This window comes from Tauraco erythrolophus, chromosome 1, assembly GCF_009769465.1.
Source record: "Tauraco erythrolophus isolate bTauEry1 chromosome 1, bTauEry1.pri, whole genome shotgun sequence".
Lineage (NCBI taxonomy): Eukaryota > Metazoa > Chordata > Aves > Musophagiformes > Musophagidae > Tauraco > Tauraco erythrolophus.
The window spans coordinates 4149191-4291940 of record NC_141465.1 but is presented as its reverse complement, the minus strand read 5'-3'; the positions used below and the strand labels follow the sequence as shown (position 1 = coordinate 4291940).

General features: G+C 47.5%; 2 protein-coding genes across 4 annotated transcripts in view; one reads left to right on the top strand and one right to left on the bottom strand.

Annotated features, from left to right (window-relative positions):
• The first annotated feature begins 71466 nt into the window (after positions 1-71466).
• ARHGAP31 (Rho GTPase activating protein 31) lies at positions 71467-129699 on the top strand. Of its 3 annotated transcripts, none has more exons than XM_086615952.1 (12): positions 71467-71566; positions 109070-109172; positions 109674-109818; positions 114565-114647; positions 115327-115434; positions 117173-117318; positions 119076-119274; positions 121005-121129; positions 123527-123586; positions 124507-125133; positions 126053-126357; positions 127231-129699. In XM_086615952.1, exons 1-12 carry the CDS (start codon positions 71467-71469, stop codon positions 129697-129699), a joined length of 4470 nt encoding a protein of 1489 aa, XP_086472078.1. The 3 variants fall into 3 exon arrangements, with proteins under 3 accessions (XP_086472078.1, XP_086472010.1, XP_086471963.1); XM_086615884.1 differs by having other exon boundaries at positions 126053-126360; XM_086615837.1 differs by having other exon boundaries at positions 124507-125139; positions 126053-126360.
• Positions 129700-142090: 12391 nt separating this feature from the next.
• The window catches only part of UPK1B (uroplakin 1B), a 5335-nt gene continuing 4675 nt past the window's right edge, over positions 142091-142750 (bottom strand). The window contains exon 7 of the mRNA XM_009980586.2: positions 142091-142141. Within this exon, the coding sequence (XP_009978888.1) occupies positions 142091-142141 (51 nt within the window). The remainder of the gene's footprint in view (positions 142142-142750) is intronic.

Sequence of the window (142750 nt, the reverse complement as noted above, 5' to 3'; positions counted from 1 at the left end):
CCGGGCAGCCTCCTGCCCGTTCGAGACGCGCACAATAAAGTGGGAGGATGGATTCAAGGAACCACAGAAGTGGGTGGAATGGGTTATTGCTCTGGGATAAGCAGGGGTAATTACTGTGCAAACCACAGCCCCACCAGGACATTTGTCAGTGGCAGGAATCCTCTGACCCCGAGACAGGTCTGCAGGAACGGCGCTGACGTAGGACGGAAAGGACAGGCTAGATCTAAAGGACAGTGCCTGAGGGTTCACATCCAGCTGTATTTCTTGCGGGGCTGGGAAACAGAAGGGGAAAAGGAAGATTTGGTTTTCTGCTCAATAAGTAGCAATTTCTCCCCTAAACTCTGCTGGAACTGCAGAGGAGAGGAACTGAAAACTGAAAAGCAAAGGAAAAAAAAAAATATTTTTTTTTTCCTAGGAAGGAAAATTGTAATGATGGAATAGGGAAGGGAAAGGCTCTTTTCCTAAAGCCACAACTGGGGTCTTGACCTCCCAGTGGCACAGGCGATGCAGGCCACCGTGGTCCTCTCTGAAGGTGGAAGGGTGCTCTTCTGCCGGGGGTTTTAATCATCCCTTGGCTGCAGACCTGGTGAATGGCTCCGGGCAAGCGACGCCTGCCATGCGAATGGGGGAGCACTTCCCTGCCACTGGTGGGGACAGAGGGTGAGGCAAAATTCAGTGAGCCCCCCGGAGAGACAAACCCCAGAGAACTACAAATAATAAAACAATATGGGGAAGGATGGTCGGGTCTTTCCCCAGGGCAGGAAGAGCAGAGCTACCAGCAGCTGCGGGGTTTCAAGGCTCAGCCCCATCTACACTCTGTCACTCGATGCGTGGGACAACTTCCCCGGGAAGTGAGTCACTCCCAGTGAAACAGCCGCCCTTCCCAAGCCCCCGTGCTTCTTCCTCAGATGTAAAGAAAGGCTTCACCCTCTCCCTGCCAGCTCCGATCCCTTCGCCATATGGGACTGCAGTTACTTCAGCTCAGAAACCCAGCTCGTCCCTAGGGAACGCGCTGTGCACCCTCCACATCCCCATCCCTCCACCGCCCGCGCCAACCCGAGTCAAGCATCTTCCTCCGACCTTGGTCCATAAAGAGCTCGGCACGGCGCCTTTCCTGAGAGCATCCTTATTCCAGACGTGTGGCTCGTGCCTGAAGGGTGGGGGAGGGTGACGCTTTATACAGAGCTTTATTCCCAAGTTTAAAAAAAAAGAAAAAATAAAAAGGCAAAAAAAAAAAAACCACAACAGAAAACAAAAAAGAAACGTTGACGATGCTAATTAAATCTGCTGGCTAAGTCCCACGGGAGCCAATACTTTTGAGACGGCGCGTGGCTCAGCCCGCTATCCCCAGGTAGATCAAGGGTATCCAGGCGCTATCTGGGCTATCAGCAGGAACGGAGATAACCCAGTTCGGATATAGACTAGACCTTGAACTTGGCTGCAAAGCCCAGCTATGCAGGGAGCCTTCCGCAGCCTGCAAAAGGAGGTCTAAACCAGGCTATTTTTAATCAGCCCGGACCCAAACGTCCTCCATGCCTGACCCACGCGACCTGTCGCTGCCCTCCCGTGCCCCACGAGCTTTGGTGAGGGTGGGCTGTGACTCGGAGGGACACAGCCCTCCACCCCGTCCCGATTTGTCCGCGCCGGCGCTGCAAAGCCGTAATCCAGGGATGCCGCAGAAATACCTATGGAAATATTGGCTGCTCAGGCCCAAAGAGAGGCAGGAGGTACCAGATGTCTCCTGAGAAAGCCAGCTCTCTCCTGAGGGACCTCTCTGCTTGGAGCTCTCCTCTCTTGAGAGGGAAGTCAGGGACTTACTCAAACGTTGACTTCTCTCCCCGGCTCTGGCAGAACCAAGGTCCTTTTTAGGCACTGATAACTACTGCAGAATAATCATTCCAAACGTATCAGCACGAATCAGCCCGGTATCCACGCACTCCTCCTCCCCCAAAAAAGCTTTCTTTTTTTCTGAGAAGGCAAAATAATTCTAAGGAAGTAAAACCAATACCGGATTGTTCCAAAGTATCTGTACATTTCATCCGGAGCGTTCCCTACTGAGTTAACAGCCGATGCCTGTTCGGCAGGAGTGGGAGCTGTCATTTTTACAGGTTTCTTACAAAAGCAGAAAGGAAAAACCCATAGTATTTGCTTCCAGAACATTTTCAAAGACGGAGAGGAATTAGTTTTTCAGAGAAAAAGGCATTAGGCATTATTTGATGGATAATTACATTTCACAGGTGCCTGGTTGGGGGGGGAGGGGGGGGTGGGAAAAATCACGTTGATCACAAGCTCCTTGTAAAGATACGGGGCCCAAAGGCCAATGCTGTTCCTCTGGTAGCAGCCAGGATGCAGAGATGGGCTTTGATCTTAGCTATGTGTCAATATGACATCAAATGCAGACCTCGAGAGGAACATTCTATGGCTAATGCACATTCTTGATTGATTTACACAGCTTGTTTTCTTCTTACTTTCAAAGGCAACGTCAAAATGCTCTTCCCTGTTGGACTTCCCGGTTACTCCTAAGAGGGAAAAAGAAACCGAAGGAGAAGCTGCTCTGGCTGAAATCACACTGCAAATGAGTGGAAAAGCAATTTTGCCATTTGAAACACAGACGGAGCTAAAGATGTCTACTGTCTTCCCGAAACCGGTGGAAATACTGACATTTTAATGGCTACACGTGTGTGTTGGTGCCCTGGTTGCATGGGAACAACTGTGGGCAGAGGATGTGTGCGGTGTATGGGCACCAATCCCCCGGAGTTTTCACTCGGGAATGCTGGCTGAATTATGCGATCAATAAAACCATCATACAAACAGCAAATTTGGGCGGAATGTTTTCATGGGTGGCCGCTCCATAGATTAACACAGAGCGGACACTGGCCAGCACTGATGAGTTGCCACCACATGATGCAGGCGTTGGTTAAGCCAGAATTAGGAAGGAGGAGAAACACCCCTTTGGGCTCCTTGATGGACATTTTTGCTGTTACAGCTCTCTGAGCCGCGTGAAATACGCTCGCTCCGTAACGAGCTGAGATGGTCCAAAATGCTAATTCTGATTTCTTCCACCGAATAAATCATCAGCACTCATTAGATTTGCCGCTCGCTATGCGGCATCCAAGTGCCATGCAGACACTTTTAAAAACAAAGGTAGAATGGAGAAATAAAGCGGCACCTAGAGAATCGTCTTTGGCAACAGATACACGTTACGATTCGCTGCTTGATTTGTACCTTCAGTGCCAGAGCTGATCTGTCTGGCTTGTCCTCGATTAAAAGAAACACCGGAATGAAAATGAGAGAGTCAGAGGACGAGAGTGTTTATTCTCCTGCCCTCTGCATGTGAAATGAAAAGGGAGGAAGGGAGCGAAGGAAAGCAGGCGCAGGAAGGCGATGGCCAGTGTCCTACTGAGGCTGTTCTGCTGTCCTTCCCTGTCCTAACAGGGAAGCTGTTGACTCCGGACCACAGGCAGGCCACATCCACATTAGGTGCCAGGGCATCTGAGATCAAGAGACCCATATGCCATTTCCACCTTCTGGGAATGCCAGGGGAACAGCCAGTGCAATAGTTGAAACACTTAACTTAGGCACCAGGAGCAGCTGGCAGAAGATAACCCCACATCATGATAGAAATTAATTTTTCTTTATAGAAAAAGTACACAGCCAATGCATTTAGGCGAACAGATGGAGCTGAGGAGCAGCAAAAGCCAAGTGCCCCTTCCTGACAACAACCCAGTCCTACCAGAAAGAGGTGTAGGTTTTGGGTTCTGGTTTCCCATGTCTTGCGCTGTTAGAACATGGAAGAGTCTTGTCTGTTGGGAAGGCAAGGATGGCTGTGAGGGAACTGAGGGCAGGCAAGCTCACAGCATGAGAAATAAACTCTGCTCACGCTGTCTTAGAGTGCATAGGGCTTGCTGTAGGGCTTGCTTGTGCAGGGATTGCTCTCTGCTGTGCTCTTTAATTGCAAATGAAAGTAACCTGGGCTGAGAGTGGTGTCTATATACCTCCTCTTGGGGGGGAGGTCAGCCTATGCTGTATTGTACTCGTGGGCTTATCTGTGAATTTGTGTGCTTCAGGCTGCTCGAGACCTGGATGCAGTAAGGGGCTGATGCTACTCTCCAAGCTGGTAAATTGTCTGCTCTGTCTGTTTCTTGAGCTTAGTGTGTGATCTTTGCACAAATACCAGCAAGAAAATACCGTCGGATGTCTCGCTCCAACTCTTACACCTCTGCACTCAGGGCTGCTGAGGAGAGCTGGCCTTCCTACCTCCCTTCCACATGTTGCTGGTGGGCCTTGGGCAGAATAACTGCGGAACAGATACTTCAGGTTGGAGGGAAAAGATGAACTGGGCTTTTTTTGAACCCTTCTCTGCACTTTGAGAGCCCTTTGAGCTCACTTCAAAGGCAGATGAGGTTGGCCTGAAACATCAGGGCAGAGAAAGAGCAGTCTCTCCTTGAAACAAGAAATGGGCTCCTGCTGTAAGTCTTAGAGGTGGATCTGAATCTCTGCGGATTCTGGGGTGAATCTGGCTCTCTCCTGGTGCTGGGGGGAGGAAAGCACCCTCTGGTTATCTGGAAGCTGTCCAAGCATTGGGTCAGTGCATAGACTCCTCATAGACAGTGGTGCTGGTAAAAGCAGCAGCTGCAGAACTAGAAGCTGGATCTCTAGAAACCCAGGAATGCCTTAAAACAGGGGTTCGATTTGTCCTTGCTGGACAATGAAGTCCTGCCCCCAGAGCACACTTCTGATTGCTTTTTGCAGTCTTTGTCCTTAACCAGATTCTGTACGTCATGCATCTGGCGAACAGCCTTTTCTCTTGTTCTGCAGTAAAGTCTCCTTCTTCAACTCATTAACTCTCTCCCAGCAGAGGGGTGCTGGATGTTACCCAAATTGGATGGTAGAATGGACAGTAGCATCACCTGAGGATGATGTTACTAAGGTTGCTCCTACCCACTTCCTTCCCAAACCCCTGGAAGCACGCATACCCCCTGCATCTCTGGCTGGTGCCTGGCACACCAGTCTTGTCTTGTGTATCCTCAGCACGACAGGCGCCTTGGTGTTTCTGAGCTACAGCAGGACAAGGCCAAAAGGGGTTCTCTGGGAGGATGTTTGTGGAGGCCAATAAGCCGGGTGAGGCTTTCCCAGCTTCCCACATGCACATGTGAACTACTTCCATCCCTTCCCAGCTCTGCAAAAAATACCCCCGAAGGGCCGGTAACAGTTCCTAGGCAGTGGAAATATCCCAAAACCTCTTGGGGAGGAAGAGGGAAGAAACTGGCTTCCTGGTTCTGCTGCTGTAACTGATCCATTAGTGTTTGTCCTGATGCTCAGGTCAGGACTCATGTTGGGGTTAGGAGAGAAATACCTAGTATCAGATTTTATCTGGTAAGTGCAATGCAGAAGAGGGCACAGAAGAGCAGAATTTATGCCTAGTGACTATTTTGCGCTAGTGTTTAACAGCTACAGGACCTGGTTTGACTTCCAGGGAGCTACAATCCAAGTGTGGCTAGGCTTGCTGGACTATGAACAAAACTTGCAGATGGCAGCTTATCTAGTGCTGAATGGGAGCAGGTGTTGACAGGAGGGCCACCAGGGTCCTCTGCAGCACCTCCAGAAGATGCTACTAGGTGGGATGAAGCGTGCAGAGTTTGTCTAGTAGGTTAATGTGACTGGGAGCACAAGTCGTGAGACTGGTCATGACACATGAAGAGTAGTGGATTTGTTCTCAAGAGGGTGACAAGAGAAGGGAGCGCCACACACGACGGCTCTTTGAAGTGGTAAGAGGAAATTTTAATTATCATTTCCCAAAGAATCTTTTGAGGTCAACTATATTCACCCACAAAAGTCTTCTTAGGTCAGCAGTGATGACTGGATCTTAGCAAGGTCCTGTGCCTTCCCTTGTAATGGAGCTGCTGGGGCATATTGAGTAATATGAGATTTGTTGTGTTTCCCTTAATGATCCAAGAGTCCTGTTCTGACACAGAAGTTAGAAACATCACTTCTGCTGTAAAGAAAGCTCCTGTTATCATTTGATTACATGCTGCCAAGCGCTGTAGGTTTGAGGAAAACAGGAAACAGCACGAGAGTTTCTAAGCAGAACAGGAAACGCACTAGGATTACTGGAGGAGCTACGGAGGAGCCTGTGGGCTGCTACAGTGCAAGAGGTGCTGGTATCCCATGGTGGAGGGAAGGCATGTGAGTGAAGGCAGAGCAGGGGGCTGGATGGGAGAGGACACCTGAGATATTGAGTTGTAGACGAGACAGAAGCTGCAAGAAGTTGATAGCAATAGGATGGAGGTAGTGGTTCCAAGGGGGAAAAAAAAAATGAGGTGGGGGAGAAATGCTAGCCAGGCTGAGATCTACCACTTGATAGCACTTGCCAAAACGCAAATAATTTATCTTTCTAAAGATCTGCCAGGGAACATCTCAGCTACCCAGAGTCAGTGGTTAATGCCCCTACCTGCTTTCCTATTGCTCCACAGAGACGAGGAGCTGGCATGCCTGTCTGAGGAGCTGGCATGCCTGTCTGAGGGAGGAAGGAGACTTGCTGTGGACCTTGGAGCAGCAGGATTTGCCAGCTTGCCTCTGAGTGCCCAGCCCAGCCCTGAGATACAGCTCAGCCGGCCTCGGGTTTGACTTCTGCAGATGCTGCCTGTGGGCTTTGTAGAGGTGCACCGGGATAATCAGGATTTGGTTTCTGTTTGCCTGCTAATTTGAGCCCCTGCTGTGAGATTTGGATGTTTCCGAGGATTCTATATTAGCTTTAATGATTAAAAAATTATTTCAATGCTTAGTGAAGAAGATGCATGATCTATCATTGAAGCCGCTTAGCAACAGGACTCATTAAGACGTGTATTAGTACAGAAAGATACCCTTGCCCCAGCGTCCTCTTGGAACGACTATCCACTCATCTAAACACGATAAAGGTCTTTGCTGGCCTCCTCTGAGGCCAGAGGATAAAGCACTCAACTGTGAAACAAGATTTCTTGGTTCTTTTTCTGGCTTCAACTATGTGTAAGTATGTGGATCTGGGCAAATCATTTCACCTGCTTCAGTGCCTCGGTTCCCCAACCAGGTAAGATAAGCATGACAATGTATAAGCACTCTGGGGAAATGACTTTCAAGTGCCAAGCTCATTAGGAAAAAAACCCCACAAACCCCAAACCCTTGCAATGAGTAAAAAGTGTCTCAGCCCCTTGACAGCAGCTTATACCAACCACATGGTTGGCATTGCCTTCCTGAAGCCTGACATTCAGCTAGCTAATTATAGGGGAGAAAAAAGATCTTCTCCTAGTGCCTTACCACCTGATGGTAGCCAAGTGGAGATGTTAAAAACTTGTTACCCGGCTCAAAAGAATTAATTTTAGGCAAAGCCTGGCAAAGTATTTCTGCCAGTTCTGGGGCAGGATCTAATTTTGCTCGCAGGAACACTGCTAAATACCATGTCTGAGAGGAGAACGGTAATGCTTGGTACTTTTTTTATCCCCAGAGTCGTTCATTGAACCACTCAGGCAGCACCATTCTCCTTATGAGGAGAAACCAAGGCAGGGAGGAGGAAGCAAGCATAAAAAGAGCCATTTTGGTCCACAGTATAAGAGCCGAGGCGTTTTTTGGCTCCCGGGCTTGCATGAGGGACATTGAACTTCATACCTGAAGGCACAAGTCTTGGGCAGACCTTAGTGTGGGGTAGGAGTAAGGGAAGCGCAGATGAAAGGAAAGTGAAGGACGAAAAATGGGCATAAGTGAGATATAAAGCTGTGACTGAAAGAGGTTCCTGAGGGAAGGAGAGGGAACAGGAGAAGAGATTTTGTTAAAGGGGATGAGAGAGCAGGAGAAAAGAGGAGGAGGAACGAACAAGAGCGAGGGAGCAGGAGACCAAGTGGGACAGCAAGCAGGAGGCACAGTCAAAGCATCTGAGCTCTCTCTGAAGAGATTGCCTATTTCACTTCTGCCCTTTTTTGTGTGTGATCTTGCCTTAAAATTGCAGGAATGTGGCAGCACAGCACTGGCGCTCTGATTTATTAATTCCATCCCGTCCCACCAGCCCATAAAACAAAAGCATCTGTGTTTGCTCAAGAGGAGCAACATGAAGGGCCTCATTCACGTCAGAGGTGGAGAGGGAAGCTGGCAGATACAGGGAAGCCATCGGCGCCTCCTTCCTTTTCACCTTTGTGTGGATCTGGGCTGGGGGAAGGGATGGAATTAATAAATCAGAGCGCCAGGAGGGAAGGGAAGGATCAGTGGGAGGGAAGGATCCAGAGGATGGGGTATCAGGAGGGAGAGAGCTGAGATTACCTTGGCGATCCGTGTGGGAGAAAGCGGAGGGGGACCCCACGAACACATTAGGCTGGACCACCTCCAGTGAGGAAGGTGCCCCAGCACTGCAGAGAGGACAAGATCCCTCGCTGCCACCCAGGCTCGCCCAGCACTGGCCTCCGAGGTGGCACTTGGCACAGTTTTGCCCCAATGAACGGCACTCCTCTCACAGCCAGGGCTTTCAGGGAGCCCAGCACTCTTACCGGACCCGTAGCTACGGATATAACTGTAATAATAAATTAAATCTGCCAGTCGTAGGAGAAACATCCCCTTGCAGCTGTTTCGTAGCGTGCTTTCCAAATGAGGAAGGCTCAGGGCGAGATGAGTATTAACTATCCTACTTTAACGACTGGGGCATGAAGAGGGAGAGGAGCCAGCAACCACTGCTCCTGCCAGGCAAGGATCAACTGTGCTGTTTCTAGAGAAAGGTACTGGGAGATTTCTGTTGGATGCAGAGGACCCTGCTAAAACAGCATCTCTACCCCTGCCCTGAGATTCCACGTCTTCAGGAGCCGGGCTGCCCTGCAGCACCGCACCGGGAGCATCGCCTCCGGGGAGGCAGGGTCTGCAAGCTACTGCTGCCTGCCTGGTCCTCGGCGCTTCCTCCAAGTTCTCCCACACAAGGGCTGCCTAAGGAGCGATCCTGCTTCGCCAGCAAAACGCGGCTCCCATGCGCCCTGTACTCCCACGCGCAAACCCCCCGTGAACTTACAGAACGAGACAACGTTGCTGCTCTAAAATCTTTTCTCAGAGCCCAGATTGTCTGACTGCTAACCCTGTTCAGCTCCAAGTAATCCCAGCACTTTGCGTGGCTAGAGGCTGGCTGTACTGGGAATAAATGCCCTTGCTCTCATTGCCAAGGGGTAACATCCAAAGAATAGGGCAATATCATTTTCTTTCGTAACGCGGCAGTATTCATAAACCAGCGCTGCACAAGATTGCCAGGATGCTGGCAGTCTCTTAACATCAACAGCACAGGCAGCCTAAGCACCACTGGACCAGCTCAAATCTCATCAGAACTTAACCTGAACCTGCTCCAGCTGACAAAACCCAAACCTGCCAGAGCTAAGTGTCAGCACACAGGCTGGAAAACACAGATTTTTTTTTTTTTTTTTTTTTTTTTTTTTTTGCTTCTGCATGGAAATGAAAATATGCCCCAGTGATCTGCACTTGAGCGTGTCTGTCTTCTCCTTTTGTCCTTTGTCTCTTACATGGATCAATGTTGTGGGTTTTGGAAGGTACAAGAAATCCTATGCTAGGCAATCGTGAGAGGTTGAAGCCTGAAGATTTCGGTCGGGCTCAAATGGACTGTCCTGTCCGGTGACAAATGCTCTACTGTCCATCAAAACATCTCCTCTTTTCCCGAATCCTACACTCAGCACCTGCAGCATCTCATAGCAGTGAGTTCCATATATCAGTACGCACAGCATGGGAAAATACTTACTTTTATCATCAAATTGCTACCTTTCATGTTTTCCTGAACACGATCCAGTTCCTCTACGAAGAAAAGACGCGTAGAGAAGCATCCATCCTCCCTGTTCCACATTGCTGATGGCTTTGGGTTTCACCCTGATGTCCCTCTTCGTTTGTCTCCCTGAGCTAACTAGCCCCATCTTAGTTAATCTCTCTGTGTGTATCAGGCATTTGTGAGATTACCTGCTCAGAGGAGGGATGAACGGCAAGTGAAATCTAAAGGTCCCTGTGCCGGAGCTGCGGATCCCAGCTCTGTGTCACAGCCCTGGGAAGCCACGTCTCCTGAGGAAACTTAGCTCACGTTTTATAGATTTGAGAAATTTGCAGAGTGCGATGCTTTTATCTCGGGGAGAAGGATCTCAGAAAGCCCCCCGCGCTCCGCGGCGGAGGAAGCCAACAAGGCAGTTGATTGAACACTTGGGAACGTTGGCAAAGTAGATAAATTCGAGCTCTTAAGGAAAGACCTTCGGGAGCACTAATGTCACATGAGAGTGAGCTAGAAGAGACTTCAAGCTCTAAATTATGAGCCTGCACAGCTTAAAACAGCATGAAAGGATAAGGGATGAAGTTTTTACAAGCGTGCTGACCACGGGTCGGGGTGCAGTTTGGCGACATACCCCAACCTGGAGGAATCGGTGGGATCTAAGCCGTGTCCTGGTGGGCTGTAGGCAGTCATGCCCGCACCCGAGAGGAGGGTGACGATAGCCCCAGATCTCGTCCCTGCTCTGTATTTATTAGACTCTTATGGTACTGGTAGGTTTTAAATCGCAGTCCTGTTAGGCCGAGCTGCTTCCCAGCAAGAGCTTCTCGGAGACGCAGGGGCCTCCTCTGTGAGACAGACGATCTGGGGCTGTCTCAGCTCTGACGCCATCAGCTGCAGTGTCTCCCTTGTAAAGTGGGGGTAGTCATCCTGACAAACAGCTCTGTACGTGGGCAGGGAGTGCTCTTAATCACGTATGCAGAGTACTTTGAGATCTCGGGATGGGAAGCGGTGCGTACGAGCATAATGATTATTATTAGACAGAAAGGCCAGGAGCACAAAGGGCAGAGCAATTCCAGGCTTCTCCAGGGCACTGCAGGTGTGTGGGACCCAGCTCCCAGCCTTCCCCACCTTTTTAGGCTTCTTCTTTTATTAGGAACAATTAAATACAAGGAGGAAGGGGACAGATATCATCTTTCCTGTATACATCCTGCAGAATAATTGCAGAGCTTTCCCAGAGCAATTTTGCATGCTCAGTAAAGGGCATCTTTGGAGCCTATCAAATATCTCAGCCCTTGTAGGCATATATATGAAGGCTCGCAGGAGATGTCTTTATTGCTCCCAAATATTGCCCTGCTGTAATAGTGCAATAGGAAAGACAATTGGGAGCACTGAAGAGGACGAAGAAGAGGCCTTGGAAGAAGCTCTGGGAGGTGGATGGGGTTGTGGGGTAGCTCCTCACAGCTGGGATGGCAACATTGCCTCCCGAGGCATCGGTGGGAAGCCAGAGGTGACTGCACCTGCAGCACCAGCACCCCAAGGGAGAGGGGCAGTGGGGGCTGGAGCTGTGAAGGCTCTGAGAAACAGGGGGCTGTGCAGGGCAGGGTCGCTGGCGGGCAATTACTGTGGCAGAGAGGGCAGGAAAGCCACCCAAGGGCATGGCCGGAGCGAATGCACTCCAGGCTCCTGCCGGCAAGCTGTCTGCTAGGTATGACTTTGCTCTCAGCCACTAAGGACATCTCCTGGTCTGCCACTGAAGCAGAGGGAAGTTCCCTGCCAGAAAGCACCTCTACCGATGCTTCGCAGGCAAGAAGAAAGGGTGCTGGGTGTACAGGAGACACAGCCTTGGGCTGTCCAGAACCACCTCGGACGCTCTGCAGGGGTGATGCCATTAGAGGACACAAGCGCTAATCACAAAGACCTTCCCAAACCATGGAAAAAATGTGAATTTAAAGGCTGCACGTTGTAGAAGTGTATTCTCTCTTGCTCTATAGGTCTGCACAGCTCCCTAGGCAACAGTCTTGCCAAATGACACCGTAACAAAGCCCAAAGGTGTGGAAGCCTCTCTCGTTCAAAACCCTTGCCACGGCAGCAAGCGTCCTCAGCCCAACGGCTTTACCCTCCGTCCCGTGGCTGCTAAGTGTCCTGCAAGCCAGGCTGAGGTCCTCAGCCGTACGGGTGCTGCACCTCGGCTGTGCTCTGCGTCAGCCGGTTTGATTGCTTTGGGATTGCAAGGTCACCTAAATGGTTCATCAATTATTCTATTATTATTATTATTATTATTATTGCTACCACACTGAAAGTGTCAAAGAAGCCATGAGCTTTAATTTGATCTCATCTGACTCCTGCCATGCCCGATACTACCCGTGGGCTGCTCAGCGCGCCTGGCGCTGTACGTTAACTGCCCTGCGGAGCCTTAATCCAGCGCAGACCGAAGTGCCCCGAAAGCGATACTGAAGTCGCTACGGGAGGGAGGGAGGGAGGGATGGAGGGAAGGGAGGGAAGGGAGGAATCACAGCCACCGGGCTCCTGGCCTCACGCCGGGCTGGCACAGCGTGCGCTCGGCCGCCAGCGCTCACATACAGTCCGTGTCCCAGGCGTGCCCACTAACAGACAGATTCCAGGAAATCATGGAGCAGGCACCAACCGAAAGCCATCCCGGCCCCTGCATCCTGCTTCGAGGCACGGAGAGAAGGGCATTGGCGGCATACGTGGCTGCAGACAGATGTGACACAGGCTGCCGCACACAGCTCTGCCAGTGCACCCCTGGGCCCTGTAACCCTCTCTGTTACCTGAGACTGATCTCCCCGCAATCTCCTACCAAGGTATCTCATTTCGGAGTAACGATGGCCACCCCTCTGTGAGGATCCCGTCCTGCTGTCTCTGTGCACCCATCTTCCAACTCACTTTCTGGACCCTGTTCCCAGCCCTGTCTGAGACTCTTTGGCGGTCCAGGGGGGTGCAAGGCGTGAACCTCACCATCCATTTTTCTCTTTTGCGCCAGACAAGATTTGAGCCTGAGCTGATGTGGGTGATCAGACTCGTGCGTGAAGAGGCTGTACCCCGCTATACTCTCCACATACATGCTTTGCACAAGGAGACAGACCTCCTCGGGATCCAGGAAAGGAGCTGAAAGCACCTGCAGAGGCTGCATCACTCATGCTCCCCCACTCCTGACTGGGCTGTGCAAGCTTCAAGTTGCTGGATGGTATTTATTCCTTGTCATTATTAGTCTGCTACAGTGACGCTTGGTGCCATCCCGCTGATCTGAACACCCCTTCCCCCAAGCACACGCAGAAATTGCACCTTGACAGGTTTGCCTGACAAGTTACTGAGGAACCAGCTGCTTCTCTCCAGATTTGCAGCACCTGGGGTTTTTCTCCCTCTCATGCACTAGCTGCTGAGCACCCCCCTCCTCCTATCTCCTCACCCCAGGCTGGATGGGCGAGTGGCAGGACCAGGAGGGCGGATAAAAGTACTTTCCAACTCACCTGGGAACATCCACCCCAAACTCTGCTCCAGAAAACCAGCAAGTGCATCATCCCTCACTGGACACCCATGAGCCAAGCAAGGGTGAAAAGAGGCAGAGACCTTCCCCCAGCCCTCCTGCTCCTGCCCCGTCCCAGTCCACCTTTCTCCAGAGAGGAGCCCCCAGCTCCTCACAGAGACGCTGGCTCGGGATCGGTTCCCAATGGGGCTGTACGTACACAAACCCCATCGCCCCTCTCTCCTTCAGCTTCCCTGGCATCTGTCACAAACTGGGTGCAATAAAACCTCTCGGGGGGCAGTGGGGTGTCCGGGACCCACGTTTGGGTGAACCTGGTCAGAGATGCCCCCGGCGTTGACTCGGCGGCTGCTGCAGCCACGGGTGAACAGACACCAGGACTGGGGGCATCCCCCCATGGGCGCACAGACACCAGGGCTGGGGGCATCCTCCCACGGACGGACAGACACCAGGACTGGGACATCCCCCCATAGGCAGACAGACACCAGGACTGGGGGCATCCCCCCACGGGCGGACAGACACCAGGACTGGGACATCCCACCATAGGCGGACAGACACCAGGACTGGGGGCATCCCCCCACGGGCGGACAGACACCAGGACTGGGGGCATCCCCCCACAGATAGAAAATTCCAGTCTGGGAGTGGGATGTCGCTCCTCTGGAAGGTGCCCGGGCCGGGGTAGGGGGTGTGCAAGGACAGGGACTCCCCGTGAAGCGCGGAGCCGGTTCGGACGCTGAGCACGGCTGAAGTTTGGGGACCCGGCTTGCTGGTAGCGGAGCAGGGTGCCCCTCCCAGCACCAAGCGCTGGGCACCCGGGGGACCGCAAGGTCACCCCTGCATCCCCGGCGCTCCCCCCACCCCCAAAACCCCGGTGCCCGCCGAGCTCCCCGCTTACCTGGCGAGATGCGCCGGTCACGGCGGAGACGCCGGAGCGCCGAGCGCGGGGCGGCACCGCGCCGGGGGCTGCCGGGGGAGCATCGCCCTCCGCCAGGCGGAGGTGTGTCCGCCCCGCCGGCCCTGCCGCCGTGCGACCGGCACCGGCACCGGGACCGGCCCGTCGGCGCTGCCGGCGGATGGCGGCGACCGCCTTCAGACGGCGCCGGCGATGCGGCTACGCGCGGCGCGGGGCCGATTTAAGGCCACCCCGTGCCGGGGGTGGGGGGAGCAGCCGGCTCCTGCGCGCCGCGCATCCCGCGGGGCCACCTTAAGCGGGGAAGGGGCGAGAGCGGAGCCGGCGAGGGGCGAAACGAGCGGCGAGCAGGCGACCCGAGCCGGGGAGGGAGCGGGGGGGTAAAGGCGAGCGGGGCCGGGCACCGCCGCAGCGCTGCCCCCGCCGCCCAGCGCGGGGCCGGGGTCGGTGGCCGGGCAGGGGCCCTGTCCGTCGAAGGGGGAGGTTTCCCTTCCCCGGCACCGGCCGGTGGTCTGCCCGCTGAAGGCGAGGGGGTGGGATTTTTTTTTGTCCGTCCCGGGGGGGCTCGTTTTGCTGCTAACTGGGGGCTGGGTTGGTTTCTGCCTCTCCATCGAGGCTCTGGCTGCTCTGAAGAGGAGCCACCTGCCGTGGCTACAGACCATGAGAGTTGACTAACGATGGGGCAACCTACAAGGCAACCTACGGGGCACGGCCCGGAGCCAGGGCCACAATGCTTCTGGGCTTTAGTCTCCCCACTTGTGCCTTGATCGCTCACAATTGCTGTGTGCCTCAGTTTCCCTTCTAGCTCTGAGGTAGGCAAGGAGCGTTAGTGCCACCACTTCCCACTGCAGCGGCCGCTGGGTGATTTCTGACTTTGGCTGCAGGAGCAGCCACAGCCAACGCTTTGTCTGGGAGCAGGTTGTGTGGGATCAGAAGACAGGTCCACTTTGGTTTTCCCCTGCCTGCCTCCCTCATGAGCTGCGTCTCCCGACCATAAAGTCACCGTGCTGCTGGAAGGGGTATGTGTGTGAAGCAACTCTTCAGCCTCTCAACCCGGGCTGAATGCACAGAGGGCACAAGAAGTGAGAGCTGTGGCACCTCAGCCCTCCTCTCGAAGACTTCTTTCCAGCCTTCTCCTCGCATAGGGCTGGGCAGCACAGGTCTGTCCCCCGCTTACTCCCCTGAGGGCTGTGACTGCCACATCCTGGGATTTTCTCCTGAAGAGGTTGCCACAGCTTTCAGCACACCATGGGGCACAGAAGGTGGCACAGTCCCAGGCTCAGGTGGGGACTCCTCGATCAAGTCTGGCTTCAGGTAACAAAGCTCCTGCTGTGAGATGCACTAAGCAGGGCAAAATGTTTTTGAGATCCTTGGCTGGAAGGTGCTCTTGGAGAAGAACAAGAGAAGTCTGTCTTCTCGAGTTAGCTGGCAGGTCTCAGCCACGTTTCTGGAGCAGACGTTGCTGAAAACACCTCGGAAAGAAAGACATCGAGTGACATTTTACAGCCCGAATGACATTTACAAGGTGCAACACAGAGGTAAACCCAATACGGGCAAAGCCACGGGCGGGCATGTGCCAGTGCCTTCGCTCACCTGCCTCTCCCCTTGCCAAAGGGACGCTCTGAGCCAGACATGTTCAGTGCCCGGCCAGACCTACTGCCACGCTCACCGCTGCCATGCTCACAGCTGTGCAGACCCGCTGTCTGTGTCCTCTCCCTTGGCCAGAGCAGGGCATGAGTCGCCACTCTCCTGCACCAAGTGTGTTGAGGGCTGACACTATCCTGCCCCGGCATCCCAGGCTGCTCTCACTGGGAAGATGCCATCCATCCATCTGTCAGCCCATCCATCAATCCATCCATCCACCCAGCCCCCCTCAGCGTTGGAGGCACAAAGTCCCCAGGTTGTACAGTCGGCCCAGAAGAGTCCTGTGTGCTCGGGGCTGAAAGCCAGTGTGTGGGTGTCGGGATATGGCGAGACGCTTCCCCGCAGATGGCTCAGCAGAAGCCTGAATTACTCCTGCACTACTGGCAGAAGCATTACCCTGCTCCAAGAATTAGCTAGCTGGGGTGCTCCTGCTCTGCAGCACCTTGGTTTGAGGCAAACCTGCACCAGAGAAATTGATTGCTTACCCCTGCGAGGCGTGGAGTCTCTCAGCATTCCCCAGGACAGGACAGAGACTTTATCCTCCTCTGGCTGGGGAAGGGACTTGCACAGGCGATAATTGACTGATTATAAGCCACAGACATCTTGTGTGGTCAGTGAGTTGGAGATGACCCTTGGGTCCCTAACCCTAGGACCTCTCTAGGAGAGGTTGGTTAAGAAGGACTTTGACTCTCGGGGATCTCTCCCGAATGCAAAGACAGGAGAAAGAGACCAGATCCAAGGCTGCTGGCAACTCTGGAAGCCCAAACCACTCAGGCTTTGCTTACTCATGCTCCAGGCTCTCCCTTGTCCACAACCTCTGACATGACTGTTTCAGTGCTACACACAGAGCCACAGTTTAGGCAGTGCATCCCATGGTTGGACTGGAGGGGCTGAGGGTCAGCACTGCAGGAGTATTCTCCCTCCCACCTGATCAGAGCTGGCTCCTGGCATAAGCAGCACGCTTCAGAACCGAGACTCAGGTCTTGGGAAGGTGGGTCCGTGCAGAGCCATTTCTTTTGGCTAGAGCAGCCAGAGTAGATTTATTGGAGGAGACAGTGAGATATCCAGTGTGCCATAACCTTCCTTATCCCTCCTGAAAGCACTGCCCGGGGCAGTCTGTGTTCCCAGCCACATGGCAGTGGAGTTGCTGCAGTGATAAGTCCTTCGTCCTTCTACCACCGCCACAGTTATGTCCAGCCCAGACAAATGCAACTAGCTGCACTCCAGTGCTCCGGCACCCTGTGCCATCCTAGGCCATCTGCCCCTCTCCCTGCCCACACTTCCTCTGCTGAAAGTACAACAAGATGTGAATCAAATCTCCATCCTGAGGTCACCTCAAAGCTAAGCACATTCCCAAGCAGTAAGCGCTTTGAGATCCTGGAAGAGATGCTGCTGGAGAAGGTAGCTTACTGCTGCGATCTGTACGCAATTTATTCCTGCAATGTGCTTTTCTTGCTTTTTCACTGCCGTGCCCTAAGCAGCCCGATGCTGTGTCAGCCTTGAGGCAGACCCACAGACCACATCCTTGCAGCAGTAAGTCACAGGAGAGGGAACGCTGTGGAAAACGTTCATGAACTCGTGCTGCACTGCAAGCCTCCGGAGGTCTTACTCCATCCGGGCTGAGTGGCTGCAGCTGCTCCACGCTGTCCTGGCTCACATCTGCTGCTGCTCCTATAAGCAATGCACAGCACCGTGAGTGTCTGAGGCATGTTATAGGATTAGGGGAGTGAGTTGTTCATGCTTCCCACTCTTCCTTTTGCCAAGGGATTTGGCTGCAGGGCAGCAGGGACCTCGACAGTGTCCTCTGCTGTGGGCAGATATGTGATGCTGTGCTGAGAACTTGCCTCTTCATTGCACTTGAGGTAGGGAAGAAGCAAGCAGAGCCATAGCTGGTTTCCAGCTGGCATGGTGTATTTCACAAAGAAAAGGTGAGGAAGAGCTGCCAGCAGCCCTGGAGAAAGGCAGACAGGAGATGTGGAAAGGTCTATCAAGAGTCATGCCCACAGCTGACACGGCCTGGAAAGCATTGCGAGGGAGCAGCATCACACTGCCTCTCTAAACACAAATCTCAAATCACCGCACCTACTAAAGCGAGCAGAACCTTCCCTGTGAGCTGAGGAGGTGGCACCCTCTTTCTGCCGGGAATGAGGATGAGCCCTGGAGAAGGCAAGTGGTTCCCTCAAAGTCACCCCTGAAATCCATGTCTGGGGGACGCGACGAGATGCCACTGGTCTTGTCTGCCAGGCCTTGGTCAGGCTAAAGCCTGACTGTGTTTTCAAGGAGCTTGCCGAGCTATCTTCTGCCTGACCGCTCCTCTGCTCCCAGGACAGACCCCCTTCCCAACTCCTCTTCTGCCCAGCCTTCTGGACGTGGTGAAGGAGTGATGGCAGGAGATGCGGAGGGGAGTCAGGTGCATCTCTCCCAAGGTCCGGAGCTGCGGCAGTGCCTCTCTCCTCGTTGTAAATCTGCCTCGGAAGATGTGTGGCAGAACAAGCAGTCCTTGATCTCAGACCTGCCATCCTTTGAAGAGCCTGTGCTTCGGCGAAGCAGCCGGCAGTTGCTGCCTGAAGAAAGCTGAAAAGCCGCTCTGCAAGCTCTGCAGTTTCATTTCTCTCCCCCTTGAAGCACCAGAACCGTGCACTAATCAAGCTATTTCTGCGACAAGCTGGGGAGGAAAGAAAGAGAGATTGTTGGTGTTAATGCTATTTTTAAATACTTTGCAGGCTCTTGAATAGGACGATGATGGGGGGGCCGTGTAAGGACCCAGACAGAGACAGATTGATGTGTGGTAAACGCATCTGTTATTCTTCAACTGGGAGGCAGCTCTTTCGGCAGCGCAACTCCAAAGGTGCAGCAAGGAGCTGCTGCGAGGGTTTGGCTCGCAGCCTCCGACACGGCCTCGGCTCAGCGCTCCCAGGGCTCCCTGCCTCTTCCGTAGCCATCCACGAGGCATCGTTACTGCAGAGGGTGTCCCTTGCACCCTCGGGATGGGGTCTCTCCCTGAAAAGCTAGAGAGAGCCTGAGTGACTGCCTTTCCCCAGATCCTGCAAAGCTCAGTCACTCCTACCTACCAGCTAAGGAAAGGCAGAACAAAAGAAAGTCTCAAGCTTTGGCCTCACCCCAGCAGCAGGGACTGTTCCCTCAGGTTGGATATTAGGAAAAAATTTTTTACCATGAGAGTTGTAGAACACTGGAACAGGTTGCCCAGAGAGGTGGTGGATGTTCCATCCCTGGAGACGTTCAAGGCCAGGTTGGACAAGGCCCTGAGCAACCTGATCTAGTTGGAGATATCCCTGTTCCTTGCAGGGCGGTTGGACTAGATGACCTTTGAAGGTCCCTTCCAGCCCTAACCATTCTATGATTCTATGATTCTATGATTCCCACACGACGGTAGGGGAGAACAGGTGAGAAGAAGCGTTGTACTGATGGAGAAGTTTGAAGAAACCCAAGCTCAGGTGACAAATTCAGATGGAATTTGCTCTAACCCTAGTAGCAGGTGAGAAATTTGAAGATACATAAGCCATCACCTGAAGGCAGTGAGCCCTTCTGGTCTCCCTGAACTATTGAGCTGTTTGAGTAGGGGCTCCATATGCACCTGGGGGATGGCACTTAGCATCCTGGGCCTCTGGAAAACTTTTGCAGAGGGAAAATATGTATTTATCTTTTAATCAATTTATGAGCCATCCTTTAATGTCAAGCAGAGAGTTATATCCTGATGGTTAAGTTCTGTAGGATGGCTTAAAAAAAAAAAAAAAAGTCACTCTATTAAAATGTCAGCTTTAAGAATAATTTCTATGCCATTCTCTCAGTCTCATCTCTGTTAAATTCAACAAGGCTTTTCCAGAAAGGTAACTGCTTTTATGAGAAACTACTTCTTAAATGAGATATCTGTTGAAAGCACGGGACAGACCCTCCGTGCCGTTACATCAAATTGATGCAGGAGTAGCTTTTCGAAGCGCTGTCACACAGACCCTGCTCTCGCCGAGGCAACGCTGCCGTTCGACACGCGCCGACCACAGCAGATCTCTCTCCACCACCATTCCTAACAACCAATATTCCTAACAGTCCAGGACGCGAAGGGCCCTGCGTTCCACAACCACTGCGCTGACAGCGATGTCAAGTTCTTTTTCCGAAAGCGGATCGTGACACGTCCTTTGTCTGTTCCCTTTGGGAGGCGGAGGGAGGCTGGGGGTGGAGAACAGAGGGCAGTTGTCACCCAGCTCCTCGGCTATATGAGAAAGTGGCTTCTGTTTCCGAGCTCCTCTCCTCTCCACGTCTTTCATCGACGTTGAATTAAACAAGACTTTCTTTTGTACGAGGGGAATGAATGGTCCACGTAAGGGTCAAATAGCACAGCCTGCACAGGCTGGAACCTGCCTCACACAGTATGGGCTTGTCCTGGAGACACACAATCGCCGTCAGTTGTATGTGCCCCCAAGGCTGGCTCTCCTCCTGGCACTGGACACATGGGGGCAGAGTCCATACATCCAGGCGGGGAAGGAGGCAAATGCCAGGGCAGTGCTGCCCTCTGCAACATCCAGTGCTGCCTCTGTGCAACATCTAGAGGCCGAACGGGGCTTTTATTGATCCCCCACCCCTTGCTGGGTTGTTGCTCGGATGTGAATCTGGGCATGGCTGCGGGTCGTTTGAGTCGTAGCTGTAAAGTCCTATATGAAAGACTTAGACTTGGAGATCAGATGGGAAATTTCTCTTGACGTGACAGTGTTCTGATCTGGGTAACAGCTCTGGTCGTGATTTTTGGTCTTCAAATGAGAGGCAGCCATGAATCCCTACGGATTCTTCGAGTCAGCCATATGCATCCTCCAACACAGGCGCGAGAAGAGATCTCACAAACGCGACAGAAGCTTTTGATCACCCTCTGCTAGAACAGAATCTGCCTCCTGCTGTGGGTTATGGACATGCAGAAAGATGCATGCTGGTCTTTGCTGGTATGCACTTAGATGCGTACGGGTCCCTCTGACTAAGTCAACTACTGACACCAGGCTCGCAAGGCTGGGCAGCTGAGTCTGGGCAGAGCCTTCCCTCATGGCAGGTCTGAATCCATTGATGAGAAAGCAGAATCTGTCAATGCAGAGAAGTACCTGGTGTGCAACTTGCTTTGCAGTGTGGTTCGTATAAGCCTACGAGCTCTCCCTGCTTAGGTTTCTGCTTGGGAGATAGCTTGGCCATTACTGCTTCAATATGTTTAACATTCCTCACTTGCTTTCTGGAAATCTCCTGAGCACTGTTCAGGCCAAGGTGATTACAGCTGTGCTGAGTGAAATGGCAACAAAAAAAGCTGGATGCCAAGACATGCTGTTTCCGTGTCAATTGGCGGTGAAGACGTGTGTGTTCGTGGGCAAAACCAGGACTAGAACGGGACAACAGGCTGCAAATGCAGATGTCTATAGTAAGTACTGAAGACTCTTGATGATTGCTGTATTGTGCTACACTAGCCAATGGAAAGGCCACTGTGCTGGGCTTCTTGTTAAAGGCATCTCAGCCTTTAAGCTGTCACTTTTGAGTGCTTGTAATGCATGGCCAGTTAAGTAATTTTTGCAACATGAAACTCTCTTTCCAGCCTGAAACAGAGCATCATAAAGTAGTGCTGGGACAATGTGGTATGACAATGCTGTAAGAGGGCTCAGAAAGCCTTCAGACCCCCAGACAATCCTCTGCATGGTTTATATTCAAGCTGATGGGCTGCCTTTAAGAGCAAGAGGCAGTCCCACCCAACCTGAAGCAGGTAGAAATATTCTCTGTGTGAAGAAATGGGATGAGCTCATGAGCACCGATATGGAATCCCCTTCCTCTCCATCCTCCTCCATCTGTTGACCTCACCTCAGTGCTGAAGAGGCCACTCTGCGTGGGCGGCTCAAACAGCAATTCAGACTTTGGGCTTGTTTGGCTCTCAGCACCTCGCCCACACAAATCCTGCCAATAGTCATTACTGTGATGCCTTCAGAGCTACTTCCAGTGAGAAATATTGGGAGAAAATGATGGGTGGATGTAACATAATGTGCTGACACCGCGTGCAGCTTGTATTCCCTTCTTGTTTCAGCCTCATCCATGATGAAAGTCCTCCGTGTTATTTCTGAGCTTTTCATCTCAGATTCAGCCAAGGATCAGGCCTGGGCCATGAAATAAGCATGAATGTACAAAGGCTCCGTGTATGTGTGTGCACGTGTGTCTGCATGGACGTATGTGCACTCCAATACTGCACACCCCTGCTGCTCAACAAGTGAAAAAAGTCAATGTTAACTCCTCAAACAAGCCATGCTTCATCCTTCACCCATCTTTGTAGGTCTAATTTTGTCAGGCAGGACTAATCTTGTCAATAGGGCATCTATATGCAACATAGACCTATGGAGAGCAAATGCCCTCAATAAAAAAAAGAATACACGTTTACTTTCGTATCCTTTCAGACTTGAATATTCTGGAAAGTTGAGTAGTGTGGCAATAGGATAATAGCTATTGCTCTAGCTATGTTATTTTAACTCCCTCATGTACGTAATCTATTCTGGAATAAGAGTAATTACTCCAAAGTAAGAGAATGCTTTTGTTCTAGAACAGCATTTCCCTGAGGGTGAATTATACTAAGAGGCAGAGAATGAACTAGTTTTTCCTGCCTTACCAAACTTCAGGATGCAAAAATTGTTTTCTGGTCTGCACCAGAATGAAAATCACATCTTCTTTTGAGATTTTTCAGGGGAAATTAGTCAGAGAGGTCAGGGAGAGCTCCCTAGCAGCCTGCTGGTCAGAGTGTCTGTTATGGGTGGAGGATCCACAGTTTGAGGTCCCTTGACTATCTGACTCATGGATGGACATTTACCTGGAAATCCTGCTTAGAGAGAAATGTCCTGAAAAGACTTCACTACAAGTGCATGTTCTGACTCTTACTGTCTCGTTTTGTGTTGTTTATTTTTTCTCAGTTGAAATGTGCTTGTCCTTGAGAAAAGCTTCATCTTTGATAAAATCAGTTGGTATTTTCCAATGAAAAACTTGTTTGTTAAAAAATTCATGACCAGCCTTAGTAGTATTAGCATAGATTTAATGGCATAATTATCTAACTATAGTTATGCTGGTCAGTTCCCTGAGGTACCAAAGCTCTAAGCTCTTTTTTTTTTTTTTCCCTGTGTATGTGAGCTCAAATGATAATGCAAGTCAAGTAATCCTCTCTCCCGAACATCAGCATCTCATCTCTTCCCTGAAACTCCCCTTGCTAGTGGTGCTCAGCACCACCTGTGCCATCACACCCATGATCCCCTCCTGCCCTCCCCTCCCCAGGCTCCGCGCATGCACTACCACCTGTTGTAACTCGGGGTCCTCCTGGACATTCCGGCAGCACCTCGCCTTTCTGATCTGCAAAATTCCCGTCCGTCCATCCGCTGCAGGGCCTTACCTCCCGGCTCTCCGTTGGCAGCGTTGCGAGCACCCCGGACTGCTGTCAGGCTGGTGACCTTGAAGTGGCAAGCTCTGTTATCTCATCACCAGCCCGCCTGCCCGCCAGCTTGCCTTCGCCTTCCCCCGGCATCCTCCCCCTCCCCAGGCACACTTTGAGCTCGTCGTAGCATCTGCCGCCCTCTCATCCGGAGTCTCGCAGTGCCCTCAGCTAACTGTCAGTATTTATCATGACATCCCATTAGCACCGTCCACGCTAATGACTGTGAAAGACGCATCCATTGCCGTTCTCTAAAGGGCTTCCGCTGGCTGAAACCCAGCCGCAGGGGGAGGTCGGGGAGGGTGGCAGGGGGACAAATCTTCCCGTTGGCAGAGGAAACCATGCACATGATTACCAAGCGGTCTTCCCTCCAAGGGCTCGGCAGCTGTCAGGGGCAGGGGAAGGATTCCTCTCTCGGCAGCTCGGCACTCGGTCAGGGCACCGCGAGGTGTGAGCCGGCTGCATGGACAGGGCAGCTTTCCAGTCGACCGGACTGCAGTTACCCAAAGCTCCTGCTTCTCTCGGAAGCATGTGTTAAGAGTTGGATGGCTGGCCCAGTGGAAGAGCCAGGAGGTGGGATGCAAAAAGTGAGTAGGCAGCCCCTTGGGAAGGGGGTATATGTGGTGGGGAGAGGGAGCAGGATTGGGGAATCATGGTACAGCCTCTCCTTATTGCACACAGCAGCCAGTTCACTCCAGATGTGAAGGTCTCTGCTCCCGGGGTCTATGTCTATACGGCCCCACTTTGATTTTCCCTCCCCGACTGGCCCTCAGTGAGGGAGGATTCAGTTCTCCCAGACATCCAGCATCCTTTCCCCACTCCTTTCCAACACCTTCGTAATCCAAATGCTGTTTGTGTCCCTTTCATCTGGCTGAATGGGACTTTAGTGCCAAGGAACTGAGCAGCTTGATTAACACACTTGCCTGGAGTGAGGAAGTGGGTCCATGGGAAATGCTTGTAGCTCCTGCTGTGCTGTGTTGTTCTAGGTAGAGGTAAGTCAGTTCTGTTACAATAAGACCAAAAAAAAAAAAAAGGGGTTATTAGAAGTCAGGTTAGTATTCTGAGCCAAACTTTCATCTCTTACAGCCATCCCTGGTGGATGTTTTGGTTCAGGTGAAGGTAGAAGAGTGTATGACAGGTAGAATCCCAGCATAATCAAATGTGGTGGCACTGTTCCTTTCTTAGGACCTTGCCCCTATCACATCCTGGCTCTAAAAACTCCAACCCATTGCTAACACAGATCACATTGTGTTTCCCAGCACAGAGGCCACCATACAAGTGAAAGGAAGTAGAGAGAGCTTCCATCTCTGCCCACAGGAAATTTTTTCACCACCCAGAGCAACTTCAGCCACGTAACTTTCCTGACACCAAGTTGGAAATATCCTCTTTTGTTGTTCTTCCGTATGCCAGCTTGTCTCCCTGTCTCCTTAGCAGCCTTGCCCTTTAGCTATTGATGAATAGCTGTGTCCCCTTTTGGTCATCTATTATCTCACAGATATAGATTTAACTTCTGTAATACTTGCTGTAAATTTGACCTTCTAGTCCCCTGACTGGTCTCATCATTTTTCTCTGATCTCCAGTTCCAGAAATTGCCAGAAGTGCTACAAGTAAACAGCTGATGTAAACTCCTGCCAGAGTCAGATTGTTTCCCATCTTTGTTAGGTGCCAAAGCAACAAGGACCGTTTTCAGCACACTTTTATATTAAAATCTTCTGTTTAGTTGGTGCTTCCTCTCCCTAGGACCTATGCTGTTACCAGAAACATTTCACATATCTTCTGTTTGCTGAGTATGTGCTAGCAATATTTTAGCCTTGACTTTTTAAAATGAATCCCATATGGACATTTCTTGCTGAGGTTTCCAATCTCTCTCACTCTGTTCCTTGTTTGCTTTGGTCTTCATTATTACATCCCAAAGGATCCAAGAAATATTTCTATACTCCTCCTTTGATGTCTATCCTTGTCTCCACTGCCTGTGCGCTCTCCTTTTGCATTTTAATTCATTGAGAAGTTCCTTGCTTATCCAAATGGGCCTTTTGCTGAAATACCCAGTCTTCCTACCCAATAAGACTGTTTGTTCCTAAGCTCTCAATAATTTTGCTTTAAGAATCAGTCAGCCCTCCCGGGTATCTTAACCCCTCAGGTCAGCTTCTCAAGTGATTCCACCTAGAAAGTCTCTAAATAAAGGCAAAGTTTGCTCTGTGAAAGTCCAGAGTATTAACTGCTGTTTACCTTCTCAGCCATCCTTTAGACCTTAAACTCAATTATTGCATGGTTACTGTGGTCCAGACTACTCTCTGTGGCCACATTCACCACCATTTTCCCCTGTTTCTGAGCAGGAAGAAGAGCATTGCTTTGTCCCTGTAGCATTTTCAGCTGCCTAGGACATTCCTGTGATCCCTGTTGCCCTCCCAGCAGAGGTCTGGATGGTTGATATCCTCTGTGAGGATCAGGGCCTGCAGTAAGGAGACTTCTATTGGCTGTTTTTAGAAAGCCTCATTCAGTTCCTCCTCTTGGTGAGGTGGTTTGTGATGGAACCCAAATACAACATCCTCGTGTTTCTTTCTCTGCTGACCTTGATTCAGAGACTGAGCATTTCTCTGCAGTTCTGTGCAGTCAAGGAGCTCCTTTACATAGGACTGAGCTCCCTTTCCTCTTCTCCCCTGCCTGTCCTTCCTGAACATCCTGTAACTCATCCAGGACCATGGCTCCAGTTGTAACATCCCACATATCTTTACGATCCCTCATGATCCTTCCTTGCTCATTGCAGTCTGAAAGATGGAGAGAAAGCTGGGTGCAGGTTCGCTCTGTTCCCTCACGTAACTTTCCTTTGATCAGGACACCTCTTGCCCTCTGTGTTGGTTCCTGGCCATACTTTCTTACCTTGTGATCAGCTGTACTGTGGCACACCGGTTCCTTCCCTGCTGCAGCCTGAAAAACTGTTGTCTGGTATGACTGAGCAGAAGGAAGTGTTTTCTGAGGCATGGTGGTGAAAATCCCTAAAACAAACACAGAAACATAGATATTGAGATGTTCAGATTCCAAATAAGGATAAAATGAATAAATAGGCCTTAGCAATAAAACATTTTACAGCTATAGCCTGATTTTCACTGCTGCCCTGTATGATGGGTACTGTACATTATATGCTGTGACAGGGTGGTCTTGCTGAAAGCAAAATGATGTGTGATGTGAGTGAGAGATTCATGGTGCATTGGAGACTGTCTTGTCTTGCTTGTCTGGCTGAGCTTTGTGTGAAACTGATACGCTCTGATTATCTGTGATAATATGACCTGATGGCCAGAGGGAGCTTCATTACGCAGCACTACTGCAGAAAGAGCTCTGCAAGACTTGGCTAAACATTCCTGAGTAGGCTGAGAAACTCTGATGGAGTAAGGGACTACTTCCAGGCTTTCCTCCGCCAAGAAAAGCCACTTGAAAGTCTTTTGCTCATCACTGGATGGACGAATTAGTACAGAGGATGAATCAGGCCCTGAGAGGAAACCTAAGCAGGTGAATGGAGCTCCTGCATTTTGTGTGTCCAGTGGGAGGTTGCCCAGGATTCAGCAAGACCTTCTCCCTTTGATATACGGAACGCTGACAGCCTAAAGCCTCCTGGACCTCAGTCTGAACCTAAACCTCAAACACTTCCACCACAGTTTACAGATAAGAGAGAGAAGCTTGTAGGGAAGAATCTCAGACAAAAGCAGCAAGGCAGGCTGGCTGATAAAACTAATCAGGCTGGCGATGAGGAAGAGCTTTGTTGCTACTACCTGCAACTGAAGATAACTCTTTGGGCTGAGAGGGGAAGAGGGATGTGAAGATTCTGGGATGGAGCCATTCGAGGAGAATCTTTGAAGCTGATTTACTATGACTCTGGCCTGAATGAAATCCCAGGAAGCTCTGAACTGTACTTCAGAAGTGGAAAATAAAATAAAAAAAAAAGACCCTTCCTTTTTTAATTTTTGTAGGTAGAAGCATGAAGCCATGGGAGGAAAGGGGAGTTATGCAGCCAAAGGGATGGCTAGCGGGAACAGCTCACAGCCTTAACAAGTTTGGCAACGCATTCATACGTAGGCAAAGGCAGACCAATGCATGATGTCAAAAAGGCATGCTTCTGCCCACAAACAGTCCTCCAAACCTTGCATGAAGAAAGGACAGCGCAGGTGTGGGGGAAAATCACCACCTTTGCTGTCTGCCCATAGCACTTGGTGCTTCCCAAGAGCTAACTTCTGCATCGAAGCACCAGTTACCCTCTGCTTCACCTAGATGATCTGCTGGATCTGCAAAGCAGAGCCAGATACATTTCCACACTAGACCTTGCCAGCGTGTATGGCTGATTGCCCTTCCTTTACAGAACTGATTAAAGCTGTGTTCAACCCCAGCGAAATCAGCTAAAAATCAAAACACTCAGTGGAGAGGACTGTCGGCTGCTTTCTTTTAGATTAGACCTTAGGAAGAAATTCTTCAGTGCGAGGGTGGTAAGACTTTGAATAAGTTGCCCAGAGCAGTTGTGGATGCCCCCTCCCTGGAGGTGTTCAAGGCCAGGTTGGATGGAGCCTTGAGTAGCCTGGTCTAGTTGAGAGGCGTCCCTGCCCATGACAGGGAGGTTGGATTAGATGATCTCTAAGGTCCCTTCCAGCCTATGCCATTCTATGATTCTATGATTCCATGATTCTTCCTTACCTTCCCTGCTAAACATACACTGGCTGATTCAGAGAGCCAGTACCTAAAGTATCTGATGGGCACTGGGAAAATCAAACCCAAGTCATTTCTAAAGTTGGAGTGGTAGGGGAAGTGCTGAATTCCTAGCTCTGCAAAGCAAGACAATTTTAGGGGTAGATGGTTATTATCGGAGATCTATTTTTGAATTTTTGCTTATTACCATGTCCCTCTGACCAATTCGCTGGAAAAAAAAAAAAAGCCAAAAAGAAGAGAAGTAAATTAGATGGAAGAACGTCAATGCACCTTTGATGCAACAAAAGAAGCCCTGAGCCCAGAGCCAATGTTGATAAGCTCTGATTTTAGGAGACCATTTATAGCACAAATGTATATGGCCAAAATAGGACTGGGAGCAGTAGCCAAGAGAAGGACACGAAGAACTTTTGTATCAGGAAGAAAATGTGCCCTTGGGAGCCAGGGTACACTACTGTAGAGAGGCTGTCTGGCAGCAACGCAGTTCTGCAGAGCCTTCAGGTCTGTGCTTGTAGTGAGAGGTCAGCATCCTTCCGCTTGCTTAAACACACAGAGAGACAAGGATGCACATATAACGAGGTGCCACTCAGTTTTGCAGCCCTGAGGTGAAAAGAAAAAAAAAAAAACAAACGAGAAGCCATGGAAAAAACGGACACCCATGGGGAGGATGTAATCCATGCATACGGAGAGCAACTGTGCGTGTGCACTGTCTGTCCGTGGTGGCAGCCGTTTTTTGCTTCCTCAGAAGCATACTGGTTCTGCTGAGCAACCAGTAAGGTTATCCGTACTGGCGGGCAGCCTGATAAAAGAAAGCTAATTGCCCGCCAGCTCCTGGGTAGCCAGCAGTGAATGGGAGGGAGAAGGAAGTGCTAGCTCTGGGATGGGAAAATATTTGTGTTGCTTCCATGAGGAAATCAGGAGGACTGGAAAGTTACTCCCATTTATTCTTGAGATAAAGCTGATCATTGTTTCTCAGGAAAAAACCTAAAAATCCTCTGATTGTACGAGGCCACACCGGACTCCGCCAAACACTGCGCACAAGCACGCGCCTAATGGCTCGCCATCGACAGCGACTTTTTGCTCGCAGTAGTAAGTCGACTCCAGGCCCTGAGTGGGATTCCTCGGCTCAGCCGAGGCGATGCTCCGTGTACCAGCAGAGCGTTTTAGTGACAGAACACTGCTTCACCCGGAGGATGTCAGAATTACCCCTTCCCTGCATTGATCTTCTCCTTAAATGGCTCAGGAAAGAAACGGCCGTGGAGGAAACGCCGGCTGCCAGGTTGGCAGCCTTGATGCAAATGTCCAAAGCAGCCGGGTCTGGATGACATTAATCCTTCCGATGAAAGATTGTGGCCATAAATCTGTGTAAGGGGCGGCGAGGTCTGATGTATGGAGACAGTTTAAAACAACTAAATATGTACAGTGTAGCTTGCCTGAACGATTCACACCTGCCAAGTGACACCCACACATTTCATTGTGCCTGTCAGTCTGCCCAAGCCCAGAAGGGAGAAAATGTGGATTTTTTTTTCCTCCCTACTCCTGTTACTGCCCTTCTGGGTGTTTGCAGGGCAGGTAAGCTCCCTTCTCCCGCTGCCCTGTTTGCTGAGGTGGCTGTCATGATGAGACACTGCATCCTCAAGAAAGGAGCCCTGTCACCTACGGCGTTTTTGGAAGGTGCCTAGATGAAGGGTAGTAGGCACACAGCGAGAAGCCATTGTGCTGGAGCTTCTCGGAGGCAGAGATGATGGGAACATTATCTTCAAGAAGCAGTACACAAAAATCATAGCTTATTACAGCTCTGACCTCTTGAGACCAAAACTCCAGGCTGGAGAAATAATTTTTTCCCCAAGCCTTGTGATTCCTGTCTGACTATGAGTCCTGCAGCGCTGATGCCTGTCTGAACGCAAGCCATGCCTGCGGCGTGAAGGACACGTCTTCCCAACCCTGCTTGCCTCCTGGGGCAGAAAAGGCAATGAGGGCTCCAACGAGAGGCAGGTTCTGCCTCTGCCCCTGTTTCTTGTTCCCTCCCACCCCATCATCCTCTCTCAGGAAAAGAGGTATTTTTCAAGGTAGGGGTAGAAGAAAGACAAATAGAGAATGTGTCCACCTTCCCTCCCACCCCTCCATGTACAGAAAAATGCAATGAGAACAAAACGTGCCTGGAGCTACCCCCTGCTTTTAGGCTTGGGAAAGGAAAGAGGATTTTGCTAGTGCCACCTCAAGGTGCAGGGCTTCAGGAAGAGGAGAGAAGAGCTCAGCCAGGAGCTGCAGGAGCAGATCTGAAAGAATGAGGTTGCTCTGGAGCTGAAGGTCTTGGAATCATCTACAGGAAGGCAGGTTTTTGGGAGTAACGTGAGGGACAGTACAAGCATTAATTAGTTGGAGCTTTGAGGGAGAAGCTGGGAACTCTTCATACTCAACAGAAGCCAAATCACTTTGGCTTTATGCATTTTGAGAGAGTGAGTAATAGGTTTTTTTTAATTGCCCCTGCCACGTATGTGTGGATGCAGAGAGAGGGTGAAGTCCCTCTGCATATGTGTGTGTGTGTGAGAGAGAGAGAGAGAGTAAAAAACGCACAATCATCTTCTTTGCTGGTCCTAAGGTATGTGGGAAGGGATCTGACTCAGCATTTGGGGTTAGGCACTCCACCCGAGAAAGAAATAACTCAAGACAAAAGTTGGAGGACAGCACAGTTGCAGGGAATTTTAACCTAAGCATTACATAGGCTTCATAAAAGCTGTTCCCCTGGTTCTCAGACTGGCAGCAGGTTGTGCTCCATCTAAAACCAAGGCAGCTCACAGAGGTCTGGCTGGAAGACAAGAGGGGGTGGTCCAGCATCCTGGCTTAGCATTATATCATTTAAACAGAACTCTGCATTCAATTCTTCCCAGGAGATTTCATGCATCTGATTTAGCATCCTAAATAAGATATCAAATATTAATACAAAATATTACCTCTACCTCAGGGACTCACAAGCCATTCTTGCCATATACTCAAGGCTTTCATTAAATAGTCCGGGGCTGCAGCTGTATTATTCTTATAGGAACAGATCACTTTTTCTGCGTCAGGGCACTGCTGTTGTAGAGCTATGAGAGAGGGAATATGAGAGAAAACAGCGGAAGAGATGATGGAGGAGAAGGAGATACAGGGAACAGAAATTGGAAAGCAGGAGCTGGAGAAAGAAGGATCAGAGAAAGGAATGAAGGTGTATGCTGATGGAGAGGGGAAAAGAGGCAAAAGAAAGGAAAAAGATGTGGCAAAAGACAGAGAAGGAGAAAAGCTTGTTTCTTATTCATAAGGCTAAGGCATAGTCCTGAGGGGATCAAGGAACTACTTTGGAAATGCTGGGAAACCGCATATGATTAATAATTAGCTGCAAAACGGAGTTCCATTTTTTTCCCCCCCTTTGGCTTTTTCCATTCTAAAGAATTCCAAAAGAATTTTTCCATTCTTTTTCCATTCTTGGCTCAGATTGCAGGGAGAAGTTAGCTGGTTCGACCTGCAGGATCCAGCCCCCGGGTTGGCAGGCGGAGGAACAGTGCTCCAGCATCCGCAGCTCCAACAGGAGGTGAGGTGCAGTGTCCTCCTTCTAGTGAGCACTAGTACCTGGTCTGCCAGTGGTGGGGATCCCCCATAAATCCAGGCAATTCTCACCCTCCTACAGTCTGTGCTATGCAGCCAGTCCGACTCAATGACTGAAACAGCCCCAAAGTGTTTTGGAAGAATTATCCTGGACTGCAGTGCTGTTTTGTCCTGGGAATTAAAGATCTCCCATGGCTCTGCGGCTGCCTTTAGCTGGTGGCGCGTTGTACAAATTCCTTCCCTGCTACACTGCAGCACAACACAATATTGCTTGAGTAATACCAAAGGGTTTTGGTTAAGGATGATCTTCCAGATGAGAGAAATGAGCTCAGCGCTCTCCACAATGCTATGCCACAGGCGATCTTGTGCTCGTGTTTTGCTGATTTTTAGGGATTGCTACTCAAACCTCTGAAGGCAACAAAAAGGAAGACAGATGAAGGAGCAGCACAGCGTTAGCTGTGATTCTCCAAGCTCCCCATCTGCTTCCACAGAGGACAGTCAGCAGAGGGGAGTAGCGTGTTTGCACGAGGCAGGAACAGACAGACCCTCCGCGTTTCTCGGAGGTGGGATTTTTACAGCGCGGCTCATTTGATCGAGCGAACGCGATTCCTGGGCCTGCCGAGTTTCAGGCTGAAAGGAATCACAGTTTGATCAAGCAGTCTGACCTTTTGCGCACCGCAGGTCTTTTGCATTCTTACTCTCTTGCCACCGTAATGACAGGAAGAACTTGTGTTTGAGGAAAACATCGCTTTTCAGATGAGTATTTAGTCTTGATTTAAGCACAGCAGGGGATGGGATGTCCGTATCTTACACCAGTGGCTGTTTCCTGGTTAACCACACTCCCTGTTCAAATTCATGCTTTGTCTCCGGCAGAAATTTGTCCAGCTTCAGCTTCCAGTCAGTGACTCCTACTCTGTTTTTTTTCTGCTAGATTAGAGACCCATTTGGTAGCTGGCATTTTCTCCCCATGAAGGTACTTGCTTACTCGAAGCTGTTTCGCTTCGAGTGACAACTAAACACTGAGGTTCCCATTGTAAGGCACTTTCTCCAGCCCTCTAAACATTTTAGTGGCTATTTTCTGTCATCTTTGGTTTTTCAGCATCCTTTAAGGGATAGACATCAGAGCTGAACATATTCTAGACTTAGTCTCACTAATTCTGTTACACAAACATAAAATAACCTCTCTACACCAGAGGAATAAGAAACTTTTTTTTTTTTCTTCTGCATTTGAGGCTCTTCTTAGCCCCCTTTATCACGTGATGGTACCAGATGATCATCTCTTGCCTGGCGTAGCCACTGCATCCTATTCAGAGTCGATGTGTACAGAGGCACTTTCGGTAGGAATGGCTGGAGCTTTCTTCTTGGCTTTGCATTGAACCACGTTGAAATGCACTTTGTCTGTGAGCACCCACCAGCTACTGAATGCGATTCAGGGCCCATGACTGTCTTTTTTCCCAGTATTTACTGCTCCGCCAAACTTTATGTGTCTATAAACTTTACTGGCTGCGATTTTTTATTTACTTCCAGATCATTAGGCATCAGGCCCAGTTCTGATTGTGGAGCTGTGTGAGACACCCTCCCCATTTAGAGAGTTGTTCTTCCTGACAACTCTTCTTAGAGGTGCTGCAGCTGTTTGTTCTTAATCTGTTTATGATGTGCTTTATGGATGCTGTAAAATCATCACAGAACTATTTTTTAATGAGAATATTGTGCGCTACTAAGTGAACAGAAATCTGTGTGGTTATCTTCATCAGCTAAACTTGTGAAGCCAAGAAAATCACAACAGGTTTGACATGTTCGCTTTCAGTAAGAACATGTTGATTGGCATTAATTATATTTCTGCTCATTACTTTGTCAGCAGCTGACGTCTGGCTATCCGACCTACCGTTACTCGGGACAAGCTGCTTGCATCTTTTGCTACATTAACAGCATTAGAGTTCTTTCAGTCTGCTGAGGTTTTCCCTCCATACCAAGATTTTTTTAGTGTAGGTTACTGTCTCTAACCAATAGGTAACCCGGTGAACTCTTTAGGACTCTTGGGTACATGTCATTCAGATCTGGAAACATTAAAATAACTAACCTTGACATGTGATATTTAATATCTTCAGCCATTAATGGACTGGAAAGCACTTCTTCATCCCCTTATGATGCTTTTTTTTTTTTTTAAATAGGGACCAGAAGAAGTACTTAAGTCAGTCTCCCTTTTTCCAATATATAATAAAATATTATCTCCATTAGTCACGAACCCATGCAACTGATAGAATTTATTTAGTTCCTAACACACTTAAAATTTTCCTTGTCGTCCTTAGCTCTACCAGTTACTTGTTTTCAACTTGTCTTTAGTTTCCTTCATCAATTTTCTATATTCACGACTTCTAATTTATATTGACTGCCATCTATTACTTGACACAGCATAAGCCATTTATCAGACATGTCTTTCCAGTTCCTGATTGCTGCTTTGACTTTGCAGCTGAATAAGGATGATGAGCTCTCAGCCAAAGCATGCCTTTTGTTGATTGCAAAGCCATCCTTTTTTCTAACAAACTCTTCTGTAAGACCCGCCAATTTTCATTCATCTCTCATGCCTAATTTTTCCCCCATCAATTTCACTTGTATTTTTCTTCTACTGTTGAGAAATTAGCTCTTTGCAACTGCCCTCTGTTTGCCCACATTTAATGTAATCATCTCACAGTCATTATCGTCTGTAATCTTAGAAACCTTTAAACTCTATCAGCTCCAGCATATATCCTTATAATCAAAGCTCCTTAAAACAGTGCTTTCATTTTTTCCTTCTGCAGTAGGTATGAAGAAGAGACAGCTGCTTAAAGAATAACTCACCTTATTTTCTGGTTTGATTTAGCAGTCTGGAACATCCCTGTACCAGCATGCCTCCTGGGTTTTATTAGGTAACACATTAATCCATATGTATTCAACATCCTTTGGTTCTGGATTATCAATAACTCTAAATCAAGTAATGATGTCTTTAATGCAGACTGCCACCTCCACTTCTTTTATCTACTCACTTATTCCCAAACTGATTAAACCCATGGATTTTAACATTCTATTCATGCGATTTGTCCCACCAGGTTTCAGCAACACCAATTATATCAATGAGAATTTCGAATTTATTTTGCTTGTTACAGAGCTTCTTTGCACTGCTACAGGAGCAGCTGAAACATTTCTTCCCATATACGCTGCCGCATCAGTGCAGTTTATCTGTGATGAGCTGAGTTCAATGTCAGTTTTTTACTCCTGCACACTGTGGCTAGACTCTCAGCGTGTGGAGTATGTGATCTGGTATCAGGATTGTATCAGCATCCTTGTTTTATAGCAGTGCTAGAGGCTAGCTTTGGAGATAGCTTGCTCTTTTGCCTACAACAGCCGTAAAAACTACTGCATCGGAATCTTGGCACCTGTCAAGTCTGTCTGTCTTCAGTAAGCTCATGATATGATATTTAATGCCAAGACATACTAAATAAAGGAAGGCAAAAATGTCTTTGCTTCACATATTTACAGCTTCAGGGAGTTTCGTGAGGAGTTAGTGGAAAAGATACCTTTTGTACTTTGGGCCAAAATGATGAGATAAACAGTGCAGGAGGCAGATGAATCTGTGCAACTGCTCTGGAGGGCAGGAGTCCCTTAGCTAGCAGTCATAAGGCAAGCCTGATTATTTCCCTCCCTGCTCCAGCTAAATGCCTTGCTTGCCAGAGTCGCTCTCCTTCTAGTTAAATATTGCAGGGTTCGTTGAAGTTGGACCAGTGGTGCTGGCCATGTCATGTGCATAGCTGTTTAGCAATAGGTTGGGAATCAGTGACATCCCTCCATCTTCCCAAGGGTTTTCAGAGGGTAGTGCAGGCAGGAGCTTCCGAGGCAGATGAGCAACTGCCCATCATAACAGGATATCTCCTCTGTAGCCTCCCTGGGGTGCGGGTTACAAGGACTGTTGCTGAGCAGGGGTCAAACAGATGGGAGAAAAATCTTTGCAGCAGAGGACATCGAATACCAAATAATAAATTTGAGAGAGGAGGTCTTGCAATGCTGATAGTCACACACAAACAGATAAAGTGATAATATAGATTAAAATTTCAGTATCATCCCTTGGAAAGTTTTCTGGTTTTATAAAGAGCCAATCTCACAGACAATGAGGTCTCACTCGTCACTTTTGAATCCTTCGGATCATCAGGAAAGAGAAGTTGACTCAATCGACAAGCAGTTTCCCAACCCATAGCAGGCTTGCTGGGTTCTCCTGCAGCAGGCTGCAGGGGAAGAGCCAATGTTGGTTCTTCCTGGAACAAGACAGGCATCTACCCAGCCAGTGTCCTCACCTGTAAGGGAAAGACTCGTTGGTTACACTGCGTGGTGTTCCTCCAGCAGTGGCTACTAGGGGAAAAAAAAAAAACAAAGCAAGAAAAAACAAATCTCCCTAGCACAACCCATACCTTTATCAGAAACTTGCTCTTGGCCCATGCTTATCATTAGTTTAGACTCTCAGCCACAATCTCTGACACTTTTATCACTGAGCTCAACACCAGACAGAGATCTTATTTGCTGGTATGCCTCAGCTTGCTCTTGTACAGCATAAACAAACAGCAAACACCCAAGAGGGCAATGAGCAGTTTATCTGGGAAATGCAGTGTGTAAAATGGCAATTAGTTTAAAATCTGATTCCAGTGTATGTTTACAGCACAGCCTCTGTGCAAAAGCACGTGGGATATTGTTGTCCAGCTTGCTGAAAGCCATAGTTTCTGTTGCTGGGTGTGCTGGTTTTGGTTGGAATGGAGTTAATTTTCTTCACTGGAGCTGGTATGGGGCTGTGGTTTGGATTTGTGCTGAAAGCAGTGTTGATAACACAGGGATGTTTTTGTTGCTGCTGAGCAGCACTCACAGAGTCAAGGCCTTTGCTGCTTCTCACCCCACCCCAGCAGCGAGCAGGCTGGGGGGGCACAAGAAGTTGGGAGGGGACACAGCTGGGACAGCTGACCCCAGCTGACCAAAGGGATGTTCCACACTGTGTGACGTCATGCTCAGCATAGAAAGTTGGGGGAAGAAGAAGGAAGTGAGGGACGTTCAGAGTGATGGCGTTTGTCTTCCCAAGCAACCGTTAACATGTGATGGAGCCCTGCTCTCCTGGAGATGGCTGAGCACCTGCCTGCCAGTGGGAAGCAGTGAATGAATTCCTTGTTTCGCTTTGCTTGCACGTGCGGCTTTTGCTTTACTTATTAAACTGTCTTTATCTCAACCCATGAGTTTTCTCACTTTTACTCTTCTGATTCTCTTCCTCATCCCACTGTGAGGGGAGTGAGCAAGTGGCTTGGTGGTGTTTGGTTGTTGGTTGGAGTTAAACCACGACAATGGCCTTTTTGGCACCCAACGTGAGGCTCAAAGGGTTCACAATAACAACAGATTTGGTTGGAATATGCCAGATCAAATTTATAGCTGTTATTGCTGTTTGGCTATTAATGGACAGGCTTCTGTGCTTGCCAAGGGGCTCGCTTGCCTTACTGTGTATTAGAGTGTAGTGCTCGTTAGTGGCTGCTTTTTGCTTTTGCTGCTTGCTGCACTGCTGATCATCTTCCTCTGCTGTGCCTGGGAACGTTCTGATAACGGCAATGGCCACGTGCCGGGGCTGGCAGGTGGCCAGGGCATCGCTGCCGTTTCGGTGGAACTCCAGTGTGAACTCAAGTCGAAGGGACTGGGACCTGTGGATGAGTCCACACGGGAGCAGGACACCCCAAAGCATCTGTGGCCACGGTTTTGTCTGTGTCCCAGCAGGTATATGTCTTCGAAGGGATTGTGTTTTTATCATAACCCATGAGTTTTCTCGCTTTTACCCTTTCGATTCTCTCTCCCATCCCATTGAGTGGGAGCGAGCAAGCAGCTGTGTGGGGCTTAGTTGCCAGCTGGGCTTAAACCAAGACAATGGGTCAGTATAGGTACCTTATTCCTTTGCCCCATATTGCAACCACCTTCTCTGCCTGCCTGTGATTCATCTCTTCCCCTGTCGCATTCAATGCATTGTGAGCATGAAGTCACCAAGTACCAGCACTTGTGTAACTGTAGGCTGAGGAAAAGCTCGAGTTCCTGCTCCAATGCAAATCATCCTGGAGGTGCTTGGTCACGTCTCAGCTGAGTCAAGCATTTAAAAGAGAATACATCAGAGGAAGGGGCACATCAACCGTTTCCTCAGCCTTTCGTACTGCTGCCTGCATGATAAAATAGAAGAGGAGCTCAGCTCCATCTGAACAGTGTTAATCACGGCTGGATTGTCAGCAGTGCTACAGGCAAAAAGGTTTAGCAGTAGCGTGGCTGAAGAGAAACATATTTGTCACAAAAGCTTTGGGCTCCCTGATGGTGGCAAGGGGTTCTGGAGCGAAACCCTGGCCTGATGGGGATATGGTGTCAGGTGGCTGTTACCTTTCCTGGTCCTCAGAGCTGTGGGTCCTGATGTCCCAGTGGAGACTACAGACAAAAAAAAATCACAGCATTACGTTGCAACACGTCTCGGTGGTGCTTAAAGAGCGATTTTGCAGGGAGCCACCTTAGGACACGGGCACCACAGTTCATGCTGCCTAAGCTCCGAGCAAAGCATGATTTACAGCCCAAGCCTCCCTTTGCAAATGTGCTCCATGCCTTCAGGACTGAAGTGTCAAGATTTATTCTGCCAGACTCTGAGATAATATGATAAATTTGCATTTTCAACTAGGTCTTACAAATTCCACCACTTCCCCAGCATGTAGCTGTACTCGGCTCCATCACTAGTGGCTCTCTTCATTTCAGCAGGACAGCTGAGGGAGTAAGTTGTTATTCATCATGAATAAAAGAAATAGCAGAAAACACTTAAGGAAACTAAGATGAGTAAACTGTCCTATGGGCCAGATGTTCAGCCTGCAGCAGAGAGAACCAGGAGCATGACCAGAAGTTTAGCTTGCAATGGGGCAAAATGCTGCAGGGTTTCATATTGGACACACATGACTGATTAGACAGCCAAAAAGTTCTGCAGCTAGATGTGCAATTATTTAGGAGCTTATGAATGTGAGAGTTCTCTAAGGTGACAGAATCTAGCCCTTGCTAACAAAACCAGCTGTACCATAATGCTTCTTGTAAACTGATCGAGTCCTAAGTAGCTGTGTGGTTTGACCCTTCCCTCCCTTGGACCCCCAAGACCAAAGACTACGAAAGACTTTGAAGCATCTCAACAAAAAGTGGCAAAAACTGCCATGCTGGCAGAGAAAGTCCAGCTGCTGAACACTGACACATTCAAAGAAATCAACTGACTGAGCCCTAAATGTTGCAGGACCTAAATTAGCTGTCCCTAACGACCAGGTTATTGAAAACTTGTGCTTCATTGCAGTGCTGGTCGAAAACAGACAGATAAAGGAAGCAAGAAGGGTGCAGCACTTCTACACGTGTTGGTAGCGAGTCTGAACGCTGAGGAGGTGCTTGTTGTCTTTAAGTCTGACTATAAAGCACACAGTTCTAAATGATGCTGTATTAAACAGTAGTCATCATGATAACATATAATAAACCACTTGCAAAAGTTGTCTGGGTTGGGAATTTGCAGTGTTTGTCTTAATGGAAAGAGTCCCAAGAAATGGTAACTCTACTTTTCCTGTTCCGTTTGCTGTTTCATATTTCCCTAACCTAACTATTTTTATTTGTCTCTAAACTAAAGGCTCGCATCCTTCTCAATCTTCCTTTAACAGCAGCCTCCCAAGCAGATAATCATTCATGTCACTGGTTTCTGAACTTCTTCCATTTCTACTGCAACTGCTTGATGGCTGGTGACTAGGGCTGAACACAATATTCCAAGCGAAAGCACACTATTGATTTATTGAATGGCTTTATATTTTCAGTAATCTCTTTCACACACACTTTCTTGCTATTGGTGCTAGAAGAGTAAATGGATAAAAAATGCCTCTCAAATGCACTAAAATGGAAAACCTCAAATACAATCTCTTCCTACCCCCCTGAAAAAGTAACACAGCTGACACCCTCTGTACTGCAGAAAGTGCACATCCATCTTGGCTTTTCAGAGAGGTGAACTTTTGACTTTCAGAGGGACTTTCAAGAAAGTTGGCATTTATTGTGTTACTGCACATTTCAAAGTATCCGTCTCTTATTTATAGAGGTGGGATTCAGTTAGCTGAAAATGTGAATATCTTTTATTGGGTTGAGATATTTTAAAGAAGGGGATGCTAAAGGACTTTTGCTTGCCAGTAACAGTTTCTGTAGGTGGATTTTAGCATTAGGCATCTGTAACTGTTTTAACAGAGGATTCTTTTTTTCATATAAAATATATGGGTCATCCATAATATAATGTCTTATAAATATGCAAAAACAACCCATACCGAAACTGAATTCCTGAATCCAGGCTCAGAGTATGTAGAGAGGCACTCATATTAGGTACTAGAAACCACTTTTTCTTCAGGGACTTTGTTTCGAAATTTCTGTTTGTGTAAGAATCACCCATATGAACATACCAGCCCTTGGAACGAAACACATTAGACCACTAAAAATTTGTTATGCCCTAAAAAAATAATTTTAAGGGAGGGAGAAACAAATACCGTGTCCTGTGGAAAATAAAAAACAAGAACTTTTAGGAAGTCGAGAGTCACTGATTCCTTCTGGCGACCTCTTGGCATGCTATCCCCCAGCTCTTGAATCCCTAAAAGTTGCAGCTGGACTTTAAGAGCAGAGGGAGCAAGTTCCTCGTGTCCCTAAAGCAGCAGTGCAGACATTCTTACAGGCAGCTTTGGATCAAGTGCTGGCAGCCTTCCTGCTGACTCTGAGATTTTTCTGCTCCTGTAAGGACTTAAGGATGAAGCTTCTAGACATAGAGGCACCGAGACTCTATCTATCTTGGCATATGCCAGTGTAGATAAAAGAGTAAAAATGGTTGTGTGCTGAAGCTGTCTGCTAGAGCCGATTGACAAGAAATAGATGACCACTATCACCAAGTCTCTTCTAGACAACGAGGATCACCCTCAGCGACCAGGAGCCCAGTCTCGCAGGGTGCACCATGAAACAGGCAGTAAGATGACTTTGCATCCACCTTCTGTCTATTGTCCTCTCCAGTGTCCAATACTACAGTTTCTCAGTGTACAGTCATTCTGCATGGTCCACTAATTAATTCAGGAGTTAATCCTACTAAAAATAGGCAGCTATGTGCATAATAACACACCTAATTTGCTCTCTTTGGCTGTCGAAAGCCACATGAAGTTATCGGTATTGGTGGAGAACCAATCCAGTCATGGAAAGTAACCCCAACCTCCTTTATAGTCATGATTTGCAATCCCAAGCACAAGTACAGGCTGGGCGGAAAATGGATTGAGAGCAGCCCTGAGGTAAAGGACTTGGGAGTGCTGGTGGATGAGAAGCTCAACATGAGCCGGCACCGTGCGCTGGCAGCCCAGAAAGCCAACCGTGTCCTGGGCTGCATCCAGAGCAGCGTGGGCAGCAGGTCGAGGGAGGGGATTCTGCCCCTCTGCTCTGTTCTTGTGAGACCCCCCCCGCAGTACTGTGTTCAGCTCTGGGGTCCCCAACACAAGAAAGACATGGAGCTGCTGGAGCGGGTCCAGAGGAGGCCTCAAAGATGATCTGAGGGCTGGAGCACCTCTGCTATGGAGACAGGCTGAGAGAGTTGGGGCTGTTCAGCCTGGAGAAGAGAAGCCTCCAGGGTGATCTTATTGCAGCCTTCCAGTACTTAAAGGGGTCTACAGGAAAGCTGGAGAGGGACTTTTTCCAAGGGCATGTAGTGATAGGACAAGGGGCAATGGCTTTAAACTGAAAGAGGGGAGATTTAGACTGGATATAAGGAAGAAATTTTTCACTCAGAGGGTGGTGAGGCACTGGAACAGGTTGCCCAGAGAAGTTGTGGCTGCCCCATCCCTGGAAGTGTTCCAGGCCAGGTTGGATGAGGCTTTGAGCAACCTGGTGTAGTGGAGGGTGTCCCTGCCCATGGCAAGGGGGTTGGAATTAGATGATCTTTGAGGTCCCTTCCAACCCAAACCATTCTATCATTCTATGGTTCTATAGACACGAACATTAGGAATTCACAGAACTTTGCCGTTCACTTGTGACACCACGAGTTAGATGGGTCTGTTATACACAAAGATCCTCCTCGGGTGCTTATAACAAGCATTCAGCTATTGCAATGGACTTGTGAGTGTGAAATGTGGATCTTTGACATTGAGTGTATCTTTGGGATTAAGAACAGTTGTACCTCTGAATTTTACATGGCTCACAGCTCATATTTGATATCAGCCTGCCTATCAGCCAGCAACACAGGTGACTCACAGACATGGATCTAACAAAGCGATGTCTAAGGAGGTTAGCACTCCATGCAAACACCTGTGGATTAAACAGCATCTTAGAGTTTGCTGGACATGATGCATTTTATAGTGACATGCAGAGCTGCTCAGTCTGTTATTTGATCTTGCTTGTGTTTATCACCAAAGAATCTGAATATTTAACAGGGAATGCATGCAAATCCTGCAGTGAGACGGCAGGGAACTGGTGGTCAGGCAGCAGGGTAGTTATCTGGTAGAGACAGTTCCTCTCAGAACAGCTCTTTCAGCATCACGTTCTCCTGCTATGATCAGATATATTGCTGTGGCGGGAAGATGGGTGCATAAACAAACGCATAAAATGGATGATATGGTTCAGGTCATTAACCATTAGTTTGTTGGGACAAGTGCAGTGTTCATCCTTGGAGGCTTTCAAGTTCAGACTGGACAAAGCCCTGAGCATCTCTATCTGAGATCATAGTTAACCCTGCTTTGAGCAGGGGATTGGACCAGATAATGCCCCTTAACAGTCCCTTTCAACCTGAATTAAATTACTCTATGATTTTTATTATTTTATTTTTTTTTAACAAGAGTAATCTGCATTATCTAAGAGCCTACAACCCAGTAAGAGCCATCTGACAGATTCTGTTGCCAGGGTCCCAAATCAGTGCTCTGATGCCAGAATATCTAGAATATCTTCACAGTCTGGCGTGCTTTCTTCGCTGACTGCAATCTTGATATTAATTTGACTCTTTGCAGTGTACACTTTGAAAGCATTCTGTATTCAACGGAGCCAAAGGTCTACAAAAAGAACATCAACAGGGAGTCTGTGGCTGTGAAATGCACAGCCAGAGGTCAGACTAAAATTGATGAGCAGTAACTATAAACTCCCATCCCTTTACCCAAACACATTTACCTTTCATTAGGACTAGCGAAATACAGCGGCTGTTTTCCACACGTGTTGACTCCCCACAAATACACAGCTTTCATTTTTTTCTGAAGTTTCCGCCACCCCCAGCTTTGTTTCATTTAGGAATGAACACTAAATCATAATTCCTGTTTCATCTCATGTGGATCATCTTTCTTCAGTCATATCAAGCAATTTCATCCTATTTCAGTTTTGATAGAAAAAGGTTTGTTTATATTAATATAATACCCCTTCCTCAGCCTTAAACGAGAAAAAAATTGGAGGAGAATCAAGTACTTTTTTTTTATTCTGAAGAACTAAAATCTCTAAGAGGACAAACATTTCTCATGAGCATCCATTCCTTAAAAAACTCAGGTTTTGTCCAGAAAAAAAAAAAAAGCAAGCCTTTGATGAACATATTAGCAGCTCACTCTAACCGCAACAATAAATGAAACCCTCTGGAAGCAGAAAGAGCCAAATATCCTCTTAAAATAAACAGCTGCCTGTGATGGCTTTTTATGGGCTGATGAACTTGGCACAGCAAGCTCCTTCACTTCTTCCACAAGACACTCTCCCACCTCCAGCTTAGGGCTACTGTGCGACAGAAATCCCGACACCGTGGCACGAATCTCTCTGTGAATGACTGCAACGCATATAGGGGATCTAGATACTGTCCAAAGCCAGGTTAATTGTCTGTAACAGCACCCTTTGCTCTCTTTATTGGGTTAATTGTTGCTGAAAGATGTCAGACTGACAACTGCTGAGACAGAAATCCCTCATCTTCTACAGGAGAGTGGAATATTCCAAATGTAGGACAGGCTCCAGCAGCTTTTCATAGAATCATAGAATGGTTAGGGCTGGAAGGGACCTTCAAAGGTCATCTAGTCCAACCCCCCTGCAAGGAACAGGGATATCTCCAACTAGATCAGGTTGCTCAGGGCCTTGTCCAACCTGGCCTTGAACGTCTCCAGGGATGGAACATCCACCACCTCTCTGGACAACCTGTTCCAGTGTTCTACAACTCTCATGGTAAAAAATTTTTTCCTAATATCCAACCTGAATCTACCTCCCTCTATTTTAAAACCATTACCCCTTGTCCTATCACAACTAGCCCTCCTGAACAGCCTCTCCCCATCTTTCTTGTAGGCCTCCTTGAGGTACTGGAAGACCGCTATAAGGTCACCCTTATAATCCCACCTTTTAATCCCTTCTGACGAGACTGGGTATAAAGGGGACAATTGCAGGGACAGTTTTGTGACCAGGACAGCTCCTCAAGAGCAGCAGAACAGGATCATCTGCAAGAGATGGCCATTATTAGATGGTAGTCACATATGGTTACTTTTAAGTGGAAAAGATTTGAGGTAGTCATATAGTTTTCAAGTCAGAGGCTCCACACATTTTGGTGTGTATGTAGTTTTCTGTGTCTTTTCAGCTCTGTGAACTCCTGGTGCAACACTGAGACAACAACGACAACCTCTTGGAGTATGTTGTTCGTGGCATAAAGCAACCAGGAGGATAATATAAGGGAGGACAAGCAGGCAGACAAGGGTGATCCCAGCACAGGTGGTACCCTCACCAACCAGGTTCAGTCCCACAGTGCCAGCCAGGGTGCTGATAGAGACAGGGTCCACTGACAGCCCCAGGCAAGGTGAGGTGATGAGTCAAGTCCAGGGTCCCTCCAGGAAATCAATTAATTAAGCCAGGATGGAGCTGACAACAGGTACACAGGCAACATAGCCCAGGAGATTTATCTGAGCTCAGGTCTGGGCTAATGGGCAGAGGGTGCATGGATGGAGGGCCCAGGTAAGCCAGCCAGGGCAGGGCAGGTCTGTTAGTGACTTCAAGGTATGGCAGATACAAGGTTGTAAATAAGGAGGAGCACAATTAAACAGAGAACGTGAGCACAGAATCACAGGGAGCTGGCTCGTGGCATCTTGTGAACAATTGCCTTAGGGATAAGTATAAATTGATTATTCAAAAATTTTTTTTTTTTTTTTTTTTTTAAGGGCAGAAAACATTCTCTTTTTGCATTGGGCTACGAGCAGTAATACACAAGTACAAAGGACACACATCAGGCAGCAGAACAGCTGTGGATTCAATACAGAATGGCAAGGTATGTTAGGGAGAAATCAAGGGCAGGGGAAGAGCAAGAGGTAAGCCCATTCAAAAGAACAGAATTTGCAGGGCTACCTATTAGGTGAAAACAACCATGGCTGCCAGTTGTCATGTGTCAACGTTGTCAAGGTCTAAATGGATCACCTTCAGAAAGGCGTTTCTTCCCAAAGCATGCAGGAAAACATGAGATGGGTCATCAGCTACTTTACTACATCTTATAACATGTCTGTCTGATCATTTTTCAGGAGAGGATACTATGAGCTGCTCTAGCATGAAAACTTCTGCTATTCCTCTGGTTCCTATGGATATGCCAAGCTTCTTGCCCCAGGGAGATGGGGCTGGTGGAGATCTATCCCAACAGAATGTTTTCCCTAAAACATAAGGTGTGAAGATGAGGCAGCAACAGGGTTTATAGTAATCAGAAGGATCTTCATTTCTGTCTGGAAACATTACTAGGACTTGTTAACTTCTGTTGGCCAGCCCCTAGAAAAATGTGGCATACCACTGTCTCCCAGTGCTCCCTGCACACACTTCATGTGTTATTTGCACATGAGAAGGAGACTTAGACAGCAGATGCTGCAGAAGAGGGAATTAGTGAATATTTATTCAGATTCTGTGCAGCTGCTCATCTCCACTCCTCCCCCACTCTCTTTTGTTTCTTATTCATGAGGACTGGTGTGTGAATGGGGTTCTGCCTGGCATGTAACGTTTGGGACACAGCTGTGGCAGGGGTATTTTCTGCATGAGGAAGGAGAAATCTTGTAATTAAAAGCATTCTGATGTGCAGTTCAAGAGTAGTAAAGCACAGCACACCAGTGAGGGAGCCACTTACACAGCCTGAACAGGAGAGGGGAGCAAGCTGCAGACACCTCCCACGGACTGGAGTTTATTTCCATAAACCATTCATGAAATAATTACCAAGAGCAACAAAAAGCAGAGTCTGTTTGCTAATGATTCATGAGCTGGATAAAGGGTTGAATTAGTCAGATAATTTATTTGTAAAAATAATCTAGTTAGCTGTAATTAGAAGGCTGGATAGGGTGATCTAGAAAGGGAAAGGAAACATTCTCAACAGCACATGACCTGCCAGAGGTTGTTGTTGTTTTTGAACAGAAGCATTCCCAAGAGCTTGTGAATTTGCCTGGGTGCAGGGTGGATCTGGTGGAGGCCTAGGAATCAGGATGCTTTTTTTTTCAGTGTAGGGATCCTTTCCTTTCTTGGCTTTGGCTTGTTTGAGCAGTTGGTGCTATTCCCAGTGGCTTTTGGGTGTAGATCAAAGCGTTGCTGAAATGACTTTCAAGTCAAGCAGAGAGCATTTGGAATTAGATCAGCAACTAGCTTCATTTTTAAAAGAGTTAGAGAGATTCTGCGGAGAGAAAAAGGGGTTTTTTTGAAACATAGTAGGGCATTAACTTTGCTGGAAGTCTCTCCATACAGTTCAAGTCTTCTCCTCAGCTCCAGCTCTTTAACCACAGAGGCTGAGACAGGGATGCCCCTCGTGTGACGCACCATCCTCTGGGATCATCTTGATGTGTGTGATCGACCCCAGCGCCGCTCATTGAGCTTGCCAAAGAGATGAGCTCAAACGATTCCTTGTCTGCCAGCTGGCCTGACCCTGACACCAGCAGTGGAGGCTGACAATTCTGCCTTGTCCTCCGCCTTGCTGCAGGGCTGTTTTTTTCTTAGCTGAGTGGGGAGCAGAGAGGACAAAGAACTTGGCTGAGCAACAGGAGGAGGGGAAGGGGGCCAGAGGCAGGTAGGAAGCTCTTGGTGGTGTCAGGGTACTGTGGAGGTGAGGAGTAACCCACCTACTGCTTTGTGCAGAGCATTGCCATGTCCTCTTTGCACAGCCATCAAGCCAGCGTTTGCTACGGACCTTCCCCTGGGTGCTCACCCCCAGCCATGTACGCACACTAACAACCACGAAAATAATGGAGCAGCCCCTTTGGATGTTATCTGCCTTCCCTGGGCCACTGAGAAGATCCTCTCTGAGCACTGTCTCCCTGTTTAAGCCCAGCACGCTATGTGACTGGAGGGAGGACCCTCCTCTGCCAATGGGAAGATCCTCTGGAAGGAAGACAAGCACTGGCTGACCCGAACATCAGCAGTCGTGTCAAGCTCACCTCAGCTGGTCTGTAGTTTAATCATCCCTGCCTGTTTTTGTTGGCCTGCTCTGAAGCCCTTGGAACAACACTCAAAGGGGCCTTTCCTTGAAGATGCAGTGAAATGTTAAAGGGACCGCTGCATTCCACGATGAAGCAACAAGAGAAGATAATACGCTAACTGTGCCACTGGTTTTCTAACAAAGGGCTCTCATAAGTGTTCTCCCTCTAAACTATGCTGAGTCCTCCTTTCCAGCAAGACAGGCAACAAAACTCTCTTTCATACTCATGGGATGCCACAGCTCAGGCCAAACCCTTCTTGACCTGCCCGTTGCTGGAGGGAGCTCCATTCGGCTGCCAGGAAGGGCCAAGACCCAGTTGATGTCAGCCAAAACAGGGTGAAAGCTTCATGTAGGGGTTAGAAGGACCTCACATGGAGAAGCCTATTTTTGAACAGCTATGCAAATTGGTGTAATCACTTTAAGGATATTGGAAATTGCTCTTCTGAGGTATATCTGAGAGCCACAGGGGATTTTTCATCTCTCCCAGGGGGAAAGTCAGTAACATTCAAAGAGAAGCAAGTCCCTTAGATACTGAAAAACAACTGTTTGTTGCCATCTACGTAACAGATCTGTACAGAGGGACTTGAGAAAAGGGTGGGTGGGAAGGATTTCCACCAGATCAAAATAAGACTGTGAATCATCAATGTCACACTGTTGTGAAAATGTGTAAGACCATACTAAGAAGTATGACTAGACTCCCGTTAAGACTTGGGATGTAATCCTTCAGCACTCGTATCAGTACGGACTCAGCTCGAAAACCGGCACCATGCTTCAAAACATTTGTGGCTCAACTGGGCAGAGTCTAGGAGGAGGGTGCCAACAAAGGTCAATGGTCAAGAAGAGATCTGCGAGAAAAGTCAGAAGTACTGGGCTAGCTTAATCTAGAGAAGATGATGTTGGCTGAGGAGGGGGATGTGATGCACGGTCTTCAACACACAAAAGACCATCACAAAAAGGATGGGAATAATCCTTTATTCATGTCTGTGCTGGGGAAAGGACACGTAGTGAACTGCAGCAAGAGGAATTCAAGCTGTACATTCAAGTTTTATGGATAAGGCTAGAGATGCAGTGAAATAGAATGTCTGGGATGGGTGAGTTCCCATCAAGGTAATCTTAGACAAATATCTGCCAGGAATGACCCAGATACAGGTAATTCTCCGCTGGGCAGGAGATGGATAAAAAGAATCTTTGAGGTCCCTTTTAACCAATATTTTTTTTTTAGTCTATGATAAATATGATAAAGCCTCACACTAGCCACACAAAGGGGATAGGATTTTGGCCCTGGAATATGGGGAGAAGGAAAGGACATTTGTTCCAAAGCCTTGAAAAGGGAATCAGAGAGTTTCCAAGTCTGAATATGTGATCAGAAAGGATTTGTTTCATGCATTAGTATGCCAAGCAGAGTGCTGTCCACACATCATTAGGAGTCAAGGCCTTTAAAGTCTGCTCTGCGCTGGCACAGAAAACAAAAAAAAAAACCTGTCCCGGTAGCCTGGGTTAAAAAAAAATAATAATGATTCTGCCTCATGCCCAGCTGCAATGCACTGGCTACTGAACACGGTTTGTCACTCTCCAGCCTGGGGATGGTTGCCTCCCAGCAGCGCTGCCAGTACAGCGGAAAGGTGCGCAGAATACTTCAGGATGGAAGATTCTCCCTACAGAGCCATATGGCCACAAGCAGATAACGCTGTGAGCAGCATTCATTAACAATTTCCAAATCTGCAGCAGCTGGAGCGTAGGATCATTTAAAACATGACTGATTTACTTCCTGCAGCCTTGAAAAGGAGGGATCTGTTGGAACCCAAACGCACAACACATTTCTCCGGACTTATCAAACGAAGCCACATGCCTCTCATTACCATCACACTCACAGAAGTTACCTCTTGGGGAGCGTACTGGAGAGGGACACGGGACAGATGCTCGGTGGAGCATTGGCAGGGGACCAGGTATCCCAGTTGCTGGGGTGGCTCCAGAAACTGAGCAGAATGGCGCTAGCAGAAAGAACATCTATAATAATCCTGAAGAAAACAAAGCGTTGGGCTACTATTTTATTTTAGCCACAGCGAGAACAATAATAAAAGCTGTCAGAGGCAAGGACTGTTCTTTCAGCAAAACTGTTATGTGAAGGCTTGTAATGAGCTGCACTCACCTAAAAATAGTGTTCAAGTTAACACAGTGTACCTTACTTTATGGGACAGTGATCCATCTTTGTGCGACAGTGATCCATCTTTGTGCCCACCAGATGTTACTGCATTAATTATTGACAACAACATGGCATTTCTATAGCCCTTTATAGTGTTAAAAGAGTTTTATAAATAGATAGATAAAAAATTAATCAATCAATTTTGTTAGACAATTAACTAGCATCCACCGTTTTAGTTTGAGAAGATGCCAAGATGATGTTGTGTTTGTTTTTTTTTTTTAAAGTGTGCAAGAAGGGAGAGACTGAGCTTGCCAGAAAAACCCAGAAATGCTTCCAAACAAAAAAATGTGGAATAATTTCTGAATGTTAAGCAATGGGGTGAAATGTTTAGAGCCTCCAAAAATTTTGGGCACCGGAACGGAATTCGTCTCCCTTAGCTTGATTGAATGCAGACGTTTGCAGCTAGGCTCATCATCATGGACTCCCTTTGTAGTAAGCAAAAAGAAATGAACCATGCCTGTTCCTTTTGGTTGATCATAAAAAGAGATATCGTAGATGACAAGCTCTGACGTAGGCATCGCACAGCTGGGGGAGAAGAATCCTCCCCTGACAGCTCCTTTGAAAATCTGTCGGGAAAAACATTTCAAGCTCCAGCCCTGGAGCTGCTGCAGTTTAGTTTTTTAAAAGATGAGGCGAGATGGGACCTCAGGGGAAGGTCTGCTGGGCACATGGTGGGCAGAGGCCCCAGGCAGAGCAATAACGGCGTTGTGTAACGAGAGCACCCGTCGGAGGTCACGGAAAGCTCAGCTCCTCCAGTACCTCAGCGTGGGTTCTGCCCACCATTTGTGCTGCTGCAGAGAATGAGTGTCCGAGGTCCGGGTTACGAAGGAAACTGGCATCCAGAAACACTCAGGCAGGCTTCACTGGGCTGCTTGGTTTGTGTTTAAACGATGGTGATGCTGGGGCTCCTGCTGGGATGGCAGGGGGGATGCTGGAAGCACGACAGGTAGCGGTCACCAGTTGCTGCATGCAAGTCCATCCTGGCTCAGGGCTTGCAGAGCCTGTGTGGGCTTGGGGAGCCGGAGGCAGTCCAAGGACACCAGCACAGCTCTAAGCTGAGGGGGCATTAATGATAAACAGGAACAATATCCAGAAATGGATTGCAAAAGCCCCTGCTCTGTTGTCCTTGCAAAAGGCGCCAGAGCTGCTGATACACTGCGACTCATGGCTTCTTTCAGCCGTTTCTCATTTCCAAATGAGCTGAGGTTCGTTTTATTGCGCTTTTTAGGAGGATGTAAGAGGTCAGTGGAGGAACAACAGCGTAGCGAGCTGATATTGTGCAGGCCATCCAGCATGCCTGTAAAGCTGAGAGACCTGCAGTGTAGAACACCAGGACCAGGATCCCCTATCTGGACAGCAGAAACCTGATTATTCAGGATTTCACCTTCCGAGCTATGGAGGACTGTAGGATCTGGCTGTTAGAGGAGACATGATAGGAGGAGAAAGGGGAAAGGAGAACTTCTATAAGCAGGGATGAAAATCCTATTTTATCCTCCTGTTTTGAAGACAAAGACTAGAACAATTCCTACCTTGGGGACAGCAGCATCCAGCTCCACCAGTATTTAATAAATTTCACTAAAATCTTTCTTTGTCATTTTGTTTTGACGCAATGTACAGTCGTAGCAGAATGCAACAGGTGTTCAAGGGAACAATATGGTACAAAGCAAGAACAGCACTGATTATCATTATCAAGATAATACTAACAAGACAAGAACATTTTGTTGTATGTTGGAAGACAAAATACATAGCTGTGACCTTGTAAAGGACTAACCTTTACAACTTTCTCCTACACAGGCTTTTTTGGGTTCATCTGGGTTGTCACTCTCCAAAATACTTAAGTGTTATTTAAAAAAAATGATTTCCTATAGATTTCTACACTTTCTAAATAATGCATAAACATTTTAGAGTTCTTCTGCGTTTGTGCTGCTGTGCAGTGGTCCTCAGTGGGAATTTTGCTGGCTGTCCCTAGTCTCGGAGACGGACTTGAAGCAACGCAGGCTGATTGCAAAGACAGAACAAGTAGGAGAAGGCTACAAGGTCTTTCATGAAGGGATGACCATTTTTTCTGTTTGTCACTTCCATACCCCAAAAGATCCCTATATACTCTCACTTTGATAGTAATATCTTGATTATGCACAATCTTTCACTGTTCTTGTCTGACATTCTTCCTTTAAACCTCTATCTTCTTTAAACCACATGCATAAACGTGCCTACTACAAAATTTTCTTTCAAGATTCTCACCAGCTAGAAAACACTGGAGCTGCCACTGGCCAGGATGTGGATCCTTTTGCCTTGGATCTCCTGTTACTGCTAGATTTTCTCCTCTTTCTGCAGTAGGGCCTGGCTTCTAGAGGCAACACTACTACATTGTTTGTCTTGTGCCACACGTTTGTGGCAGCCTCCTGGCAGGTAGAGCTAGTTCCTGCCCTGAAGAGCTCTTGACTGCACTTAGGTTAAAATAACAAAAAAAAAGAAAGATAGAAACCTGATGATAGAGAGAAGAGAGTGAAATGCGAGACTTTTAGGGAATTAAGACTTAAGGGTCTCATTAGGGAAAGTGTACCAGCTCATCTGGCTGTCTGAGGAAGCACCCAGCTCTGGAGTGGCTGTGAACAGAGTCTGAAGCCTTGACTGAGATACTCTTACACTCGGACCTTGTGGCTGTTTACGGTGTGTGGATAGGCCATGGGACAGAGCAGAGCAAGAACAAGGCAAATAAGAGAATTCCCTTTTGACAAACCAGTTCTCACTGATGCTTCTTACTCGTTTCCATCTCTTGCACATGGAGGCTTCTACAACCTAGAGACTTACTCAGAGGAGAAGCCTGGTTCCCATCCACCTGCCCGGGGAAACCAACCCATCCTGTCTCTTCAGCCAGCCAGGCCCTTTGCCTGACTTACTAAACAGAGGAATACTTCCAAACAGGCAGAGTGATAAAGCTTTTGGCCTTTTCAGTTGAACATCCCCACGTGTATCTGTTGGACGCTCACAAATCTTGGCTTTGTTTCTGCCAGAAAAAGGCTGAAAAGGCAATTTTCAGGTGACCACCTGAGATATATCCTGGGGGGAGTTAAACCTGCACGCTTCAACACACTCCAGAGACTGAGAAATTGCTCCCCAGGGAGCAAACGTCATTTTACTGGACCAGAGAGCGGACTTCAAATGTGGTTTGCATTGTAGCACACAGGGTTCGCGTAATGATGGTATGGAGCGCTACTCCCTGCCTTTTTTTTACTTCCCAGACAGGGAGGAGGAATGAGTCTCTCTACTCTTCTAAATCTGGAGGACAGGGTATGTGATTTCATTAGCTCTAACTCATAATCAGTATTCTGATCTAAGCGTTATTTTTATTTTCTCTCTCTAAAGATAAATAGAAAGAAAACAATTGCCTTAAATGCTCCAAAACTCTTAATATAATTTCTAATTAACATTTATTCTTTTCTTTTTGGCAGCTGTACATGGTGGGCCAAATTCATCCCTGATAAAACGTTACTAATCTCTGTCTACTTGCTTAATCCGTTGTTTCCAGGCAGGTAGAGCAACTGCTTGACCACTGCACAGGTTGATTTTAGAGGTAAGAAGCGGATCTTGCAAGTTCAGAGGAGCTGCTCATCCTTGCAGTCCAAGCTGAGTTTCTTAGATGTAGAAACCGGCCAAATTTTTTGAGAGCATGTGATTTCCCTATGAGATTTTGAGTGTAGGTTGGGCTAAAACCATCTTTCTGAAGGGATAATGATACTTTCCCATTCTGATTGTAAGAAATGCGGCGAAGAACAAAAATAAGGAAGATTTCTATCTCTTTGTAACGTTCCAGAATTGATAGGTTGGGTTGCAGCTCACGTCACCTGAATCATTTTGCTCTTCCCTACATTTTCTTTTAATAAAGGCGGCTCTATCTGTGCATTCATTATCCAGTTCCTAGCAGCACATCAGCTCCACAAGACTCTCCTGGTTGCAATCGTAACTGGCACCAATCAAACCTGAAGCTGAAATACCTCAAATTTCTTTAACCTCGGCCTCCTATCAGACTTCGAAATTAACTTTTTGACACCTTCTGTGGCTTTACTTGGGTTAAGACCCTCCTGCTATTGCTTCATTAGCATGGTAAAAGCGTGCATAATGATCCAAGAGATCACAAGCAAGGAGATCAAAACAAACATCTCAAAAGATGCTGCTTTTCTGGGTGAAATATGACCTGCGCCTACCTCTTAGCTGTTTTTCTCCCTTAATCAAATGTCAGTGCAGGATAGAAGATGCGTAATACCGAGGTATGTACACGCAGCATACAAGTGTGTCCTCGGCTGATGGGGGGGATCCTTTCTCAGCTTGTCCGATCCAGGACTGTGACCCTTGCACTGTCTAGTGTGAGCTTATACCAAACATTACCACTAGATGTCAAACTGTATCCCAAATCCCGCAGATGCCTCCAGTGTCGAGTGTGGAGGCCCCTACGTGCCATTCCTGCCGCAGCCGTCTCAGCAACAGTCTTAGGGTAGATTTTAATTTATCCTCAGAGGACAATGAATGACGTGTTTAAAGGGCTTTGGCTACTGCGGACACAGAGATTTCTAAAGGGGGACTTTGCCCAGGGAGGCAGGCTCAAGTGCCACAAACGGCTACTAACGGCGATTTTGTTCAAAAATTAAATCTACCTGCTCACACCATTAATAAAAGAAGCAATTCATTGAGGTCCACAGAGAAAAAGTTAACTTATCAGCAACGGAGGCGATATTATTTCTTTGTTCCCTCTTGGCCCGTTTAAGTTGCTTCAAAACGAAAATCAGTACAGAGTAAAAGCTGAGGAGCCTTTAGCTTAGGACTGCAGCTCCAGCAGTGCTCGTCTGCGGAGCACAGAAGTCGTGATCAGCATTTGGATCAAGGACCCGCCTGCACGCGACAAAACCCACAAGAGCAGCTGATTCATTCGAGCGGCTTAGTTTGGAAGCACTGGAGGTGCTCCCTTTCAGATGAGCTGAACACTGAAGCCCCTAATGAAGGGTGTTTGTTGGAAGTCCTGTGTTTCCTTCCTCAGGAAAGGTCTGTGGCACGGTTACTCTGGCCAGGTTTGAACTCGCTGCTTTCCATGTGTTTGATTTCTCAGATGTGTGCTGCTTTTCATCACCTTCGTGGTTAAATGGCAGGTCTCTTCCCACCCAGATGGGGTTTCTTCTCAGCAAGAGGTGAAGAGATTCCCCTCTAACTAAATGCCTCTTCCATGAAAGCTATTGCATAAGAGATGAGATCTTGCCTTTACCATGTGTAGGAAAATACATCATTTGTTAGGTGTAGGCTTCTGAAAGGACGCCGCTTGGGCTCTTTATAGCCTCACCAGCATCCTTCCTGTTTCTGCCAAAAAAAACCACGCCAAGGCTTTTCTTCTCTAGCACTTTGAATCTTCCTCGGCTTTGTCACAAGTTGTGTCACAGGATGTCCCACATCACCGCAACATACCACATCACCACAGCGTGACATGGGCTGGGATCAGCTCAGCCCTCTCTTGCGTGGGGAAGTGGTTGGGCCACTGCAGTTCCCGCTCATCATCATCTGCTGGTGGATCAGCAGAGTGACCAGATATACCGGGTGCAGAGCCAGCACAGGTGTATGCTCCCTCCACAGCCTAACTGGGAGGATTTCATCACCTCTTTTTGACCTTCTTGTTTAGCAACGATACTTTACACCTCTGAAAGGTGTAAGGCACCCAAGCTCCCTCCCTGCACACAGCCGCAATCCTTTCCCTGTCCATCCTCCACATACGCTGAGTGTGCAAACAACATTTTTGGGGGCTCATACAACATAAGGGGCTCATGTCCCTTATTGGATTGGTGTTCCTCAGCACCTCCTGTGGTCCTCTTCCCTGACCACTAAGCCAGTAAGAGGCCCTGATGCATACCTCTGTAAGGACAGAGGGTCTGTCGAACATGCGTGGTGGTGGTCTGTCTCCTGCACGGGGAACTGAGACTCCGGCTGAGAAGCTGTGTGGGAAGCAAAGGCTGTCTTGGCCTGACGTCCTTCAGTCAAACCTGTGACATTGTCTGAAAGCTCACAGCAGGTCCTCCTTGACAGTCCTGCTTTTGTGCATGGAGCAGCACGTCTGAGGAAGGTTTCCTCAACCAAACAGGCTTCAAAATATGCGCAGTTAGAAAAGCTGCTGGGTCTGGTTACTCGTCCCCAGAGCTATCTCGTCAGCCAGAAAATTTCATCTTGACACATGAGGAGGGCCTCCTCAGCAAGTGTGATCTATCAAAACCAGGGAAGAAAGGGCCTTGTGCCAACAAAGCCAGGCCAAAACTATGCAACCAGACCTCCAGCACGTTTAAAAATATCTCTGAGTCCCTGAACATCCCACTTCTCCTGGCTCCCTTTCCGGCCTGCTTCTCAATGCGAGGAAGGACTCTGCAGCTAGCCAGCGTTTGGGATGTGGTTGAGACGTTTCTGCGGTAAAAGGGTGGAGTTCCCTTGTTTTCCCCTTTTTCCCCAAAGTCCTCTGTTGCTCGGTCAGTGCCTGTTCGAAGAAACCATCGCTATTCCTCTCCACTCTCTGCCTCTCCTTCCCTCGCTGGAAAGGTAAATTAAGGAGTTCAGGGATGACGGGTGCCTGCAGCAAACCTGTGCTTTCCACCAACCCTCTCATTACAGCGAGGTGGGGCCGGCACACAACCCAGGAGGTCAGCCAAGACAAGCACTTCCCTTCAAGGGCCCTCCTTCGTACTATACCAACACTGGGACACCCTTTCATGGGATTTCCTTGCTATGGTAACCCACACCCACACGGTGTTTAGAGGAAGGATGGTTTTCTCTGTTTCCTGTGTGACTACCTGCTCCACTTACCTTCAGAGTCACCTCCTGCAACCAAACAACAAATCAGCAGCAGCTGGGATGGGGACACGGAGAATACCAAGGTGCCCCAGCATAGCAATGAAATGAAGCAGCTGTTGGCAGCTTGACAATGTCATTTTTCAGTCATCATTTCTCTCTCTGAATTTTATATCCGAGGCTATATCCTGTTCTGAATAAAATGAAAAAGTTATTCCCCTTTGATGACATGCAGTCTTATATTTAAATGATTCTGCCTTCAGCATCCTTCTTTCACGTTCACCTTCCTTAAGCGAAAGATACAGGTGCAAAAGTTAATAGCAACATAAAGTAATAACGATGATCTTTTTGCGGTCAAACATCGGCACGTGACTACGCTCTTGATTTTCCTCAAGCCGTGCAGTCTCACTCGTCACAACTGGCCCACATAGAATCATAGAACCATAGAATGGTTTGGGTTGGAAGGGACCTCAAAGATCATCTCGTTCCAACCCCCCTGCCATGGGCAGGGACACCCTCCACTACACCAGGCTGCCCAAAGCCTCAGCCAACCTGGCCTTGAACACTTCCAGGGATGGGGCAGCCACAGCTTCTCTGGGCAACATGCCAAGTATCTCCCTCAAAGTTCACAGTCAATCCGTGGATGAGAAGAAACTGAGGAAAACTTACCAGATAACATAAGATAATAAAGAACCTGAGGAAATTGTGATCTGCTCGGGATACTCCAAAAATGGAAAAAGAAGCGAGATTTGCTGAATAAACAATTCATTGCAAAATTATTCACTGAGGTCTAGCAGCCAAATAAAAGGAGGGAGAAGGATCCAGGATATGTTACAGTAATAGAAGGCATGATGGTATTGGCACAGGAGGATGGTGCTTCCTAGGAGCGATGACAAAGGGGATCTGTCTCCTTATTGGCATTTTTCAGAAGCAGAACAAGAGGTAAGACTCTAGAAGAAAAACAGAAGCAGTTTTTATTCACAACCCATAGATACTGGGGCCCCAGAGCTGAGCTGTCACTTCTTATTTTTATATCCTACTCGCAGCGTGTGAGTGTTTTACCAAGATGGGTTTTTTTCTCCCATTTCATATTTTCAGCAGTTGCTATTGTTCTGCAGCCTACAAACGGGCTCTGGGAACCCAAGGACGGCATGAAAAGCTGAAGTACAGGAAGCATTGTACCAGGAAAGGGCAGAGCAAGAGGACTCACAGGGGTGACAGAGACTCCAAGGTCTTCTGGAAATGCGACGCCTGACTGCCCCTGACGCAAGAGCTGTACGCAGACGCAGTGGCACTTCAAAGCTCAGGCAATAAGTTAAAAAAAAAAATTATAATGCTCAGGTATTGAGTGACTGTGGTTTCACGTGCCTGTAATAAGCAGCAGGTAGTGTTAGACTATAGTGAACAGAAAAGGTATTGGTTTTTCTTCTTTATTTTTTTTCTTTTGTTTGGAGGCTGCTGGGCAGATACGAAGCGTTGAGGGTCTCCACTGCTATCCACTTCTGCCCTGGCCATAAAGAACCAGTGAAACCAGCAAACATATGAGGAACTGTGTTACTTCTTGCAAGAGTTAACTTGAAAAGAAGAGATGATCCAGCTCAAACTCATTTGTGGGCAGCCCAGATAGTTTAAAAGGGAGACAACTGTGAGTTGGCATGAACTGGGATATCTCAGAAAAGCATTTGTGAAGTTTCCACGAGACTGGTGTGTGATAATGTCTGTTCAAGATAGTGTGATTTAAAAATATCAGATAGCAAAAAAAGGATGATTGAAGCAATCTATTTTAATTACGCTTCACATTTGTAGTTATTTCCAAAACCTCATAAAAATTACCAGAAAACAAAACTAAACTAAACTAAAAAGGTTGCTTCCTGTTAGCTGATAATTAAAGCATCCTGATTTGAAACTAAATATAGCCCTTCCACTAAATTTGTTAACTTTTTGCTAGCCTGGGCTCTCTGCACATGTAAATAGAACAGTCTAATCGTTCGCATTTATTCAAATCCGTAATTTGCATTTAGTTATGTTAGAAAATAGTGAATGGCTTTGCTTATTTACATGATAATTATTTTTTTTACTTTGAGTCATGTCAAGCTATTTTTGGATGAGAACTGGAATTCAATTAAGATGCAGAAAGCCAGCATTTTAATTCTGCTTTTTATTAGATAATGATGCTACACAGTAGCTGTGCAGGATATACAAGACAAGTTCATCAAAACTGATTAAGAAAGGAAAGGACATATTATCTGTAGGTAGAGAATTGAATTGTTTCTTTTTGGTCAAAATGTCTTACAAGATTTTAGAGCTAATAGATCTCAGCCCTTCAAAGCTCATTTATATTAAAAAAAGAAGATACCAAAAAAGAAAATCTAGTCTTCCTTGGTTTTCTAAATTCCTATGAATCTCTTAGTTAATATTAGTAACTAATTGCATTAGTTATTGAATCAAAAAAATAACAATAATCAATAAATTTCAGAAAACTTCCTGGAACTTCCAGAAAAGACTGGAAATTGCAGGGAAATGAGTGTTTTGAGTGTTTTGACTTCAGCAAACTCCTCTTAGACTTTGTACTGATGACTTGCCTCACTTTGCTGGTGTGAGATTAGGCCTTTAATACACTGTGTCAGAATTTCACATTCATTTTTCAAAACCAGCTTCACTTTCAAAAAGGAAGATCCATGTATTTTAAAGGCTAAAAACACAATTGAAATAAAAAAAAAAACAAACACAAAAGGCAACTATGATTCCTCCTCCAGCAGTCCTCCTAATTCGTTTCACATCTAAACAGAGGAACAGGGTCCACCATGCAACCACCAAAAGCAGGTTTTTGCCACAGGTTCCTCAGAAAATTAGCACCACCTCAGCAGCCATTCCTTTGCCATCCCTGAACTTCTCAGAGTGTCATTAATCCACCTTTTTCCCCTGACCTTCCCTGCGGGTAAGCTTTTCTGTTTCCCCTTCAGCTGGAGTTTAGGACTTCCTCCACCTGGTCTTGCTGCCACAACAGGTCACAAGAGGAACCGAGTGTAAAATCTCCTTGGCCATTCAAGCTATTGCCCAGTGGCTTTCTTATAGGTAAGGGGCTACAGCGTGATCTTGGAGAGAGCCAGAAGAGGCAAGTGGCTGCAGGCCAATCCCTCTCGCATCTCCTAAGCAACCACTAAAATAGACTGAGTCTTTTCATAATGGCACCGTGATAAAGTGATTTGGCAAAATGAGAATATAATTTCCTGTTGACTATGAAGACTCCACAAATGATCTTTAGTTACTGAGCACAGTGGATCTGTGTTCTGCAATAAACAGCAAGTATGAAATGACCTCCTTTATTACTACAACATGAACCAAGAAGATCCTGGATTTCTCAGCCAGCCTGTGTGCACCAAATCCGGAGCTGCTATAGAGACAGGCCTTTGTTTTTCAGGCCGCCACCCAAAATTTTCTGAGCTTTTAGGGTTTGTGTCTTTAAAATTTCCCTATACACTAATGAAGGATGTAGCTTTTTTGGTATTGGTTTATACTGAAAGTTGAGATTCTTGCAAGAAATCCCCTGACTCCAGGAACTGGGGTTTAAGACAGTTGCTACGTATGATAATAACACTACAACCTAAAAAATCCGATGCATATGAAAACGCCTTATTTCCTGTGACAAGGGCCATCCCAAATTGACTTTTTCACTTTTTAAAGTGACATTTGAGTTATTCAAGTTGTCTTCTGTGACATGTTGAAGTGCAACAGTGCAGGATACTGCTTACTGTATTACTGGTTACTGGAGCAAGTCCAAAGCAGGGCCATGAAGATGATCCGAGGGCTGGAGCACCTCTGCTGTGGAGACAGGCTGAGAGAGTTGGGGCTGTTCAGCCTGGAGAAGAGAAGGCTCTGGGGTCATCTTCCAGCAGCCTTCCAGTACTTAAAGGGGGCCTACAGGAAAGCTGGAGAGGGACTTTTTACAAGTGCGTGTAGTGACAGGAGAAGGGGCAATGGCTTTAAACTGAAAGAGGGGAGATTTAGATTAGATATAGGGAAGAAATTCTTCCCTCTGAGGGTGGTGAGGCACTGGAACAGGTTGCCCAGAGAAGCTGTGGCTGCCCCATCCCTGGAAGTGTTCAAGGCCAGGCTGGATGAGGCTTTGGGCAACCTGCTGTAGTGGAGGGTGTCCCTGCCCATGGCAGGGGGGTTGGAACTGGATGATCTTTGAGGTCCCTTCCAACCCAAACCATTCTATCATTCTATGATACTGTATCCTACAGACATTGTCTGCTGGGGCTCAGTCTGAAGTGCAGCCTTTCCTTACTGCATTAATTTCTCCTTTTTACCTGATTTGCCTGCTGTAACGCTTGAACTGCTCCGCTCATCTACACAGTTTCTGCCCAAGACTACCGTCCTACAGTGCCGGTCAATTGGTGGTGTGTGCCAATGGTGTCAAAATCTTATCTACTTATTTCTCCCCCAGCTGCATCTTTGTTACCAGCCATTCTTAAAAACTTGTTCCATTTTCAAGTTGCAAATACTTTTATCGCTACAAAAAAGATGCTGCTTGACTCTAACTCAAAACCACTGGACTCATCCCAGCATCTCTTCAGTTTGCTGGAGAATAGTGCGTACGTGGTGACCAGTGGAGCAAAAGTGTGACATTCTGGCACTGGGGGCACGTGCGCTCCCCCCGTTAAACCCATCTTGGACTTCAAAGAGTTGAGTGTACAGGAGGTTTACATCCCCCTTCTCAAGCAGGACCAGTGGATGCCTGCGTGGTTTGATCAAATACCTTTTTAGCTGATCTTTCTCTTGTCCTGAATTTTGCTATGATTCTGGTACTCAGCACCTTTCTTGCCCTATTGGAAATGCTGGCTTTTTTTTTTTTTTTTTTTTTTAAAGTTCTGATCTCTCTAACGCTTCTGGGCCTAAAGGAAAACCCAAACCAGATCCAACTGAAAGATGTTCCTGGAATCTCCCTCAGGGATATACATGTCCTTTTCTGGCTGGAGAGGGATTGGCTCAGGAGGCCAAAGGAAGTAACGAAGTTGGAACTTAAGGTAATGGAACAAAATCCGTTTTGGATGCAAATTTGCCATTTCCAGGCTCTCATCATATAGGCTACTGTGGCTCAGACAGACCCCTCTGTCTTGAAGAAAGCTCTCGCCTTTCTTCTCCCTATCTGGCTTTTTTTTTTTTTTTCACTTATCCTTTGTTTTTTCCTTTGGCTCCGTTTGTTTAAATCAAGCAAAAGCAATTTTCACGTGGTTCTTGTTCTGCTCACCAGTGAGGCTGGGGCTGCTTTTTTGCTCCCCCTGCAGTGCTGAGGTTGTAAAAAATGGTAGCCAAGCACCACAAAAGCACAGAAAAGAAACACGGGGTGAGTGAAAAGGGCATCTGACTGCACCTGTAACCCTATATGTACATGAGCAGCTTCTGCTGCAATCAGGGTAGATAGCAAAGGCTTTCCAGGAACAACCTGCTGCTAAAACACGTGCTGGCAGGGATACCGGATTAGAGGTGAGGGAGAACAGAGAGCAGATCTCACATTACTCCTTGCCGCCCTGATTTGTTGCCCCTTGGCTTTCCCCCCATGTCTTCTGACACCTCCTCAAAGAGTCCCTGGAGTAGGGTCGCACCACAGAGCTCTTGGCATGGGGAAAAGGCCCACGCTAGACGTTGAAGCAAGAGGGACAATCGCTTCCCATTTCCCAGTACAGTATGTTACAAAGGGTCGTTGCAAAGCTTGGCCGCCTGACAGTTTCTTTTGCAAGAGCACTGGCCCCTTTCCAAGCAATTCTTTCAGGTCTCATTGTTTGGTAGGAAACAAACAAGGCGAACAGCACTGGGTGGGCACACCAGAATAGGGTCTAAATATAGCAGGGGAGCATTAGGGAGCCAGGCTTCTTAGCCAAAGCTTACACTAAAGATAACAAAACCCCTCTGCTTGTCTGCAGAAAAGACACCAGTTCTGTTATAAGCACCCCACTTACACAGGAAAGGGCTCCCTTGATGCACCAGTCATGTTGGCCAGCTACAGCGATGCTTCACTAGCCACAAAAGTGGAAAGCAGCCCGTTAAGCTGCGTAAGTAATTGCAAAGCACAGAGAGAATACTGTTGGTTGCAGCCTGAAGTCTTCTGAGTACTTTCTGCTATAATTCACACCCAATATAACTTCAGCATGAGTCAGGAAATAATCTGAACTACAGATTTAGACAATGAGGTGTCAGAGCGAAGGCAAGCCAGGCCCTTTCGGCCTGTGATGGAAAGAAGATAACTTTGTGCCACCTTCGCCTGGAGGTGTTGAGACTCGGTAGGATTCAAACTAAACAACGCCGCTGACAGCAAAGCAGAGCTGGTGACATTTCTGAAAGCAGAGGAAAAGAGAAAGAAAATGTGCCAAAGAAGTTTAAAAAATCCTCCACAACCTGGCATGTCCTCACAGAAAACACCTCCTGCTAGAACAGCCAAGGTGCAGGTAAGGAAATGTTAAAGGAGAAACGTGGCTTTCCCTGAGGGAGCGTACAGAGAGCTTTAACATCACACACCCTGCGAGAGGGAGCACTCAGATCTCCCCACATAGCTGATTTCCCTGCTCGGTACCTTCAGCATTTGACAGCACAGTAGAAAGGCAAGTTGTTTTTCCACTTAACATAGGCACACGCCTCACCGTGAGGAGGGTTGTGGTGCAAGGCAGGAAGAGAAAGCCTAGAAGGGAGAGAGGATATGGTCAGCCTTGCGGAGAAGACAATAGGAGATCGTTTCTGCAGACCCACCAGTGCTTTCCCTACAGGGACTGAGCTCAGCGAACAGAAATAAGAAACAACAAATGTGCCGGAGCTTGCCACTTGCAAGAACACCTGGCCTCGCCTGCCACAGCTGCTAGCACTCTACCCATCACAGCTGACAGCCCTCTTGTAGAGGTGTTTGCAAAGGGGACATGTGGCTTTTGCAAATTTTTATTTCCTCTCTTCCCCCTTCCTGCCACCAAATCACACTTTGCCTTGCTAAAGACAGAGAGAAGGGGTGAAGTAGCAGTCTGTCCTAGCTGGAGACTGTCATTGCAGCTGGCCATTCTTCATAGGAACTCTTCCTTGTGGTGCTAGACGTTCAGACACAATAATAGGAGACTTAGCTAAAAGCTTGTGCTAAAACAAGACATAACTCTCTCATAGAAAAGATGATTCTCACAAGTGATCAAGAGAAGACCCCAGAATAAAAGAAGTCAGGTTTTAAGTGACTTCTAAAAATAGCACGTAACAGGCTAGCTTTTATCCCTAAAATAGTGAGCGTCCCCTGAGCTATTTGTTGTTGTTTTTCTTTTTTTCAACTTTCAACAAATAAGATTATTACAAAACAGCCCTTATCTTCCACAGAAAGTGATAAAAATAGATTATTGCTTGAGCGAACCCCTAAACTCATTTCTTTCCTCCCTTCCAGCTTAGTCCTTACAATAGAAATTCTTTCTCAGTCCTTAGCCTTGCATTACCATTAAAACAATGAAAGTGCAAGGGACTGCTGGTTTTAGGAAGACAGGTTAACCCACAACTTCATTCTCCCATGGCAACGTGATTAGCAGAACAGATAATGAGAGAGGGACATCTGAAGGTGGAAATACAGGCAGTGGAGTGGGCGTTGGTGTCAGTGTCCTCTGAGTGGTGGTGAGCTGGGCTAATCAGAAATTATGCATGTGGGGTCCTTTATAATATTACTACCAGTGCTGCTCTTTGGCAGAATTGAGAGCAGGAGAGACTAAATGGTTTCTCTTTTCACATTGTAGGCCTCTGGCTCAACAGATTTCTCATTTCTGCTAGAACAGTGTTTATAGGATAAAGGGTGGGAAAAATTCCTACAAAACCAGTAGGGTGTAAACATGGAGGAAGAGATACTGAAAGTCTTCTACTCTCCCTGAGGCTGTGCTAGTGGAGCTGCTGGACATAGTGACTGAGCAGTGGGTATCGGAAGTAATAGATAGGTCTCCTCAGGATTTTCTTCACTGATTAAATTTTCTCAGCTCCCAGAGATCCTGGCTGTGCTTGAGAATCTGGTTATTGCTTGTGTTCACAGGCTGGTAAGACATGAGAAGCAATGGGCTTATGGTTAAGGCATTTCCCGAGATCCTAAGAGCTGTTGATTTGGCTTTGTGCTTTACTATAGAGTCACAACAGAGTTTTAAGCAAGTTGTTTCATTTCTGTAGGTCTCTGGTTACCTGATCAGGGGAAGAAAGGAGGCAAAAACATTTCCTGGTTTGGTGGGAATCCTTATTGTTGTTATTTGCAGTGAGGCAACGTGTTGAGGAAATCACCTCTCTCTCTATGACATGCTGTCTTGCTTGTACTCAGCACAGGGCTGCCATCTGCCTCTTCCATGTTATCCAAAAAGCTGCTGGCAGGATGCTCTTGAGAAGGCCTGTGTGAGTTTGGAATGACTCCACGATGTGAGGTTTGTGGCCTTCCTGCCTCACCAAATGGGTTGTCTTGTTGGTAAGATGCTTGGAGAAGGTTCAGAACATGCCTCTGAGATGAATGAAGCTTTTGCTAGCTGTGTGGCTTGTCTGGTAGAGCTTCTCTCTGAATGCTTGTTTTAGAATACAACCATATATTATTGTGCTATCAATAGAGATTTACACCAGGAATAATGGTTTTATGTTGTTTAAATAAAGAACAACTGGAGTCTGCAGTCAAGAATCAGAGTTCCTCTTGTGCTAGATGCTGTACGAACACAGGATTAAGCAACTGTCACTGTTCAGACAAGCTTGTGATCTGACTAAAGGAAGGGAAATATGTTCCTCGTCTGTTTATCTGTATGCAAGACACTTTGAAATGACCGCGAACAGTGGGAGAAGGCAGTCTGGCTGAAAACGTAGTTAGATGTTTTGGAGTTGTGGTGTGTATAGTCAATACCTGAATGTCATGGCTATTAGGCTACTTTCGTACTTCAGACTTCACTGCAGCTGGGACAACACTCAAGGTAGAACATATAGGAGTGTGGCCAGCAGGTTGAGGGAGGTGACTCTGCCCCTCTACTCTGCTCTTGTGAGACCCCACCTGGAATACTGCGTTCAGCTCTGGAGTCCCCAACACAAGAAGGACATGGAGCTGCTGGAGCGTGTCCAGAGAAGGGCCACAAAGATGATCAGAGGGCTGGAGCACCTCTGCTGTGGAGACAGGCTGAGAGAGTTGGGGCTGTTCAGCCTGGAGAAGAGAAGACTCCGGGGTGATCTTATTGCAGCCTTCCAGTACTTAAAGGGGGCCTACAGGAAAGCTGGAGAGGGACTTTTTACAAGGGTGTGTAGTGACAAGACAAGGGGCAATGGCTTTAAACTGAAAGAGGGGAGATTTAGATCAGATATAAGGAAGAAATTTTTCACTCTGAGGGTGGTGAAGCAGTGGAACAGGTTGCCCAGAGGAGCTGTGGCTGCCCCATCCCTGGAAGTGTTCAAGGCCAGGTTGGATGAGGCTTTGGGCAACCTGGTGTAGTGGAGCGTTTCCCTGCCCATGGCGGGGGGATTGGAACTGGATGATCTTTGAGGTCCCTTCCAACCCAAATCATTCTGCAATTCTATGATTCTATGTCTGCTCCTAGTATGTCAGTGATTACACCCAGTCCTCCAGCCATAGATCCTTGCCCTATGCCCTAGACAGCAAAATCAGAGAAAAATACTTTCCTGGTACAAGGGATGTTCCATTTGTTCTCTTCTGGTTGCCTTCTGTGACATCACTGTGATGACATCACATTGTCACGATGGCTCATAACGAAAGCCTTCTGGGCATGGGTCTGTTGTACCTTCTGTTCACACTGCCATGTTGTGGGTGCGCAGCCAGCAGTAAGGAGGCTCCGCAGTGTGCGAACGGGAGGCAACTCCCTCATTTGTGGCTGAAGTGCTGGGATCTGCAAAGCAGATAATGAAAAGGTTTCATGGGGCAGACAGACATGCAGAAGAAGGTGTGTCATGACGTGGGGCGAGAGGGTCTTCTGGAAGGCAGAAAGGGAGATGCAAGCTGGGAGAGACAGGGCTTGTGGCTGGGAACAGGTGGAATTAGGGACCGAGAGGGGTGGGTGCCTTGTGATGCGGGAAGCTGGAAGGTAACCCCATCGTCCGTGGTCTGATGTGTACCCGGAGAAACAAAAGCCTCCACGCCAGGCTTTAGGCTTCACAATACACTCCAGCTTTGGCCACAGAGACAGGAGGAGGCAGGAAACTGGGCTGGAGAGGGGCAGGAGAGGAAAGAGAGTGTGTCGAGGGGTGGGGAGGGAGGGTGAACTGGCGTGTCAGGGTCGAACAATGAACTGTCTGTGTCAGGAAAACAGTCGCACTCGGCGAGGCTATTTTTAGGGGTTCAGTTCCCCCCCTCCTCGGGTCTTCCCCTCCCCGACCCCCCGCTCTTTTGTGCTGAGCGGCGCCTGGGAGATTGGTGGAGGTTTTAAAGCCCCGATAGGAAAGAGCTCAAACACAATGAAGGAAACGCAGCGGGAGGGGAGGGGAGGGGAGAGATGGGTGCCCAGAAATAGCCTGTGCGACGCCTCCGCCACGGCCCCGGCTCTTAGAAGGGGAAGAAATACTTAAGCCTAATGGCCAAAACTGTTCCCCAGGCTCTCTGACTGCTTCTGGGGTCACCGATACCTCGTCTGTGAGAATGAAGAGAACCGTAAAGTCATAGAATCATAGAATGGTTCGGGTTGGAAGGGACCTCAAAGATCATCCAGTTCCAACCCCCCTGCCATGGGCAGGGACACTCTCCACTACATCAGGTTGCTCAAAGCCTCATCCAACCTGGCCTTGAACACTTCCAGAGATGGGGCATCTACAACTTCTCTGGGCAGCCTGTTCCAGTGCCTCACCACCCTCAGAGGGAAAAATTTCTTCCCTATATCTAATCTAAAGCTCCCCTCTTTCAGTTTACAGCCATTGCCCCTTCTCTTATCACTACACGCCCCTGTAAAAAGTCCCTCTCCAGCTTTCCTGTAGGCCCCCTTTAAGTACTGGAAGGCTGCAATAAGATCACCCCGGAGCCTTCTCTTCTCCAGGCTGAACAGCCCCAACTCTCTCAGCCTGTCTCCATAGCAGAGGTGCTCCAGCTCTCTGATCATCTTTGTGGCCCTCCTCTGGATCCGCTCCAGCAGCTCCATGTCCTTCTTGTGTTGGGCACTCCAGAGCTGAACGGAGTATTCCAGGTCATTATCTGTCCTACGTTCATTCCCACACAAACGCTGGCTTGCCATATCTGCTCTCAAGCTGGAGGGCATCGCCGACCAGCAGATGCGGGACAGGATGTGCCCCACCTTCCCGCATGAACCTCTCTGTCAGGGAGGCCTTTGTGACTAACTTCAAATCCTGACCTATTTCTACAGGTTCAAAGGGAAGGAATTAAAGTAGGCGCCGTGGGCCATTGCTTCCCTATTCAGGCTGCGGTGCCGTGGGGCAGCTGGCCATCACGCTGTTTGTATGGTAGTGGGGACTGGGAAGGAATCTCTATGGAAAGATTGCTTCTCTGAGAGCTCTGGCTTGGCTTGGTGTTGCTCTTATTCTGCAGACTCACTTCTTTCTTTTTTTCTGTTTTTTTTTGTTTTGTTTTTTTTTTTTTTAAGGAGGGAGAGAAATTCCCCCTTCTTTTCCAGCTGTTTCAGCTTGAACTCCTTTTTGCTTTTCATACTTCTGGCCCCAGCTCTTTTCCTCTCCGTCTTTGCCTGTTCTCATCTGTGAAAGCTTTTCCAGGAGGAGCCCTGGCTTACTCCTTATCCGTGCGGCTCACCCTATTGCAGAGACCTCCCCTCCCTCCCGGGCTGCACAAATCCAGACTTCTTACTTTTTCCTCTGCAGAAGAGAACGTTGCCCCTTTCCCTCGGAAAAATCCCCTGGCTCAGCACTGATTTCAGGCTCCGATATGAAGCACTGTGTTTGTAAAGCCTCCCTTGTTTGGTTCCCACTCACCTTGCCTGACCTCCTCCTCCTCTTCCTCCTGGCCCTGGGCTCCCGGGCAATCCCACAGCCACCTCCCCTCTGTCCTCTTGCTGAACCTCGCCTTGGCATGGGGAAAGCCACCCCTGTAGCCCAGCCTGCCTGGCAAAAGCTCTCCTGGAGCTCCTCGCACCTTTGCTTGCTGCAGCACACGTCTCTTCCACCCCACGTGCCAGGTTGTTCCTTTCTCCAGCTACCTTTTCCCTCCATGGGGTACCCAGCACAGGGCAGCAGGGCAGCAAACTGCAGCGCCCAAGAAATTCTCTATGAATAAAGTGAGAATCCTCTCTAGTTTGTTTCTAGCTCCTTTTCCCTGGATTTGTCCTGCAAATGTTGTTTGTTCTCGGCAGGGGGATGGCAGTCTCCACCCGCCCCACTGTTGGCACCCCCGTGGCAATGGCCGATGGTGGTTCTGTGGCCCAGTCCTGGATAGCCATCATCCACCTGCAGCCCAGCTGGCATCAGGGCAGCACAGCACAGCCCCTGGATAACCAAAATCAGATGGCACTGCTTGATTTCTGCAGCATTCACCAGCCAGCGGGACCCGCCACCACGGCTCCCAACGGGCTGTAGCTCCCTCGCCGGTGACATCAGGAAGCCATATGCATCCAGGGGTTGATATGATTGAATGATTTTATTTTTTTTTAAAGAAGCCATCTTCTGTTGAAGACATCTTGTTTGAGTAGGCTTGCAAGAGAGGAAAGGGAAAACTGTATGAGGGAGGAGGAGTATCTAAGATGGAGGTAAGGGCAGGAGTGTGGTGCAGTGGGTCACCAGGCAGAGGGGACAGGTGAGGGCTGTCAGCACAGACTCTGTTAGCGATGCTGTCTGACCTAGGGTGATGGAGCAGACCAGCACGGTGACTTTCAACTTTCCGTTCTGTTCATGGAGAGAGGGAGGTGTCTGCAGAGAGAAGTTCAGGACTTCCAAGAAACTCACAGCGGTGAAGCGGGTCCCCCTTGCTGGTCCGGTGCTGAGGCTCAGTCCTGCAAGAGAAGGCTGGTGTGTGGTGGGACGTGCCTCCTCCCTGCAGGGGCAAGGAGAGGGCTGCTTCTTCCTACAGAAGGCAGCCAGCCGCCCGGGCAGCGGGAGGACAGCCAGGCGAGACATCCAGATCCGAGCATCCTGTTGTCTGTCCGACCCATTTGAAGTCTGCCCCTTGGCAGGCAGGCAGGATGCACCGCGGCACGCCATGGGTTTGGCGGCACGCCGGTACAGGGAGGGATCCCGTGCGCTGACTCAACATCAAGGTGCTGCGAGAAGCCCAGAAGGAAGTTTTAAGTGTTTCATGAGCACTGAGGTCCCTGAGAACAACCACTGGCCTGGTGGCTGGAGCTTGGTTTCGCCCTTAGCCTGGGAGCAGGAGCAGGAGGCTGGTTGCTGACAAGCTGGACATCTCTCTGGCACCCTTCTGCAAATCATTTTCCCTTCAACCTGTCAGCCAGCAAGCTGTAAAATGGGGATAATTATGATGATAATTACGGTGATAAACTGCACAATAGGAGTTATAATAGCCCAAGATCCTTCACTATGGTTTTTGGTGTTTTTTCTTGTATGTGAAGTGATAACATCCAACACTTTTGAGGGGGGGGAAAAAAAGAAGTCACCATACCAACAGAGAGAACCTGAATGGCTTTCGGCAGCAGTTGGATCACAGCTGGAGGCTTGATTTCTCTGAAAAACGACTCTTTGTCAAAAAAAAAAAGAGGCGTGAGGTGGCAAGTTTGTGGAGGTCTGCAGAAGGAGATGGGGTTTCTCTGCTGCGCCAGGGTTCAGAGCCAGTAGGTAGAGAGCAGCTGAGGAGGTAGGTGAGTTAAGGGAGTCCTTTGCCCCATTTCCTGGCCAGTCTTCCTCCAGACAAAAACTACTCTCCTTATCTTGGGTCTGATTTTTGGTGAAAAGCTGCAATTTCCTGGTTTTTGTTTGTTTCTTTATTTTTCACCCAGACCTATACAGGAGCAAGAGGGGGCAGTGAAGCCTTAGCAGAATCAGTTTGCCTCCCCAGGTGAAGCGTGTGGCCCACCAGCACACCCAGTTGTGTAAAGTGGTTGTGTTTCTTAGACCAAAAATGCGGAGAACGTGCGAGTGACTGCTCTTCTGAGCAGAGATACGCGTGTACTGAAGGTTGGGCTAGAAGGGTGTTGGCGAGGGGTGGCAAGACCCAGAGTTTGAGGGCAGACATGTCCCATTTCCCTTCTTGCCGCCACTGAGTGATTTCCGTCCTTGTCTTTAAACTCCTTCCTCGATCACCAGGAGCCTTTTTTGGGAGCTGACTTCAAAGGACATGGACTTAGTTGCCCAGGCAGCATCTGTTGCTGCTTCCCGGGCAGCTGGGTAGAAGGGAGCTGGTTTCCCTCCTCCCCCCTCTCTTTAGTTTCCCAACTTTCTGCCCCCCTCCTCGTGCTTTGGTAGCTCCAGCCTGTGCCTCTGGAGAGGAAGGCAAAGCCTGAAGTGTTGGACGGCAGGAAGGCAGCTGGCGATGCAGGACTCGAGGAATGGAGGCACGGATTTACCCCAGTGGCTCCTGGTCTCTCTCCTCCTTCCCGGCCCCTCCTTGGGCCATTCCAGAGCGGAGCGTTGGCAGCGCAGGAAGTGCCCGATGGTGCCGCGGGCTGCGGCTCAGCTCGGTTTGCAGTGATTTCCTCTCAGGCAGTCCGTTATCTGTCGACTGTCAGGACAGGCTTTCCCTCCTCCTCCTCCTCCCTCTCCCCCGTCCCCATCCCCGTTTCCCAAATCCTCTCCCTGCCTTCCATCAGCCTCTCACACACATACAAGCACACTCAGGCACTTTACTGCCAAAACCCGTCCTCCGCCCCCCTCCTCAGCTAACTTCCTTTCAGCATTTTTTTTTTTTGAGCTGGATAATCCTAGGATTTGTAAAACGGGGGAAAGGAGAGAGCGAGCGAGCGGGAGTCAGAACAGGAAGCTGGTTTCTCATTCCTCTTAACTGTCCGAAAGCAGGAGGAGGGGAAGGGGGGGGAGCCAAAGAGGAGCCTTGTGCAGACTCTTCCCCGGTCCCTTTTCATTAGTCCGTTTGAACTTCCAGTCTCCTCCGAAAGCCAAGAGAAGGAAGACCAGACTGGGACGCTTTCTGCTGGAAGTGGCGACAGCACAGCTGACAAAACCCAGAAGGTGGAAGTGGAGGGTCCCGGGACCTTGCTGAGGGAAAGACATCCCCCCAGCCATTGCCTGCCCCCAACTCGCCAGCTCCGATGCGAGCACCCGTCCACCACCCACTTCCCTCTGATGAGAACCCTTCCGGGCTCGGGCTATGATCGCTGCCACTGGAGAGCCTCGTCTCGCCCTGACCTTCCTCTGCCACAGGACCAGCCCAACATCTGGTGGGGATTAATGTTTACTTCTCCAGCTGGACACTGTACGGGACCCCCGATGTTGCTCCCTGGGAGCGGGACACGGGCGGTGGTCTGAGAAGAGCAAGATTTTTGTCGCCCAGCGTGAGGCCGGGGGGAGGGGGGCAAGGCAGGAGGGGGGCAAACCTCTTTTGGGACTAACCTCATGAAGAACAAGGGAGCCAAGCAGAAACTCAAGAGGAAGGGAGCCGCGAGCGCGTTCGGCTGCGACCTGACGGAGTATCTGGAGAGCTCTGGGCAGGATGGTAAATTCCTCTTTATTCTCACTCTGGTATCGAAGGAGCAGAGCGTGTGTCCCCCCTTTTTTTACCGGTAGGACCGCAAACCGGACCTTTCCCAAAGCTGAGGGCTAGACAACCTGGAGCTGTTTTATCCCCAGGAAGTGGAGTCACTGCTGGGGGATAACTGCTGGGAACAGTCAGTCACTGCTGGAACAGCTTCCAGTTGTTCACAATGAATGAACAATCAGAAGATTGCTTCAGTGGTGTGTCTGCATGACCGCTGCATGAGTAGTGCTGCGTGTGGGCAAAGGAGCGGGCTGGGGCTCTCGGGCAGCCTAAGCGCGGGCAGAGGTGGCCAGCTGTACGTTGTGATGCCAGCTCTCATCCACCTGGCCACTAAAGGTGGTCGCAGGCTTTTAGGGAACTGAGTTTGGAAATCAGAACTGCGCTTAGCGTTGCCACCTCCTGGACTTGGAAATCCTCCCAAAGCCCACGAGACTAGAGTCTTGCAGGGCTGTAGGGAGGAACTGGGAATGTCTCATCTGTCCCTCCTGGACTCCGCTACAGTTCCCGTATTGTCCTTTTACTGCTGGATGAAGACAGGATAGAGACTGGGGGATGGGGTGGAGTAGGGATGGGTGTGAGGTGTAGGGGGCAGCTGAGCTAATATTTTCACTACCTTGCCTGTTATCTTTCTCTCCCCTCCTCCTCCTCCCCCTGACCTCCATGCCCCTAGATATCAGATAAGAATATGGTAGCTCAGAAAAGAGGTAACTGCAAAACAATTAGAAGGTCCTGAGCTTGAAATGGGTCAGTCCTGGGTGAGGGAAGGAGCAGAATGATTTTTCTTAAAGAGTTGGATGACGAGAGAAACGGTTGAGAATTTGGCATACAGAAAGACCTGCAGTTTAGCAAGAGGAAAGATAAATACATGCCTGTTACCATCCCTGATGTGAGCATTATGTTCCAGGTTTAGCGTTACGTTCTACTTTGAACTAACTTTTACCAATGTCAGGCTACTCCAAGCGAAAAAAAAAGCTTCTAGCAGGAATGTCAGCTTTGTACGGGGAGGGCTGTACAATCAGGTCTTTCATTTGGTGATGAGCGTGGCTGGTGAAGTACAGTGTGGAAGTGCAATGGCAGAGGGATGGACTACATAACAGCAGTCCTTTCCGTTGCAGAGCAAAGAGGGCAGTACCTATATCGCTAAGCTAAAATGTTATATATATTTTAAATATTTAATATCTATTACATATATATAGTACGTATACATGACATATAATACATATTTTTTTATATATAATACATTTATTTAGGTATGGGGGAAAACTGATCACTCAATTGCATTGTAATAATTCCTGTGACAATTACTGTATCTTTTAACTTCTATAGCCCTTAACAGCGATTGAATTGAAATAACAAAAAGCACAGACTTAATGAACTGACACCACTTTGCCAGCGTGAGGTACAGATAGATAAATTCCACCCAGTGGTAACAGGAGCTGCTGTGGTGAAGGAACAATTTACAGCTGTTTACAGGAACACTGAAAAACAACGCAGGGAGGGAAGGCACAGGCAGTATATTCAGCTGAAGCAGCAAGGGGGATTTTAGAGAGAGAAACTTAATTACTGCGCTTGAAATTAGGCCAGAACAGCAAAATCCATGACTCGAAATCTCACAGTTTTTTAAAATATTTTTTGGGGGGCATGAGAAAGAAGGGCATTGTCTCAAGTCTCATTTGTGGGACGGTTCGCAGTTCCAACCTACTTATCTCTCCGTGCTGAGCAGCAGTGGGGGAGACCGTGAAGTTCCTTTCCCTTTATGCAGTACTGCTATTTGCTGAATAGCACATCCCGTGGCCCAGTGCCGTGGGATCCAGAAATGAAAGACTCAATTGTTATAGGTTTATTGGGAAGGGTGTAAGTCAGATATTGGTCCAATTCACTTCATTGGGATAGGGAGAGAAGTGAGAGAATTAGAGATGCTAATTTTTGTTGCTTGTAGGGCTCTCAGGATCAATAGGAAAGGGACCAAGTATGCCAAAGTGACGTCTTGGGAAGAAATGAAGGTCCAGATGTCACCAGGGCATCACAAACTTGCAACCTGTATCTATGAAACAAAATCAGAAGAGCTTTTAGGGTGTGAGAGATGGTTGATTTTGGGGTAGTTGAATTGTCCTGCTAAGATCATTTCCAGTGACAAGCCAGTGCTCCTGCAAACAGGGGCTTTGATGGAAAAGCTGCAGCTTTCTTTCTGCTTTAGATAGTACTATGTGTTTAATGGGAGGGATGCAGGCTCTGGTTGTTCCCTGCTTGGAAGCAACGAAGATGTGAGGGAGTGATGAGGAGTGGGAGAGCACTTTGGCTGCTGTCCAGAAAACGTTTCGTCGCAAACCTTTGTGAAAGCGGGTTTTAAAATGCACCCAGAAGGGTTAACTGGGAAAGAAGGAGATGTAGGACAGGCAGGACACAAGTCAGATCGGTTGTGCTGTCATGCTCAGGTCTGCTTCACGCCGTCCTGCGGTGCTGCTTTGTGTGACTGGTCCTGCACACCGGCTCGCACGGGCGAAGAGGAGCAGAACCTCCTTCGCAGGTGCTGGGGATGGCGAAGGGAGCGCAGGGGACGGCCGAGGCTGGCGTGGACAATTCAGTTTGGCTGTTTTCCCTCTGGATTAGTACGCGGCCGTTACAGTTAGAGGGTGCTGCGCTACTTGTGTGGTGCTTTGCGGAGCAGATCCACCACTTGAGTCCCTTCGTGCTTGCGGCTGCTGAAGAGCAGCTTGTGCTTTCTGCAAGGACCTTAGTCCCTGTGTCGTTGCCAAATTCCAGTGGAGAGAATTATATTCTGCTTAAGGTATCAGCGTTTCCTGTTATTTAACTGTTTAATAACTTGCTGTGGTCCGCTTCAGAGATGACTGTGTTTCAGTGAAGGGGGAGAAGATCCTGCTGTCTCTCTTACAGACAGATGTACCTAAGGCTCTGTTATAAAGAGCGTTATGATAATACAATAAAAGCTGTGGCAGAACTACAAAGTATTTAAGAGCGGTGCAGATGGAAAGACTTTAGCAGGTACAGTGGGGTAGCTCAGGAGACTCGAATGTGAAACAAAGCCTTTAGGCCTAAGTTGATTCTTCAGATCTGAGCCAGGTCAGCGGTGCTGGACAGATGTTGCTGTCTGGCAGCTGGTTCTAAGGTCAGATGTGTTGAATTTATTGTATTTCAAGTCAGTTCCTGTCACTACCACATTTGACCCTACTTGGCCTTTTCCTGCTGGCAGCCTCTACGCAGAGACTGGTCATGCTCCTTATGGGGCAGACTGCTATCGGTGCTCCCAAGCATTTAAAATCATGACTCAGGCCACAAAAATCAGGAGTTAAAATAAAAATCAGTGCTGGGTTCTTTTTCTGCTTTCTGTTTTCTGAAACTTCAGTGTGCATCTGAGTTAATGTTTTCAAGTCTTTCCTCTGGCAAGAAGGCTAGAAACTTGGGGAAAAATTTAGCTTTTCTTCCTTCCCAATAAAATTCTCAAACAATGAGTTTAACAGCTGTGGATTTGAGGAAAAGCTCACATAAGACATAAAAGAATGGTGGCTGGCAATGCCAATGAGTAGAAGTTGTCTGATTTCACACAGTCCCTCTTCTGTCACTGCCAGCACTGGATCCACACGCGGAGGCAAGTGATCTCTGGGAGTATCAGAGCTTCACTAGAAAGCAGTGTCAGGCTTTGGGCAGGGACAGGCACCCGTGCAGGAGGAAGTTAGCACTGATTTCCTCTACTAAAACGTTTTCCTGCGTCAGACTTTACTACAGTGTTTTACGGGTGCAATGAAGCTAACAGATATTAACCCTGAAGGATTAACATTAGAGCCAGATTTTGGCCTCTCGATAACCAGCCTGGTTTCCAGAGGAGAAAAACACATGGTGCCTCTCCTAAAGTCGATGGGAGCTGCACATCAGGTTCCCAGTTCCCGTAGTAACAACAGTATAATTTTCTAGGGATGGGTAGGCCAGCAGAAAGGACAAGAGTCAGGGTTGTGCACAAACCTTAGTTGGGGCAGGACAGCCTGAACTGGAAAAAAACTGAAAGAACTGGAAGAAAACATCCGTAAAGAGCAGCAAACCTTGCTTCTAGTTGTGTCACAGAACTGTTGTCAGAGGGGGCTGAAAAAGTCAAAGCTGTTAAAGTGAGAGGGATGAAGTCAAAACGGAGTTTGATATTCTCAGTACTTCTAACTGTAGGAGATTCAGACTGGGATTGCAGGTACACAACCGGGTACAACTGCCATTTTTAAAAAAGGGAAACAGAGACAGCATCTATAAAAATTTGATAGTAAAAGATAATTGTGCTGGTAAAAGATAATCCACTCTTTTGCATAGAAACCGCTACAGATTCAGACCTATCTTTTCTTTATCTGCTTAGAGCCAGGTAGGACTTGGAGAAAGCCTGAGCCATTCCCTTCATTTTCAGTTTGATGGTGTCTAGATGTTGGGGTAGGAGTTGCTACCAGGACTGCAAAAAGCCAGATTTCAGATTAGGCTCCTTGTTCTCAGGGTGCACGTCAACTGTGTGTGTCCTAGCTTCCCCTATTTGCTGGAGAGTTAATTCTGCTGTTGCTGTACCCCTCCGTGGTTTCTTGCACATCTGTTTCCTGCCTGATGTTGTCTGGTTGGGATGCAATGAGATCAGCTTTTCCCCTTAACCCCCTCCCACGCTCCCCACAGCTCTCTCATCCTGAGCCTGTGGCACCCGAAGCACTTTCTGTCTCTTTTTCTAATGCTGCTTATTGGCTTTGTTTGTTATTTGCTGTAGAAAGAGAGCTGCTTCATTTGAGGAGCTTTGAAGCCACCAACCCCCTCGTGCTCTCCACTTGGGGCACCTTCTTGCCATGGCAGAGAGCAGGGCCAGCCAGCAGCACTCTGAGGCCAGGGAGGGAAAGGGAGCTGCTGTCTGCAAACGTAGCACAGGGAGATGAGTGAGGGAATCCTCACAAGCCCCTGGGTTGTAATACGGGGAAGGAGATGACAATATGGGTAGCCCACATGATACTCTTCTATGCTGTGTGGCTGTGCAATGGCTGCTTCTGTCTTGTCACAACTGTGCCGGAATGAAAGAGTAAGGAAAGTTTTCATTTAGTGCTAGTGGTCTCATAAAAACATGGGAGATCTGGCTTGCACTGACTCCCCAAGCAGGATCTTAACCACTTTTGAGAGCTGCAGTAGGTTGAGACTTTACTGTAGCATAGGCAAGTACTTCTGAGGGAAAACAGTAACAAGAATTCAGCAGTAATATGCTTTGTAGAGAGGAACGATGGCCTTGGATACTCTTTGGCTGTTTTGGTACAGCCCCTTAGCACGCTACCTTCTGACCGACTGTGATGCTCTGTGTTTCCTTGTGAAGCTGCCTCATCTGTGCTCAGATGGATGAGGAGACCTGTCACTCAGGAAGAAAGTAGTTTGCCTCGAGAACAGGCTCCCTTCGGAGTCGATGGTTAAACCTGCTGCCCAGATGTGAAGCAGCTTTTCTGGGTCATGCAGCCTTTCCTTCCTCACTCCTGCATGTGCAGCTGCATGTGTTTGTGGGATAAGAGCAGGCAGGGATGTGCGTGCGTGTGCATGCAAGTCCATAGCACATGTAAGTCCATAGCACATGTAAGTGTGTACCACACAAAGATGCATTTATGTCCACCTAGTATATTTTTTGAAGCTGCTTTTCCTGTGTTGATGTTTCAAAGTGAATGCATGCCCATACTTTTGGGTAGGTGCTCTTGGTTAGCAACGCATGCAGAAGGTCCTGGGAAAACTGCTGAAGGATCATTAATGACAACGTGAAGGAAAAGGACAAGGCCTTTTTTTTTTTTAAAAAAAAAGTCCCATTGGAAAAATGAAAATGCCACACGTTCATTTAATCTGCTGCAGAAGAATGAAGAGCTGCATTCATCCCACTCTCAAAATTAGAAACCGTGGCACTGGGGATTTCTGTCTCAAGGACTGATCAAGCTGAAAAGAAACCTTTTTGTGTAGCCAAATGGCTTTCAATCCAGATCTCTCCCTGACCTACCTCGCTCTGAGGCTACGCAAACACTTGTCTCCTTGCAAGGAAGGAAGTGGCAGGGGCCAGGAGGAGCCCGGGACAAGAACAGCCTCTTGGCTGGCTTGAAATGCATTAGTCCTCTTTTTTTTTTGCCTGACGTGCTGCTGCAATCTGCTCTACGTTTTCACACTGGTGATGTACTAAGAAGCCCCGTGACCTGTGCTCTGTGGGGTCTACCCCTGGCTGGAGTCATGCAGCCTGTGTGGATAATGTTGGGTGCCCTCGTCTTTGAGACTGGAGCAAAAGGGACAGTCGGGCTCTGAAGTTTGGGGGCAAAAGAAGGGGGACTGTATTATTGGACAGTGGAGGAGAGCTGTGGCTCTGGAGGGCTAAGAACATGAACTGGCCAGAGTTGAGGACAAAATAACTTCTTGGCCTTTCAGAGTCTGTCAAGGCATGTCCAGCAGACAGGGGAGTGGGAAACTGTTGCCAAAATGGATAGTGTGGGGGAAATTACTAATAACATAAAGGTTGCTTTTTCTCCAACCGCTCTCACGAGTAGAGCATCACGTTATGAGTCCCAGATATCAGCCTCTATGGCAACAAAGTGAGAGCAAAAAGACACTGAGAACAACGGGAGCAGAAGCCATCTGTCTGCTTCTGTTACTCCACTGTTCCTCCTTGTTTTGGATGATGTTTGTGTTTGCTCCTCAATCTGTTTCTGGTTCCTGGGAGCTGGGTTTTTGTGTGTCTGTGGCACGGTGTTACTGCAGTTAAACATTCACGTTGCGAGCTCAGCTCCTTGTTCTGTACTGACTTTCCACTGTTAGTGCCGTGTGATGAGCAGAGAGCTCTTCCACGCTGCCTCCTGCTTTACATTTCCCTTTCCAAGCTCTGCAGGAGGCACACGTGTCGTTTGCATGCACTAAACCCCGCGTTGATCCTGCCTTCTCCCCACCCCCTGCAAACAGCGTGAATCGCATGCCTGCAGATTCTAGATTAGAAAGCATATTTTGATTTAGCAAATGTTTTCTCTTTGTCGGTAACAGCTGATTTCATCTGGGCTTGGGAAACCAAGGAATAGGGACTTCACTGCTCGTGGCATCACAGCTCTCAAAGGTTCAAGGAAATAGCTGCAGTGGATGAAATGCCACCACTGCACAGGGCGGTTGTACAGCATAAGCTGATGTAGACATGGTGAACAAGTAGTCTGGGAGATCCCCAAATGTCTGCAGTGCTTGCATCCAAAGTTTTGATGTAGGCCTGGTTCTACTTTGGAGAGCATGTGACAAAAACAAAACACTAGAAACTTTCATCTGTACCTCAGGCTTTGCCTATATGACGCAGTTCTACAGCAGCAACATTTGCTGGCAGTCAGGGTTGTGCCAAGGATTCATGTGCCAGTGTTTCTCCTTTAAAAGTAATAGGGGAAATGAAACCAGCCTGCCAGTATGGGTATCCCCAGCCCTGCTCCAGAGGGCCTGGGGTGGGGTGGCAGTCAGACCCACTGGCCACATTGCTGCTTCGACTGCATTTCTGATCCGTGCCAGATGCAGTTCTCCTAAGTGTGAAACACAAGTGGAGGGTGATTAAAGGATGCAGAGCTACCAGTGTGCCTCCAGTCCTCAACCACCAACCGGGTGCCGGATGCACTTGGAGCTTTGACGCAGAAACCTATGGATACCTTATTACGATACAAAGGCCACTAATTGGCTCCACTGCTGGTTGTTTTAAGGGCAACTAGTGTCACTAGTTGCCTGCTAGTGTCTACTTTCTATACATTCCCAGAGCCTCAAGCCCCAGCCATCCTTTGTTTGTATGCCAGAGCCTGCTGATAACTTCAGTGAATGCGTTTTGCATTGTCAACAACAACAAAAAAATTTGCAGCGTGTTTACAATGGACATAGAGAACAGTGTAACATAAATTGAATTTAGTGTTAAATTAAATAACGTGGGGCAACAGTGCTGGCTGTATTATTAACTTTCATACTTAATTCAATAATGTGACCCTCTGTTCTCCATATTTGTCTGAAACCACGAGCAGACTTTCTGGGCTTCTGCACCTGTGTGATTGCAGATACGAAAGTACTTACCATGGGCTTGAGACCTAGCTGGTTGTCAAATGTCTAAGCCCTTGCAAATAATGAAGTTATAGACACCAATACTAAACACCACCCTCACTTAAGTGCCAAATCATTGTGTGTGAGAGCAAGGAGTTTAGTCCCTAATGCTACAAGTCTTTTGGTATACCCCACTTAAGCACAGGGAAGTGCCAGTCCTCTTCTGTCTCACCCTCCTGCCTTGAACACGACTCTGCAGCTGGTTTAGATTCCCCTTTTTCAGCCAGGTGGAGGCACTTTTGATCTTAACCGTGCTCCAAAAGGGATAAAGCAAAACCCACACTTTCTGCACTTGCCTTCAGTTCCTCTCCCTCAGTTGCTGTCCTCCCCTTTGGGAGCTGCAGCCTGGCTTCGGTTCAAAGCAGCCTGCCTCCATCCTGGTGCCAGCACTTGATGCTGTGCGTGACAGCCCCAGTTCCAAGCAATGCTGGGCTGGCTGGATGGTGACTTCAACTTAACTGATTTAACGTCCATATAGGAAGAATTACTTTAACAGCAGTAGAAAACGTTACAGACTTACTGAGATGAGCAAGGAATTCTTGAGATTATCTAGACCAAACCCTCTGCTCAAGCAGGGTCAGCTTGTGGTCCTGGCACTGCCACTGGGAACAGCCTGGCTCTCTTTTTCATTGCCTCCCACCAGGTATTCATTCACAATATTAAGATCCTTCCTGATCCTTCTCTTATCCAGGATGAACAATCCCAGCCTCTCCTCATTTGAGAGGTACTCCTTCACCATCTTTGTGGCCCTGAGCTGAGCTTGCTCCAGTAAGTCTTTCTTGTACTGGGGAGCCCAGAGCTGGACATAGGACTCTAGGTGTGCGCTCACTGATGCTGAGCAGGAGGAAGGATCATATCGCTCGACCTGCTGGCAACGCTCTTCCTAAATCTTCTGATGTTCCTAGTAACAGTTTCTATTAGAAACTGGCCTTGGTCTCCCAGACTAGGTTGGCAAGTACAGTTAATAACTAACATGCAACTGGGACAGTGTTAGGGATCCTTTCTGCCCTGGTTAATGCTGAAAATGAATTGTCTTCATAAAGGGCTGCCGTTCTTTCATGGTTTCTGTAGTCTTGCTGCTGGCCAGCTCAAACAAACTAACGTATGCTTTACGTAATATGCTGATACGCTGCATCTGATGAAAGCTTTGCAGAGCCTTGGCTTAATAGAAAACCTACAAATAACGCTGGGAAGCAGCACACCTTTCCCAGGTGGTGGTTGTACAGCCCTTGCAAAGGCACTATGCATCAAACCAGGGGGCTTGTGGCCAGAACTCTTCCTTTCCCGGCGGCTGTGTTACATGTCCTTCTCCAGCACAGGGACTGGGTGAGAGGAGGGGAAACGTGTGTCCCTGTGCAGGATTCTCAGCTGTGGCTGCTGCTCTCAGAAGTATGCCCTGAGCAGCTGAGCTGGGTTCATAGCCATTTATCTCCAGCTCCTCTCTCTGCCCTCTTCTACACTCAAGGCACAGCTAACTAAATGCCTTTGGAAATGCTATTATCTCCCGTGCTCTCTGGGGCCAGGAGCAGCTTGAAGATTTATCATCTGGAACAGAAGGCTTTGTTTAGCTCTGTAAAGCACAGAACTGTTAAAGAAAGAACAAAAACTAAACCTCAAACCAAATGCAAAGCTCTCTCTTTACATCTTGTGTCCCTTCTTTGCTTTCTCCCATTTGGGAACGTGTGTGCATTTGGTTTTGTAAAGTGATTAAGTACTGTCACGTGGTGAGGTGGTTAGAGGAGAGATACCTGTGTCTGTAAAACAGAGATGGAGGATCGAAAGGGCCAGGAGACATTCCCGCTGCAACTAAGTTGTGTAACTTGTTTCCTGCAGAGTGTTAGACAGAATTCTCCAGTACAAACTTCATTTAAAGGATGCCACTGTGGTTTTCACCAAACACAGCAGCATTAGCGCTGCCTTTTTTTCTGAAAGGTGCTGACGTGCTCGCAAACTTTCTCTGCATGTGGGATGCAGGGCTGAGAATCCAGGGTAGATCTGTGCCTGATCTCACTGTCTGTATTTACTGGCTCATCAAAAAATGCTGATTTAGCAAACCCAGAATGCTGGGAGAAAAGGGAGGGGATTTGTTTATCCCGATCTGAATATTTCAGCTGGGATATTTTCGATACTGTGAGTATTCTGTATTTGCCATCTCTAGCAGTGAATGTGACTGTCAGCCCTGCTGCAGACAGGCAGCTTGGCAGCATAACAGGGCCAGCCAGCCTGCGGAAAACCATTGCTCCTTGTGCAACTAGTGCATGTTTTTCCATTCAGCTCATTACGGCGCTGCTGGTAGCGATGGCAGTCACTCCTCGGGAGGTTCGGAGATGTGATCAGGCAGGGTGAGCCTTCTTCTGCATCCCTTGCATCTGCACTGCTATTTGTGTGAAATAAATAAGCTGTTTATTTTTCTAAATTATTGAAATAAGTCAGCTGGAACTGAATGGCTTTTTTCCTCATGCAATATCAGAGGGGAGCGGCTTTGCTGTTTTGCCCTTTCTCTCTTTATCTTCCTAGTGTGCTCCGCTTGGTGCTGCATTTTCCTTATCCTTGCTCTGGTCAGGCAGTTTCAGATACATAGGAGGCTAAATGGGAACAAACTCTTGCGAGATTTATTGCGTTTTCTGCTTCTAATCAAGCCAGAAAAATAAAGCAACAGACTTCCTCCTGTAATCCTGTTCTCTCCCTTCCAGTCCCGGCTGGAAACCAGAAGTACAACAAGGTAGAGGAATGCAGAAAAAAATAAAAAGTGAAAACAAATGTCCTAGAACCTCTAAAAGGAACGTGGGGTTTGGCCTGAGGCGACGGCTCAGGGTTATGGGGGAGGCGTGGGGGATTCTCCCTTCTCTCAAGTGTTTTCAGTTCCCCTTACTTAGTTTTTTTGTTCCCCCCTCCTCCATTTCAATAACTTTATTGCCAGGATGGCAGTGTGCATGTGTTGCCAAAGTCAATATATCAAGCGTCAGTGCCTACGGGGGGGCTTAAGAGCGGTAAATGGGAAGAGCTGGTTTTGATCTATTGAGTCCATTATTCTTCCCTCCTGGCTCGACAGCGAGCGCCAGTCACATACTGCTGCCCAAGGTTTGCTGTGTAAAGCCACAAAGGGCGTCTGAGCCAGGAGATTCACTTCCACATCCCAATGGCTTCGCTTTGGGGTCCCGTTCTAGACATCCTCCTGCAGCCCCGTCCCTAGACCGGCCAGGCACGGGCGACTCGTCCTCGGGGTGGCACGCGGAGCACAGGCAGCCCCCCGGCACTGCTGTAAACACGCTTCAGAGGCAGGGAAGGAACCAATGTAATAAATACAAAGAAGGGCTCGGAGTCCTAATTAGTCCTCCTTTCCAGCCTGCTAAAATATCCATCTGTCACTCTGCTGCAATAATGAGATTTGAGAAGATTAACGGGATACTACTTAGGCTGCTAAACAGGGCAGCTCAATAAGCGTGCCGCTGTTCAGCCTTAAGCCGTGCTCGCAGCAATTACACCCGGAGCAGGTTTGGGTCTGGTTAGTGCTTGCATGGGAGTTGCCAAAAAAAATCTGCTGCAGGAATGGGGTGGGTGATTCAGAAGGTGGCAAGCATAGTATCAGTTCGGTCAAGCTGCTGCCGTGACATCATTTAGGGAAATGTTGCCATTTTGGCATTTTTGGTTAAAAAAAGGGCTCCAATCCTTTAAGAAAAGCTTTAGTTTATCTTTTGTTTCTAAGGGATACGGACTTTTTTACACCTGTACGTGCTGTGCCGCGTCTTTTCCTTTCCAGAAGCAATTTCAGCTAGAGCCATGATTTGTTTTTTTACCCGGTGTCCTAAACTGTCACGTAGTGTTGCTCTGCCCAGCTCAACAGCTGCCACCTCCTAGCCTAGAGGTGGGTGGAGTGAGTCTTGTTTTTGCAGTTTGCAGAATATTTCAGGATGTAAGGCGCTCATTAAATCATTGATGTTAGCTCTTGGGCATTACAGACAGACACGAACGGCAGCTCTGGAACCTAAGGGCTTTGGAGGCTTATCCCTGCCCTAATAACGGTTCCCTACTTGGGATTTTCCATGCATATCTTACTGCAGATTTGAACTCACTGCAGGATGGTGGAAAGATTTAGCAGATAGACAAAGAGTGAGAGCAAGGCTTTTCTTTGCAACATTATACACCTATGAAGCAAATTTAAGTGAGCATTGATAGAAAAAGGGGAAAGACACATGTGTTTTCTTCGGGAGAATGGGAAAATTCAGAAAAATGTGCTCCTGCCTGTAACAGAGAAACAGAGAATGTTTGCAGCATATAAAAAGATTTCGTATAGTTGTGATTCAGGGGATAGCGCAGGTACACCTGACATCAGTGCTCGTGCTTAAGGAAAGATATTTTATCTTGTAAAGTGCCTTATTTCTATCCCTTTCCCCACGTCTGCCTCCTTGAAAAGAGGCCGATAGCAGTCGTGCTACTTTACCTCTTGGTGACACCAGTGACACCAGTTGGGACATTCAGTGTAGTCCTGTCTGGGCAGTGCTTCCAGCAATTTGGTTGGGCTGTGGTGGTGAAAAGCGAGGGATGTGGGACCAGGGAGAGGAGGCAGCATGGCACCACATGCCACTGAGATCTCCGAGCGGCTTTGATCCTCCTCAACCAGAGAGGTTGTGGAGTCTCCTTCTCTGGAGATGTTCAAAACCTGCCTGGACACGTTCTTGTGCGACCTGATCTGGGTGGTCCTGCTGCGGCAGGGGGATTGGACTAGATGATCCTTTGAGGTCCCTTCCAATCCGTGACATTCTGTGATTCTGTGATTCTTGAGCACTGCTCACAAGTTCACAGGGAACCAACTGCGGACAAAAACTTGGGTATGACAGGAAGATCCTCTCCCATGTTTGACAAGGATTCCCATTTTTGAGTTTGAACGGCAAATACTCAAGGAGCTTCTCCCTTTCCCTCCCCTTCCTCACCTCCTCTCTGCTTTGGGGCATTGTGGTTGCACACAAACCTCCTGTTTATTATGGGGTGAGGATCATCTCTGACCCTCTCCTTCCCTGGGCAGTTTGCATATTAATTAGCTCGTCCCTACAGGACAAGCCTGCAGCCTAACAGAGCAGTGATTCAGTGGCTGAACAATGTCCAATTATCCCGGCCTGGGGAGCAAGAGGCTGGCCCCTGGCACGTGGGCTCCACGTCGCTGGCCAAATGTCTCCTCCAACTCCCTTGGCTGGGCCAGTAATGCTGCTTTGGGGGATTTGACATGTGTCAGCAGCTTCGGCTGAGTGCTTTTGCAAGCTACCAGCAGCAGAGTGGTCTGAAATACTGGGAAGAGCTCCACAAGCACCGCGGGCAGTGCCATCCACTCCACGCCCTGCACCAAGGCGGTACTGGTGGCTAAAAGGGAGCATGGATGTTCACGTGTGAAATGAGGTTTTTGCACCCCCAGTTTGGTTTCCTTTGTCTGGCATCTGCTTTGGTGACCTGGCAGAGATGTAAGCAGCTTGAAAGCAGGCTGTTTGCTTTTCTGTTTACATCCTGGTGTTTCTACACGAATGAAGGCTGAGTTGCTCAGACTGAAGTTTGAATCGCGTGGAGCAAAGGAGGTGGTAGGAGTCACACTGGTGGCATGCCACAGGCTATGGCAAGCTCTGCTGCTGCTGCTGCTTGACTCAGTGAGAGACCTTAGGCTGCTAATTCTTTTTCCACATCCCACTCCCCTCAGATACGCTGGTATCATCATCTTTTTGGTACAAAGTCCTGAGAATTATTATTGTTTTTATTATTATTATTAAATGTGGAGGGCCTCAGCTGTTTTCATCACTCAGTACTGAAAAGGGGGCTCTTGCAGCTGTGGGGTGTGCCACACTGGGTAACAGTGAGGGCAGAAAAGGATGACACTCGCCCAGCTTGCCAGTCTCAGGCAGGCCCCGTACCAAGAACCTCAGAGGGAGGCGTGAGGAACACCAGGGTAGCATTACATACCTAGAGAGGAACATTGCTAGCGCTTCCTTCTGAGTTAGTGAGGCCTCTGCCCTGATACGTGATGTTGTAGCTTTGAAGAGAACATGACAGCCATTTACCACCTAACCTCTGGGTCTAGGAAATGGAAAAACGATGCAGCATCTATCTGAAATAGCAGAAGAGATTACCCTAAACTGGAATTTGGCCAGGATGCTGTCTTTAGTTCTGCTAATCTTGCCAAAAAAAAAAAAAAAAAAAAAAAAGCTACAAAGACTTTCTGCAAGACTGCAATCTTCATTTTATAGTCTCTGATTAAGAAGGGAGAATATGCAGAACCACACCTTTCTCTTTGCACACCATAGACATGGCTCATTACTGGCTTAGGGAAAGGACTGCCCCTTACAAGTCACCGGCAGCAATTTCAATTAATTCTGGTTTTGGGATCAGGCCCAAACTTAGGTTACTGATAGAAACTAATGATAATGCACGCAAAGAAACAGCTGGGAGGGAAGATGTGTGGCAGAGAACTGAAAAAGACTGGAGGGAACGAATGGGGAAAGGCAATAAGGGCAAATGTGGAGTGGAGAAAGCATGTGAGGAAATTCCAATATGCTTGAAACACAGGAGAGGAAGGTTGGAAAAACTAGTCTGAGAGCAAAACTGACTGCATTGGAACGACTGGAGACTGCCAATGAATGGTAGAAAGAGAACTACATGTGCAAGCAAAATTCAGAGTCCTGGCAGCTTTGGTAGTAGGGGTAGAACAGATGAAGAGATGCTTTTATGGGTACAGACCATTGGAGATCAGACAGGAATAGTGTTCATCAGAAACAGTGGAGAGTAAAGGAAGACGCTCACTGTGCCAACAACTCCTGTTATGCAAAACCCTTCTTCCAGATTCTTACCCAAAACTGAGCCAGGGTGAGAGGTGAGGGAATTATTTCTGGCTCCTTTCAGCCCTTGAAACAAGCTTGGTTTTGGAAAGTGCAAGGAGATGCCATTGAGTTACTGCATTGCGAGTGATGCATTTTTTCATCAGCTAACTAAATTTTTTCATTCCCCCTTTGGTCCATAGCTGAGCTTCAGCCTCTGATCAGTTCCAGAGTCTGTGGGTGTGAGCAAGAGCAGCTTTGTCTCACTTGGATCAGCTTTCAATACTTAATGTTTCAATGCGCTCAGCTTCATTGCCTGTTGAGGACGTGCGGTGCCTCAGCTTCCTTTGCTTTGGAAGCCTGTGCTATGAATCAAAACTCCTCTGATTTTACAGTCTACAATAAGTTCCTGCTTTTAGATCATGCAACTCACCCCGCTTTGAGGTAGACCTGTGCAAGGAGATGAACTTGGCCCTAGTTTTTTCCCTCTGAAACCCATCAGTCATGTACCAACATCAGGATACAGGTCTTGGCCCAAAGTTTGTGGCTCAGCTGCGTTGGCTGCAAGAGCTGCAAAGGCAAAGAGATGATTGACTTGTACGGCAGTACTGTAGCTATCAAAATGTAAGGAAGTTTGATTAAGTATGATCTCAACGCCCTTTTCCTGCAACACCCCTTCTTGTGTTTGCAATGTGTTTGTTAGTGTCTCAAAACCCTTAGTACAGCAAGATCCAGGAGTCAGAAAGACAAAAGAAACGCAGCCCAGAAACCCAACTCCTTGGCTTTTGCCTTTGAAAAAATGTAGTGCATTCAAGGATTTATTTTTTTTGCGTGTGCGTTGCTTCCTCTTTCCTTGCTTCTCCCAATCTTTGTTATTCCCAGCAACGACCGTATTTACTTATTTGCCTCATCCCAAACCACCGGACAGACGGGGGCTTCATCAGGGAGCCGGTTAGCAGGGCTGCTGGAGAGGGCAAAACAATGGGGCTTTAATCAGGGCGCCTCCAGCAGCCACTGCTGGCCAGAGGTTTCTCTGAATTCCCAACATGGAACAGTTGCCTCTTTCATGAAGCGCCTGTGGGATGAGCACAGGGTTGCTACACCCAAAGCATTTTCATGCAGCAACAGCTCTGTGAAAGGAAACGCTGCCGAGGACACCGCCTGCAACGCCCCGAGCTACTGGGTTGTCCACTATGAGAGCCTTTTTCTTCCAGGCCTGGGCTGTGTTTGCCTTCCACAGGCAATCTGTGAACAGCTCGAGTCTGGAAAGCGTTTAGGAAAGCATCTAGCTTTTCTCTTAAAGGACAAAAAAAAAAGGAGGGGAAAAATAAAAAAACGTCAGAGGTAATGAAATAGTTTCCAATGACTTGATGCAGCGTGGCCAAACCGTTTGTAATAATTTCCTTTAAATTCCTTTTATATAGAGAGAATTAAATATGAAATCATGAATCAGGAAGCAGTCATCCTGCCAGCCAGTGACATGTACGGAGAGATCAGAGCAAAGTGAGAAAGACACAGAACAGCAGGAGACTTGCAAAATCCTTTTTTAGCTCTCTCTTTTTCTTCCTCTTTTTATTTAGTGTACACGTCCACGTAGCACTAACATTTCTTCCCCAAAAAAGCTGCGGGAATCTCCTGCTGTTCCTCGTCTCTCCAATGGCAGCCCTGAACCTTCCTGTCATGATGTGTCTCATATGTCTGTGTTTCCTGATGGATTTTGCAATCCCCAGATGTTTGGATACCTGATTCATCTCAAAGGAGACTGTGAAACATTAAGTATTTTTAAATACCCAGCTTCATAATTGCTTTGTTTAACTTTGCAACATTCTGAACTCGTGCAAGGCAATAATAAAAGTCACTGCTGTTTTCCTTCAAAGGATTTTGCTCTCGCCGCTTCCGAGTTCATGTGCGCGCAATGGCTTTTGCCTTTGTGCCTGCAAGGTTCCCAAAACATTCTTGTTTCCCAAATTCCTATTTTTCCAATTCTCTTTTTCAAACCCTCTACAGAGATTCGCATTAGGAGTGCCCAGGCTGTTGTGTAAAAGAGGACTGAGGTTACCCAAGTGCTACCAAATGGAAGTTAAGAAATTTTCCCAACAAAACCTGAAATTAGAAGAAAAAGACCTTGTGCCTGTTGTCTACAAAGGTCTGCAGGTCTGCAAAGCTGACTTGAGTAGCACCTGAGTTTTGCATATCTCACGAGCCTGCTTGGATTACACTCTGGAGGTCTGGCACCAGCCTCTGCTGTCTCCCGCCCAACGTGGGAGATGAAGATGCCTGTCTGGAGCCCAGCTCATTTTGAACTGGTTCTTCTCAAATTGCTCTGATCAGGACTGAATTTGAAGTACAGACGCCTGAGTTCAATTTCCCTGAAATCCAGGGTGTTCAGCTGCAGGGTTTTTATCAGAGTCTGTCTCTAGCTTGGCTCCAAGGGAAGGGAGAGTAAATACTACAAGCCAGGAGACTACAGATGCAAAAAATTATAGGCTTTAAAATGTCACTAGCTGAGCACATAATGGATATTCTTTGGATTTTATGATTAGCTGTTATGTTCTGTTGGCCAACGCTGCCTTCCCGATGCGATTTATAAAGGAGTCTCAGGTCGCAGCCAGGCAAGCCAGATTCAAAAGTGGATTCCTGGGACTGCCACTATCTTTTGCAATGCTTCCTTTGTTTCTTTTGAGCAGGACAAGGTTGCTGATATACACCTGACTATGACTTCCATCCCCTTCCATCCCCTTCTATCCTGAGTCCAAGATGACATTGTCCACCCAAATATCTGCTTGCATACTGCAAAACCAAGGGGGTTATGAACTAGGCTGTGCTGCTAAACCATGACATTATGCCCAGCATTTCAGATCAAGGGAAGTGCTTTACGTGTGGGATTCATACAACTGACTCCCGTCTCTACCCAGAGCCATCCAAAAACCTGGGATGGCCCAAACACTGCATGCGAAACCAGGTCTAACTCTACATAGAATCATAGAATCATAGAACGGTTTGAGTTGGAAGGAACCTCAAAGATCATCTAGTTCCAACCTCCCTGCCATGGGCAGGGACACCCTCCACTACACCAGGTTGCCCAAAGCCTCATCCAGCCTGGCCTTGAACACTTCCAGGGATGGGGCAGCCACAACTTCTCTGGGCAACCTGTTCCAGTGCCTCACCACCCTCAGAGTGAAAAATTTCTTCCTCATATCTAATCTAAATCTGCCCTCTTTCAGTTTAAAGCCATTGCCTCTTGTCCTATCACTACACACCCTTGTAAAAAGTCCCTCTCCAGCTTTCCTGTAGCCCCCTTTAGGTACTGGAAGGCTGCTATAAGATCACCCCAGAGCCTTCTCTTCTCCAGATTGAACAGCCCCAACTCTCTCAGCCTGTCTCCATAGCAGAGGTGCTCCAGCCCTCAGATCATCTTCGTAGCCTCCTCTGGACTCGCTCCAGTAGTTCCATGTCCTTCTTGTGCTGGGGACTCCAGAGCTGAATGCAGTATTCCAGGTGGGACTCTCTGTGCCCAGGGGACCAGGGCATTGGCCTGTACTCCATGACAGCTGTGTCTGCACTTCATGCATTCGTATTGATGTGTCTCCCTACAGCTTCTTTCCTACTTTCCTTTCCTGACTGAACACTTCCAGTTCCCTGCCCAGCTGTCCTCTGGTGGAGTATAAGCTACGGAGTCGAGGGCGACATGCAGGGCTGTGCGGCAAATTTGGATGGAGCAGGGCTGTACAAGCCAAGAGATCAGCTTAGGAACACATTCCTTGGCTGCACGTTGCACCACAGACCTTCCCTAGCATGCGGCTCTTGGCACTCCATGAGTCCTTTCAGGTGCTCCGACACGCAGAGTATCTCACAGTGGGACACAAGTATAAGGGATTCACGTGCTGGCAGAGAAAGGATGTCTTCATTTTGTTACTGTGGCTCTGAAAAGTTTTTCCAGCACCTTGCAACACTCCGACACCTTGCCTCTGTTTCAGCGTACTACCTTTTAGCACTGAGCTCCTTCAGAAGCACAGGCTGCATGGCATTGGGCCAGCTTCCGACCTCAGTGACACCAGTACAAATCTGGGATGCTGCAGCCAACTGGTGTGGAACTACTTCAAACCGGCATATACGGCAAGTGTTCCCAGCCGTAACGGGGCTCATGATTTAGGTTGGCAAAAGAGCAGAACGAAAGCAACATCTACGTGGTACTTGTGAATCTGCCCTGTGACAAAGTGCTTCTGCAACAGCCACGCTTTCCCTGTTACCATCAGAGTGAGCCACAAATTAACTACGGAGAAGTCCAAGGAATGCATCAGAACACAACCGGTGTCAAGAGTGAAACAGAGACTCAAATTTTAGGTGCATTTGTCAACAGCAGGTAGCACTGTTTTAATTTATTACAGTTGGCATTGAAGATGGTGGTAGTGTCAACTCCAAGAGAAATAGATTGTGTTGGCCTCTTGAAGGAAAGACTGCTGAGAAAGTACTGGTGAGGCTGGTTATGCATGAGAGGAGCACTCAAGTTGAAAGCTTTGATGACAGTGCCTGGATGGGAGATTCTGGAGACCTGGAGACAAGGCATTGTCTGTTTTGAGAGTGCTTGACCACAGAATGACCTTCCTTAAACGAAGCCAAGCTGCGAACATATAGGATCTTTTTTTGAGACATGCTGCAAATTCCTCTTTGGCCAGGGCCCTTTTCTGCTGTAATTGGAGAAAACAGATTAATAATAAACAGTGGGAAAAAGCATTGTAGTAGGAAAAGATCAACTGAACCTGAGAGGTGCAGAGCAGAGAGCAGGAAGAGCCTCAGCTCATTCCTAAATATGATCACGACGATGGCCACCAGGGAAGAGCTGTGGAGCAGTGCTGCTCGGGCTCTTCAGGCTGAAACCAAACCGATCGGCTGAGAGGCCACGGCTGATATTTTGCAGCATATTGGCAGGCAAAGCAGAGAGAGCAGGAGAAACGTCCTGGCAGCCCTGAGGATCCCCCTCAGAGCAAACACTTCGTGTGGGCAGAGGAGTGATTCTAAGGCAGCCCTTACTGGGCAGCGCGGGCGAGAAGAGGTTCCCGTGATGGGGCAGAGAACTACAGCCTGTGGCTGGCAGGTGGCTCATGGCTTATCTTTTTCCCCATCCCTCCTGCGAACTGCCCGGTGATGCTGTGACAGCAGAAAGATGCGTTTTGCGGGTACTTCCCACGGCTCAGGCAGAGCCTGCTGGGCTCTGCACAGGCTTTCCCGTAATTTTGCAGGGAATCACGCGGGTCAGGATGGCCGGCAGTGCTGTCTGCCCCTACCCCGCAGTGCAGCCAGCCCTGGCCAAGGAAGAGCCAGTAGCCAGGGAGGTCCCAGGTCATCTCAGAGCAGCCCCGGGGGTGTCTGGGGAGGTGACAGGAGGTGTCTGGGGTAGGACATGCCTGTATCCCACTGCTTGGATTTGGGAGAAACCATTTCCACCTGGAAGTCAGCAGAGAGCTAGAACAGCTGTGAGGGCTGTGAGCTCAGGAGGCAGCAGTAATGCATATATTTTGAGCCTTCCTCCAGACAAAGTGGGGAATGTCTGGAGGGATGGATATTCATCCCAATATCCGAGGAGAGCCCTGAGTTCTCAGCATGGTTTCCTGTCCTCCTGGCAGCATCGGCAGCTGCTGGTTTGGAACAAACAGTCTGCGTGTCCCCACGCGAGCCAGGGCAGCTGGAGGTGGATTTGTTTTCTGTTGATTTCATGGCAGTGTTGGTGCTTCAGGCCACTGCCTGGGTGTGAGGAACAACAACGTCCTAGAGGAGACACTCGGCAAATTGCTGGCTGCTCCAATCTGCATGCCCAGCGTGGGAAGCGGTCAGACCACCCTGACGGCATCAACAAAGCCATCATGTTTGCTGACATTTCAAGGGAACAGAGAAGGCAACAAAAGCTGGGAACAAAAGCTAGGAACAAAAGTGTTTGATGCAGTTTAGAGCTGCAGTTGGAAGATACGGGCCTGAATCGTAAATGCCAGATCCAAGTGCCTTTTTTGCTGGGGAGGGATTTTAAACTTCAGTCCAGGTCCCAAAGGAGGGGCTTGAGTTTGGTCTCCATGGGAAGAAAATTATGCTGAAAACTGAGTGCCCTGTGAAATGAAAATGAAAGGTAAAGAAAGGAAACCAATGGATAGCTGAGGAGATTCAAGAAGTCAGAAGACACAGAATGCAAGAAGTTTGGTATAACTGATCTGAGAGCAGACAGGACATATTTTCCAGTGAATTCAGGCCTCCTCTCCCACCCTCCATCAACCTCCCTTCCCTGAAATGATCAGAAATAATGCAATTTCTCCCCAGACGGCCTCTGGGTAGCTTCTTGCCGTTATTGTGGTATTTAGTTATGAGAGAACCATTCAAGAGGAAAAAAAAAAGAATTAGAAGTGAGACCAAGCCACAAAGTGTGAGTCCAGTTCCAGACATTCCCAGGCACAGGGGTACTGAAGTCTGGTCTTTTGGTACAAGGCTAACTTTTAGGACAACCCAAAAGGTTGCTCCAAGAATCTGATCGGTGATCTCTAACTCAAATCTCTTTCTGAGGTTTTAGTCCGTGTGTCGAGATTTTGGCTAGAAGTTTGGGTAGGGAGGGTCTTCCTGGTTTGGTAGAAGCCTGGGAAGGATTGAGCCTCTCCCAGAAAAACACATATGTGTGAGATTTTCAACTGGGTCAGTGATTCTGATAAGCCAGTTGCAATCCCTGTGCGCTTTACCAACTTCTGAACATTTGAAGGTAAGTTTCTATTTACCATGAGTTCAGATATAAGAAAACTGGCCGTGTGGTTTAGTTACAGAGCTGGAACCAAAGCCACGGGCTCTAACCTTAACTCTTCCACTAACTCACTGCATGACCTCAGGCTGCCAACTCGTTTCTGTTTCTCATTTTTTGCACCTATGGGATGAGAACGATACTTATCCTCTGTTAATTCATGACTCCTTGCCAAGGGGTTAGATTTTTGCTGATGGAAGCTAAGCACGTTCTGTGAGACTGTGCTGGGATTTTCCTCACAATGGGGACATGAGATAGAAGCAAGATTTCAAATGAGGGTGTTTTTTTTGGGTTTTTTTTTTTGTATCCTGAGGGCTGAAAAGCAAACCCTAGAACACTCGCCTCCTTTTTCTCTTGTTCATTGTGAAGAAGCATACACAATATTCTGGGTTTCAGCTTGCAAGGAACGGTGCTGCCGTCCTCCGAGGTGTACAGAGAGGAGCAGACACTAGCCAGTCTCTGATGATATCACTTGATATTCATTAGAGCCAGTTCCTGTTTTGCACTGTGTTCCATCTTCCCCTACCGCAAGACTTCCTCTCATCCGGAATTGGAATAAAAAAGTAGAAACCGCCCCTAAATAAAAATTCTCCTAGAAGTAATGTTACGTTGACAGTAACAATACAGAAGTGAACATATTTCACCTTCTAGAAACAATATATTTGGATGGTTTTTTGGTTGAAAAAACGAGCTGAATCCCTGCATGACAGTAAAACATTTTGATTCTGTGAAATGCACACTTTCCCACTGGAAAATCATTCTGCTGGAAGATTTTCAAGTAGCCTTTCCTCCTGCATGCTTTAGTATCCAATTTAAACTCCAGCTGCTGGTTGCGGTTGTCCCTGGTTGTAGTGAGTGCTGGCACTATATGCTTTCCTTTACAATTAATGCAGCAAGCTCTTCCAGGGGATCTCGCTGTGGCTTTAAAGGCATCGCCTGATAATGACATGGGAAGGCCGGCAAGATTGTTTTGTCTTTACACAACGGTCCGTGGAGGACCCTTCCCTTCAGAGTAATCACCTGCTTGATTTTAAATATCCAGGCAGTGTGGCACTCGTCTCGTCCCTTGAGAAGGCAATTCTACAACGTGATACTACGTCTCACTCTTAGGAGCTTTTTTCCTACCATTCAACTGAAATTTCCCCTCATAATTTCATTCAGTTGTTCCTAGTTACAACCCCTTGATCATCCAGAACAAGCCATTTCCCTCGGTGGTATTTATATCCCGTGCAGACCACTATTGTGCGCCGTCGGTCCTCTCCTGGAAATGTGGACCAGCTGTGACTATTTACCACCACCACTTTGTTCTTCCTCGCGAGTCAGTCCCTGTAGATCATCAGAGTTTCTGCTCCTTTTCTCTTCCTCTTCCCCATATGCAGCAGGGTATCCTGTTTTCCTTGTAACCGTAGCCATGCTGCAGCGCTAAAAGATTCAAGGATTTTTCCATTAATAATCCCCACGCCCTTTTCCTGGTCAGTGCGTTGCTTAAGAGGGATTGAGGTAATTCATTCACGAATGGCAAGCCGTGCTAAAACAGAGGGAGAGCACTAGGAAAATGTGAGCTCGGTGGAGCCTGCTTCTCTTGCATGCTCCTCCGTCAAAGTGCGGTTTCGCTCCCAGAGCACCTTTGGAAATGGTGTCCCATCCTGCAAAGCACTCATGGGTTTTGGCTGGTGCTGCCAGCTGCTAGGCACCTTTCAGAAAAGCCACTGGCACTGCCTAGGCTGGAGCTCCCTAAAAAGCGTAGGGAGGTCTCCTCTCCCAGTCCCCTGCCCCACTCTCCTGTGCCAGCAGCGGCTCAGCTGGAGCTGAGTTTAGCCGTGCAGGATGCATCTTCTGCGACTGGGAACGCTTGCCTAAATGTCAGCGCTGTGAGTTTCAGCGGCCCCGGCCAACTTCTGCTCTGAAAACCTATATGGGCTTTTTTCCTTTGCATCTTACACCCACACCAGCCATCAAGATTTTGCAATTGCACCTTGAGTAAGAATTTCTCCTTGTGAGGAAAACTAAGCCCCAGTTCACTCTCTTGCTTGGGGCCACATCTGCTGCTGGCGACAGTTGCATAAAGCTGGAGTAATTTTGTCAGCCTCTGTGGCAATTTATGCCTGGAGCTTGGAATTGTAACCCTTTCCTTAGTTCCTACAGTGACACGGGAAGGTGACCAGGTGACAGATAGGAAAAGAAGGAGAAAATCACATTGTAACAGTATTGAAGCATATGTGGAACTCTGAGGACCATTAGGAGCAGTAGTTGAGACTCTAAGGGACAGATCCTGCTTTGGTTATTGCTACAGGACTTAATAACCTGTCTGGTTGTTGCTAAGGACCCCTTAGTAAACCCCTTCCCCACTCCACCCATTTTGGCTGTAGTTTTAGGTGCGATATGGAAAATGCTGGGAGACTCTACTTCCCCAGTCATTCCCTAGGTAGGGGAAGCCTCTACTTGCAGGGGAACATGTCCTAACACAAGCCAGTGGGGTGGGAGGCTCTGGGGTCCGTGTGGCTGAAACTCTGCGAGGGCAATCAACATCGCTGCCATGGCTGGCTGTGCTCCTCATGCTCTGCCCTGTTGTGTGTCCCCACCATGACAGATCCTGCAATCACGTGTTCCTGGGCTGTTTCTTACGCCGTGCTCCTGGTGGGGGCTGGGACAAGCCCCTCAGCTTCTCTAATGGGACAAATGCAAATCTTGAATGCCATGGACCTGGAGAGGTCTGAAATGGTGTCTGGTTAGGTTTTCCTTTCTCTGCTGGTGCAGTGGCTCATTCAATGGCAGCCCGTGGAGCCGAAACACTTCAATTTGGTGTAAACCATGTTCTGAAATCATTCTCCAGTTTCTCCTCTGTTGATGAAACAGTGCTGGCAGCGCTAGAGATTCCTTCATCTGAAAGAAGGAAAACGAAGGCAATGGTCTGGTGGAAAGGTCTTGGCATCTCCCACAGCTTATGACAGTGTCGCTGGAGCATGGGGGCCGTGGCTGTAGCTTTTCTTTTGTGAGCTCACATTCCTTAGCAGTGGGAAATAGGCAGCTGTAATTAGTCTCTGATGTTCTTTGCTAATAAGTGATTTCTCTGGTACTTGCAAACACCGGCATCCCTGAGACATAGCTCTATTGTTTTGACCTCTTATCTCTTCTCTCTGCTCCTCATTGAGAGGGGCTCCAGATGTTCTTCCACACTGCTAGGAAAAAAAAACCATCCACCCCTGCTCCTCCCCATTATATCCCTGTCTCCTCTGCATTATTTTTTTTTTCCCCCCCTCTACTGCTGTGTAGGAAAATGGCTCCTGCCCGTCCTCATGGAAAAGGACGCGGATGCCGGCAGGAAGCCCGTTTGCTTTGGGAGGAAGAGAGGCCTGACATCAACAGGAAGCTCTGTGCGGCAGGGCTGCTCCTGCCTGCGAGCGAGGGGGGCCTTGGAAACAATGTCCGCTCGCGGTTCAGGGCTCGCCGGCAGGAAACGCGTGCGCGCCGGTGTTTGCCGTGCGGAGGAAACGATAAGCACTACCTGGCCCGACTTGGAGCAGAGATAGTGCGGTGAAAGAAAAAAAAAAAAAAAAATAAAAAGGAATGAAGGGGAGCAGAGGGGGGAAAAGGTTGTTTTTCTACGTGCTGGTTTGGAGCCTGTCCTTTGCCAAATGGAAAACAAAATAAAGAGCAAAATATGGAATGTGTCAGGAATCCGTTGGGGGCTTGGAAACTGAGGAGCGCAATTGCGAAGCGACTGGATTTACTACTTTAGTAACAGCTGGATATTGCTTTTTTTTCCATTGTTAGCACCGAGAGCGACCCTCAGCTTGATAACCCCTGGCATGCACATTTATTGAGAGATGAGGAGGAGGAGGCTTGTATCCCATGTGGAACCGGGGGGGATTTTTCTGTGGGGGAGAAAGGTCACGGGGACAACTGCTGCTGCTGGGGGCAGAAGGGCCTTGGGAATACCAAGAAGAGCAGCGGATAGATAGATATCTCTCCTGACTTGTCCCTACTAGGTGAGGGGATAGAAGCCTGTTTGGGAAATAGGAAAATAGCATCATGCTGTAATATTTTATTCAGCTTTGTTTCTTCCCCCCTTTAATTAGGCTCTGTAAAAGCCATATCGTGCCTCCTTTCACCACTGACCTCCTGACAGTGCCAGTTTCTGTTTCTGATACTCTTCCCCCTTTGCCAGGTAGTTGCAGAGGTACAGTCCTTGCAGGTCAGCCTTGGAGAAACCAGGCAGTACGCTCTGGGTGCATCTCGGTAGTTACATGCCGACGTCCTGGGGTGGAGGTAGACACAAACAGTACGGCAGGAAATATTTTCTTCTAAACAATCCCAGCCCAGCATCATCCTCTAGAAGACTGGGAGGCTGTGCAACACCATCTGCAAATGCTGTCCTGCCTCCTCTGCTGTCCTTGACGACTCTCACAGGCTTCGGAGAGCGAGTGGGTTGCCCTCTTGCAACATATGTGAAGTATTCATCTGCCACAAGGCTGGCAGATGGAGCAATGCTGTATTCCCTGCTGTTTCTGAAAGAAGCCCTGAAGGTGCAGCACCACATCCAGATGTTGAAGCCAGGCTGCTTGGCAGCTTCTTGTAGAGCTCTTTAGCCTCCCTGGTGTACAGGAAGGAAAATACGATCCCTGCAGTCAAGGCTGTAAGGTACACTTTAGAGGACAGCAGCCTCTGGAGATGAAAAGGTGTAGCCAAAATGACCCATATCCCATGGGCTACTCTTCTTAGCTAAGCTACTGAGTGAAACTGATCCACTGAGACTGGTTCTGGACTTGCTGATGTAGAAATCCATGCATGCTTGAGGAATCTACTCCCAAACCAACAGTTTTCCTCGACTGAGACTAAGTATTTCATGCAGAAAGGCCTTCAGCACAGTAGCAACACTCAAGGCAATGCACTAGCTATGGGGCAGGTGAACATAGAAAATCTCTGTGGCAATGACTTATTCTCTGGCTGACTGAGCAAGCTTCAACAAGCAAGAGCACCAGCATATAGTGATGTACGTCATGGCAATGGCATTAAACTGAAAGAAAGTAGGTTTAGATTAGATCTAAGGAAGAAATTTTTTACAATGAGAGTGGTGAAACAGGTTGCCCAGAGAAGTTGTGGCTGCCCCATCCCTGGAAGTTTTCAAGGCCAGGTTGGATGAGACTTTGAGTAACCTGATCTGGTGGAAGGTGTCCCTGCCCATGGCAGGGGGGTTGGAACTAAATGATCTTTGAGGTCCCTTCCAACCCAAACTATTCTGTGATTCTGTGATTCCCCAGGACTATGACATCCACCTAGCAAGACTTTTGCAGCTTTTGACTCTGTAATGCCATCTTTAGGTATTAGGCTTTGATCGCCACCTTACTAAATAAAAGCTATTTCTTTAAGAAGAATTTCCTGGTAGTGCACATGGAACCTCTCACAGTCACATATATACATACATAAATAAATATAATTGTCCATGTAAATAACATATGCAAGTGTGTATATGTATGCACACACATATGTATGTTGATATATACATAGATATAAATTTATTTATGTGCAGAGGTATGTATGTCTGACCAGGTGCTGCTTCTGGCAGAATTTTCTCCACGCTGCTCAAACACAGAAACTGAGCCCACAGGCTGTGGCGATCGTATGCCTTGGGCATTACCTAGGATAGGTAGAAGAGCATCTCATTTCACCAGGCAAACATCAGCAGTCCGAGTCACCCACAGCTTAATCCTCTTCAAATAAAGACTGACTTGTTTTCAGCCTCCTCTGAGCAGGGCTGGGAGGAACATTTCTAGGTGACCTTCCACTGCCAGCAAAAGTCTTAATTCTACACTCTGTGTTGAACCTCACACCGTCATTTTGTGCTCCTGTAAAGCTGGTGAAAGTGCTTCTGTCGTTCCTGCACCTCATTTGCTAGTATTTGCATGCCAGGGTAAGAGGCAAGAGAGAGCAGAACAAACAGATTTATTTTTTTTTCTTGTAGAAAATGCTGCTGAATTCCGTGACATTTTTTATATGAGTGCGGTTCTTTGGGTCAGGCCCAGACAGTCTTGCAGTGAAAATACTCAGTCTAAATATATGCTCAGCAACTGAGCAAAGATGGAATGGATTTTGTGCTGCTTGGCTTCAGACTGTAATGACTGATTATTGCTAGTGCCTTCGCATGTTTGTTCTCAATCAGATTGACATCATAAAACCTTATTTACTTTTTCTCAAACGCCTGTTTTCATTTGCCTTTCAATTCTCATCTGCAGCCTTTATGGATTTGTATTTAGGCTCCTCATCTGCCTGTCTGTGATATATAATGATCCTCAGCAATTTTCCCTGCTCTCTGCCCTAAGTTGTTGGCTATCCGTAAAACAGCCCATTTGGAGTAACCTCTGGAAATTGCTGTATCCACTCTTCACTAGGAGAGCCCTGGAGGCAAGATCAGTGAGAGGCCTGAGTGAAAGAACATTGCTGCATAATCTAGTGTCAGTCTGCATCAGTCCATCAGTGTGACAGGGGGCAAAATAAAAAGAGAAAAGAAATAAATATGTGCAAACAAGAGCTTGGTCCAGGAACAGCTTCTCAGTTACTTCATAGCTTGCAACCAAACATTAACTTGGGCTCTCACTGGGGTGATTTGCCCCTGCTCTCCCTTTCCCACACCTGAGCTCATTGGCATTTCCATTCTGCATTAGCTGGCACAGTTGGATGTTCACTTTAAAGCTTGGGAATGGCTTGTTGTATACACTTGTAAAAGACATGCTGTGCAGCAAGCCTGGAAGGAGAACAGAGTGCTGACGGACCTCCAGCCTGTCCTTGCACCTTCAAAGGGACAACAGAAGTTTCTTGGGAAAGAATGGCAGAGAACTGCAGAGCAGCTGACTTTGCTGCAGCTCCAGAGTTCAGGAGACAATTGGCCGGGTCCTCGCTTCACCCTTTCTCTTCACCAGCAGGGTAACAGCAGCATCGTTTTTCCTGCAGCCTCCTAAGAGTATTTATTTGGGAATTAGTTCCTTTGTCACCAGCATGCAACCACTACGAAAGTGGACTAAGGATTTGTCCAACAGCGAGAGAGCATGACAGACAGCACAGAAACTACAGAAAGTTCTATATCCTGTAGAGTTTGCTGTAGATTTCAGTGTATGGAGGTGGTGTTTGTGAAGGGCACAGTACACAGGGCTTCAAAACCCTAACTAGTAGCTGGCATTTTTCAGATGCACATCAAGATCTAAGCACCCCAAATTTCTTTCTAACAGCTCCTTTGGCTTCTTTATAAAGAGAAACACCCATAAAGAGAAATCCCTGTTGCCTAGCACAACAGTCTGAATAAGGAACAAACTAACACTGGCAGCCAGGTAGGGAGAATGCGTGGATCCCCTTGAATTGCCTTTCTCCAGATTCTGGGATCCTAAGAATCCCATGTGAGAGTTCCCATGTGTAAAGGGAGGTGTTGGTTTCTACACTCTTTTTAGTCAAGAAATGGGTGTAATAGCTCACAAGTCACCTCTAGAGTAATTTGGGACTGTAAGAAACCAAGCAGGCCTGCATCAGCTTGAGGAGATCAGATGGAGACTGTGCACCCTTTGTTTTCTAACTTGCTTCTGAAGCCCTTGTAAATGAAAACATAGGTCAAAAACAATTGAGAGGAGGAAAAAACTTATGAAGCCCATATATTTTCCTTGCTTCGTTGCCAGCAGTGAAGCAGGTTAGCATGACTTACATTTGCATCCATGCTTAAGAAGAGAGGGGAGAAAGGAAGGAAAACACGGTACAGTGTGACACCTGCAGTCTCTAAGCTTATTTATTGCTCTGAATGAAAGACAGTGGGCACACAAAAGACTTCAAATGGAGCCTACAGCGCCAGCTGTACATCCCAGTGCTCCCTTCAGCTGTGGCATCGGCACTGCCCACTCACTCCTGCGCTCCTTCAGCGCTGGCACAGCCTTCGGATTCGGTACTGGTTTTAGTGTGTGTCATCAGAAACGAGGTTTATGGCAGAATTCCTGTCTCACAGTCCGCTTATCCTCATAGTGTCTAGGCATTTACCAAGACAGAGATCAATTCACTATATGCAGCTTCAAAACTGTGCTGATCTTTCCTATTCTTATACCCAACTCCCTTTTCTGAGACAGTTTAAATTGTCCGGTTACTCCTACCTCCAGATTTGATTACCCCAATTGCTTGTGCTGTGGTGAACAAACCACTGTACAATGTCCACTCTAATCTGCTGTGTATCAGAGTTGGTAGGATTGAAACAGCCAGCTGAGAACGTGCACAACTCATTGACCTGCCCCACAGAACCTGAGCTGCTGTTTTCCAAGGTGGCTGTACCACAGAGTCATAAAAGTTAGGAATGGAGATATCCTGTTCGGTTATCTGGTCTTTTTTTTTGCAGGAAACCCACAGCAGGATGTTTTCCTAACAAAACTATTCCAGTATTTAGTACAACCTCTTTTCAAAAGTGCCTACATGACAGAATTTGCCAGCTATGTCAAGGTACTTGTCACGTTTCAGAAGGGCATGGTGACCGCCGGGGTTGAGAGTCAGCATCTGACGTCTGCTTGTGCCGTGCGTTCTTTTAGGCTTTCTTTGATACGTGTTGTCGACGGGCTGGCCAGGTCTCCTGTGGGCTCTTTCGTTTCTGCCTGGAACATCACGACTGTCAGATCTGCTCTGGAAAATCAGGTGTTTCTACATGTCTTATTTAGATATGTGAGACGTCAGCTGGGTATAATATCAAAGGGAAAAAAAAAACAAACCTTGATAGTGGTGCCATTGAGTTCATTCTGCTATGAAGAATGAACCGTTCGCTTCTGCTATGGAGACAGGCTGAGAGACTTCGGGCTGTTCAGTCTGGAGAAGAGAAGGCTCCGGGGTGATCTTATTGCAGCCTTCCAGTACCTAAAGGGGCCTACAGGAAAGCTGGAGAGGGGCTTTTTACAGGGGTGTGTAGTGATAGGACAAGGGACAATGGATTTAAACTGAAAGAGGGGAGATTTAGATTAGACATAAGGAAGAAAATCTTCACTCTGAGGGTGGTGAGGCACTGGAACATGTTGCTCAGAGAAGTTATGGCTGCCCCATCCTTGAAAGTGTTCAAGGCCAGGCTGGATGAGGCTTTGGGCAAGCTGGTGTAGTGGAAGGTGTCCCTGCCCATGGCAGGGGGGTTGGAACTGGATGATCTTTGAGGTCCCTTCCAACCCAAACCATTCTATGATTCTATGATTCAAACTCCCTCTGAGCCTGCAGACCATTGAAATGCGTTTGCTTGAAACCAGCGTGCCACATCCTGAACAGCGCTCAGCATTTTCACTTCCCTCCCAGGCCGTGGAGGGTGATGGCTCGCAGTATCCGACAGATTTGAGATCCGCTTTTCCAACATCTTTGCCCGCTGGGATCACAACGGCGTCCAGGGCGGTGCTTTCATTGCAGGGAATGGCACTGTTGTGCTCACCTTCGTGGCATTGCAGAGACATTTCTCACAGAAATAGAGGGGGGAAAATAAAATCAAATCAAGTGTGTGACTGATGTGGTGATTCAGTTGTGCTGTCCATGGAGACAGGATCACCCCAGCGTCAGCTATTCGTCTTTTTTTAACTGTGTTTATGGCAGCTAAGAGGGAAGAGGTGAGGAGGACCATAACGAGTTGGTTTGTTTTTAAGCCTGTTTGGTGGCATTTAGCTGTCTCACACTATTCAAACACAGGTGTGTGTGTAGTAGTTCAGCACTAACAGCCAAACTAAATGCTGGAATTTGATGGTGAGACGGTTTATTTTTTTCTTCTTCTGTAAAATGAATTTAGTGCTGGTGAAAAGTACGCATAGACATCCTGGAGACTGAAGCCCTCTCTTTGTCCTTGTAGCAGTTATGTCCAGGCAGGGTGAATTCTCCCCATTCCCAGCTCTGAGCAGGAGAGATCCTCTGCAGTGACTTCAGATGCTGTGGTCCCTTCCACCCCTGACTACTGCTGAAAAGGAGAAAGTGGAAGGCAAATGAGATTATACCTGGGGGCAAGGCAGGATTCATAGAACCATAGAATGGTTTGGGTTGGAAGGGACCTCAAAGATCATCCAGTTCCAACCTCCCTGCCATGGGCAGGGACACCTTCCACTACACCAGGTTGCCCAAAGCCTCATCCAGCCTGGCCTTGAACACTTCCAGGGATGGGGCAGCCACAACTTCTCTGGGCAACCTGTGCCAGTGCCTCACCACCCTCAGAGTGAAAAATTTCTTCCTTAGATCTAATCTAAATCTCCACTCTTTCAGTTTAAAGCCATTGTCCCTTGTCTTATCACTACACGCCCTTGTAAAAAGCCCCTCTCCAGCTTTCCTGTAGGCCCCCTTTAGGTACTGGAAGGCTGCAATAAGATCACCCTGGAGCCTTCTCTTCTCCAGGCTGAACAGCCCCAAGTCTTTTAGCCTGTCTCCATAGCAGAGGTGCTCCAGCCCTCGGATCATCTTCGTAGCCTCCTCTGGACCCGCTCCAATAGGTCCGTGTCCTTCTTGTGCTGGGGACTCCAGAGCTGAACACAGCACTGCAGGGGGGGTCTCACGAGAGCAGAGGGGCAGAATCACCTCCCTCAACCTGCTGCCCACACTTATCCTTAGCTGCCACAGGTTAGGGCTATGTGTTGGGAGGCAAACTGGAATTGTGAGTGCTCTGCTGGACCAGGGCTCAGGCGAGCTGCAGGGAGGAGAGCACAGTTTGATCTTCTCTGGAATCTGTTTCTCAGCCAACCTTATGCCTAGTAAAAATCAGACAAGATCAGCAAAAAAAAAAAAAAATCTGGTGAATCAGCATTAAAGCTCGTGATCTAAACTAGAAAGCACCAGGAAATGCAGAAGAATGTCACATCAGAGATACTGACTCAAGTATGTTGCCATTTATATAATGTTGTTCCTTTCCTGTGATTAGGAGGCCAAGTTAATATATAAGTATGTTCTAAAATGTGTACTGTTTTGTTATTTTTGTTTGTACAGAATAACAACTCTTGCATAGTACAGACTGAAATACTCATTTTTTAGGAGGAAATACTTCCTAATTTAGTCATTTAAATTGAAACAAGAGACTATTTTGACCTTTATTGTCATGCTATTGACATAGCATGATAGGAAGCATGCAGTGCTATTGAGGGCAGTGGAAGACAATATAAAAAAATACTAATACGTAAAAAAAACCAAAACAGGTGAAATAAAAATGCCCACAACTTTTTTTTTATGGTGCAGGATTCATTTTTGTGAGAAATTAGAAAAGAAACCCTGAACTATTTCCTGCAAGTCAGACATCAAACAGTTGGTGTTTCAGGTGAAATGGAAGGTCTGCATTTATCCTCCTGTGACTTGAACTAAAATTAAAATAAAATTAGAGAGGACGTGAAACCTCCTCCGTGTGGCATAAACCAACCACTGAGGAGGACCTGAGTAGCTCTGTCACTAATTTTTGTCCTTACAAGGAGCCTCTGAGGGAACAACAGAAGGATAAAGACAAAAATGAAGCCTGCTGCTATTCGGTCCGGTTCAGTACAGTGTACCCTGAACACACGATCCAGTCCAGCTTATCCAACTTTAAGCATGGTCTTACTGGGCAGTATTCCCACTGGCTGCTTAGGATGGCTGGCTTAGCAGCCTCTTTCCTAGGGTCTTTCTGTAGCCCATGGAGACTAAGAGTTTCTCCTAGAAGGCGGCACTGAAGGCCACAGGGCATTGCTTCTATCTCATGCTGGACCAGGGTCTTTCTTGCTTTTTTCTGGCTTTGGTGGGAGGCCAGGAGACCATCCTTCCACCGGTGGTTAGATGAGGTGACTCCCTCTTTTCCTGGTGTCCCCTCCTACTTGGGCTGCTTAGAGATTTAGTTAGATACGTGCTTAAAGGTCTTCTCAACTTTGATCCAAAATGCTCAGCCTTGTGCCAGAGGAAGCCTTTGTCAGGCAGATCGCTGGTGGGGAGCTTTGGTGGGTGGTAACACCATGTCTGGGAAGAGACAGGAGACAAGGGAGCCCCTCCTCACCCCAGCAGTGCTGGGAGGCGAGACGCTCAGTGCCCATCGCTGGCACTGGAAGCTGGAGGGATCGGAAGGGGAGGGAGGCATGATATCTGACCTAGTAGGAGCAGCACACACGTGTAAATGAGGTGGCACGAGCTGTGGCCATGGAAAAGATTCTGGTGAAGGTGAATGTCTGCATACACTGAGCTCGAAGGTGATATCCAGTGAGAGTGGAATGAGTTACTGCGACTGCCCTTCAGGTTTATTTTTGTCTAGAGGAAAAGAAGTATTGTCTTTTGTGTGCAGTATGTTTATAACTCAATTTCCCTTCTGACTGATGCCTTGCTCCACGCTCTCCTCTCCTCCTCCATCTGGTTTCTATTGTAGTTCTAAATGAGGACAGTTTGGCTGTCTGGCAGAACAAGCGGGGTCTGTGTGACACCAGCTGCCTCTTCCATCTTCTAAGCCTCTAGCAGTTTTAATTCTAGAAGCGTGGAGACTGGACACCCCCACCCCTCTCTGTGCCTGCGCACACACACGCAGCCCCTGCTATAAATCCCCGTCCATGTCCAGTCTTCCTTCGGGAGAGACCCGGCTTTGTGATTTATGTGTGCCCTGTAATGCCGATGGAGATCCGTTGTGAAGCACATGCTGGAGCCCGTACCTCCCCACATCCAGAATGGATCCCTGCCTTGGTTTTTGTTCATCAGGAGCCACATCTGAAGTAATCAAACCACCTTGGAAATGACTGGAAGAGGAAAGGAGCTGCTCGCTGCCGCTCTAACCTCACCTCCCCCAAGTGCCCGAAAGACTCAGCTTTGTAGGAGATCAGAGCCGCTCAGGAATTTCAGAGCTGCGGGTTCTGCTCAAAGAAAACATTTGTTGTGCTCTGGTTTCATACAAGCGCTGCGTTTAGGGGATTTCTTGGCACGAAGCAGTCCCTTCACCTCCAGGTCAAAGTCTGTCATTTTTGGTTGCAAGTGAAATGTGTCCTATGTGGGATTTATTTATTTATTTATTTATTTATTGACATCACAAAACCACCACACATTTTGGCATAACTATCTGTTTCTCTTCATAATAGCCAAAGACCTGGTATAGGAGGAAATCATGTGCGTGAGGAGTGAAGGGCACTGGCAGAGATATGTGAGTTTCTAGGTTGTTTCTACTATGGAGTCCTCACTCACTTTTAAAAATAGGTTGAATTTTATATGTTTGCTACAGATTCTTCCCCTCAGGCCCCTTTCTTTGCTTACCAGTCCTCAACAGATGGATCCAGCCTTCTCTGGTTTGTGTATAAGAGGTTTGCTTACCTGCCTGAGGCCTCTTGACCTAATTTATCCCAAGAAAACTTAAAACTCAGCAAAAAAATAGTGTGATTTAATAGGTCTTACTTTCAAGAGGTCAAATTAGTCACAATAAACATCAGTATATGTATTTTTAGTTGGTGTGCTTATTCTTAACACTGAGGTTTTAAAAAGTATTCTAATAAAGGGTGTTATGGCATGAACCCCATTTTTGTTGCAGCTGGGCCCCATCGTATGAGGTTTGTCTGTATGAAAGACTAATTTTTAAACAAACCTTGTCACATGGCTGTCCTGATCAAATAGGTTTTCTGTTCAATTAGTTCTTCTTTTTCCAGGTAGCATGGAGTGGTTCACCCATTCTCCCACTCAAATAGATCTGAAGTGAACATGAACCTCCCTAGCTTTCATTTCTGCAGTTTAGGTTAGATTTATTCCCAGACACCCCTACCAAGAAGGAAATCTTGATATGCTGTGTACACATAGCTCCTGCCACAAAGACAGTACAGCCTGACCAGCCAGAAATGAAGAAGAGGCTTAAAGTAATTTGCCTTTCCTTTTTTTTTTTTTTAAAATATATCTAGCATGTTCATCATCATATGATCTGAGTTCCCTACTGCAGTTACAGATAATCAGGTCTTACTTACTCAGAGATAGGAAGATCTTCTTTCTTGATGGGTCACTTGGGCTATTCTTGGCAGGATTTTAAGGAAATTTCATACTTTTCTTTTGCTCTGTCCCCTTCCACATCATCTAGTCTCTTAGGAAATAGCTGCTGTAGGCACTGAAAGAAACGCTTTCCATGTTCCTTCTGGAAGGCACTGATGTGCCTTCTCCTCAAAAGTCCTTGAGCAGAGAAACCTACAGCTCTGTGAATGCTGTGGATGAAGCTTTGACTCTAGATTTCGCTTGTTCTCTCGACAATTTCATGATTTCCCATGAACATTGTTGTTTTAGTAGGCTAGGGCCCCTTCCAGAACCTCTGCTGTTAGTCTTAATCCAACAACTTGAGGGTCTTAAAAATCAGCCCAAGGGCTTTGAATGTGGCACAGCATGACTAACATATCTGCTTTATGAGTCCCTGCTCAAAAAACTGTGAAGTCAAATTTTCCCTCTTGTTTTGGAGAGGCTCCTTTAACTGAGGAGAATTAGTCTATTAGGATCATTCAGGCTTCCAAGTAACCACTGGCACTTGGTGTATTCCTGCGTTTGGGTTGGTCAGAAGACAAGAGAAGGGACACACAAGAAGGAAGGACCTCTTTACCTCCCTCAGTAAGAGTCGGATAGCACTTCCCTGACCAACTGTGATCGGTAATAGTGTGTCACTGAGGTAGGCACCAGCTTGGGAGCCCTCGTCACCAGAGCTTGTGTCCTGGGCTGCTTGGTAGGGATGAGTCCACCCATGAACTGGCTCTGTTCTCAGTGGTACTCATGAGAAACACAATAATGTACCAGCTGTTTTTTGTTCATTCTGTCTTTGGGTGCTGCCTGATGAAGGACATGTTAATACATCATTATGGTCCTGAGCTTCGAGCAGAACACAGAGCAGGTCCAGCAGGAGGGAAGGTCCAGCCAGGGGCATTATCTCTGCTTTCCAGTCAGATGTATGGGTTAGTCTGTTTTCTTCCTGAAGCTTTCTGAATGAGCAGTGCAGCAGAGTCAGCATTACAGCAGGGGACTTTAACTTCTGCATTTACTGACTTTTGTGCTTATGGCTGTGTGAAGCATTGCACTAAATACACAGGAGTTTCTAGCACCTAATAAGGAAGGGCTCTCTTACTGTTATTGTTATAGCTGGGGTTGTTATAGTACTGGGGACAGGGAGGCTTGGTCCGACCAAGAAGATGAGGGTTTCCTATTCCCATATAATGAGGAAAAATAAACACACGCTTTGGGTCCAAGTCTGGATGTAAATGTTGTGCCTCGGGCTCCTCTCCCAGCTTTAAGGTTGGTTAAGTCTTTGGCTGGTTATGCTGATGGAGTTCTTCTGAAGCCAATGTCAGATTTTGTCAGTGTGCAGATCTAGTCAATATTTGAACTTTATACCCTCTCTGTTGGAGTTTATGAGCTTTAAACTGTGGGTATGTAGGCTTATATGGAAGTGTGAATGCTTCTATGATTTTTTGGCACAATTCAGCGAGGCTGGAGCTCTATCTTGGGGAGGGGGGAGGTTCCCAGGACCTCATGCTTTACTTCATGCTTTCAATTAGAAAGAAATTGCTTCTTTTTCTGGAAAGAAAAAAGAAAAGGGGGAAGAGAGAGAGAATAACCTTACCTTTCTTCCCACGATGTTTCTGTGGCTTCTGGGTCAGTCATTGTCATCTGTCAATGAGCACGGCATGGCACAACCATAGCATATCTTCACTTTGCAAATTGGCTATGGCCACTTTGTGGGGTTTATTTTTGGTTTAACTTGTATTTCTCCCTTTGCTGTACCCTTCCCTTCATCTGCAGAGAGCTTCTGCTATTGTTTCACGAAACTGTCTCCTCTGGGGTGTTTTGTGGAAGTTCTCAGTGTGTATTCATTGGGCATCTTGCCTTGCTTTCCTCTCCTAGTCCCCTACGTGCTGAAGAGCTGTGCGGAGTTCATTGAGACTCATGGCATTGTGGATGGGATCTACCGCCTCTCAGGAGTGACATCCAACATACAAAAGCTGAGGTAAGGGTCATCTGTCTGAGTGCCAGAGGGATTCGGTCACATTGCTCCGTACCTTTTCGCCCTTAGTCCCTCAGGCGTAGACTGGAGCCGACAGAGCTCTACGCTAACGCAGAAAGTGAACTGTCTCTGAAGCTGGTAACAGGGAAATGCAACATTTCAGGGATTAGTCCATGACAAAGAAAAAAATTATGTCCCTCTGCATCTGTTAATGGGAAAGGCCTGGAGGGTCTCAGCACAAACGCTGAGTTGCTCTCCCTCACTCCAAGACAAAGAAATCTCTTTATATCAGTTTGGGGTCCGCTTATGGGACTATGTTAGGGAAACCAGAGGGTAGTTTAAACCTCCAGGCCTGATCCTGGGAGACAATCTGGGCCAGGCTGCAGAGATGTCTCTGCTTTCCAGTTTGTTTTTAATTCTAGCTGTAAAAGAATACTTAGGATGGAGTCCTGGGATGCTACAGCTCTCGTTCACCTACATTGTTATGTTTCCATATTGTTTCAGACAAGAGTTTGTTTCTGACCAATGCCCAGATCTGACAAGGGAAGTTTACCTCCAGGACATCCATTGCGTGGGGTCACTCTGCAAGCTGTACTTCAGGGAACTGCCCAACCCTCTCCTCACTTATGAGCTCTACAAGAAGTTCACGGTGAGACCTTTTGTCGTTCTCATTCCTCTCTCGCAGTGTGGATGTGCTGCAGGTTCCTCCATGATGGCTGTTTGGGATTCACTCCAACGTCCTGGCTTCTGCTGCATCTATATCTGTATAAACATTTCTCAGTGCTCTTCCTTTCTCATCTTGCTCTGGCTCTCTTTCCCTGTCCATGTTTCTGTCTTTCATTTCGTGTTTATTACTCTCAGTTTCTCTGCTGTTTCCTCCCCTTCATCTTGCTCATTTTTTCACCGTGTTGCTTCCCTGCTGTTATTCTTTCTCCACACTGTGCACCTCCTCCCAGAATTACTAATTCTCTTTCTTTTCCTCATTACCGTCCATCACTGAGAGTCTTCTGGGTCACCTCTGGGGCTTGTGATTGTAATCACAAGGGTGCAGTTTCCTCCTCCACATCCCTCCGACAGTCCCTGACACCTGCACAAACTGATGTGTAGAGCACCAACTTTTCTGCATCTGTAGCATTTTTCACACAGTTTATCAGAGTGCAAATGATAACACAGGTTATGCCAGCTATGGCGTATGAGGTCCATCATGACCATGTCACACATGCAGATGGCAGAGGAAAGCGACAGCTGGCCAAGCGGAAACCTCTGACCTCGTTTGAAGAGATAATAATTCAAAGAGTAGTTACTTGATTCTGCAAAACAACCATAGATTTTACATGGATACAGTTGGAGCCTAGGAGCAGACTGCGGGGTAGCAGAAAAATAAGACCACAAAGCCTGAATTTTTAAGAGGGTTGGCTAATTTCCATGACAGATAATATTTTATTAAAAGGTGGCACAGCAAGCTATGCTTGTTGTTAAGGTTGCCTGCTTCTTACTGCTCTAAATCCACTTTCGGTTGTTTATGACACCAGCAAATTTAAATCCAGTCATTCAGGCTGAAATCTTACATGCCAGAGGTGTGAGTTTTCAGCTAAAAGAATTCACCAACTTCTCAAAACAACTGGGATGGACTGTTTTCTCAGTGTTAGAAACATCTGTCCTTTGTTAAGAATTTCTGTCACCCTACTCTTTTCCATTTGCTGGGAGGTGGAAGGGACGGACATCGCCAAAAATGTCAGATGTTACAGACAAGAAGTTTTGCAAAATCATGTCCGAATGAAATGGGAAGTGGCAAGCCACCTTAGCTTCAGGTGTTGCTGTCTGCATTGCCTCTATCCTGAATCAAGCACTTCCAAGTGGCGCTGCTGTGGCATAGGAGGCACTCAGAGATAGATCCATGGGGTCCACGCAAGAAGAAGACATTCTCCAAAGACTCTCTCTTGCCTGCTGTGGGAATGTGCAAGGGGACTTGCTGTAGGGCAAAGCCAGATGGGACCAGTCGAGCAGCAACGTACTATAAGAAGTCAGATAGCTGTTAGGGACAACAACTGAGCTGGGGAACATGAGGTGGGAATTGGCTCGTGCTGCCTGAAAGATATGTGGCAGTGTTAGTTAGGTGCCTTGCTGTTTTGATGCCAGATTTTAAGTAAGATTAAGTATTTCAAGGTGATGTATAGTAAAAACTTGAGCCAAAATTCTGAGCAGATTTGAAAAATTGACATGTATTCTCAGGATAGAGGGATCCTGAGGCTATAGGATAGGATCTCTAAACTAGAGGCAGTCAGGATGAATAGGATCTTGAAAATACAGGGTATTATTCAACCATTCATAGTAACTGATGAGTCTTATTCTTGTTGAAGCTATTTGGCTGGTGTCTTTCTGGCTATCACCACTGATTTATGAAAGAAAAACGCTCTAAAGGAAACATGAAGATTTAGATGGAAACTTTTTTTAGGAAAGAATGTTTGCTGAAAAGTGCAGTTTTGGGATGATGACTTGCAGATTTTCAGTAGATATATTTGGTAAATAGTTTTATTCAGAAACAAAAGGGAAAACATTTCTGTAACTGTCTAAATGTTTCTTTTACAAATACTTTCTAAAGGAAATGTTTCAACATTAAATCAACACATCTGAATCTTAAATAAAATGTCTTTCAGAGAAGGGTTAAACAGCCCCAAATTTAAATTATCATTTCTTTCACTTATGGTTGAGTGTGATGCTTTGGTCAACCTTGAACAATGGTTTTTTAAAATCTTGTGCCAGCTCCCCAAAATATTATCACTTTGGATTGACATAAAAGGATTTTTTTTTTTTTTTTAAATCTCTGGCTTTTTAGTTTGTCCTCTCAGCCACAAAATCCATTATTCATGTAAGTCTAGTCAGTAGGGATTTATAATGGGTAACTCAGCTGACAGGAAGCACAGTCAGATACCAGGAGGAAAGAAAGAAGAAAGACCAATTCCCCAAGGAGCAGAAAAAACGCTGGGAGCATGTGTATGCGTGGGGCATCTGAACAGGGAACGGTGGCAGCTGTGCCTTGGCAGAAGAGCACTGGTAGGAGTAAAGGATGCATGCTAATCCCAGCCTGACTCAGTCGGAGCTGTCTCTGAGATGGGATAGGCTCTACTTTGAGTCACCAGGGTGATTCAGACATTTGTGGCTGAGGAAAGTCAAATTCTTAATGACTAGGGAGGGGTTGGCCTTTTGGTCATCACTATGTCAAGTTGACAGAGGTAACATCCCATGTATGACCTCACTGGCTATCAACTTTTGCAAAACGATGCCCTCTCATGCTCTTCAGCTTGCTGTCTTGCATTCTAGTGGTGGATGCTTATTTCACAGGATAGGTGAGTTGACTCTGCTTGGTTTGTTCTAGCCCAGGCATAGAGGGATTGAGTACTCCCTCAGAGCAAATCAGCTGTAGGAGGCCAAGCCTACTTTCTCTCTCCAGACTCTATTCCACTCTTCAACTAGGCCTTATGAATTGCCCACTCCCAGAATCACCAGCAGAGTAAAAAAAATCCTAAATGACATAAATTCATACCACGATTAACAGATATGTGTTAAATGGAACATTGGTTCTTCCTTGAATTCTGTACTCTACTGCAGTAATCCTGGGTTTTGGAAGGGGCCTCAGATTTCTGACACGTATCAGAAATATAGTTCAGAGGTTTGAATGGGTCATGACCTCAGAGAAGCTGCTATTCACTTGCTGTCTAAGCATTAGGTCTTTGAGACCTGGAAGTTAAGTATGGGAATGAAAATCAGCACGGGGGGAGAAAATACCATGTACATTCTAGTTGAAATCTAATGTTTTAGATGCACTTGTTAAAGTTTATGTTTGTCTCCATCCCCATCTTTGGACAAGGTCATTCAACTGGAAACCTTGTATGAAGATCACAAGAATTCTCATACTTAGGAGTTCTGGGCTGATGATAATAAGAGTTTTTTTTTTTTTTAAATAAAAAAGGGGAGGAGCTGTAGTTCTAGGTAAAAAGTACTAGGAGTTAACCTACCTTTAATTTGGGCAAAACAAGTGCACCTGCATCTCACATACACCAAAACAGTAAGTGAGCTCACTTGTTTTAATTTGCCATCACACCAGTGAGAAGTTCAAACTAGAGGGCACAGATCTCAGTTCCCAGTGTTAGGGAATAAAACATGATTCATATTCATCTCTGACCTTCAAACTGGCAATGTTTGGTTTGCTGGTGGTTGTACACGAGAAGTGATCTGCTGGGAAAAAGACAGTGACCGGAACAGAGATGGCAGCGTGGTTGGTGTGGATGTTGTAGTGACTGCTGCAAGAAGATGCTTCTCTAGTTGTGGCTGCTAATTTCAGGTTCATAATGTTGAAGCGACGGGTGGTTTGGGACGGGTTATTTCCTTCCTTTCCTTTCCTAGCAGTGCTGACGTCTGTCTGTAGGCAAAGCTTCTGCTGGCAGCGTGGGTCCCAGCATCTTTCTTTGAACTCGCTCCAAACTCCAGTGGCAGTAGCGTAGGCAGGAGGAGGTTCCCAGACAGTCATGCATTGTTTGAACTCACTGGTGGTTTGTCGTCCCCCAGCACAAATATTGAAAGGGAATAGCTGAAGAGACGAATACCAATGCAGTAAAGTCCTAGGAATGCAGACAAAAGCTTATCGTGGCTCTCTAAGCTCTTCTTCTGTAGAGACTTGCTCAAGACCAAGATGTATAACCTTGATTCTGCCTAACCTAATCTAATCCTGAGTATAGGAATTTATTAATCTGCCTGGACTAAGGCTTCTCTTATCATAAAAGATGCAAACTTACACAAACAATCCCTATAGGTATCTTCATATGACAGCCAAAATATTGCTTATTTTGAAGAATATGGAACATGTATATACAAGTTGTTTTCATAACAGAGAGCTTCAAAGACTTGCTTGATTTTTAACACAGTTTCAGGGAGAGGGAGTCATTATTTTTCATTTTTTCCATTATTTTCACTTCTCTCTTTCCCTCTCTTTCTATTCCACCCAAACTAAAATTCTATCTAATTAAAACAAAAATTGAAATTCTATTCTAAAATATCTATTCCACCGCCCAAATTAAAAGAGGTAAAAGGAACAACAACAAAAAAAAGACAAGAAACATAACTCCTAGTTGAAGATCTCAGTCCTTAAATGCCCCTCTTCCCCAAACATTGACCACTGTGTCCCAACGTGTGGGAAGGAGGTACTGTGACATGAAACAACAGCGCAGCAAATCTCTGCTGCACTGGGGACACAAAGCAACTTCTTCTACCAATAGCTCTGCAAGCTAACAAGAGAGCATTGCCTCTGAGACGGACTGTCTCGTGTGATCCTCCTTATCCCACTTCCTTTTCCCCTGAGTCCATTGCCAGGGTGGACTGTTTCCTTCTATCTCTGCAGGAAGCTGTATCGCGCTTCCCCGAGGACGAGCAGTTGTCACGAATTCAAAATGTCATCCAGGAGCTCCCACCATCGCATTACAGGTGAGAATGTGTCCACCAAGGTGCTGAGGAACAGTGTGGTGACCCTCACCATCAGGCAATATTGCCTGAAACAGTGCTGGAGTTAATTTCCAGAAGTCAATTCCCAAAAGCTGACTCACCATTTCCAAATCTGACAACAATATAACTGGCTTTTAAATCTCGTTGAACAAACTGCTGTTAGAGATAGAACAAGCCCTCCCTGTCACAGTCTATCATCCTCCTTCCCCAGGTATGGCACTCTTGACCAGTGTCCAGGGTGTGATGATGGCACTCTTGACCAGTGTCCAGGGTGTGATGATGGCACCCTTGACCAATGTCCAGGGTGTGATGAGGAGAAGATAATCTTCTGGAGGTGCTTGAGCAAGAGCTAAGCCCTCAGCCTTTGCAGCATCCCAGATGTCTACCGTCTTCTTCGCACCCATCATGCTAAGGACTATTTCATTCATGCCCCATCCTTGGCCACCCCAGAGCACAGTTGTTCGGGTGCTCACTGCCATCCCACGTAAATGCTGGTGCTGTAAATCCTCTGTCCTCTGGGGCCTGTTGAGCCATTGCAGACACTGCCTTCTTTGAGGAGGGGACAACCTTGAGGCCAGGGTGGGGTCTGAGCCTTGCTGTCCCAGTGGGCAAGCATCGGTCACTTGACACGTTTTTCTTTCTTCACGTGAAACCACTGCAGAACGCTGGAATACCTGATCAAGCACCTGACTCACCTGGCCTCCTTCAGCAACATGACCAACATGCACACCAGAAACCTGGCCTTGGTGTGGGCTCCCAATCTCCTCAGGTACAGTAGAGCGTCCTCTCGTCCAGAGCACTGTGCTGAGCTCCAAGGGGAGTGCCAGCGCCTGAGCCTGGAGACCCATCCCCTGAGGGAAGTGCAAGACAGGGAAAAGCAGAACAGCTAAAGGGAACAGCAGACCAGAGCAAACAGCTTTTAAAAGGAGAAAAAATTCTTCCAGGTTGAATAATCTGAGGTTTCACTGCCAGCATCCAAGGAATCTAGTGGTTTTGTGTGTTTCTTATAATATAAAAAAACAACAACAACCCAAAAAAGCTGTTATTTGCAAGTTGAGCACATTGATTTAAAAACGAGGAGTTAGCTCATCATTGTGGAACGGAAATGACATTTCTGACAGTGCCAGTGCTTCTGCAGTGGGGTGGTGAGGGATAGCAAGACTTGGAAGGGAGGGCAACGGGGCAATAATACCACAGGCCTGTGCCCAGACCTGCTTGCGCAAATGTGAGATGAGTTTGGTGGGCTTGAGATGGTGGCTAGTGTCAGACCTCAAGACCACCAGCTAGTTTGTCATGTTTGCTATGGCTGGCACTCTGCTGGGAAGAGGCGTGGATAAAATGCAGGCAGAGGTTTGGCTGATACGTTGTAGAGCTAAGCAGAACAAGAAAAAAAAAGTAACTGGAAAAAAAATTTTGAAATATTTTATATGTTTTTGAAATTCCTTTCCCTGCTCATCCCATACCCAAGTATTGAGAGGAATGAACTACGCAGGAAGAGTCCAGGACTGCAGCTGGGCAGGAGAGGGGTGAAGGCAGAGCTGGTGGGAGAAGCCTGGACTGGCAGAGGACAGGAGGAGGGACGTTGGCTAGAGAGGTTCAGGGCTGAAAAACATTCTCTAAAGAGTTATCTCACCCTTTAAGTCACAAAAGAGGCAGAGCAGGTCCTGAAAACGAATCAAATGTTGACTCTATTGAATATCACAGAGTGGACCTTTACTTCTGAGACATTTTCATTCTAGCATCTGTCCTTGTCAAAAAAAAACCCTGAATTCTGTTTCCTTTTGCAATCTTTCCTAAGTACAAGTCCCAGGGAGGAAAAGAAAGGAGCAAGCAACACAACTGCAGTCTCCTTACAGGGTTATCCTCTTGGCAATGCCCCAAGCTATTATCTAACACACCAGTCATTAACTTTACAAAGGATCCATTGCCCAGAGATAATTTCTTCAGCAACACTTTGGCATGTCAAGATAAGGAATGTTTCTTTGCTGAGAGCAAGAGTGAGAATGTGGGAGTGCAGGGGAGCAGAGAAGGCGGCTACTGAGGCACACGGCAAAGCACTGAAAGAATTGGCGTGGGGAAGACCTGAGCAGGGTTCTAAGGGATTTCAGATTGAAGCATTGAGTAGGGATCTGGAAGCAGTGTTTGAAGGCTCCTGTGTTGTCTCTCAGGCTCAACTTTGAAGGAGCTAGAAGAGGAGCAAAGAGGGAGAAAAATGGAGTTCGAGAGTCACGGTTTTATCTACTGCTGAAGAAAACATAAAAGCTACGTAGGGAAAATTATACAGGCGGGAAAGAAAGAGAGGTAGGAGAGGAAACAGGGAAAATAATTTTAATAAGAGTGAAAAGGCAGAGGCAGGATGAGGGCCTGTGAGGGAGGGAGAGCAAAATGTGCAGCAAGAGTGGGGAAAACATCCCTGTTCCAAGCCTTGCAGAAAGCAAGCTGGTCTTTCCTTCCCAGGGGCTGTGTGTGGCAATGGTGGCTACTTGTGTACGTCTTTCCTCATGCAGGTCAAAGGAGATTGAGGCAGTTGGCTGCAATGGGGATGCAGCTTTCCTGGAGGTGCGAGTGCAGCAGTTGGTGATCGAGTTCATCCTGAATCACGTGGATCAGATCTTCAACAACAACAGAAAAGCCAGCTCTGCAGAGAACACTGGTAACAACCTCCCCGAACCACTCCCTGTGTCACTTGCCGTGTACTCCAGCTCTGACTGTACCCCCTTCAACTAATGTTTCAAGCATATCAACCCTTACCATCCTCACAGGCTCCTCCAAAGACACCTTGAGGCCAGTCCTTCATTACTCTTGTCCTCTTCATCCCTGTCTCCAACATTTTCTTTTTGAATACTAGCCTCCTTCAGTGTGCTCCCAGATTGCCTTATAGCTCATTTTTTTTTTGCATGATCTCATCTGGTTTAGCCCTTTCCACAAAAGGAAAACCACTTGGTTGCTTCTCAATTCTGGTTTAAGCTTTCTCTCTAAGCCCATCAGCCGCAGTCTCAATTCTTCTCTCAGGCTCCCCCAGTTATAATTCCTCATACCAACGATACCTGCCCTGTGGCCACCATACCCACCCAAGTCAGAGGCCACACTCCCAGGTTAAAACTTGTGTTCTAAAACTCATGTCTTGTACCTGGGGACTTTTTATAAAATAGATTTATTTTTCTCCTGGGACATCAACAGTTTTCAGAGATGCTGATTTTGTTGTTTAGTGACGGATTTGTTGTCGAAATGCTTTTAAGTCTAGGAAGTGAGAGGGCTTGGATCTACGGTGACCTCACATAATTTTAGAAATACACATCTTTCTGTTTTACTCTCTGAGAAGACTCGTGATACCTTCAGAAGTGAGGGAGTAACCACCTTTCCGCTTTCCAGCCCTGTGTCAGCTCGTTCTGTTCACCCTTCCCTTAATATGTGGCATTCTCTGCTAGTCCCTGGAGCTCGTGTTTCCAGTGCAGTGCCCTGCTCAACCTGTAACATCCCTGCTCTGCCAGAGCAGGTGCCACTCCTATACCTTTATTTATGCTCTGGCAGAAGACACGGAGTGAAAAACTGCTCCCGTACTGCCTTAAACATTGTAGTGAAACACTGGCTAATAAATTCCAAGGCTTCAGGTTTTACTGCAGGTCACTGGCCCGAAACTGGCCCAAGTGTGATAAGTGCTGAACACTGCTGGCCTTTAGCAGACATATGGAGTCAAGAGAGGAACATACTGATGGTCTCAGTTGATTTCTTAGTGGGAAAGTGCTTCAGCAGCAGGGTTAAGTACTGAGTGGTCTCCAGAGCCTGCGCTTCCTTCATGCACCTTGAGGTGGTCTGTTTAGAACAGGGCTGTTATTGGGGTGGCTTATAGGAAGCTGACTTTGTCACTGGCCGTGTAAACAGAGACCTTCATTTGCCAGGGCTGCCAGGGCTATTGGTCATACTGCTTTCCATAGCCCTGAAATGCATTAGCAAGGTCAAGTAATGCTGGTTTTTAGAACAGTCCCCTTTCCTAGAACAAGACAAGGAGAAAGATGTGGAAGTGAGAGAAAGAATTGGGCATCAGGCTTGGGCTGGGGACTGAACTGCTCCAAAATGTGGAGAGGGAGGCAGGAAGGAGGGAGGAGAAAGGGACATGTGTGAATCCTGGTGGTTTTCAGAGACGCCTCTTTCACACCAACGTGTCTACAGCAGAGGCAGCAAGTCTGTACAATGCAGCCTTTAGCTGGTGAGCATGGCCCTTGCTGGGAATGCACTCAGATGGATAAGGTTGCTGAGGAGATGCAAGACTTATCTGACAAAAAGCCTCTCTCCCTGCACGTGCCGCTCCTTTCCCCCCTCCGCAGGAGATGTTCCAGTTAAATAAAGGCATGAAGCTCTTGCTCTCGTCTCTCCTCACCCCAGGCTGGAATGTATTTTCTTGCTTTTCAGAGAGCGCATCGGTTGTGAAAAGTCTGTCCCTCCCCTCGGCTTCCCTGCCAATGAAACTGGTGAGCTTGGAAGAAGCGCAGGCACGGAGTCTGTCTGCCTCCCACCCTGCTCGGAAGGAGAGGAGAGAGAACAGCTTGCCTGAAATTGTCCCTGTAACTGGCTCTCTCTTCCACACCGTTGTTGACCTCCCTGACAGCAAGTAAGTGCCAAGAGGAGTGAAAAGTGCTGACAAAAGAGTGCAGGTTCCCCAGCATTGATCTGGAATGAGCCTTTTGTTAGCGTGATACCCCCACACCTGCATGCAAGAATCTGCAACCACCGTCCAGAGAAAATTCTGTGCCCTTCTCAAAAAAGGCACAGCGGCTCCTAAGAAGCATTGTAGCTGCTGGGTTCATAGCTCCACTAGTCCTCATCCCTCCATCGGGCAGAACCTCGCAGACCTCCTGCAGGAGGAATTCGTTGTCTTTGCATCCTTGTGTCAGCTCAGGATTTGGCTAAAGGTGGGCTGAACACAGAGCAGGTCCAGACACAGCTCCCTTACGAGTTCCACCTGCTGGCGGCTGGTCCATGGCACACCTAGTGGCATTGACCAGCTCAGCTTCATCATTCTCCAGGTTCCTCTGCACTCATAGCCAAGCAGTCAGGTGAATTTTCACTCCTAGCATGGAAAGATATTTACATGGTGGCACCTATGCCTATGCCAGGAGAAGAGTATGATTTCAGCTGAGGTCTCTGCAGTTGTTGGCACTGCTACCCAGCATAAGTATTTATCTATTGGTCTATCCATCTGTTAATGTATGGCCACTCTACTGCCCATTGCTGAGAGATTATAGCCTCTGCACCAGGAGGCTCATTAATCTATTAACCCATGAGGCACCAGAGCAAAGATATTTCTTCGCACTTGATATAGTGAAGCAAAAAGGAGCCATCGAACAGAATACCGGCGAGAGGATAACCAGCTTAAGACAAAAGGGTGTGTTGCCCCTCGAGAGTGCCTTTTCCTTTCTCACTTGAAGAGAATAGTCCTATCCCCAAGATATTAATCCTCTTTGTGGGACCGATTTGTGCTCTTCTGAGTACTGATCTGAAAAAAAAAGTGGAACGGCGGGAGTGGAAAGACAGGGAGATAAGAGGGATCTTGCTCAGGAAGAGGGGAGCTTGGAGGAGTCAGAATGGGTATGTGAAGGAACTGAAACAGAGCTTCTTGTGGTAATAAGCATAGAAGAAAACTGGCTTCAGGAGTAACAGCTTCTTTCTGTTTAAAGCTGGGATTTCCAAAGAGACACAGGGAACTGGCGTCCCACTTCCTCTGACAGTTACGAGAAATTAGTTTAAATCCGTTAAACTTCCTCCTTTTGATTAGTACACTATACTTGCATATGATCATGTAACACCTATGATTAAATTAATATTGTCCTGAGAAGCGTTAATAGCTAGTTTGTACTAAGGGATAAAACCATAAGATGTAGACTTGAAAGGATAGCTTTGTGCACCAAGCGATAGCACCAGTTCCATCAGTTCTCTGGAATTTATCTTGCATTCTGTCATTAAAACCTGTTATAAAGGCAATTTTTCTGTACTGTATTGCAAGATAGTTCTTGCCTCTGAAACATATCTTTTCCAGAGACAAGCATGGCTGATCCTTCAGTCAGTCACTGTTGCTGCAGTATGATGCCAGAGCCAACTCTCTGAAGAGTCAGCTTAGGTGTCTTTCCATCCATGATGTGGTTAAATCAGCAATACAGATAAATCTCTTACAGAAAAGCAAGAGTTGGTTGTGTAGCTATGCTTTGCATGCCTTAGAATTTTAAGAGGTGTGAGAAGAAAAGAGGGACAGCGTTGAGGGGAGAGCTCAGAGGCTTTTGTGGGGTATTAAAAAGGCAAAAGTCTCTAGGGTTTGGTAACCTCCTGAGCCCTTTTTCCTTCTAGGAGAAAATTATCTACCAAGTCCAAGAAATGGAAGTCGATATTTAACTTGGGCCGTTCTGGCTCTGAATCGAAGTCTAAACTGAGTCGAAATGGGAGTGTCTTCGTAAGGGCACAGAAGCTCTCTGGTAAGAACACTCTTTTCAGTTAAGTATTTCTCTCTGCAGCGTTCTCCTGTGATATCGACAGCATGGGGCAACTTGTATCCACATGACACTAATATCATTAGACTTGAGATAGTCTAATGGGGTCATGTTCATTGCCTGGTTTCACGGACATCTCATTTTCACGTGGTGGCAAGAAGCACCCTTTCAGGAGGATATGCCGGACAGCTACAGTAAATATTCCATTTTGGTGTGTGATAAACAGGCTCCCATCACCCAGATGTCAAGCTTGGGGACTAGGAAATACTACATAGGTTTGGTTAAGTCCACGCTTCCAGCCCAGCCAGCCTTTGGCTCCTAATGTTCCTTACATGGCACAGGAGAATGGCTGTCCTTTCAGGCCATCTTTTCACTAAAGGGCATTAAAGAACCAACTGTGTTCAGTGTCTTTGTGAAAAACAAGGCACCAGGAGTCCCTATGGCTCCTGGATCTCAGTACTTTGAGGGAAACTATTTTGCAGAATTTACAAGAGAGAAGTTGTCATTTCTCCTGGCTGTAAGCCCAAGTTCTAGCCTCTCCTGAGCTGCAATCTCTTAAACACTCTGCTTCTTAGAAAGTCACATGGCAGTGCCAGTTCCCAGTGTTCAGAAATAATGACTCAAGTTTTACAAATCATGAAGTTGACTTAAAAGTAATCACGATTTTTAAAAGAAAGCATCCCCTTTTTAACCGAAGTTCATAAAGAAGTGTTTCAGGTTTATATGTCCTAGTTTTTTTAGTATCTCCAAGACAAGATATTTACTTTTTAAGAAGACGATGAAGGTGGGATTTTTTTTAGACAGTCTTATGACTCCCAGAGTTGGTGTTTGGAGGAGCACTACCAAACCTCGGAAGACTTAAAATAAAATAGTTCTTGTTGGCGATATTGCCTACCAGCACATATAAGAGAGGCTGTATTTGGATCAGAAGTGAGTGTGAAGCCAAATGCTGGATCCAGCTCTTTTTGGACCCCTGCCTTCTCCTATGTTTTGCATCTACAGATGGCCTCGCGCAGGGTGCCCATGGCAGACCGCAAAATAGCTCTCCATCCTATTTTGATCACAGGATCACCTTCCCGCTTTGATAAGGAATACTCTGTCCCAAAATAGTGCTAACCCAAGGATGCCCAGGAATGACTGGATCCCAGTGATTGTGGGGGGGCGAGTCTCCTTTCAAGCACAGTACAGAGTGACAGGAGGCTGTACGTTTTCACCAGCAGGACGCACAAATGCACAACCATGTGCAGAGATTCAGGTTCTGAAGTAGTGTTTTCAAGAAGCTGCCATGTTTTGTTTTTGTGTGCTCTCTGCTTACAGCCGAATGTGAGGAAACAGATGAACTTGCTGTTGAAACTCAGCACATGCTTGAACATAGTTTGTGTCCATGCACACAAGTCTGCAAGTCACATAAAACACGAGCTCCACAGCTTGAATTCTGTTCCTCCGGGAAAGTGGAGCCAGTGCTCAAGACATCGTGCCATATGAACGTAAACGGTAGCCAGGACTCCATATAAACGCAAAAAGTAGCTGGAGTTTCTCCTATACTAGTGTGAAAGTCAGTCCCAGAAGCCTTAATTATATAAACAATGAGGTCCAACAAGCCTGCTCACTTTCTGCCTTACCTACTTTGTGCAATATTGTAAACAGCAAACTTTGCTCCCAGACATTTTCCAGACCTCAACGGATCCTTTCTGGGCTGCCAGAGACTAACCTGTCTTCCTTGCCAGCTACATTCCCCCCATCTCGCCTTTTTGGAGCGGTAACAGCTACACGCTTCCAAAACCTCTTAGGAGCAGACCTGTGGAGTGTCTGGTGACAAATGTCAGCTTGTTTCTGGACAAGCGAGTCCAGTGCAGATGACCAGGAAAACAGGTTGCTTACTGCCCTCCTAAATTTCCCAGAGTGCTTGCTGAAGGCAGGGTATGCTCATGCCAGCAAAAGAGCCTGGGAGTGCGATGTAAAAATAACCCAACATTTGCTGTCAGGAATGAGAGGTGAGAAGACATTCATGTCAGTTTAGTGAAGAAAAAGTCCCCACAACCAACAGCCTGACTTGACCAGGGCGGGCAGTGGTGCGTCATTAAGCTTCGGGGATGCTTAATTGCTTCGCAGTGGAGATGGGTTTGGCTGGGATAAGTATAGCTCTCCACGTGTCCGGCAGGTGCAAAGCTGTTGTTGGCACTAGCAGATCCCCAGCTGTGTGGACAAGTGGCGTGGGTAATAAGCCGCTTGGTATGGATACAGAGGGGGAATGTTTGGAAATGGAAAATAACTTTGAGGTCTGCCTGGCATGCCCATCTATATGTAGCCTTTGGTCTTTATGGGCTGAAACCTGCAATGTTGCAGGGTCTGAAGCCTGCTTCTAAAACTCGTTTTCCACAGAAAAAGCGACTATTCGTCCCGCGAAGAGCATGGACTCGCTGTGTTCCCTGCCAGTGGAAGGTGAGACACCGAAAGCCGGTACTGTAAGGGTGAAGGATGGCACCTCTGCATGCTCAGCTTTCCCCCACGCTCGCAGCGATGCAGTGGTCTGCAGGGAATGCGGTGCTCGCAGGGATGCAGTGGTCTGCAGGGAATGCGGTGCTCGCAGGGATGCAGTGGTCCGCAGGGAATGCGGTGCTCGCAGGGATGCAGTGGTCTGCAGGGAATGCAGTGCCCGCAGGGATGCAGTGGTCTGCAGGGAATGCAGTGCTCGCAGGGATGGCAGTGGTCTGCAGGGAATGCAGTGCTCGCAGGGATGCAGTGGTCTGCAGGGAATGCAGTGCTCGCGGGGATGCAGTGCTCTGTTTCTTTGCCTGTCTCACTCTGTTGTGTATCTTTGTATGCTTATGCCATGGCTGCCGACGTGGTCCCCCACCTTTGTGTGCGTGCATTTTTAACCCTTTTCTGTGTCTTTCATGTTGGTGCATGCACGTGGGAGTTCCCACCGTGCCTAGCTGCATCTTTGTTAGCAGTGGGATTGCTTTGATTTCATTCTTGATTTTTCTGGGCACAAAATTCCTGTTCATAAGTGAAAAGTGCTTGCAATAAGCCAGCAAAGCCTGGAGCTGTGATCTTTGTGGGCAATCCATGCTAGCCCCAGGTTTGGCTGCATCTGACTGAGAGGGGCCTCTAATAAAAGTCTTAGGTGATTTCCACTGGAGTGCATCCTATCCAGCCACACCTGCCCAGTTTGAAGGAGGCTCCAGGAGCCTCCAGGCTGGAGCCTGGAAGGTCTTCAGTGCCTGCTGTCCTCATCTCTCTGGGGAAATGTGGGTGTTCACCAGGCCAGGACTCATCCCTGGAGGGATTGAGGAGGGATCCTTAGAGGAAGGCTCTTTGCTTTGTTTCCCACTGACTTCTTCCTATCTTCCCATTTCTAGGGGAGGATGAAAAGAGCAGATTCAAACGGACAGTGACTACGGGAGGGTTTTTTGTTCCAGTGATAAAGATGCGGACAGGAGGCACGGGCAGCTCATACGACCTCAGCAAGGAGAATGAGTGGGAGCGGGAAGGATCTGCCATGGGGGCCAAAGGAAGCTCAGAGCTGAGTGGGGAGAAAGGTCCTCCCCGGACACCACAGGCAAAGTCACCCCCTGAGCAGCTGAAGGTCTTCCGGGCGGCAGAGGACGCCGAAAACGAGCAGACTTCCCCCAAAGGTGGCCGCATGTTCTACACCTCTGAAACAGCCACCAAGTCAGGCTTCCCAAGTAGCCTCTTTCCTTTGGAGGCCTCCCCTCGTCACCAGAGGAAAGCCCTGAACATCTCAGAGCCTTTCGCCGTCTCTGTCCCCCTGCGGGTATCCGCGGTCATCAGCACCAACAGCACACCCTGCCGCGTGCCTGCCAAGGAGAAGCCTTCCCTCTCCAGCCTAGAGGAGCTGTCTTCCCTGGTGGCCGAGAGCACAAGTCCCTCTGCTCCGGAAGCGGGGACCCACACGAGGACAGAGCAGGTGCCGGAGGGGAAGGAGAAACAGCCAGGGCCCACCCTGCCAGCGGCAGCATCCGGAGGTAAAAGTGTGTTAAGAAGGGGGTTGTGGAGCCTCTGTCAGCCTACTGGAGGTTGGCTCCAGTAGCCAACTTAGTGGCATGGAAATTGCTCCAGCCTGCTCTTGTAGCAGGAAAGAGACCAAACTGTATCAGGGTGGGCGTTAATGGTAGCAGGTCAGGTTGGTGCTTGTTGCAGCGTTGAGACTGGGGAGGTGGGTGGCCTCCCAGCAACGTCCTGTTGCGCCCGGAGGGAACTCTTTAGCTTTGTTGGTTGGCGTTGGGTTGAAAGTGGAAGTGATTCCGTCCCTCTACTCAGCTCTCGTGAGACCCACCTAGAATACTGTGTTCAGCTCTGGAGTCCCCAGCACAAGAAGGACATGGAACTACTGGAGCAAGTCCAGAGGAGGGCCAGGAAGATGATCCGAGGGCTGGAGCACCTCTGCTATGAAGACAGGCTGAGAGAGTTGGGACTGTTCAGCCTGGAGGAGAGAAGGCTCCGGGGTGATCTTATTGCAGCCTTCCAGCACCTAAAGGGGCCTACAGGAAAGCTGGAGAGGGACTTTTTACAAGGGCGTGTAGTGACAGGACAAGGGGCAATGGCTTTAAACTGAAAGAGGGGAGATTTAAATTAGATATAAGGAAGAAATTCTTCACTCTGAGGGCGGTGAGGCACTGGAACAGGTTGCCCAGAGGAGTTGTGGCTGCCCCATCCCTGGAAGTGTTCAAGGCCAGGTTGGATGAGGCTTTGGGCAAGCTGGTGTAGTGGAGGGTGTCCCTGCCCATGGCAGGGGGGTTGGAACTAGGTGATCTTTAAGGTCCCTTCCAGCCCAAACCATTCTATGATTCTATTCTATGATTCTATGAAACAGCACTGCTTTGTTTCAGGGCACGTGTTTTCCGTCACAAGTCATTACATCGTTCATTTGTGTTTCTGAATCAGGCTCTAACCCTGAGGAGCTGATGGCAGCCAGGAAACCCGAGTCCTCAGAAACTCCACAGCCAGCAGCAGAAAATCAGGAGACGTTATGTGGGCAAAGCAGCTGCACAAGCAGCACCAGTAGTCCCCGGCAGTCCTCAGAGCAGAGTCCCACCTTGGAACAAACACCAGAGGTTCACACGGGGCCGCTGCCTGCAGACAAGGCAGAGCAAGGACAGCGCAAGACGAAGGATGTCTCCTCAGAAGGCAGCTGTGGCCAGCAGGAGATTGAGACAGTTAAGACAGAAAAAGGGTCACACTTAAGAGATGTGGTAAGATGGGGGACAATGTCATGGTGGTGACTGGGTGGTTGTTTAAAGTTTCATTGTGTCCATAGTCACAAAAACTCAGTCTATGACCTAGGCTAAGCAGGGTCAGGAATTGACCATATACTGATTTTGCTTCTGTCCACATCACCATGTGGTGATTTACCGTTATACAACTACCTGCTGTCCCCTTTGGTCTTCTTTTCCTATAACTACACGATTGCAGTCAGGACAATCTGTCTGCTCTGAGACCGTCCCGATGTGAGACTGTCCGGATGTCTGAGCATTTTGACCCACGGTCTCTGAACTCCCATTCTATTTTTGCTGTGCCATTTGTCCTGGACAGCCTGAACAGTCTTTTTTTCTTCCATTCTCTACACATTATTATTTTTTAATTATTATTTTTTGCTTCCTCTATATCTCTAGGAGAGCTTTTTCACCAAGTTTCTTACAGCAATACTCCTTTCTGGACAGCTATTTAAAGTTCTGTTGGCATAGCTCCTTGAATAGAGTATTCATTCCAGCTCGTGTGCGATTTGGGAATGCAGATCCTCTGGCAAGGCCAAGCGAGCCTGAATGGGAAGAGCTGAGAAACAGGCTGAGACATTCCAGCTACTCATTCACCTCACTCCTTCAGTACATCTGTACAGGCCTTGTTTTGGCTGCACCTCAGATCTTCTCCTCCATAAAGGCACTTGTTTATACACATATTTCCTTCCTTGAGCTGGTAGCAGTACGCACGTCTCTGTTTCTCCGCCCACAAGCGTGCTCATCCAGGAGCCTGTCTATCCTAAGAGGGATGTTTGAGGAAAATGGAGGGGTTATTTATTGGTAAGTTGTGAGCTGCCAAGTCATGGCATTTCTTCTGTTTTTCAGACTGAGGAGGACCCTGCAAATGCTCTTCTAGAACCGCTGTGGCCAGAGATACAGCAGGAACTGAAAATTATCGAACCTGAAGAGGAGCTCTTGCTCTTGCCAGCAACTGTCCCCAAGATGGGCCAAATTTCTGAACCCTCTTCTTCAGTACAAACAGGTAGTTCTTCCTCTGGCCCAGGGCAGCGTCCAACGCTGTCTGAGCAGAAGTCTACAAGTAGAACACCACAGATAACAACCCAAGTGCCTTTGTTTGGTGCCACCGGCACGGAACGACAAGACAGCCTCCACAACTGCCAGTCTGATGTGGTTGCACAGCAGAGCTGTGCTTCAGCCTCACTCAAACTGGGTACTCTTCCAATTGGCACAGCCACTTCAAAGAACCACCACCCAGTGGTGGACAGCAGGAGTGAATGTCTCACTCCTTGCCTGGACTGGAAGCTTCACAGTCAATCCGAATTTAATGAGGTTGTCCCAGATGATGAGTTTTCTTGTTCCAAAGGAGCATGTCCAGAGTCAGCAAGAGAAAAAGATAGCACTTGCCAGCTGCAGAGGGATAAGGATGGTCTTACCAGAGTCCAGACTCAGAGGGAAAAGCCTGAGATAATGACGGCTGATGAAAGGGACACATTTTCCTCCACGGCACTGAGCGGAGCTGGAATCCAGGAGCTGAAGGAGGCTAACGCTGCTAGCAGAACCCATGATGCTGGTGACCAGGATGATGAGGATACCTGGACAGATAATGTGCAGAGCTTAGAACTTGTGGAGCCATGGGAGGATCACCAGTGGGTTACAAGCCCACTCCATTCCCCCACCTTTAAGGACATTCAGGAGAAGATGTTACAGGAGTTTCAGCCACAGAGCCAGAGAGCAGAGACAGGCCTTTCTCTTAGACCACGATTCAGTCGCAGCCTCTCCCTCGACAGTAAAGACACAGTGATGAGTCTGTGGACTATCCCATTCTCTTTCCTAGATGCCACTGACCAGCAGCAACCATGCATTGACATTCTCCCAGTGACTTGTGAGCTGCCCAAAACACAACCCACCTCCTCCTCTAGTTTGGGCAAAGTTAAGCAAGATGAGAACAGCACAAGTCCTCCAGAAGAACCTCCAAAACATGAGAAGCTGAGATACCCCCTCAGCAGGGAGGAGGCACTAGCTGAGAAAGAAGGACCCTCCAGAATCCCTTTTTTGGAGCCAGAGGATAGGAAAGTGGATGTGAGCAAAGAAAGTTCTTGGAGATCAAAGCTTGAGCTGTCTTTGCCATATCAAAATAGCCCAGGCAGTTCTTCACAGGCAAAGGACACAAAGGAGGAGTTATCCATGTCTCAGGACACTGCCCTGGGAGGAGAGACTGTTACCAAAGAATTGTGCTCTGCCACTGAGCCACAGCTGAGTAATAAAGGTGAAGAAACACCTCGCAAAGTGAAGACTAGGCCATCATCCCTCAACTTGGATTCACTCCTTCCAGCACCAGATTTCTTCACGTTCGAGAACCTGTCCATGCCCTCTGCCCCTCGGAACCTCCTGTGTGGGCAGAAGGAAGTCAAAAGCAGCGATTCTGTCCCATCCCTGCCGACTGCCTGCCCTGTTGCCAGTAAAGGCGTTCCCTGGGGGTCACATTTCAATGCCCACGTGGATCTAGACTTGGATTACCTGGCAGTGGCCCATGCCACCACCGGCCGTCGTAACTCTGCCCCTGTCAGTGTGTCCGCGGTCAGGACCTCCTTCATGATTAAGATGTGCCAGGCTAGGGCAGTGCCTGTGATACCACCCAAAATTCAGTACACCCAGATCCCCCAGCCCCTGCAGGCTCAGAACACTGCTCCGCCGACCGAGAAGAAGGAAGCAGAAGCCAAGCAGGCCGTCAGGCAGACTCAACAGGTGGCATGGAGCCACCTGGAGGTCCCTAAGAGCCCATTGATGGAGAAGAAAGCCAAAGCAGAGAAAGAAAACAGTGACCCAGCTCAAAAGGACTCAGCTTGTCCTTGGCACAGCAGTCTTGGCTCTCCACTGGAGCCATCCCCATCCAGTCATTACCCTGCTATGGATGCCCCTGTTCTGCGCCGAAAGCGCACCTCTGAGGGGGAGGCAGCTGGAGATAACCCACAGTCCTCAAAGATGGAGAGGCCATCAGGGTTCTCCAAACCTTCCTATAGATCTAGGCCTGGGAGGCCCCAGAGTCTGATTCTCTTCAGCCCCCCTTTCCCCATTATGGACCACCCCTCCTCTTCAGCAGACTCCAGGGTGTTGTTATCACCCATAAGGAGCCCCACTCAGACCACCTCTTCGAGCCCCATTTGTGGCGATCTGTCTGAGACTGCGCGGACAACACCTGAGGGGGTGACTCTGCGGAACAAAATGACCATCCCCAAGAATGGCCAGAGACTGGAGACCTCTACCAGCTGCTTTTACCAGCCCCAGAGGCGCTCTGTGATTCTGGATGGACGAAGTGGGAGGCAGATCGAATAGCAACTGCTTCTCTTATTCCTTTTCCATGGTGGATGGGATGAGATGGGATGGGATGGGATGGGAGTGTCCAAGACCAACTCTATTGCTATTTTACTGTTGTTATAACTATTTTGTGCAAGATGGATCCAAATCCTTTATGGTTTCCTGCAAAGTATTTTGCTATGGAGGGTTGTAGTCTTTTTGTCTTGCTTTTCCTCCCCCTTCTCATCCTTGACTAGTCCCTCACTGTCTGCCTTTTTTTTTTTTTTTTTGGTAAGCCAGTCCCAGGGACCTTGCATTTCCTCGTACTTATTGTCTAACAAGCCCTGTGAAAGTCTCATCCTCCCTATGGAAAAAAGGAAAAATAAAGATCAGTATAATTAGAAAATAGGGCTGGGAGGAAACACTGTTCCAAAGCACTGCAGCCCAGGGTGCAGAGGCACATCTGCTGAGGAGGTAAGTCCAGATGTTTGGGACCTCCTTCCATTGTTTCCCAGCCACCAGTGATGGACTATGCCTCTCCATCTCTGTTGTCTGATTTAGACAGGGTAAATAAACAGTGCAGGAGGCTGGGGATAGCTGAAGAGAAAGCTGAAGCTGGCATGAGGAAGTCACACAGGGTGTGAGACACCCAAGGATGTTCCAGTGACAAACATGCAACCTGAAGGCGCTGCCTCCAGCTCCGTCCTTGCATCAAAGATGTGCTCTTTCTAGCATGTGCAAGGGCTGGAATGAAAGTAGCTGGACAGGAAACGCCCAGTTGTTCTTTTAATCTTCCAAATCCTGCTGATGAGTTTTGTCATGCTCAGCCACACCTTCCTTGGTCAAACAAGATCCATGTAGCTGGGGAATGAGCGTGCAGCTGGCTGTCCAGTGATAGAGACTTCTCAGGCTGGTATCAGTGAAAGCAAACACACGGTGGTAACAAAGGCCAGTATCAACTATTTTCATCATTGCTTAAAGCCAGATGACACCTTTGCCACTATCTCCAGCCATGCTCCCCACTGCCAACAGCAGAGAAAAGCAAGAAGATCCTCTGATCTGCATGTCCTTGGGCTATTGCCCTCTTGCACCCTGACTGACATATCTTTGACCCTTGGTCTTTCATTGCCACTGTGTGGCATGTCCCCAGGTGCTTCTTCTTCCTTTAAACTTCCTCTCCTTGTGATTTTACACTGTTTCTTTGAGACCATGGCTGGTTGTCACCTTCCTGGCCCTCAGTGCTTTCAGGCTGGTTAAGAGTATGGTAAAGAGGACGATTTGTGAGACTGCAGAACAGATCCTGAACGATATCCTGAGAGGCGGATTTGAAGTGAATTAAACTCGTTCCTGAAGGGCCGTTATTGTTACAGACAAATACATGTTCCTATAAGCAACAGCTGCCAGGGGGGTAGAATTAAAGCTTCCTTTATAAAGCTCCTTCCTTTATAAAGCTCTTTATATGGAGCTTTATAAACTCCACGTTCACTGTAGGCTCATCTGTTGCCTGGTGTGTGACCGTGGGCGACTGCAAAGTCAGGTACAGCCCGTGCTGTCTCTGCAATTTAAGAGTCACTGATGACTACAGAGGAGACAGGAACACAGGTGTTGCTGCCAGGATTGAGATTGTCCCTGTAATGGTGCTTGCAGGGCCATCGTTCATGGAGATATAAGTCTGTAGGCCCTTGGGTGGGTATTATGGGCTATAGTTTAAGCAGTAGCTGAGCATCTGGTAGCAAGTGCTATAGTCACCACGGTGAGTGTCAGTCAGAATTTCCCAATGGATGTATGTTTAGGGCTTTTTTTTTTCTGAAGTACTGGCATTTTCAGACTGTTAAACTCCACCCACGAGCTCCTGGTCTGTACACATGTGTCATTTCTGTGATTCTGGATGGACGAAGTGGGAGGCGGATCGAATAGCAACTGCTTCTCTTATTCCTTTTCCATGGTGGATGGGATGGGAGTGTCCAAGACCAACTCTATTGCCATTTTACTGTTGTTATAACTATTTTGTGCAAGATGGACCCGAATCCTTTACAGTTTCCTGCGAAGTATTTTGCTATGGAGGGTACTTGACTTGCACACAGAAAATTCAGTACACCAGGGTCTGTACTGAATGTGTCACTTAGTTAGTGTCACTGTGTCTGGAGCACCCAGAGTCTGTACGGTGCTTTCTTTGCACTCTTTGATTGCTAAAGAGGAGAGATGCCAGAGAAGTTCTGGGCCCACAAATGCCAGGAACATATCTTCAGCAGAATTTTCTCCTGCCATATCCAAAGGAGCATGAAAAAACAAGAGGGCTTTTCCCTGTCACCAGTTGCAGTCTTTGATCCTCCCCACTGTACTTCTTTGTGCTTAACGCCATATAAAACATAACAGAGCAGAGAAATAATTCTGTGCTGTCAGTTTTGTTGAGGGAGAATATTAAATCAGATGAAAGCCTGGAGTTCTTGTTCGGGTCCATGTTCTCCCACAGATGTCAGCCTATGCTTTACCTGAGCAAGCCACGGACAGCCTGTCCAGAACACACAGCTTCATGACGATTGTATTATCCTCCTCCCAGACCATAAGATGCCTGTGCAGCCTCCCATTACAACTAGAGTTTTCCAGTCCTCCATGCTCCTCATAGTTAGCCCAGTTCTGCACTGCATTTACATGGCACCCGAATGCCTCGTGGGAAAGCTTCTAACCACCACAGCTGTGGTAATGGCAAATGACTTGGGAAGGTGTGATACGAGGTATCGTGGAAAGGCTTTAGAGAAAGTAAAAATTGTGGAAATGATGCCCAGGTTTTTGGCGTCAACAAAACAGTTTACTCTAGACAGAGATTTATATTCTCCCTGTTCCTAGAAGTTTTGACTGCCAAGGCATCTGGAATGGAGCCAGCGAAGCTCACGAAGTAATGTATCAAAGGAAAAAGAAAATGTGATGAAACCCTGGAACCTTAAAACCATTCTTTTTTTTTTTTTTTTTTTTCCTCCTTATTCTCATATAAGCTGATCTATGAACAAGAAATGAGGTCTGGCAATTTGTACATAATACACTGTCTCAACTCTTAACAGTGTTCCAGTAAGTAATAGCACTTCTGGCATAAGTGGTGAAACTCCTGCAAGAGAAAATTATTACAAATCTTTACTTAATATTAAAGATCAGCCTCAACTAAAATTCTATCCAGGCTATACTTTTTAAGGATGTTTCAGAATTTGAACTCAGATCCAGGCCCTGGTTTTTAATTAAGAAGAGATTCTGTAATGACATCTCTATTTTGTAGCTCGATCCCATCTCTGTGTACAATGTAATCTCCAGCCTTCAGCTGATGTATCTAACTTCCAAGATCCTGGCCAAGAGGGCTTAATGCAGACACATCACTATAGCCCTGTGGTCACAAGTGGACTTATATGAAGAACACTGAGATAAGGCCTCAGATCCTGCAGAGCTGAAAGTACTTGCTTAGTTGCCAGGTGCACCATTGCCCAGGTGCCACCATTCCTAACTCCAGGCTCAGACTTCTGCAGAGTTTGTAATGCCTGATGATGGATCCATGTTGATACTGATAGTTGCAGGCAGCTTCAAGGACCAGAGCTTGATAGTTGGACAGAGACAGAAGACAGAAGCCACCTCCCAGCAAATGGTGCTGACTGTGTGGCTGGAGCTTCCTGAGATCCAACTTTACTATGTCATTCCTGAGGTCAGCTTCAGGGTCAGACCCCATGTTATCTTTGCTTCAGAGCCCTCAGGTTGTCCTCTGTCACCTTGCAGTAGGAGATTGAACCTGAGACTGGAAGTTCTTCTGAAGTTCAGGGTTTTGCAGTGGTGCCTTGTGATACCTTGATACATTGTGGATACCAAACTCCTGCCTTTCAGCACAACCCTGCAACACTAGAGACTTTAAGAAAGGATTTTGGGTTATGTTTGGTTTTGGGTTTGTTTGTTTGTTTGATGTGAAATATTATGGAGAGGGATAGATCAGATTTACAGGAGATGGGTCTGGCCCAGCATTTGAAGTTTTGTGTACAGGAGAGATAAGTCAGTTGTTCTTGGCATTATGGAAAGGACCTTCCTAAATGGACTGTCACGTCGTTTGCAGCTCTGCAGGGATCGTTTCGGGGACACTGCAGTACGTTTCAATTCTCCTGAGACCGTGAAGAGTGTAAAGGCCATTCCAAAGTTTGCAGATGGTGCCAGTCTCAGGCACGATATGGTGTCACCGGCATGTGTGACTTGTGGATTTTTACCAATGGGAGACACGTGACTAAATATCACTTATTCTTCCCACGTAGTCGGGGGTTTGTGCAGCTTCTGTTAAGTGCAGCTCAGAGTGAAACGGTTGGGCTGGCAAAGATGGGAATCCTCGGACGGAAACAGAAATAAGGATTGTATTTTACCTTATAAAACACATTCCTCTGGGCTGTCCATCCCATGCTATCACTTCTGAAAGACTGAGGCACTTTTTTTTTTCACCTTTAGAGCTTCAGAGGAACTTTGGTCTGTATTAGAGAGCATCCGTAAAGCCCTGCAACATTTTCCCTCATCCAGAGTCCAAATGGTGCAATCAAAGTCTTTTTTCTTCCTTTATGAATTCTGAAATGCCTGTAGTGATGAATACTGTGTTAAATTTATATATATATATATAAAAGAGCGTTATATAAATATATTAAAAAGGAAATGTAATTAAAATTAAGAAATTGCCTAAATAGAATCCTGCACATCTGTGAAACTTGGGCTGATGAATGGAACTGTTTTCTGCTGCAACTTTTGTAGCACCGAGGGTGTGAGATCAACTGGTTTTTCGCCCACACAGGAGAAGCTCGTGAGTTCTGGCTAATCTGTGGTGGGCAGAAGGCCTGAATCTGCCTTTCTGAGCCAGATCATGTCCTGGGAGAGGAGAGACAAGATCAGGGGAGACCAGAGTACAAGGACTGATTTAGCTTTCCACCACAAGCTTCTCCCCAGTCCTTGAAAATGCAAACAATCTACTGGAGCATATATTACCTTTCAGCCATGCCCAGGTTTTGCAGTTGTCCCTTTTGCTTCTCTCCATCTCTAGGGAAAAAAAAAAATCTCTAGGGGTGGGAGTGGTGGTGTTGCTAATCCCAATTTGGTTTAGCTTTTGCTTGCTCCTAATCAATGTAAAGGCTTGGTGATAATTAATTCTGCTCCAAGCAAGGAATGGAAAGCCACTGAATTCAACTGGAGATGGAGCAGGACTTTAACAGCCCTGGAAGGGAAGGATGGCAGGAGGCAAGCGCCTCTTTGAGGGCTCCATGCAGCAGCCCAGACCTTAGATCTTGTTCTTGCAGGCACTGGTCCTCTTTGAAATACTATTTGCTGCGAGGTCAAGGGAAGGGCTGGAAGTCAGACACTGTGAAAAGGACTGTCCCCATCCCGCTTGCCCTGGTTTGTGATTATTTCTCCTGCTAGCTCTGACGGATTGTATTTTTGTTAAGCTTTGTTCTCTGTGTTGACTTGCCTGCCTTTGTGCCTTATTGCTTTAAAAAAAGAAAAAAAAAACAACAGCCACAAAAAAAAAAAAAAAAAAGATGTTTTGCCAGGTCTCAGCCATGAGATTAAACTGGAGTTTTTATAAAAACAGACCTGTGCCTTAGTGATGTTTTGAAACATTTTTTTTTTTTCTCCTGGATTTGGTTTATGAATGCAGTGCAAATGCATTTGTCTTCCGCTGACACGGAGTTTGAGCTCTTCTGTTGTTGTATGAGTGGCTAGGGCACGAAGCTGCATTTGGCTGGGGTTGGACTATGGGGATGAAGGATAGGACCTGATCACACTCTTTTCTGTTTGGAAGTTATGAGGTCTGCAGCTGCTCGGCAGCTCTGAACATGAAGTGAGGGCTTGGAGACTTCTGTAGGATTACCATTGTCTGAAACTCTTGAAAATTCGTCTTTTTTTCTTTTTTTTTTTACCATTTTTAGTTCTTCCAGGCTGAAGTTTCAGTGATGCACAACCATGTCCTCCTATTCAGCACATCTCCTGCAGAATTCTTCCTTGCCTGTGACAATGCAGAGCAACCCAGAGCAGAGTACAGAAATACTTTGGGATCCCAGTGCTTGTAGAAGGGAAGCTAAGCTGAAAAAAGCAAAGTTATTACGAAGCTTTTGGTGGATTGTATATGCACTTCTGTTGATCTGTAAAGGACAAGCAAGAACTTAAAAAAATATGAATGAAGTTTCCTGCTTCTCTGGATTCTTGCAGCGTCCTCATTGATCCAATCTCTGAGCTGTAGTGTGGAAGTGAATGTTATTAGTATCTGTCCGTTATTCTACACTGGGGAAAAAAAATAAAGAGAGGGGTTCTTGTGGTTGTAGCCTCAGTGGGCTTACCTGCAGTTCAGCCTGCTCTTTGTCCTGCCTAAAAAACCAGATGAATCATTAGGTTAAATGAAATACTTTTTTTTTTCCTACTCAGCAGCTGAATTCAGGGCTTGACTCCCTTTCCTACCTCTTTCATGACTTCAGTTTCCCTTTAGGAAAATGCCTGGGTTGTGCTTCCTGCTTACCATGGCAACTGGCACACAAACTGGGAGAGAAAACCATGTCTGTTGACCTCTGTAATTGTTGTTAGCCATACCCAGTTACTGGTGCTGTACAAGAAACGATATTTTTGTATTCTTTGTGCCACAGAGTCTAGCAATGGCTTGGTCAAAAGACAAGAGGAGAATCTCAGAGTGCCCCCCAGCATTCCCATGGTTATGAAATTCTAGCAAAAGGCACACTACAGACCTAGTCATGCTCCATTCGGCACTGTGCCCTAAATCAGGGTGCTTAAACACGTAGAAGTGCTTGAACAAAATTTCAGCCAACTCCTTTTGCCCGCTTTCCCACTGCTACGAGTTTGAAAGTCTGACTCAGGACAAACATCTGTGTAGGTTGTATTGGAAGCACCAGCTGCAACATCTCGGTGGAAGCACCAGCTGTAACATCTCGGATACTTTCAGCCAAGCCAAAACCAGGATTATGCAAGTTCCCAAACTGGGTGTTAACCAGGAAACAATCTAACCCAGGACCAACGATCACTCAATATCAGTGTCTCAAGCATCCTCCTTGCAACACAGGAGTCCAGCAGCTGTGTGACACAGGACACATCTAGCTGGTATCACACTGGATGGAGATAAAGGTCAACTGGCAGCAAAGGGAAGGCAGGCCATGCATGGGAGGATATTCAGCCCAGTAAGGGAGACTTAGGCCAAGCTGGCATGAGGCGTCAAGAACAGCAAAAAGAACAGGATCATAATGGCCAAGATGGAGAAAGGCAGTAAGATCTCCGAGTTCATTTTCTGTCTGAGCAGGATAAACTTTTCAAAGAATGTATCTCACCGCAAGGGTAAAGGATGAACAGTTTCAGAGTTGAGGATTAGATATGAATGGGAGCTGCGAAGCTCAGACCTGGCCAAGCCCTGATACTCCCAAAAGTCAGCTAGAGCATGAAAGTTAAAAGAAGAAAGTTTGGTTCACTCCATAATAAAAAAGGGCAGCTAGTCCCTCATGTCCTATTTGCAAACTGCAGTGCGAGATGAACTACATTTTGCAAACCTGGAAAATTCATAGGAATTGTGTGAAGCACTTTGGGTTCCAGATACATCTTAAAACCAGACCTGTTTTCTCCCGTGGCATGTCTGCTACAGGGAGCACATATCTTTCTATCATTTAAATCCCTTATCTGAAAAGAGTAGGAAATACTTGAATTCAGTGCGAGGAAATGACTTCAAAGAAAACTTAGTAGCTGCTTAAGAATGAATCACAAGGAATAGGAACATGGGAATGACCAGAGCTGGAGAAAGGAGAGTAACACACATGATGACTATTAAACAGAGAAAGTTTCAAGATAAGTAAAACACAAAAAGGAAAAAGGAAAAAGAAAAGAAATCCCAGCCATAAGTAAGAGTTGACCCAGTCTGAAAAATATTAGGTAACTACTACTTTCCCTCCTCCATCGTATGAGTCAGGAAGAAGTTTAGATCAGAAGAAACAGGTCCTCACAAACGGCTTTATTCACCTTTTTTTTTCCTTTTTTTTGTATTGTGAGATAATTTGATTTAAACATCGAGGGTCAGACAGTAGAGGCAGAAGAGGGATGTAAAAAGACTAGGCTGGTTATTTTCAGGGATTATTTGAAGTAGTTTGGCTTTACCTTCTCCAGCCTCTGTACCAGCCACAGTACCTTGCTAAAGGCGAGTGTTGCCTCGGGAAAAATAGAGAGAGGGAAAGATTTCAGTCCTGCATTCACTCACAGTCAGTAACAGCTCTGAGTAGCCAGAGCAGCTCACTGCTCATCACTTACCTCCTTGGCAGAGTTTATCTCAACTACTGAGCGTGCAAGAGCTGCAGATGACCTTGCCCATGCTGGAATTTCACCTCGCGTGCGAGCTAACACAGTCAGAAACACCCTCACCTTTTTTTCCTGTTGAGAATGAACCCTCAGCAGTCATCCTCAACTCCTCACACAGCAGGATCTCCTAAAGATAGATGCCTGGGATTACAGGGAGAGTTCTTGCAGGAGGTTCCCAGCATACCACACGTTGCAGAGGCTTCCCCCAGTTGTCAAAGAGGGCAGGGCTGCCAAGGGGTGGGAGAAGGAAGCTTCATTTATGAGCCAGTTTTAGGTCATACTTGGTCCCAATTAATAGTTGCTTGGCATGAATCCCTCTTGTAAGGAATGTGAAAAAATAAGATGCCAGGGCAATGAGCAGGATGGGGAATAAATTATCTGAGTCAGAGGATACCACACACCACCGATGGCCTGGTTGCTGGTTTTGGCAGTGAGGTGGGTAGCCAGACGCAAGCATGGCACACACTGGGCATTGTATGTCATATGTGAACCGGCAAGGTAGGGAGAAATAGGGCCTGAGAGGGTCTGTGCAAGAGATCTCATGCAGAATCATAGAATCACAGAATGGTTTGGGTTGGAAGGGACCTCAAAGATCATCTAGTTCCAACCCCCTGCCATGGGTGGGGAAACCCTCCACTACACCAGATTGCTCAAATCCTCATCCAACTTGGCCTTGAACACTTCCAGGGAAGAAGAAGAAGGGAGGGGAAAGGAGGAAGGGGTAGGAAAGCCTGTTGGGTAAATGAGGGCGAGGCACAGAATACACAAAGGCAGACCCACATTGCCCCATCGCCTGAAGGAACAGAGACCTTCAGTACTGCCAGCCACAAACATTCAGCGACGTGAAAGACATCAGGTTACGTTGGCGTGTACGGGAGAGGAGCAGCAACGGATTTGGGATTCTTGTTGGCTTGGAGACCACGCTGCTCTGTCAAGTATGAACAGAGGATGTTTCTCAGCAAGACTCTGATTTCTCAGAGCTGGGAATGTTACAACAAATTAATAATCTAAAAATACAGTTGGCAACTCTATGGAAGAATTGGAACATGCTTTTTTTTTTTTTTTTTTCCAGGAAAGAACTGTGAATATTCACACCTACAGAGAAGAAATACACAGAGCAGCAAATCTGCAAACAAACCACACAGCTTCCACCTGGAGAATTTTTTTCTTCATCCTATAATAGTCCAGCAGTTTTCATGCACATACGCGTATTGCCTGCTCTGAAGACCACGTACGCCCACACCTTCTGGCAGCAATCCAAGCAGCTGAGAATGACCAGGATTTCTTTACAAGCCTCAGCCAATATGTAAACCAGTTCACCCCCATTCCTGTCATGGACTCCATCCCTTCCTCACCCTTCCCTGGCATCCCAGGTAGGGAACATGCAGAGATTGGAATCAACCTTCAGAAGCTGAAAAACCAGAAAAAGCTGTGTTGGATTTTTCACGAGTCCGCTCGACATCATTCTGCCATCAGTCCAGTCTTCTTCTTCCTCCTTAGTTCAGGCGGATAAATCTGGGATTTTCTGGTTGCGTTGTGACATGCTTGGTGCTTCTGCACAGATGCACTATTGCCCTCATCACTCGTTCATCACAGCTTTTATTTTTTTAAAACATAAATCACAAAGCGCAATATGAGGGACAGGCTTAAGAAACAGAAATCAAATTTGAAGAACTCAAACTTAATTGGCCTAAGCTGCAGTTTATGCAATAGGTCAGTGGTATCATTTGCAACTGGTTGGAGCAGTTAATATTGCAATAGTCCAGGCAAAGTAGTCACAGTTCCTCTTCTACTGCAAAATCCTGCAGCATTTTCTCTGTATTGAGTGTAGTGCTAAAATCACACACATTTAGAGGTAGCAGGAAGGAAGAGACCTCTGAGCCTGAAGCAAAAGACCAGAGGAGGAAAGTAATATTTGAAATTATTTGAGATTGCCTGCTTCTGTGGTTGTAAAGTTTTCTCCAGGCCATCTCTCCAGCCACATCCACATGCAGAAAGCCTTGCTAGTCTCTGTAAAAGTCTCATAGCCAGATGTTTCACCCACTTGCAGAGCTACTTGAATTTCAGAAATAACTCGAGCAAGAGGCCTCCCTCAGGAGTTCAGCTATCCACGAAGGCTGCCATGACTGAGGAGTTATTGGAGGGGTTTGGCTAAGCAAGGACAGAGGCCGTGTGCCTGCACTGTTCTTCTTCCCCCGTTTCTCTCCTCCCTGCTGTTGCAGTTGGCAAGGATTTGCAGTTCATGGTCTTTGCTATTGCTTCCTAACTTAGGCTGGCATTGATTCTTTTTAGATTTCTTTAGGTTTAGGTACTACTGTAGCTTTCAGCAGCATACACGCACAAAATAACCCTACCACCAAGCTCCCCCCTCCTTCAAAACAAACCCAAACCACTGACATACACAGTCCACATGCTCCGTCCGTGCCTTGAGTCTCACAAAAAAAGTGCTGAAAACTAATTTTCTTATGGAAATTGCTGAGAGTCCAGAGTCTCCAAGACAGTCACCATCCCACCAAACCAGTGGAGTGGCTGACCCATGGGGATTTTACAAACTTTTTTTTTTTTTTTACAGACTCTTACAAAAAAAAAAAAAAAAACCTTCTGTGTTGCAGGGACCCATTCCTTCCTCAAGCTATTTGCCCTCTTTCTCTCCCCCAGCACCCCAGCAAAGGACAATTCAGCTATAGAGTTTCTGCAGCACTGTGCATCATGGTGCTTTGCACTCTGATCTTCAGGCTGGGGTTACAGGACTTTAAAGCCCGCCTTGGCACTGCCCCAGACGTCCCAGATACAGACCTTTATAATTTCCCCTTCCCAAACACACAATCTCCAACAAGAAAAAAATTTCACTTCCGCTTCTTTTTAATTAGTATTTTGGTGAATACACAAAAACAAAGAATCAAGGCAGCTGGCAAGTGTCAGGACCTGAACCAGTACACCTTAGGAAGAGGCTTCACCTTAAAATGCTCTGTACAGGAGCATATTTCACATGACACATGTAACTACTGAAGTGTTCACTAGGAAAGACATTGGATCAGTCTGGGCCAAAGTAAACAGCCTCTGTGGAACTGGGTGAGAACTGGAACTGCTGATGCAAGAACTGGATTTGGTTCAGTTAGCTCCTTGCTTGCATTTTTTACTAGGGTTACTCGTTGCCATTATTTGCCTTTTGTCCTACTTGATCCGGGGATGTGGAAGGGGAATTGCACAAGGGACGTGACCATGCACATGCAGGTAGCTGAAGCAAGAAGCATGGCAATCTAGGGGCATGGGAGGGCCACTTTTGCAAAGAAACTGCAGCAGAGGACTCCTCGTATTCTGCACAAATTCTAGCCTCTAGATGCGTGAAATCTTGTGCGAAGTACATAACAGCTTTTTGAAGGAGTCGCTTGTTAGCAAGGGGAGCTTTTCCTGGACTGTCACTTCTGAAGGCAGGAGCACATCCCATAGTTCCATCAGCGACAGGAGGTAGGCTTGAATATAGGCAGCATATTGGTGAGGAGTGAGCTAGCAACAGACTTTTTACCTGTGACACGTCTTTACTGCTGACACACTTAAACTCTTAGAGAATCTGCCTCGTTCTAAGGCAAGGGGTGACAGAGACCAGCGACAGAAGTTGAACGATAAAGTATATTAGAGAGGTCTGCGGTCTTCTCCCTTGCAGCATCCGTCTTGTAATGGTCACCACAGGTTACAGTTTTGTTCACACAGCCCTTGACGGAGCCTTTGGCGTTATGATTTACATTCAACCTAGTTTTAGAGAGAAGTTTTTCTGGAGCAAGCATATACGGACATTTTCCTTTCTGATGTCATCACAGAACAAAATCCAAGGGTTTCTTGCACAGCAAAAGAAGGATTGTGCCTCAGCCAGAAGGCATTAAGGCTGCAGAACAAGGGGCAAAGAAGGGGCAAGAAGATTCTTTCCTGGAGGCATCAGCTCCGTGTGTCAAGTTTTTGGAGGGGCAAAAGTATATATGGGAGAGGTAGTGGGAAAACTTCAAATCCTCCATGGCACAAGGAGAATGGAGCAGGAGGTGAACGAATGTGGTTTCACACGGTGCTTCAGGACAGCGCTGAGGACACTGGGCCTTCAGTATTCGATTCTGCTCCAGTAGAACATGGTACCGAGGAGGACGCAGAACTGAAAAGACAAGACTGTTAAGTTTCTCTGCTCCCCATTTCCTTCTCCCCACCTCTCCCCCAGCCCCATTTAGTCCTACTGGTAGGAGAGAGCAACAGAAATTCTTGATAAGCAAAGTCCTCTGAGGCAGAGGAAGCTTAAAGCTTTTTATCTGCACAGAAGTTTTACAGTGAAGAAAAATGATGTGTGCAGCCATAACTACTTGACTGAATCACTCAGCTCACTGGAGATTATCTGCGAGAAGCTGCTGAACCCTGAGTACTTGAAACACTCATACAAAGTCTTTGAACTAGAAACTGAATTATTTGTCGTGATTACTGTTTAGATGATCCAGTATCCTTCATGAACACGTATCTGCAAGCTGCGTTTTTTTGTGTTGTATTGCTGCGATGGCAGCAGGCCACAGCAGGCTGGAAAGCTCCTCACCGGTGGAAGCCAGAATGGAGAACTTCTGAATGTAGCCCTGTTAGTGGAACAGCCTACAGGCAGATTGGTGACACATGAATAACTATAATCTACAGACATTTTAAACGCATCAGTCCTGTCATCTTCCTCCACCCAACTGGGTGTGGGATAGAAAGAAAAGAGAAGAGGAAATAAAGGCAAATA

Bases quoted from the DNA above. Each gene is read 5' to 3' on its own strand.
- ARHGAP31 (XM_086615837.1), top strand. From the start codon at position 71,467: ATGAAGAACAAGGGAGCCAAGCAGAAACTCAAGAGGAAGGGAGCCGCG. The intron at 121,130-123,526 runs GTAAGAACACTC...CGTTTTCCACAG, and splicing joins AAGGGCACAGAAGCTCTCTG to AAAAAGCGACTATTCGTCCC. The intron at 125,140-126,052 runs GTGTGTTAAGAA...TTTCTGAATCAG, and splicing joins GGCAGCATCCGGAGGTAAAA to GCTCTAACCCTGAGGAGCTG.